Genomic DNA, 121,896 nt, shown 5'->3' with positions numbered 1-121,896 from the left:
TGAATTGTGTAACTATGTATTGTAATTCTGTTGCACATCGGTATGGGAGAGCAAAACTGCTGCTTGAAACTGGAACATCGTATCCAGTCATAGAGTCATGTTTAGTTTAGAGATACAGCACTGAAACAGGCCCTTCGGCCCACCGAGTCTGTGCCGACCATCAACCACCCATTTATACTAATCCTACACTAATTCCATATTCCTACCACATCCCCACCTGTCCCTATATTTCCCTACCACCTACCTATACTAGGGGCAATTTACAATGGCCAATTTACTTATCAACCTACAAGACTTTGGCTGTGGGAGGAAACTGGAGCACCCGGCGGAAACCCACGCAGTCACAGGGAGAACTTGCAAACTCTGCACAGGCAGTACCCAGAACTGAACCTGGGTCACTGGAGCTGTGAGGCTGCAGTGCTAACCACTGTGCCACTGTGATCACCCAAATGGTGAAAGCAGCTCGTAGCCTCAGAGCTCCCTCTGCTGCCAGGCAATGCTACATTATTTCTCTGTTTAAGAGGCCCTGATATATCAGACAGGAGTGTCCGAACTTTTTTGGAGCTCTAAGGGCCACACATAGGGCTGAATTTAGTAGTCGCACCAGCGGCAGTGGCAGTAGGTGGGCAAAATGTCAGCCTAACCGCACATGAGCTTCGCTGCTGCAATTACGCAGCGGCGGCCACTTACCATAATGATGGTGGCTGTCCCCCCCCCTGTCATGTGGCGGGGCGGCATTGGCAACACTGTGAACGGCATCACCTGATGGCGGATCTGTTGCTGGCACCATCTTTAAAAGGCTGCCAGCCCTGCATTCACTCTCTCCTTGAAATGTACAGCAGCTCAGTCATCAAAAATATCTCGACATTAGCATCAATTGTAAGTGGAATGCCTGACATAGCACTGAGAATGTCAGAGGTCAGAACAGGATGGCCTCACACTTCAGTGACGCCTCCCTGCTGTTCCTCCTCCAGGCTGCAAGGGAAAGGTGGCAGATCCTCTTCCCCAGCGATTGCAGGAAGAGGTCCTCCCACCTGACCAAGCATGCCTGGACGGAGATCACAGAGGAGGTTAGCAGTCGTGGGGTCACCCGTTGTAACTGGGTCCAGTTAAGGAAGAGGGTTAATGACCTCCTACGCTCAGCCAAGGTAAGTTGCGCATTCCACATAGTTTGTTGCGATCTGCTTGGCCACAAGCGTAAAGGTGCATTGCTTGACACAGTTATTCTAATGATAGAAAGGTCATAGTGTAATGATATCTGATTGCTGACTGCATAAGTGAAACCAGCACCCTCATTTCTGTCGTAGCCCACTTTAGACACATGACAGAGTCAGTGTGAGAGCAGCACATCCCCCAGGTGCAGAAGAGGGGCCCATGTTAGCAAAGACGTTCTGTAGAGACATTTGGACTGCATCCTTGCTCTTTCAGGAGAAGAAGGCTCACAACAGTAGGGAGGCGACCAGGATCAATGGCGGGGTGTCCGACCTGAAGCCTCTGTCGCAAGCAGAGAGGAGGAGCTATAGTTAGCCGGGAGCCAAGGAATATGTGCCATAACAGATGTGGAGCTTGGCGTCCCAGTTGGAGAAAGTGATTTTTGCCAAACACAGAATGATTCCAAATTACATCTCGTATGTAGACGCTATGTTGTCATCATTGTGACATGTGTACCATGTGACATGTGTACCATGTGACATGTGTACCATACCACATAAATGTCTGTTCTTCACATTGTAGCTTGCAGGGCGACACTCGCAAATGCTGGCAGAGACCGAGTGAGCGATGACCACCTCTGAGAAAGAGATACACTGAGAGGATGCACTGTCCCATGACACTCCTGAACCTTCCACCAGTGCAGATACTGTCACCTCAATGGTTATTCGATCAGCATTAGATTCAGGGTCATAAGAAGGTGAGAGCACAGCACACACGCCCAAGCAGCTGGCGGAGGCTGAGACAGCTGAGGCTTCTGGCAGTCGTAGGACTGTGGGTATCCAGGCCCAAACTGAGCCCCAGGCTCACGATGAGCCTCTGATGTTGACAGCACAGTGCAGACTAGTGTTAGAGAGAGGTAAGGCAACATCTGATGGAGATGCCAGAAGCCATGTGCAGCAATGATCAGACAACGAAAGAGTCCATCCATGCCATGAATGGTGCCATGTCCCAGGCATTCGAGCGCATGCCTTCATCCATGGTGAGGTTGGCAACCCCTCATGGAGAGACACAATCCACAGATGCACCATGACCTGCAAACCCTTGCCTTGGCCCTGACTTCAATACAGAGGTGGCTGGGCGAGAGAAGGACCAGTAGCCTGGAGAGTGTTCCCACTCCTGGTCCTCTGGAGAGCAGTGAGGTTCCAATGAGCCTTCAGAGGGAGAAGAAGAGGCTGTGCTCCACATCTGGAGTCTCCCCTCAAGGTGATTTGAGTGTGGACACCAGCTCCTCAGCCCCTCTGCCAGTGAGCCCAGCTCCAGCAACTGCGATGCCTGAGGACACTCCTGCACTGGTGCAGGAAGCCTTCAGGTAGCCGGTGCTCTCCAGACCTCAGGCACCCAGAGGGTGGCTGCCGAAGTCATCCCAGGCCAAGGGGCAGCCTGCCTCCAGTCCAGCTGCCAGTGCAGAGGTGACACCGCGTAGGAGCACCCACAAACGTATTAAAAAGACACTTTGACACATATGGGTATTCGCGGGTGAAACAGATATGTCATGTGTACTTTAATTAAATGTGCTGTCCTGCCAATCATCAGCCTTTATTGTCTGAAAAACTAATTCCATCATGGAGCGATTATGTGTCTTTCAATTACATCATAAGCCTTACATTATGCCAGTGTGAGCACCGACATCATTACCATGCCAATATGTATGAGGTGTGACTGCACGAATGAAGTCACACGGGCAATGGCTCAGTTTGTTGCTGCCAGTCATGTTGGAGAGACGGATATCACAGAGTCAGAGCACTGCAGACAACATGCATGATGGTGAGTTGTGTTTTGGAAAATAGTTATTGAAGTTCAGAGATTCTGGAAATGCCCAATTATCAGTCTTTGCCTTGCCTCCCTTGCTTACTGCTTGCCAAGTCGGGCTTTCATCACTGCTCTCTGATTTCCCATGCGTGCTTGTTCTTGAGTGCCCTCTGTGTCAGAGGATTTGTCCTACTCCCGTAACTCTTCAGCTTGCAAGACCTTCCCCCTCTGTACTGCTATGTTGTGCAGAACGCAGCAGACTACAACAATGAGCCCAATCCTGTCTGATGTATACTGTAGAGCTGCACCAGATCTATCAAGGCAGTGGAAGTGCATCTTCAGCATACCAATGGCCTGCTCGATGGTCACTCGGGTGGAGTTATGGCAGGTGCTGTAATCCTCTTCAGCATCATTGCTGGGGTTCCTCACTGGCGTCAGAAACCATGTCATCAAGGGGTAGCCCTTATCCCCAAGAATCGACCCCTGAAGGTCTGTGGGGGAAGTGAAAAGCAGTGGCACCTGGGACTGGTGCAGTATGTATAAATCATCGCAACTGCCCGGGAAGCAAGCACTCACTTGCAGGAAGTGCTTTCTGTAGTTGTACACTAGTTGGACTTTGATGGAATGAAAGCCCTTTCTGTTTATGAAGGCGGCTGGTTGGTTTGGGGGAGCCTTGTTGGCCACATGTGTGCAGTCGGTGATACCTTGCACCTGTGGGAATCCCGCAATGGCCCAAATCCAATGGCCCTCTCAGCCTGACTCTCAGGGTCAGTCCTATAGCGCATATAATCACCGGCCCTCCTGAACAGAGCATCCGTCATCTCCTTGGTACAGCAGTGCGCTGCAGATTGAGAGATCCCACATATGTCGCCAGTGGATCTCTGGAATGACTCAGAGGCGTAGAAGTTCAGGACCACAGTCATTTTGTGGGTCACAGGCATAGGGTGACCACCAAAGCTCATTGGTTGCAGGTCATCATTCAGCAGTGCGCAGAGGTGTGTGACAGTCTCTCTGGTCATCCACAGTCATCTGTGACACTGGCGCTCAGTCATCCGAGTCCTATAGACTCACTGGCGTATCTGGGCTACTCTGCGCTTTGATGACTGCTGCTGTTTGCATTGGGGAGCTTCCTCCTGAGCCGCAGCTGCCTCTTGGGCCCACGTTCAGCGGAAATGCCTCATCACAGCAAGGGGATCCAGGAAAACAGGGTGAATCATACCCACCTCTATTCTCCTGGTAACTTCGGTTTCCTTCAAAAGGTCAAGTACACATACCTGGACAGAGATTTGTGTTATAAAAACAAGAAATGCTGGAAATACTCAGCAGGTCTGGCAGCATCTGTGGAGAGAGAAGCAGAGTTAACGTTTCAGGTCAGTGACCCTTCTTCAGAACTGAGATTTGTGTGAATTACTGCATCAGCAACATTCCAGTATGAGTTTTATGTTATGACATCATGTTACCCACACAACCTCTAAATAAATGCGAACCAACATGAACATCGGAATACCATCTGAGTTGCCTGCACTGGACCCCTGACAAAAGCAATCGATATGGTTTCCAAGTTGTATACCAACCTGCTCCCTCCCACAAACAGTGCATCACTTGCAGAGATCCCCCCTTCACCACCCCCCCACAGCAACACACAGTTGCAGAGTTCCAACTTCCCCTCACTTCTGAGGATTAACCTTGGTGGCAGTGTCCGATGTTGCAACAAATCTGAAGGATAGCAAGGCCAAACGTACCTCACCTTTGCAGGCACTGAGGACTCTCCGCTTGGTAGTGCCAGCTTTTCAAAGATGGGAAAGTGAAGGCACGCGATGCCGTACATCGGGCTGAAGATTGCGAACGGCTGGTAGGATTGTGACCAATTGCATTCTAATCAATGCAAAAAGGTATTTTACATATTTAAATTATGGTCCCGTCGCAGATCGGCAGAGGTGGCACCACGGAACTTTGCCACCTCTGGGAAAATCACAACCCAGCATTAAGGCGGTGGGTTCTGCGGTGGGCGATTCTGCTCCGATTCTCTGGCCACCCACGCCACGAAACCCGCCTTCCGGCTAAGCACAAGATCCAGCCCATAAAATTACGATCCACCTTCCCATTAATAGGCATCATTTCGTGTTGCTGATATGAACAGATCGTCGTGTTCCTGTTTCTAACCCTTTCTAAATCTCAAAGCCCATGAAATTCAAATAAGACAAAATGCTGACTAGCAAGTGAAATATATTTGGGCTTGAGCGCTATGGGTTCCAAACTGCTATTACTGAGACTTGGTTGAGGGAAGGGCATGATTGGCAACTAAATATCCCAGGATATCGATGCTTCTGGCGGGATAGAGAGGGAGGTAAAAGGGGTGGAGGAGTTGCAGTACTGGTCAAAGAGGATATCACAGCTGTGCTGAAGGAGGGCACTATGGAGGACTCGAGCAGTGAGGCAATATGGGCAGAACTCAGAAATAGGAAGGGTGCAGTAACAATGTTGGGGCTGTACTACAGGCCTCCCAACAGCGAGTGTGAGATAGAGGGACAAATATGTAAACAGATTATGGAAAGATGTAGGAGCAACAGGGTGGTGTTGATAGGAGATTTTAATTTTCCCAACATTGACTGGGATTCACTTAGTGTTAGTGGTCTAGATGGAGCAGAATTTGTAAGGAGCATCCAGGAGGGTTTTCTAGAGCAGTATGTAAATAGTCCAACTCGGGAAGGGGCCATACTGGACCTGGTGTTGGGGAATGAGCCCGGCCAGGTGGTTGAAGTTTCAGTAGGGGACTACTTTGGGAATAGTGATCACAATTCCGTAAGTTTTAGAATACTCATGGACAAAGACGAGAGTGGTCCGAAAGGAAGAGTGCTAAATTGGGGGAAGACCAACTATACCAAAATTCGGCAGGAGCTGGGGAATGTAGATTGGGAGCAGCTGTTTGAAGGTAAATCCACATTTGATATGTGGGAGGCTTTTAAAGAGAGGTTGATTAGCGTGCAGGAGAGACATGTTCCTGTGAAAATGAGGGATAGAAATGGCAAGATTAGGGAACCATGGATGACAGGTGAAATTGTGAGACTAGCTAAGAGGAAAAAGGAAGCATATATAAGGTCTAGGCGGCTGAAGAAAGACGAAGCTTTGAAAGAATATCAGGATTGTAGGACCAATCTGAAACGAGGAATTAAGAGGGCTAAAAGGGGTCATGAAATATCTTTAGCAAACAGGGTTAAGGAAAATCCCAAAGCCTTTTATTCATATATAAGGAGCAAGAGGGTAACTAGAGAAAGGATTGGCCCACTCAAGGACAAAGGAGGAAAGTTATGCGTGGAGTCAGAGAAAATGGGTGAGATTCTAAACGAGTACTTTGCATCGGTATTCACCGAGGAGAGGGACATGATGGATGTTGAGGTTAGGGACAGATGTTTGATTACTCTCGGTCAAGTCGGCATAAGGAGGGAGGAAGTGTTGGGTATTCTAAAAGGCATTAAGGTGGACAAGTCCCCAGGTCCGGATGGGATCTATCCCAGGTTACTGAGAGAAGTGAGAGAGGGAATAGCTGGGGCCTTAACAGATATCTTTGCAGCATCCTTAAACACGGGTGAGGTCCCGGAGGACTGGAGAATTGCTAATGTTGTCCCCTTGTTTAAGAAGGGTAGCAGGGCAAATCCAGGTAATTACAGACCGGTGAGCCTGACGTCAGTGGTAGGGAAGCTGCTGGAGAAGATACTGAGGGATAGGATCTATTCCTATTTGGAAGAAAATGGGCTTATCAGTGATAGGCAACATGGTTTTGTGCAGGGAAGGTCATGTCTTACCAACTTAATAGAATTCTTTGAGGAAGTGACAAAGTTGATTGATGAGGGAAGGGCTGTAGATGTCATATACATGGACTTCAGTAAGGTGTTCGATAAGGTTCCCCATGGCAGGCTGATGGAGAAAGTGAAGGTGCTTGGGGTCCAAGGTGTACTAGCTAGATGGATAAAGAACTGGCTGGGCAACAGGAGACAGAGAGTAGCAGTAGAAGGGAGTTTCTCAAAATGGAGACGTGTGACCAGTGGTGTTCCACAGGGATCCGTGCTGGGACCACTGTTGTTTGTGATATACATAAATGATTTGGAGGAAAGTATAGGTGGTCTGATTAGCAAGTTTGCAGACGACACTAAGATTGGTGGAGTAGCAGATAGTGAAGGGGACTGTCAGAGAAGACAGCAGAATATAAATAGATTGGAGAGTTGGGCAGAAAAATGGCAGATGGAGTTCAATCAGGGCAAATGCGAGGTGATGCATTTTGGAAGATCCAATTCAAGAGTGAATTATACAGTAAATGGAAAAGTCCTGGGGAAAATTGATGTACAGAGAGACTTGGATGTTCAGGTCCATTGTTCCTTGAAGGTGGCAACGCAGGTCAATAGAGTGGTCAAGAAGGCATACGGCATGCGTTCCTTCATCGGACGGGGTATTGAGTACAAGGGTTGGCAGGTCATGTTACAGTTGTATAGGACTTTGGTTCGGCCAGCATTTTCCTTAACCCTGTTTGCTAAAGATATTTCATGACCCCTTTTAGCCCTCTTAATTCCTTGTTTCAGATTGCGCCTACAATCCCGATATTCTTTCAAAGCTTCGTCTTTCTTCAGCCGCCTAGACCTTATGTATGCTTCCTTTTTCCTCTTAGCTAGTCTGACAATTTCCCCTGTCATCCATGGTTCCCTAATCTTGCCATTTCTACCCCTCATTTTCACAGGAACATGTCCCTCCTGCACGCTAATCAACCTCTCTTTAAAAGCCTCCCACATATCAAATGTGGATTTACCTTCAAACAGCTGCTCCCAATCTACATTCCCCAGCTCCTGCCGAATTTTGGTATAGTTGGCCTTCCCCCAATTTAGCACTCTTCCTTTAGGACCACTCTCGTCTTTGTCCATGAGTATTCTAAAACTTACGGAATTGTGATCACTATTCCCAAAGTAGTCCCCTACTGAAACTTCAACCACCTGGCCGGGCTCATTCCCCAACACCAGGTCCAGTATGGCCCCTTCCCGAGTTGGACTATTTACATACTGCTCTAGAAAACCCTCCTGGATGCTCCCTACAAATTCTGCTCCATCTAGACCTCTAACACTAAGTGAATCCCAGTCAATGTTGGGAAAATTAAAATCTCCTATCACCACCACCCTGTTGCTCCTACATCTTTCCATAATCTGTTTACATATTTGTACCTCTATCTCACGCTCGCTGTTGGGAGGCCTGTAGTACAGCCCCAACATTGTTACTGCACCCTTCCTATTTCTGAGTTCTGCCCATATTGCCTCACAGCTCGAGTCCTCCATAGTGCCTTCCTTCAGCACAGCTGTGATATCCTCTTTGACCAGTAATGCAACTCCTCCACCCCTTTTACCTCCCTCTCTATCCCGCCTGAAGCATCGGTATCCTGGGATATTTAGTTGCCAATCATGCCCTTCCCTTAACCAAGTCTCAGTAATAACAATAACATCATACTCCCAGGTACTAATCCAAGCCCTAAGTTCATCTGCCTTACCTACTACACTTCTTGCATTAAAACAAATGCACCTCAGATCACCAGTCCCTTTGCTTTCATCATCTGCTCCCTGCCTACTCTTTCCCTTAGTCACGCTGACTTCATTATCTAGTTCCTTACAGGCTTTAGTTACTACCTCCTTACTGTCTACTGACCTCCTCATTTGGTTCCCATCCCCTGCCACATTAGGTTAAACCCTCCCCAACAGCGTTAGCAAAAGCACCTCCAAGGACATTGGTTCCAGTCCGGCCCAGGTGTAGACCGTCCAATTTGTAATAGTCCCACCTCCCCCAGAACCGGTCCCAATGTCCCAAAAATCTGAACCCCTCCCTCCTGCACCATCTCTCATAATGAGATGGCTTTAATTACTAACAAGCTGCTCAAACCCAGATGATGTTACTTCATTGAGATTTTAGATAGGCAGCAGCAAAGTCATATGTTTCTGATAGCACACTGTATCTGTATTACAACAATCTTTCAGTGCTGAAGTCATCCTGTATCAGCCATACAGACTATACTGACTCTTCACCCTCAGCGTAAGAAGACAAACTGAAAAAAAAAACAACAGCACACATGACTGACTTTTATTTTTAGTTAGCCTGGTAGTAGTCTCACTGGTGTCAATCATCCCAAAGGCAACAAGATTGTGTATACACAATATTGTCATTCCTGTCTCCACTGCATATAATATTGAATTTCATGATGCAATAGGTAATATTCAGGCTCACAGAATACTCATGCATTCTTTGTTTTGTGTCTGGGCATGTGTGATAAGGTACATGCATTACAATATAACACAGCAGTACCCTCCTGCTCAAAATAGCTACTTACTTGAACATGGGTTGTGTTGTGTGATTGCCTTTAAGAGTAATGTACCTTTAAGATCTTAGTATGCTAATAAGCCAAGTACCAGTATGTAATCATGTGACTACATGCTAGAGTCACTCTGCTACTGTAACACCAAGAGGCAAGACCTGCAAATAGTTCTGCACTTTATATACTTGTTCGCTGTTAATAAGCCTGTTTGAGATCTTCAATCAATTGATCTCCACGCATCGCATTTATGTTGCATCAGACAAATTAAAAAGCTTCTCATTACATGGTGGCAGCTGTGGTGAAAAGACAGAATCTAAGACTGAAGACCACAGGAAAATAGCTTGAAAAATTACCTATGGCTAAGAGAGAAAATTAAAAGAAACACTGGCCCAAACAGTGTAAAAAAAATCACCTCCAGCTGTAGAAGACAGAGCTGAACGATAGGCTGCAAATCAATCACGGTGAGTGGCTGAGTCAGTGTGCCATTCGTACAGGAACTTCAGTTAGAAAAAAAAGCTTTGAGGTGCTTGCAAAGTTGATTTTTTAAAAGGCTCAGTAAAAAAAAGAAACAGGGAAAACCCAATCCCTATCTCAGGCTGATCACTTGTTTTTAAAGGCTCCCCCAGGCTGATCAGGTCTGCCACATTTCAGGAGGCGCCCAACAGCCAAAAGCTTGGGAATCCTCCATTTGCACAGCTGGCAGCAGAAGCTATATAAATAGAAACCCATTAAATCACTCCAGCTTGAAGAGCTTTCATTCACTCAGCTGAAGTTTTTTTTAAAAACTCATAAAACCACTCAACCATGAAGAATTGCTTATTGAACACTTGCAAAAACAACTAGCCAAAAAAAAGCACTTGAAATGCCTATTGCACAACTGTGTAACCAGGCTGTGTAACCTAGAGGTTGGAAGCTAGATAAACAAAAAAGCTGCTGCCGTCAATCAAATCAGCCAAGAGAGTTTCTTAAAAAGGAAACAGTGCAGAGTCGTATAGCAGGTTTTTAAAGCAAGTTCTAAGCCAAAGAACAGCAGAAAAATGGACACCAAACTTCCCAGCAGGAACTGGAAAGCCATGGATATCCTATCTGAGTTCCAACTGTTCAAACAGAGAATGCAGTTATGCTTCACAGACCAGGTGATGGTAGAACCAGAGAAACAAGCTCTAAAAATAATGACAGCGATTGGAAATGAGGGATTGCACAGAATCAATACCTCTGGATTATCTGAACAGGACCAGAAAATCCTGCAAAGCTATGGAAAGTGTTGGAAGATCAGCTCTGATTGAGAGTGGATTTTAGAATTTACCACCTAGAATTGATGTCCTACAGGCAACAGCCACAAGAATCAATAGATCAGTTCATCAGTAGATACCGTAGTAAGGGCAACGAATGCGATCTCTCAGAAGTGGTCCTTGGTCGGCACAGACTCGGTGGGCCGAAGGGCCTGTTTCAGTGCTGTATCTCTAAACGAAAGTTGAGCTGGCAGACCAAATAATGGAGCTGGTGATTGTATCAATACCCATTGAAGCATTTCAGAAGGACCTCTTGGCGAAAAAGAAAGGTCACAGCATCGATGCGCTGCTGGAAGATGGTAGGGTGGTCATCTTGAGAAAAGCAACAGAGTGTGTTAGCAGGCTGAAGGCAGAGCAACAGAAACTGAATGCAGAGAGGGAGAAACTTCAGAAAGAACAGCAACGGATGAGACGTAAATTCCCCGAGCAAGAGTTGTCAAACCACTGAGATGATATATGGACTTTTGAGCCTCTATACTTGTAAAGTTCATAATCTCTATACCTATGTAAATAATTTTGATGTTGTCTAATTTAATATGTAAATAGTTAGCTCTGCATTGTAAATACTTGTTAGCTGTTAATAAACCTGTTTGAGATCTTCAATCAACTGAACTCCACGCATCTCATTTATGTTGCATCAGACAACATAAAAACCTTTTCATTACAGTCTGGTCATGTCCTGCATCCATCTTGCTCCAGGTTTCTCCATCTCTGTATTCTGATTACTTTAGGGGTGTTTATTTTTTATTCGTTTATGGGATGTGGGCATAGCTGGCTAGGACAGCGTTTATTGTTTGCTTCCTGCTCTTGTTTTCCAGAATGAGGTTGGAGCTGCTAATGTGATGGTCCACCATCACACTGACCTCTGGTATACTGCAAAACCCTTGGTAGCAAGTCACTAACTGCTCATTTTTGACAGGGTTCTAACAAAATGACCCAGAATTTGCTGGAAAAATAACTATGAGTTCATGACAGATACTGTAAAAAAAAACAGCAATTTGTGGCGAGGGTTAGAACTGCCAGTTACATTGGTGCAGGATTTGCTGGAGTGGGGCTCCCACAATGTGAACTGTGATTGTTTTCCTCACTCCTCAGCTCCAATTATTTTTGTGCTGCAGATTGAGGAAAATGTGAATTGATAACAATGCAACAAGGTTAATGGGTGAACAATGGGACCAATGAGATATAAAGGGCTGAATTTTACTGACCCCTTGACGCCGCTGGTTGCAAACTGGGAGGCTTCCACTGCTATGGCCAGACTGGCTAAGAGAGTGTGGGAAAATGGCGCACTGACACGGAACACAAAAGTCCAAGTGTATCAAGCCTGTGTCCTCAGTACCTTGCTCTATGGCAGCGAGGCCTGGACAACGTATGTCAGCCAAGAGCGACGTCTTAATTCATTCCATCTTCGCTGCCTCCGGAGAATACTTGGCATCAGGTGGCAGGACCGTATCTCCAACACAGACGTCCTCGAGGCGGCCAACATCCCCAGCTTATACACACTACTGAGTCAGCGGCGCTTGAGATGGCTTGGCCATGTGAGCCACATGGAAGATGGCAGGATCCCCAAAGACACATTGTACAGCGAGCTCTCCACTGGTATCAGACCCACCGTCCGTCCATGTCTCCGCTTTAAAGACGTCTGCAAACGCGACATGAAGTCCTGTGACATTGATCACAAGTCGTGGGAGTCAGTTGCCAGCGTTCGCCAGAGCTGGCGGGCAGCCATAAAGGTGGGGCTAAAGTGTGGCAAGTCGAAGAGACTTAGCAGTTGGCAGGAAAAAAGACAGAGGCGCAAGGGAAGAGCCAACTGTGTAACAGCCCCGACAAACACATTTTCTGCAGCACCTGTGGAAGAGTCTGTCATTCTAGAATTGGCCTTTATAGCCACTCCAGGCGCTGCTTCACAAACCACTGACCACCTGCAGGCGCGTATCCATTGTCTCTCGAGACAAGGAGGCCAAAGAAGATTTTAATAAAAAATAGTCAACAGATGAAACACTCCGCCGAACAAAGGCAGTGGAGGGGGTGTCACCACCACCCAGTAAACGGGACCTGGAACAAGCAGAGATCAGCGGTAAAATGCTGCAGGGAGAGGCCCGCCTCGACCTTTGACATCGAGAAGGGTCCACTGCATATTTCCTGCGGCAGCGGGACCTCGGTGCGGCACCCCTGCTGCCTGGCAGCAGCCCCTTCATTGGCATATGTAGATAAACGTTTAAAATATGTAAATAAACTTACCTACAGGCAGTGGCCATCCCACTCCAGTATTACAGCCGCCGTTCGTGTTCCGCACACCTTCGGAACTCCGTATGGAATTCCGGGCGAGAACCTGATGGGGAGGGGGGAGGAATAAGATTTTCAGGGTGGGAGGGGTGGAGGAGCAGGGAAATCAATATTTATTGGATGTGGGGATGGTGGGAAGGGGTTGGAGGGCAAAAGATCGAAGGTTGGGGGAAGGTTCGGGTATTTGCACAAGCAATAGATGGTCATTTCATTGCCTAAAATGACCATTGCAGGTGTTGGGGAAGGGTCTCCATCACTTATCTTTATCTGTATTAGAAGACATGTCTATTATCCCTCTAGAAATTACACGTATTGGTAAGGGCTTAAAGCCCTTTAAAAATGGCGCAGGCGCCTGCACTGTGGCGCCGGACGCCGTTGCTGGGGCCGCAGAGGCCACTGCCTTACGTCATCGGGGGCGGGCGCCCCATCCCCACTATTGAAATGAGCCCCGGTGCGAAATATCGCGGTTGCTCCTAAGTTTAAAGGGCGCCGTCACAGAGCACGGAGCCCGAATAAAATTCAACCCAAACAGTGTGAATGACAGAGAAGAAAATAGGGTGATTTAGAATCAAATTAAATAAAGAAAAAATAAAGAGAGGGAACGAAATATTGGCTTAAAAGAGAGGGAAAAAGGACACCGAAAGGAAAAGTAAGAAAATAAATTAAAAATGTAAAATATAATATTTAAAAAAGTACTGGGAATAATTTGCTACCTGCAGGAGTGAGACTCCATTGTTTAAATTGTTCCTTTTCTGAGCCTCCAAGGTTGAATGGAATGTTCGGACCATAAATCACCCCATTAACAGAGACCTTACAGACATGATATAGCAGCCCTAACTTGTTGTTTAATTTGATGAGTTTAATTTGTGTTTATGGTGCAAATCCAGCAGTTTCTTGGCACTTGGAGGTTGACGGTGAATCCAGTTTTTGCCAGGCTAAGGGCAGAGCAACATAAATCGTCCAGTAATTTGTGTTGATTTGCAGAATGTGGCGTATCTCTTCCTAGCCACAACACTTAGAACAATGCAAGACTTGATGATGTGAAGAGTAAACTAAGTGAGGCCAGAGTAGCGGATAATGAAAGGTTTAACTACCTCGGAGTCTGAGTTGCAGCACTTGGTTACATAATCTTATTGCATATATTAGTTTGTTACAGAATCTCGTCTCTTTCAATAACTTTCCTCCTTTCCTATAACACTCCCCCCTGCCCTAGCCCTGAACTCACATCTTTCTCTAGTTTCTCTCCTATAGGAACATAAGAAATAGGAGCAGGAATAGGCCATTCGGCCCCTCAAGCCTGCCCCGCCATTCAATAAGATCATGGCTGATCTGCCCCAGACCTCAATGCCTCTTTCATGCCAGCTCCTCATAACCCTCAACTCTCCGATATTTCAAAAATCTATCTACCTCTCTTTAAATACTTTCAGTGATCTAGCCTCCACAACTCTCTGGGGTAGAGAATTCCAGACATTCACTACCCTCCGAGAGAAGAAATTCCTTTGCATCTCAGTTTTAAATGAGTGTCCCCTTATTCTGTAACTATGCCCCCGAGTTCGAGATTCCCCCACTAGTGGAAACATCTTCTCAACATCTACCCTGTCAAGCCCCCTCAGAATCTTGAACGTTTCAATAAGATCACCCCTCATTCTTCTAAACGCTAATGAGTAAAGGCCTAACCTGTTTAGCCGTTCTTGATAAGTCAACCCCTTCATGCCAGGAACCAGCCTAGTGAATCTCTTTTGAACTGCCTCCAATGCCAGTATATCCTTTCTTAAATATGGGGACCAAAACTGTACACAATACTCCAGGTGCGGCCTCACCAACACCCTGTGCAGTTGTAACAAGACTTCCCTACTTTTAAACTCCAAATTTGATGTAATTAATCTAAGGGGTGTGACTGTCTCCTGAAACACAGTGTCCAGGTAACTCTTCCCCCTCCCTGATGTGTCGCAGTGTCCGCAGCTCGGACTCCAGCTCATCAACTCTGAGCCGAAGTTCCTCGAGCAACCAACACTTGCTGCAGATGTGGTCACTGTGGATCGCACCGGCGTCCACCAGCTCCCACATACTACAGCTGCAACACATTGCCTGCCCAGCCATCTCTATTGTATTTAATTAATTAATTTGGATGTTAAATATTTGGATGTTTGATGCTATGTTTGATTTAAATTAAATTAAAAGTACCTGTTTAAACAATCAATTGTAATTAATACTTCTAGTCCTGCTCTGTGTTTATACTCTTATTATAACACTTACTGTTACACTAGCACCATTGAAAACATTTTAATTACCCAGCTCCTAATTTGAACCAATACCCTCCCTGCTGGTCCTTCTCTTTCTCTATATATGGTAAATTATACAATCTGTTTTAGTTTTTAGTTTTTATACGAATGAATCGATCAAGTCATATTTTATATTTGATTAACTTAGATTAAATTAAAAGCTTGCCGCGATACTCACCCCGGCCTGCTTTCTGTTTCCCCTCGCTCTCTGCATCCTCTCAAGCCCTGTCTGAGCTCAGCTAGTCCATGAGACCACCTCCTGCTCCCTCGATTCTATTCCCAATAAACTGCTGATCACCCAGGTTTCCCTCCTGGTCTCCATATTAGCCAATATTGTTAACGGTTCTCTCTCTTAAGGTGTTGGCCAGCTCTCCTTTAAACCTGCCGACTCCTCAAAAAAGATCTTGACCCCAGCATCCTTGCAAACCATTGTCCCATCTCTAACCTCCCTTTTCTCTCCAAAGTCCTTGAACGTGTCGTCGCCTCCCATATCTATTCCCAGCTTTCCTGGAACTCCATGTTTGAATCCCTCCAGCCGGATTTCTGCCCCGCCACAGTACCGAAACAGCATTAACAAAGGCACAAATGACATTCTATGTGACTGTGACAAAGGTAAACTTTCCCTCCTCATCCTTCTCGGCCAGTCTGCAGCCTTTGATATGGTTGACCACACCATTCTCCTCCAACGTCTCTCCGCTGTCGTCCAGCTGGGTGGGACTGCTCTCACCTGGTTCCATTCATATCTATCTAATCGTAGCCAGAGAATCACTTGCAATGGCTTCTCTTCCTGCTCCCAGATCGTTACCTCTGGTATTCCCCAAGAAATTATCCTTGACCCCCTCCTATTTCTGTTCTGCATGCTCCCCTCGGCGACATACATGCTGACGATGCTCAGCTCTGCCTCACCAACACTTCTCTTGAATCCTCCACTGTTGCTAAATTATCAGGCTGCTTATCTGGCATCCAGTACTGGATGAGCAGAAATTTCCTCCAATAAAATATTGGAAAGACTGAAGCCATTGTTTTCGGTCCCCGCTCCAAACTCCATCCTTGCTACTGGCTCCTTCCTTCTCTCTGGAAGCAGTCTGAGATTAAGCCAGTCTGTTCAAAAACTTGGTGCCACATTTGACCCCGAGATGAGCTTCCAACTTCATATTCGTACCATCAATAAGACCACCCATTTCCACCGCCGTAACATCGTCTGTCTTCACTCCTGTCTCGGCTCTTCTGCTGCTGAAACCCTCATTCATGCCTTCGTTACCTCTAGACTTGACTATTCCAACACTGCTGGTCTCCCACATTCTACTGTCTGTAAACTTGAGGTCATCCAAAACTCTGCTGCCTGTGTATTCACTCTCACTAAGTCCTATCACCCCTGTGCTCACTGATCTACATTGGCTCCCGTTCAAGTAAGGCCTTGATTTTTAACTTCTCATCCTTGTTTTCAAATCTCTCTATGGCCTTTCCTCTCCCTATCTCTGTAATCTCCTCCAGCCTGCAACGCTCAGAGATATCCGCGCTCCTCTAATTCTGGCCTCTTGTGCTTCCCCAATTTTAATCGCTCCACCGTTGGTGGCTGCACCTTCAGTTGCCTGGGTCCTAAGCTCTGGAATTCCCTCCTTACACCTCTTTGCCTCTCCACCTCACTTTCTTCCTTTAAAACACTCCCTAAAAGCTACCTCTTTGACCAAGCTTTTGGTCACCTGACCTATTCCTTTGGAGGCTCGGTGTCATATTTTGTTTTATAACGCTCCTATGAAGTGCTGCGGGACCATTTATTACATTAAAGGCACAATATAAATTGTTGCTGTTTTCATCTGAAACATTTTGACCATAGCTCTGCATGGAATTTGGCTGCAACAGCTTTTGTAGTGACAAAGATCATGAACGTATATATTAGCATCTCTTCTCTGTGTTTATCATTAATTAATACATTTCAAATCGTTCTATCTGTGCTGCGGTTAATGGCTGATCTTCTGATTCATTGAGCACAGCTCAGGGATTTCCCAGTGCCCTGTCTTTATTTATTTAGAGATACAGCACTGAAACTTGGTAAATTGGCCACTATAAATTGCCCCTAGTATGGGTAGGTGGTAGGGGAATATAGGGACAGGTGAGGATGTGGTAGGAATATGGGATTAGTGTAGGATTAGTATAAATGGGTGGTTAATGGTCGGCACAGACTCGGTGGGCTGAAGGGCCTGTTTCAGTGCTGTATCTCTAAATCTAAAATCTAAATCTAAAACAGGCCCTTCAGCCCACCGAGTCTGTGCCGACCAACAACCACCCATTTATACTAACTCTGCAGTAATCCCATAATCCCTACCACCTACCTACACTAGGGGCAATTTACAATGGCCAATTTGCCTATCACCTGTAAGTCTTTGGCTGTGGGAGGAAACCGGAGCACCCGACGAAAACCCACGTGGTCACAGGGAGAACTTGCAAACTCCGCACAGGCAGCACCCAGAACTGAATCCGGGTCACTGGAGCTGTGTGGTGCGGTGCTAACCGCGGCACCATTGTGCCGCCCTCTTTTCCACTCTATTCCTCCAGCCATCATCCAATCTTATTCACTCTTCTGATTATGATTCCATTCTATGTTCATCAAGTGTTTTTAGAATTAGAACATTACAGCGCAATACAGGCCCTTCGGCCCTCGATGTTGTTCCGACCTGTGAAACCATCTGACCTACACTATTCCATTTTCATCCATATGTCTATCCAATGACCACTTAAATGCCCTTAAAGTTGGCGAGTCTACTACTGCTGCAGGCAGGGCATTCCATGCCCCTACTACTCTCTGAGTAAAGAAACTACCTCTGACATCTGTCCTATATCTATCACCCCTCAACTTAAAGCTATGTCCCCTCGTGTTTGCCATCACCATCCGAGGAAAAAGACTCTCACTATCCACCCTATCTAACCCTCTGATTATCTTATATGTCTCTATTAAGTCACCTCTCCTCCTCCTTCTCTCCAACGAAAACAACCTCAAGTCCCTCAGCCTTTCCTCGTAAGACCTTCCCTCCATACCAGGCAACATCCTAGTAAATCTCCTCCGCACCCTTTCCAAAGCTTCCACATCCTTCCTATAATGCGGTGACCAGAACTGCACGCAATACTCCAGGTGCGGTCTCACCAGAGTTTTGTACAGCTGCAGCATGACCTCGTGGCTCCGAAACTCGATCCTCCTACTAATAAAAGCTACCATATGCCTTCTTAACAGCCCTATTAACCTGGGTAGCAACCTTCAGGGATTTATGTACCTTGACACCAAGATCTCTCTGTTCATCTACACTACCAAAATCTTCCCATTAGCCCAGTACTCTGCATTCCTGTTACTCCTTCCAAAGTGAATCACCTCACACTTTTCCGCATTAAACTCCATTTGCCATCTCTCAGCCCAGCTCTGCAGCCTATCTATGTCCCTCTGTACCCTACAACATCCTTCGGCACTATCCACAACTCCACCGACCTTAGTGTCATCCGCAAATTTACTAACCCACCCTTCTACACCCTCTTCCAGGTCATTTATAAAAATGACAAACAGCAGTGGCCCCAAAACAGATCCTTGCGGTACACCACTAGTAACTAAACTCCAGGATGAACATTTGCCATCAACCACCACCCTCTGTCTTCTTTCAGCTAGCCAATTTCTGATCCAAAGCTCTAAATCACCTTCAACCCCATACTTCCGTATTTTCTGCAATAGCCTATCATGGGGAACCTTATCAAACGCCTTACTGAAATCCATATACACCACATCCACTGCTTTACCCTCATCCACCTGTTTGGTCACCTTCTCGAAAAACTCAATAAGGTTTGTGAGGCACGACCTACCCTTCACAAAACTGTGCTGACTATCGCTAATGAACTTATTCTTTTCAAGATGATTATAAATCCTGTCTCTTATAACCTTTTCCAACATTTTACCCACAACCGAAGTAAGGCTCACAGGTCTATAATTACCAGGGCTGTCTCTACTCCCCTTCTTGAACAAGGGGACAACATTTGCTATCCTCCAGTCTTCCGGCACTATTCCTGTCGACAATGACGACACAAAGATCAAGGACAAAGGCTCTTCAATCTCTTCCCTAGCTTCCCAGAGAATCCTAGGATAAATCCCATCTGGCCCAGGGGACTTATCTATTTTCACACTTTCCAAAATTGCTAACACCTCCTCCTTGTGAACCTCAATCCCATCTAGCCTGGTAGCCTGAATCTCAGTATTCTCCTCGACAACATTTTCTTTCTCTACTGTAAATACTGACAAAAAATATTCATTTAACGCTTCCCCTATCTCCTCTGATTCCACACACAACTTCCCACTACTATCCTTGATTGGCCCTAATCTAACTCTAGTCATTCTTTTATTCCTGATATACCTATAGAAAGCCTTAGGGTTTTCCCTGATCCTATCCGCCAATGACTTCTCGTGTCCTCTCCTTGCTCTTCTCAGCTCTCCCTTTAGATCCTTCCTGGCTAGCTTGTAACTCTCAAGCGCCCTAACTGAGCCTTCACGTCTCATCCTAACATAAGCCTTCTTCTTCCTCTTGACAAGCGCTTCAACTTCTTTAGTAAACCACGGCTCCCTCGCTCGACAACTTCCTCCCTGCCTGACAGGTACATACTTATCAAGGACACGCAGTAGCTGCTCCTTGAATAAGCTCCACATTTCAATTGTTCCCATCCCCTGCAGTTTCCTTCCCCATCCTACGCATCCTAAATCTTGCCTAATCGCATCATAATTTCCTTTCCCCCAGCTATAATTCTTGCCCTGCGGTATATACCTGTCCCTGCCCATCGCTAAGGTAAACCTAACCGAATTGTGATCACTATCACCAAAGTGCTCACCTACATCTAAATCTAACACCTGGCCGGGTTCATTACCCAGTACCAAATCCAATGTGGCATCGCCCCTGGTTGGCCTGTCTACATACTGTGTCAGAAAACCCTCCTGCACACACTGGACAAAAAACGGACCCATCTAAAGTACATCTGAAGTTCCTTCAGTTTTCACACCCTCAGAACCCCAGTCCTCTTATTACACCAAGAGCAGAATCATTGCTTCCTGAGTCTCTACATGCTCTTAAATGGGGCAACAAATATTTTGATTTTTTTTCAGTTTTACAAAGAGACATTTTTCTTCACATTGCTTACAAGTTAAAGATTCTGTGACATTATTTCAAGAAGCGTAGGTTGTTCTCTCAGTGTGCTGCAAACATTCCCCCTCTCTAATGTATACCTCAAAAACCAGAAAAAAAAACAAAGTTTAAAAAAGTGACATAGCCCTCGAAAAGCTGACACCTCAAGATGCGTCCTGAGTGTAAGTATCTGAAACAAATGGTTACAAGGGTTTTGTTGCATAAACGGTGGGTATATCCAACATTTCTTTACTTGCATTTCAGGAAAAAAACATAATTACGTGAAACCCTTGAAGAGCAAAGCTAAATGTTGAAGGCACAAGTTTGACTCTAGGAAAATCCAGGTGAATGTGCCTCTGGAAACAGTTTAATTTTATATTAAAATTGGTACATTTTAGTTAATTTTAAACACTGCTTTATTTCATAAGTAATAGACCTTTAATGTTGGTTTAAAAATGTTCTGCCCGAAGTCCATCCCACTCACAAAACTGGCCACACCCCCCAGTTTGAAATAATGAACATGTGAGACTGACCATTAAAGGGGGCTCTTCAAATTGAACTCGTTTTCTTAAGTGCACCTACACCAGTTTGCATGATTTAATTGTTCTTACATATTAAAAAACATTTACTTTGTGAAGAAACTTACTAGTGTATACCAATAAAACTAGTAAATGGTTCAGTATAGTTTTTTTTAAAAATCAGTAACATAGTGGTTATCCTATGGACCAGTAATTCAGTGACATGTATCTAATTTCCACCATAGCAACTGGACAACTTAAATTCAATTAATGAACTAGACCTAGAATAAAATGTTAATATCAGTAATGGTGACCATGAAATTAGCAGATTTTTGTAAAAGCCCATCTGGTTCCCTAATATCCTTTGAGGAAGGAAATCAGCTGTCCTTACCAGGTCTGGCCTATATCTCACTCCTGATCCACAGCAATGTGGTTGACTCATTACTGTCCTCTGAAATGACCCAGCAAGCCACTAAGTTGTATTCAAGAAGGCAGCTCACCACCACCTTCTCAAGGACAATTAGGGATGGGCAATAAATGATGCCCTTGTGAGTGATGCCCACATCCTGTGGGTGAGTTTTTTAAAAAATCAGCAATGTAAATCAGTTACTCACAGGTTATTGATTAGAAACTCTTATTAAAATTGCTTATTTTCTGTGATGCACTAATTTTCAGCCGTCTTAATAATACTACACCAGGTTACCACTCTTAAATATATCAAGGAATATTTTTTAATGTGAAGAAACAGAATAACCAATAATGTTTTATTATGCTATCTGATTGCACTGGTTCATGGAAGATTTTACTTTTTTATTACGTAAATGCTCTTTAGCAAAAATATGAACTCGAAGCTAACTAGTGCAATTTCAAGCACAATTTGCATGCAATTCCTTGATTGCACACAAAGTGAAAACTCTACCCCTGGGGATTTGATCAAATTGGAACCATTTTGGATGCAAAACTGTAATATTATTTATGAAGACATTTAAGTGTAAGATCAGAATTCACCGAGTTCACTCCTGCCATCAAACTATGATTTTCACCCTCCCCTTGCCTCATTTTCAAGAGTTGAACCATAAACAAAATTTTAATGGAGGTCAGACATGGGCAGACAACCAATCTGCTCCCGGGAGCTGTGTTGACCATTTAAATATTATAATAAGGCCACTCAAATTTAACCTGTCTAATCATGGCTGTCCATTTTCCTAGGCTTCAGGAAACCCGGCAGCTAAAAGGAGGCAAGGACTTGCTTCCTGGAAAATGTAAGTACCTTTACAGCACTCCTTTTGGGTCAGGAGGAGCAGGAGCACTTCCTCCCTCTAAGCCCTCTCCTCTCACAAGACCCACCCCTGTAAATACTGGGGCCTAAGAATGTGTTATGCCCTGAAATTGCCTTCCAGCTCTGTATTGTACAGAAACAATGTCCAATATTTGGAAGCAATTGTTGACAGACATAAAGGGACTTTCATTTTAAAACAAAAAGAAAGTTGTAAATCATGCAACCTTAATCCTGTGGGTAACATTTTTCTGTCCTTACCACAGATTCATTTACTCAGCATTATTATGCTTTATTTAAGATGATATCCTAAATCTATGATGTGTCACACAGACCAAAATGTGTTTGATAGGTGTTGATGTAACTGATGCTGTCAGGGGGTTATAAGTAGTCCAGGGCTAAAAAGAAAAGATTTCCTTTTCTGTAGCACCTTTCATGACCTCAGGATGTCCTAAAGTACTTAACAGCCAATGAAGTACTTTTTATCACGATTAGACAAGTCATTGTTGTAATGTAGGAAACATGGCAGCCAATTTGCGCACAGCAAACTCCCACAAACAGCAATCTGATAATGACCAGATAATCTGTTTTTGTGATGAAGATTGAGGGTTAAATATTAGCTATAACACTGGGGAAAATTCCCCTATTTGTCTTGAAAAGAGCACCACAGGATCTTTCACATCCATGTGAGAGGACAGGCAGGATCTCAGTTTAACATCTTAACAGACAATGGCACCTCCAAAGATGCAGCATACCCTCAGTTATGCAGTGGAGTATCAGCCTAGATTTTTATGCTTAAAGTTCTGGAGTAGAACTTAAACCCACAACTTTCTGGCTCAGAGGCAACTGAAACTACTTTGCAGTGACTCTTGCTGGGATTGTCTTTATGTAGCAGGGTGTGCGATGCCCTGATTGTTAAACTGTGACTGCTCCTCAACTGCCAACTCCCTTTCAGTCCTACGCTGCTGATCTTTGGCCACTTTGTCAGTGTGGAATGGGTGGGAGGACCTTCTTGTGGGTCTACCAGATGTAGCCGTGAGGCGATCAGTCTGGCTGCCTGCCTCTGTCCGAGGGCTTGTCCGTGCCTGTTTTCTATTGACATATAAATAGTAAAAAGGTGTTAAAAGGAGGAGTGGGGTCGATTAGGGACCAAAAAGGGGATTTGTGCATGGAGGCAGAGGGCATAGCTGAGGCATTAAATGAATACTTTGCATCTGTCTTTACTAAAGAAGAAGATGCAACCCAGGCACTGTTGAAAGAGGATGTAATTCAGACACTTGAAGGATTTAAAATTGATTAGGAGGAGGTATTGGATAGGCTGTCTGTACTTAAAGTGAATAGGGTACTAGGACTGCATGAGATGCATCAAGGATACTGAGGAAAGTGAGAATAGAAATTGCGGAGACACTGGCCATAATGTTTCAGTCTTTCTTAGACTTGGGGGTGGTGTCAGAGGACTGGAGAATTGCAAACATCACACCCTTATTCAAAAAAGGGTGTAAAGATAGCTCAGCATCTATAGGTCATAGTTTAACTTTGGCGGTGGGAAAATTCAAGACAAAATTAATCGTCACATGGACAAATGCATGTTAATTAAAGAAAGATAGCATGATTTCTTAAAGGAAAATCATGTTTCACCAACTTGCTGGAGTTTTTTGAGGAGGTAACAGGGAGGGTTGATGAGGGCAATGCTGTTGATGTGGTGTACATGGACTTTCAAAAGGTGTTTGATACAGTACCACACAACAGACTTGTGAGCAAAGTTATAGCACATGGACAGCAACACGGTTATGGAATTGGCTGAGTGACAGGAAACAAAGAGTGGTGGTTAATGGATGTTTTTCGGGCTGCAGGAAGGTTTATAGTGGAGTTCCCCAGGGGTCAGTGTTGGGACCCTTGCTTTTCCTGATATATATTAATGACCTAGACCTTGGTGTAGAGGGCACGATTTCAACATTTGCAGATGATACAAAACTTGAAAGCATTGTGAACTATGAAGGGGATAGTGCAGAACTTCAAAAGGACATAGACAAATTTGTGGAATGGGCAGACAGGTGGCAGATGAAGTTCAATGAAGAGAAATGTGAAGTGGTTCATTTTGGTCGGAAGAACGTGGAGAGACAATATAGAATAAAGGGTACAATTCCAAAGGGCGTGCAGGTGCAAAGGGGTGTCTATGTGCATAAGTCATTGAAGGTAGCAGGACAGGTTGAGAGAGCAGTTAATAAAGCACACAGTATCCTAGGCTTTATTAATAGGGGATTAGAGTACAAGAGCAAGGAAGTTATGTTGAAATAAAAACAAGAAATGCTGGAAATACTCAGCAGGTCTGGCAGCATCTGTGGAGAGAGAAGCAGAGTTAACCTTTCAGTTCAGTGACCCTTCTTCAGACCCGTTAAGTTGAACTTGTATAAGACACTAGTTCAGCCCCAGCTGGAGTATTGCATCCGGTTCTGGGCACCGCACTTTAGGAAGGCTGTGAAGGCGTTAGAGAGGATGCAGAAAAGGTTCACAAGAATGATTCCAGGGATGAGGAACTTCAGTTATGAAGATCGACTGGAGAAGTTGGGACTGTTTTCCTTGAAGAGAAGGCTGAGAGGTGACCTGATAAGAGGTATTCAAAATCATGAGGGGTGGGAATAGAGTAGATAGAGAGAAACTGTTCCCACTCGTGAAAGGATCGAGAACAAGAGGGCACAGAGTTAAGTAATTGGCAAAAGAAGCAAAAGCAACATGAGAAAAAACTTTTTCACGCAGAGAGTGGTTAAAGTCTGGAATGCGTTCCTGAGAGCATGGTGGAGGCAGGTTCAATTGAAGCATTCGAAAGGGAATTAGACAGTTATATGAAAAGGAAGTGTAAGGAGAGAGCCAACTGTGTAACAGCCCCGACAAACAAATTTCTCTGCAGCACCTGTGGAAGAGTCTGTCACTCTAGAATTGGCCTTTATAGCCACTCCAGGCGCTGCTTCACAAACCACTGACCACTTCCAGGCGCTTATCCATTGTCTCTCAAGACAAGGAGGCCAAAGAAGTGAGTCTGTAAGTTTTATTTTATGGTTGAGTTGTGCCTCGGAGACCATAAACCTGAAGCTCTTTGTGCTGTTTATTGCACAAGGGAAACGGCAGCATTTGCAATTAAACCCTCATTTAAATATTCAACGTAATTTGCATGATTTAGCATAATTACGCGCCACGCACGCAGTGAACGACAAACGTGAGTGACGTCAGCGCGTAACCCGGCGCAGCCGCAAAACAGCCTGAAAAATAAAATAAACCGTCCGGGAATCGGCGGAAAATCCCCGCGCCCAGCGCCGGCCTCAGGCCCGGGGGAGAGCGCAGCCCGGAGAATCTCCATGATCAGCCCGGGAACATGGCGGACGGGTGAGCGAGCGGGAACCGGGGCGGGGGGAGACCGGGGATCCGGGCCGGGGTGGGAGAGACCGGGGATCCGGGCCGGGGTGGGAGAGACCGGGGATCCGGGCCGGGGTGGGAGAGACCGGGGATCCGGGCCCGGCGGGGGTGGGGGGGAGAGACCGGGGATCCGGGGATCCGGGGGGGGGGGGCGGGGGAGACCGGGGATCCGGGGGGGGGCGGGGGAGACCGGGGATCCGGGCCCGGCGGGAGTGGGGGGGAGAAGCCGGGGATCCGGGGGGGGGGTGGTGGGGGAGACCGGGGATCCGGGCCCGGCGGGAGCGGGGGGGAGAAGCCGGGGATCCGGGGGGGGGGGGGGGGCGGGGGAGACCGGGGATCCGGGCCCGGCGGGAGCGGGGGGGAGAGACCGGGGATCCGGCTCTAGCGTTGAATTGGTTTTGTGGGGGGTGTTGGTGTGGAGGGAGGGTGATGTGGGTGTGTTTGTGGGGGGGTTGGGGATGGGGTGGGTATATGGGGGGGTGGAGTCACTGAGGGGTGGTTGGGGGGGGCGCGTGGGTCAGGAGGGTGTTCGTGGGTGCCTCAGTGGGGTGGGGGAGGGGAAGTTGATAGGGGTGGGTGAGGGGGTATTGGGGGGTGAGTTTGGATGGGGTGGGGGAAGGTTGGGCTCAGTGCACTGCAGCCTCAATTGCAGACACTGGACATCTATAATAACAGAAAATGCTGGCAACCCTGAGCGTGCCAGACCTGCTTTGTAAAGTACTTCATTACTTTGTTTATATTCACAATGAAGAGATCCTCACCCCAGCAAAATCAAACACCTATACCTTGCTTCATCTCAAACTAATTGGCAGTCCCTCATTCATCTGTCGAGAAAAATAATTAAGATGTAGGTATTTACTACCTGTCACTGTTGTTCAAATATTAAGCATTTTCTTGCCTGCTGTTGTTTGTGTTGATGTGTACTTGTATTAAAAATATTCTAGCTGGCATCTCTGATTTTTTTTTTGGGCAGGCAGGTTGATAGATTGTACAAATTCAAAACACTACATTGAAGTAAAGAATTGCAGATAAGTTATGAAGCAGTAAACAATGATGTCATAAGTTCACAAGCACTGAATGCTGCTTGAAACCTGATCTTAGCTCTGCATATGTTATAATCCATACAATCATCCAGCATCGCAGGCAACCATTCTGCCCACCATATATGTGGTGGTTTTTTGAAAGATCTAACCAGTTGACCTCTCTCCCCTGCTCTTCCAATAAAGCCCGGCAAATTTTGCCTTTTCAAATATTTATGCAATTCCCTTTTGAAAGTTACGATTGTATCTACTTCCACCATCCCTCCGGGCGGTGCATTCCAGCTCATAACAACTTAATGCATTTTTAAAAAAAAAGTGTACTCAACTCTATTATCTCCCCTTAATCTTCTCTGCTGTAAGGAGAACAATCCAAGTTTCTCTTGTCTAAACATAAATCACTCCTGGTATCATTCTAATAAATCTCCACTGGTTCTTCACCCATTTGAACTCCCAGACTGCTCTTTTCCTGCACCCCTTTTAAAATTGTACTGTTTAGTTTATATTACCCATCATCATTCTTCCCTGGTAAATGTATCGCTTTACACTTCTCTTTAAATTTCATCTGCCATGTGTTTGCCCATTTCACTAGTCTGACTGTCCTCCTGAAGTCATAGAGAAATGCAGCACCGGAACAGTCCCTTCGGCCCAACGAGTCCGCGCCGACCATCAACCACCCATTTATAATAACCCTACATTAATCCCATATTCCCTCTCACATCTCCACCTTCCCTCAATTCTCCTACCTACACTAGGGGCAATTTTTACAATGGCCAATTTAGATTAGATTAGATTTTAGATTAGATTAGAGATACAGCACTGAAACAGGCCCTTCGGCCCACCGAGTCTGTGCCGAACATCAACCACCCATTTATACTAATCCTACACTAATCCCATATTCCTACCAAACATCCCCACCTGTCCCTATATTTCCCTACCACCTACCTATACTAGTGACAATTTATAATGGCCAATTTACCTATCAACTCGCAAGTCTTTGGCATGTAGGAGGAAACAGGAGCACCCGGAGGAAACCCACACAGTCACAGGGAGAACTTACTAACTCCGCACAGGCAGTACCCAGAACTGAACCCGGGTCACTGGAGCTGCGGTGCTAGCCACTGAGCCGCCCCTGCTTCATCATTTCCTGCTTTTTTTGTAAAATGCAATCTAGTTTCATTGGTGTATATGGGTCGGTTGGGGAGGAAACTTTAATTTCAAAAAGAATGCTTACACTTGGGATAGATTTTTAATTTCAAAAACTACCTCATATCTTTGCTGCAAGGTACCTGTATTATTTTATTGGATGGTTGTAGTTTTGTAATCTCAGCCAGGATGTTAAACTGAGGTCCCTGTTTAGGCAGATGTAAAAGATTTCATGACAGTACTTTTGTATTGGGGCAGGGGATACTGCCTGTGTCTTGGTCAACACTCCTGCATCAAAGGCATTATCTGTTTTTTCATTTATTTGCTCTTTGTGAGACTTTGCTTTGTGCAACTTGGCTGCCACATTTTGTCTGCCTAATGACCAACTTCAAGAGTACTTTTATTTGGTGGTGAAACACTTTGGGACATCTGAGAATATGATAGCTGCAGATGTGTTCTTTATACATTTATATATTATTGCACAGAGCTGAATTGCTATGTTTGTTGCATAACGGATCTCCTCTGGCATTGCTTATGGGACATTGGACTTCAGTTGGGAGGGAAAGCTAGAGTGGGTTGGCAAGTGAAAGATTTTAGGTTTTGACGGGGAGTGAAGGAGCCTTTTTAAATATTAACAGATGAAAAAATACAATCTGTGTCTCTAATGGTTTAATGTTGCCAGTGTTTTTTTTGTATCCTATGTACTTTTTGTGTGTGCACTTTTATCTTCTGTGTTTTTTACTTGTTTTGCCTGCTACATCGTCAGTGGGTTGGAGGTGTGGGCAGTGGTGCTTGAAGGGATTTGGCCAGTGGTACAGACTAACTTTGGGATGATAGTTTGAAACTCAGAGGCTGAAGAAATGACCATGAAAGGGGAAGGTCCGTATGCATGCTCTACTGAATGAACCACAAGAGATTGCGTTCATTAGTAGAACATTAAAAGCCATCCTGGAGCATTAACCTTGAAAGGGCCAACCCTTCCAGGTGTAAATGTTAACATCCTGAGGCCTGAGAGACTGAAATTCCTAAACTTGAATCTCATTAGAAGGTTCCAGGCAATACAGTGAGACACTCAGCATCTGTAGAGAGAAACAAAGTTAGTGTTTCAGGTCTGTGACCCTTCATCAGAACCATTTGACTCAACTGCAATCCACATTCATCCCCAAATTCCCTACCTCCTCATTCACCCCTGGTTTCTGCTATTTCTGCAGCCTTTGCCTTCTATTCTCCATCCCTTTGTTGCCCTGCAATTCTCTCTTCTCTGCAAAAATCCTTCTCTTTCTTCTTCACTGCCGATACCTTGTCTTCAGCTCTCATTCCCATCTCCTGTCTATCCCAGTCTTCCTTTGCCACTCTGAGTCTTGAGCCCCGTTGGGCTTTGTACCTGACAGTTAGCAGCCTTAACCCACTTATTGTCTTCCTGGGATCTCCTGTGATGTCTCACTGGCCCAGACCTGATGGCCAGTAAACCAGTCAAAACATCTTGAACGCCACAAGTAATGCAGTGTTTATGAACTGCTTTGGAATGTTTCACTGTTATTAGGTGCTATATTGTTTGCATAATACTGCTAAAGGCATATCTGAGTTTAGTCTTGCATTTTACAGTGGCTGTTGTAACTGGTAAATTGCCTGTGATGTTGCTCACAATCAGTTTTTGAAATTTTGTGCTTCTTTATATATGCAAGTTGGCAACTGAGTTGAGAAATTTGCTGCACAACACCACCTAGATGGTACTGCCTGTAACTACAGTATTGGTGATTTCTAAAGGGAATTTCCATGTAAAGACTGATTACATAGGCATTTCTATCATTGCATGTAGTCATTAAAAAGTGTACCTAAATATCATAACGGGGAATGTAGTTTGTGGGTAGACAATTCACACAAGTTTTGCAATGGAATAATTCTGTTGAGATTATTGATTAATTGGCTGGCTTGATGGGGCTTCATTTGGAGCTAGTTCAGATAAAAGACAGTTACTTGATCTACATCTACAAAGTGATGAAGCAAGTTCAACCCAACAGCAGCGTCTCCTCCAAAGCCATGCGCATTGTGAACTCCTTGTGAATGATATTTTTGAGTACTTTGTGAGTGAAGATTCCCATTTGGATCATCTTTGTGAGCAGCTAGAGTGCATTGTGAAAATAACAACAGGTCAGAGGGGTGAAAGCAAATATGAGATTAGGGGTGGGGGTTGTCTGGCAGCAGCATATTTTTCCATATTCTATCCTATTCCCCCATCCATCCGCTTTTCCTTATTGGTTGGTTGGTTCATGTTTAAATGGGAAAGCTCATTTTCCCCTTTTGCTCAAAGATGAGCTTCTTGAATAGATAACAGACTACTTTTTTTTGGGATTCCTCTATCAAGAAAATTGAATTTCGTCCTACATCCTAACAACACGGCTTTCTAAAAAGCTAAAAAGTAGTTTTGAACAAATCCATGTTATCTGATTGAACAATCACAGACTGCACTATTTGCATTCACATAGAGTTTGGCATCAAGCTAATCTGGATGAAAGGAAACCCTTCTACAGGTAATGCAATCTGGAGTTGAATCCTGTTTGTAAATCAATAATAACAGACTATGTATCTTCAAATGGATGAGAGACTGCTTCAGATCGTGGCATCATAAAGAAGCAACATATGATAGAGATATCTTTTCAGAGAGCCACTGTGGCACAGAGAGCATAAGTATTATGTAGGATTTTGTGAAAATGTTGCTCACGGCAGACATTCCACTTGAAAAAGAACCAACATTCTGTGCAAGTGCCCATGTCAAAAATGGTGGAGTTCTATCTCATGAACAGCCTATCTGCTTGATGTAGACTTGACCGAGAAAGAACCATAGAAAAATTACAGCACAGAAGGAGGCCATTCAGCCCATCGTGTCTGTGCCGGCCAAAAAAACTAGCCGCCCAATCTAATCCCACCTTCCAGCACCCGGTCCGTAGCCTTGCAGGTTACAGCACTGTCCAGGTACCTTTTTTAATGAGTTGAGGGTTTCTGCCTCCACCACCATTCCTGGCAGTGACTTACAGACACCCACTACCCTCTGAATGAGATGTGAAATCTGCCGAAGCAGAATTGTCGATGAGTAAAGTTATGTGGATCATCTGTCTCCTAGAAATACTGTTTTTACTGTTTGTTGCTTACTGGTACTGTTGTGCAAGCTGTTAATGTTTTATGAGGATATGAAATACAATTTGAAGATAAGGACAATGCTTGATGCTTTCTGATGCATCGGGGGCTTGCTGTCTGACTATATCCACATCACTTATCCTGTATATATCAAGGATCTTGCTGCTCTTGGGAAATCATTCCATTTAATCTTGTGATATATGGAAAGTATTCTGCTATTTGCAGTATATTGAACCCACAAAGCCAACTGCCATGCCACCAGATCTGCAGTTGTATATTACTAGAAAAGCATCTGGGAAGGATGTTGGGAATTGGGTGACCAGGTGCTTAAGGTCATAATATACTTCTTTCTGCAGCTTGAAAAAAAAAGGCAATGTTGTACCATGATGGACAGGCTCTGAAAGACTTGATCTTCTTTTGGAGATGTTGCAGCATCTTGTGATTTTAACCATGACCTATGTCAACAATATTAAAAATGTTGGTGGTGCAGAAGTTCAGTGTACAAAAGTAATATATGCGGAGAGAGGTCCTCTTTTGAGGACAGCATTAGTGTTCCTTTGCTGCAATATTTAGCAAAAATGTACCGATGTTTCATGGGAATAGAATGAGCATTTAAGCTGAGTAAGAGGGCTGGTGCAGCAGTTGTCATTTTTTCCATCGCTTTTTTCTTAAACTATCAATGTTTGCGATAATGTTTGAGCTAATATTTGATTGTAAATACAGATAACTTGTAATTATGCTTTTTAAACAATATCTGCTGTTCTCTCATGTAAATCTAGAATACTTTATTTAGTACTGTCAAAAATATCAGATGGATGTGTTGTGGGATCTCTGTTCTCTTATCCCAGTTGCTTGACCTTGCTGTAGAAAGTAACCTGGAAGTGATGACTTCTAAGGACCCTAACCCTAAACACAATTACTGCTTTCACTTAATTTCATTGTTATTTCCCAACTGTTTGGCGCTAATTGGAATATAACAGCAGAATTATTGACTTTCCAGACTGGTTTTGAGATCACTATAGAGTCATAGAGAGATACAACACTGAAACAGGCCCTTCGGCCCACCGAGTCTGTGCCGACCATCAACCACCCATTTATACTAATCCTACATTAATCCCATATTCCCTACCACATCCCCACCTTCCCTCAATTCTCCTACCACCTACCTATACTAGGGCCAATTTACAATGGCCAATTTACCTATCAACCTGCAAGTCTTTGGCTGTGGGAGGAAACCGGAGCACCCGGTGGAAACCCACGCGGTCACAGGGAGAACTTGCAAACTCCACACAGGCAGTACCCAGAACTGAACCAGGGTCGCTGGAGCTGTGAGGCTGCGGTGCTAACCACTGTGCCACTGTGCTGCCCAAAAGTGTTGTGGTATTGCATGTTGAGCTTGTCTTCAGTGGTAGCTCCTTCACTACAACCAAAGCTAAAGGATTAACTGGCGCCACACATGAAAATACAGTTCTGCTTGTCTTAAATAATGGCCATTCTAACTATTGAGCGGTTAACCTTCAGCGGCATTTTATTTTAACTGAGTGTTTAGTTAAGTATTGAAGTTCAGGAATGGGGATCAGGGATACAGTGTTCACTAACATTCTTGGCAATGCTATACTCCAAAAAAAAAAAGGTGCAGGAAAATTCCATTGATGGCACAGATGCTTCTATTTTAGATGGCTGTTTGATACAAAAGAAAAAAAAGGTGCTGTAAATAAAGGCAAGCATAACCTTTACACCAGGAGTTCTAGTTGGGATTTTTATGAGCCTGCTTATTTAAAAAAAATGAAAGTAACCGTGATTGTAGTTCTTTTGTGCAAATGGCAAATTTAACAAATTGGATAATTCCTTTAAAATTATATGATTATTTTGTTGTAATGGATATATTTTTATTATGAGTTATGTTTCAGTTAATTCTCTAAAACCTTGCATGCTTTTAAATAACTATTTTTGTACTGAGTGTGGCAACCATTTGACCATGGCCTTTTTGAGGCTTCCAAAGAAAGCTTTCCCTGCTAACTGTCTGTGTGCACCGATGTGCATAATTGATTGGATTGACATATTTCCAAATCTGGTACTCTTCTTTGCAGTGGACTTTTATAACCTCTTGGCCTAAACCCACGTCATTTCTTGGACACGAGGATAGTTGATTTGTGTTTGGATTTCTTCTTTTACATTTCTGTAACCAGGTTTTTGGAGGGATACGGAATGCCCGAGGGATTTGTGCCTTTGTTGACTTTGCATTTTGCTGTACTTTGGTTCCCACCTTCCCTGGATAGTCTTGTTAAGGTTGTGAACTCAATGAATGGGAATCTGAGCTGCAAGTTCCTGTATTGTACTCTGGCACAACCTGTTAGTAATCCTGTCCTATGAACTTGCTAAAATCAGCTGATTCCTGGACTGTCAGCAATGCATCACTTGAGTATTTCATTTTTAAAAGAAAATAAGTGGGATACAAATGTTACAGAGCTGCAGATAGGTGACAATGTGTGTGTTTTTAAGGATGAAATGTTTGCTTAAGAGTTCAAATTAAATGAATATTGTCTTTCCCTGCAGGGAATCTGGTGGGAGTTGGTGGGGTAGCTGGATACAGGAAGGTTTCCAATCAGTAAAAGAAAAGGTAAGAACAGAGCCTACCTTTGTCTTATATTGTATAGCTGGGTATAAGAATTTGCAAAGATTATTTTTGGAGGGAACAACCAGGTGGTTTATGAAATATCCTTTTTAGAAGATACAGAATACTCTAAACCTTCACTGACTGTCATAGGTTGAAGTATCTTTCTTTAATGGAATCGCTCCAAATGAAGAAATTTGCAGTCAATGGCGATACTTTTGGAAGTGTGGCCAGAAGAAGAAAGTAAAGATGCCTGTGGTAAGATATGGAATCAAGAGCAGAGCATAGCAGAAGTGGAGAAAATTGAGCTATTTTTGTTTTTGTCTCTCACTGCTGTTATCTGAAACCATTGACTTTTTTTGCTGGAGTGTGGTTCCACAGGTGCTAGTTTGTTCTTTGGTATCTTACCAAAGTTGTTCATGTATGTACCTCGATGGTGGCATTCAGTAAGTTACTTGATTTGAATCTGTCAAAGCCACGTCTGGCCCTGTCTTCACCTGATGCTGTTTTTTTTAAAAAGAGGGAGTGCAGCGAAGCTTTACCAGACTGATTCCTGGGATGGTGGGACTGACGTATGAGGAGAGATTGAGTGAGTCGGTTAGGATTATATTCGCTGGAGTTCAGAAGAGTGAGGGGGTATCATAGAAACCTAACAAATTCGAATAGGACTTGACAGGGTAGATGCAAGAAGGATGTTCCCGGTGGTAGGGGAGTCCAGAACCAGGGGTCATAGTCTAAGGATATGGGGTAAACCTTTCAGGACTGAGAGGAGGAGAAATTTCTTCACCCAGAGAGTGGTGAACCTGTGGAATTCGCTACCACGGAAAGCAGTTGAGGCCAAAACATTGTATGTTTTCAAGAAGGAGTTAGATATAGCTCTTGGGTCTAAAGGGATCAAAGGGTATGGGGCGAAAGCTGGAACAGGCTACTGAGTTGGATGATCAGCCATGATCATAAGGCAGCATGGTTTTGTGAAGGGGAGGTCGTGTCTTACTAATTTGATTGAGTTTTTTGAGGAAGTGACAAAGATGATTGATGAAGGAAGGGCAGTGAATGTTATCTATTTGGACTTCAGTAAAGCCTTTGACAAGGTCCCTCATGGCAGACTGATACAAAAGATGAAGTCACATGGGATCAGAGGGGAGCTGGCAAGATGGATACAGAACTGGCTCGGTCATAGAAGACAGAGGGTAGCAGTGGAAGGGTGCTTTTCTGAATGGAGGGATGTGACTAGTGGTGTTCCGCAGGGATCAGTGCTGGGACCTTCGCTGTTTGTAGTATATATAAATGATTTGGAGGAAAATGTAGCTGGTCTGATTAGTAAGTTTGCGGACGACACAAAGGTTGGTGGAGTTGCGTACAGTGATGAGGATTGTCAGAGGATACAGCAGGATATAGATCGGTTGGAGACTTGGGCGGAGAAATGGCAGATGGAGTTTAATCTGGACAAATGTGAGGTAATGCATTTTGGAAGATCTAATGCAAGTGGGAAGTATACAGTAAATGGCAGAACCCTTAGGAGTATTGACAGGCAGAGAGATCTGGGCGTACAGGTCCACAGGTCACTGAAAGTGGCAACGCAAGGGGATAAGGTAGTCAAGAAGGCATACGGCATGCTTGCCTTCATCGGTCGGGGCATAGAGTATAAAAATAGGCAAGTCATGCTGCAGCTGTACAGAACTTTAGTTAGGCCACACTTAGAATATTGCGTGAATAAGGATGTGGAGGTTTTGGAGAGGGTACAGAAGAGGTTTACCAGGATCTTGCCTGGTCTGGAGGGCATTAGCTATGAGGAGAGGTTGGATAAACTCGGATTGTTTTCACTGGAACGACGGAGTGGAGGGGCGACATGATAGAGGTTTACAAAGTTATGAGCGGCATGGACAGAGTGGGTAGTCAGAAGCTTTTTCCCAGGATGGAAGAGTTAGTTACTAGGGGACATAGGTTTAAGGTGAGAGGGGCAAAGTTTAGAGGGGTTGTGCGAGGCAAGTTTTTTAAACAGAGGGTGGTGAGTGCCTGGAACTTGCTGCCAGGGGAGGTGGTGGAAGCAGATACGATAGCGACGTTTAAGAGACATCTTGACAAATACATTAGGGCGGCACAGTGGCGCAGTGGTTAGCACCGCAGCCTCACAGCTCCAGCGACCCGGGTTCAATTCCTGGTACTGCCTGTGTGGAGTTTGCAAGTTCTCCCTGTGTCTGCGTGGGTTTCCTCCGGGTGCTCCGGTTTCTTCCCACATGCCAAAGACTTGCAGGTTGATAGGTAAATTGGCCATTAGAAATTGCCCCTAGTATAGGTAGGTGGTAGGGAAAATATAGGGACAGGTGGGGATGTGGTAGGAATATGGGATTAGTGTAGGATTAGTATAAATGGGTGGTTGATGGTCGGCACAGACTCGGTGGGCCGAAGGGCCTGTTTCAGTGCTGTATCTCTAAACTAAACTAATGAGTAGGAAGGGAATAGAGGGATATGGGCCCCGGAAGTGCAGAAGGTGTTAGTTTCGGCAGGCATCAAGATCGGCGCAGGCTTGGAGTTCCGAATGGCCTTTTCCTGTGCTGTACTGTTCTTTGTTCTTTGAATGGTGGAGCTGGCTCGAAGGGCCGAATGGCCTACTCCTGCTCCTATTTTCTATGTTTCTATGACACTCAGAGGGGTGCACTTCTGGATCCTGATCCGGAGGAATACAGCAGCTTTTTACTTGTCTTGGTAGGCCAATTGTAGCAACTATTTTAAAAGGTTTTAAAGACCTTTTTCTTTCCAGATTTGCATCATTACAACATGTCTAAATTGTAGCAAAAACTATATCTGGACTCTGGGGGGGAAAATACTAAGTGAAAATAATAAGTGGAAGTGAAAGTTCTTTTAAACAGGGACATTAATTTTTGTAACCTAGTTAGTGATTAATGATGAAGAATGGACAGGTTATCCCCACTGCCAAGAAAGAACATTTCCAATTCGGGTGTAGTGTGGTAAGAGGCAGGCTTCTGCTTCATCTAAATTCTCTCAACTGCTGAAGAGTGACCCCGTTAAACTAGTATATCATTTTGAGTTTCCCACTCGAGGATTGTAATGGGCCCTATGAACAAAAATACCAGGTTTATTCAATTTGGTGCTGATAAAGTGCAGGTTGATGCTATGCCTACAAGGACTTGGATTAAGATTGCGCAATGCTAATTTCGCATGGATTCTTAGCCATTGGACAGAAGAGGTTTTCATCCTAACAGTATGCGCTGGATTCAAACTTGAGTCCGAGAGGTCAAAGGCAGTATGTTGATGTATTTCAAGTTACACTCCTCTCCCCAATCTCATCAGTGGGTACTTATAAATATTTATCTTTTGTTTTGATTGAGTGTACCCCTACACAGTCACCCTGGCTGTTTAGAAGTGAGTCTTATCAAACCTGTTGCTGGATTTCATCCTTGGTATTAAAGGAGCATTATGTGCTACCACTGTTCACTCAACTCACTGATCCTATGATTCTCACATGATTGTAGAATTCCTAATCTCTCAATTTTAACTACTAAGATTTGCAGTTTGGTCTGTGCTGCTCCTATTTTAAAAAGAATATATAGCATCTATTTCCAGCCATGATCCGAAACTACTGATTTAGTTGTGCGGTATGTTAGTGTACTACCATATTGCATCCTAAAGCGTTAGCCGTGGAATCGTGCCAAAGATTAGGTTGTTTAGAGATGGATTGAGTGGAGCAGATTGCTTCTGTACAGTAAGGAAAACAAAATTGAAAGACAAATCAACCTGGATTTCTTTTTTTTATGTCTTCTAATGTTCAGAGTGTCATTAACAGATAGTAAATAGGTGAAAGTTAACTGCTTGTCTGGGAAAGATAAATGATACGGAAGAATTTTAAAAGAGGAATGAAAGATTGATCTAAAAAAAACTCGGTATAATATGGTTCATGTCACCTTCCTGTTCCCCACCAACAGTCTACTGAAGCGTTGGAGTTTATGAAACGGGATCTTGCAGAGTTTTCACATGTGGTACAACATGATACAGCATGTACAATTGCTGCTACTGCGAACGCAGTGAAAGAAAAGCTGAGTGTGAGTATATAACTGCATTACTTCAATATATAGTTGACTCCAGTTAAAAACATTGGATGTAAGCATAATACTGATGCAGGCACAGCAATCTGATGTACAGTATTGTTATGGATAGGTGGTAAGGGGTGTGGGTGGTTCCCTCTGTTCACCTCCCAAATGACCGCAATCATGTTTTGTTTAAAATGATGAGTTAGCTCTTGAGTGTTTTTACTTGCCAAATAAACAGACATGTGACAGGTTTTCTTATAGGTTTAAATCAGACGATTAACTATTTATTGAACAATATTAATTCCCCAGAAATGTTTGCAACACCACTCACGCATGCATTCGCTCTCATGCACTCAAGAGAAGGTAGATAGAAGGTAAAGAATTCAAGGTGTGGTAGGTGTTTATGGTTTATGGTAAACCTGTTGAATCTTCTAAGTAGGACAGTCTCTTTTAAAGGTTCAGGCCTGGGTTGTTTGTAGTCTTGAACTTGTTGACACATTGTAGATTTCTGGTGGTTACGATTTCAGACTAGAGATGGCGGTCACTTTTTCAGTTCTCTGCACCAAGTTGAAGCATAGAATTAGTAGTAGGACTTTTTGTTGTTTAGGCTGAATCTTTCCACAGCCCCTGGCTGGATTGCCTTCTGATGATGTTGCTGTGATCTCTCTCTCTCTCTCTCTCCAGAGGGTTGCCTTTTAAGGTCAAAATTGATCAAATTAGATTTTCTGTTAGTTGAAACGTGACCTTCTCCCCTCATGTGACCACAGAATGGACCAGGATATGGAATCCATGGCTATCTATTAATGTTTGAATGGGTACTATTCTGTTATAAAAGCAAAATACTGCGGATGCTGGAAATCTGAAATAAAACAAGAAATGCTGGAAATACTCAGCAGGTCTGGTAGCATCTGTGGAGAGCGAAGCAGAGTTAACGTTTCAGGTCAGTGACCCTTCTTCAGAATGAGCAAATATTAGAAATGTGGAAGGTTTTAAGCAAGTAAAGTGGGGGTGGGGCAAGAGATAACAAAGGAGAAGGTGTAGATAGGACAAGGTCACAGAATAGCTGACCAGAAGGTCATGGAGCAAAGGCAAACAATATGTTAATGGTGTGTTGAAAGACAAAGCATTAGTACGGATAGGGTGTTAACGGACTGAAAACTGAACAGCCACAAGCACAAACGTGAAAAAAAACCATGGGTAGGCAAACTGAACAAACTAAGATAAAATAAGCACACACAAAAAAAGAAAAAATAACTAAAAAAAAAAGTAAAATGGGGGGCCCGTCATGCTCTGAAATGATTGAACTCAATGTTCAGTCCAGCAGGCTGTAGTGTGCCTAATCGGTAAATGAGATGCTGTTCCTTGAGCTTGCGTTGATGTTCACTGAAACACTGCAGCAATTCCAGGACAGAGATGTGAGCATGAGAGCAGGGGAGAGTGTTGAAATGGCTAGCAACAGGAAGCTCGGGGTCATGCTTTCGGACTGAGCGGAGGTGTTCCGCAAAGCGGTCACCCAGTCTGCGTTTGGTCTCCCCAATGTAGAGTAGACCACTATTCTGTTATGATGTGTCTGCTTTACACCACCTTGTCTCAAGAAAACCATTCAATTCTGGAATGTCTCTTGATGGTTCCAGGACACGTGTAGTCGACACCTCTTAGTCTGGCATGTATCCTTTTGTACTTTTGAGACAGTGAGACCGTTTGAATACACAGGCCATGTGATATGACCTTTGGCGGCCGTCTTGCAGCACATTGTCCACTTTTTTGAAGGAGAAGTCAATTTCAAAGAGTCCACATTGAATAAAGTTTGCATCTTAAAAGTAGGAATCTGATATGTTTTTACTGGGTATCTTTTCTCACTCCCATCAGAGCTCCTGATGAAAAATTGCAATTTGTTTGGGCTAGCATTGCTGATGCATGGCAATTTCTATCCTATTGCCTACATAATTGACTGTATTTCAGAAGTAATTTATTGATTGAGAGGCACTTTGGAATGTCATGAAAATGTGACCGTGCACTATGTGAATACAGATTATTGATAATTGAATGTTACAGTGCATAACTTGCTGAATAGTCTGGTTCATTTCACTTGATGATTGTAACATACCAGATATGAGTGTAACCAGCCTTCCTTTGTTCCAGCGGCTGAAGATTGTTACAGTGTGAAGAGAATGTACAGACGTGGGGGGAGTGGGAGTGGGTAAACTTGTTTTTTTGCTTCCTGCATTAACCTTTGCATTTACCATGCTCTCGCTTGGGATGGATTGGCCTGAAGCATCTCCACAGATGCTGTTAACGTGACTTCACCAGGAGGCAATCTTCCTCCTCATTGTGATGAGATGCTACTTCAAAGGTTGCCATCAAGAAAGGCAAACTTACTCCTAAATGCACTTGAGATTATGAATGTTAGTTAAGACTGGGATTGCAACCTATGATTCTTAGTTCATAAGCCAATATTCCAACCACCTGTCAGGGTTTCCTTCCTGCACAATTAACAAGAATGTCTGTGTTTTAAGATTATTTAACTTTAATCTTTTTTGTTCAAGGTTATGCAGTTTTCTTAACTTGGTTACGGAGCCCTGTACTCAAAACAGTGGCAATGGTTGGTGTCAACCAAGATATTCATAGCATTCTTTGGGGGCATTTTTATGTAGGCTTTCAATTTAAATAGTATTTGAGCAGCTAGAAGGCAATGGAATTGTAGTGTAAACATTGTGGTCCAGTGAAAATATAATTGTAACAAATAGAAAAATGTCTTTGGCATTGTATTCACACTAATGCCGTGAGTGTAAATTGTGCAAAGAGTGATTATAAGGCAGCAATTGGCTCACATAATCTGAGAATAAAGCTTAGGTAGTTTTGTAATTATCACTAAAGGCCTGACCTCCAATGGAGGTAAAATTAAAAAAAAAAAAATGGTGTAGCCTGTTGAAGAGGTTGTCATTCTAGCAATAACATATACATTGTGTTAGTATGGACAGTTACAACCTATGTACATTTCTTTGACATTTGTTTGTAGGCAGAAACCTCTACAGGAGCAGGGCAGCAAGTCAAAAAGGGATTGTCAAACATTTTGGGAGTCCTCTCAGACACGTTTGCTCCTCCTCCAGACAAAACTATTGATTGTGACGTTATAACACTGGTTGCAACACCATCTGGTACTACAGAACTCTACGACAGTACTAAGGTACTTGGAGCAATTTGAAGCTCATTTCTAGTCTTTAAGAAGCTACTTACTTTAACACTTTAGATTAGAGTACCCTTGATTGTTATTAAGGTGGTGGGATGGGCCAGGCAGTTCGGGGGGTTTTGAAATTATAATTTCCAAAGCAATTTTAGTACAGGCTATATTTGAATCTCACTTGAAATTTTTCTTTAAAATTTAATTGCAGCAAAATGTGTGGTTCTGAATTTCATGATGCAAACTAATTTTGTTGCATTAGGAATTTTAGGTATTAGTTTGCTCCATTTCCACCATTTATGGTGATGTATTTGGTTTTGGGAGCATTGAAAAGTAGAGAATGGAAGCATTATTGATTATTACTAATGTTTGTATTGTGCAACTGTCATAACCATATCGCTGGAAAGTCAGAAAATTAATTTGTGACAAAAATGTAGAAGACATTTGCTAAGTAATAGTGGCGTAACTGAAAAGACTTGTATGCTTAAATATGTTTCCTTTATCTTGGGCTAAAACACCTTGTTTTGTATATTCATGTTATTTCTATCCTGATCCCTGCACTCAAGGAAATTCTAACAGAGGACCCAGATAGCTATGATTTATTTCTGTTTTAAAGCAGAGAATAAATTGTGTAACTATTCAGAGTGCATGTTATAAAATAAAGCTTTCAGCTATAATTGTTATCAGCATGGACTCAGTGATTAGTAGTACCTTGTATATCTATGGTATATGCTTATACCATACTGTGGTAACTGTGTAACAGCCCTGACAACCAATTTTATCTGCAGCACCTGTGGTAGAGTCTGTCACTCTAGAATTGGCCTTTATAGCCACTCCAGGCGCTGCTCCACAAACCACTGACCACCTCCAGGCGCTTACCCATTGTCTCTCGAGACAAGGAGGCCAAAGAAGAAGATGCTTATACATATGCAACAACCCAAATATTGAAGCTATATATGTGTGTCCAGTTTTTCCAATTTCATAGCTTTAAGTAAAGTAACTATTGCAACCTTTTTTTCTAAGAGTTGGTTGGAAATGGTGCCACTATGCCAATATTTCCGTATTTAGTAGTTGCTCAAAACTGCTTGCACAGAACGTGGAAGGCTTCACTCTTTAAGAACAATAACAGTTTACATCAATATAAAATTTAAAAAGTGCTGGAAATACTCAGCAGGTCTGGCAGCATCTGTGGAGAGAGAAACAAGAGTTAACGGGCTGAATTTTTAAAGTGCGCCGCGGGTCTCGACCGCCCCGATGACGTAGAGGAGGCTGGCGCTCTGTCCTTGGCAACGGCATCCGGTGCCACCTCACAGCTGCCGGCGCCATTTGTAAAGGGTTTCAAGCCCTTCAGTGAGCTTTAAATTTTTAAAGGTCCAGCTGTACAAAAAATAAAATTAAACTATTAATTGCACTTTGAGTCCCCTCTTCCCCGTCCCCCACAAATGAGTAATCAAGATGTAAATTGTCCTCTCATCCCAAATAAAACTTTTTCTCAGATCTCAAACTTTACCCCCCCCCCCCCGCCCGAACTTTACTATCTTTGACCCCCAGCCCCTTCCCACCATCCCCGCAACCAATAGGAAGCGTTTTCCCCACTCTCTGCCCCCCCCGCAGCCCTGAGAACATCACTTCTCCCCCCTCCCCACCAGTGTTCCGCCTCTGATCTCCGGAGATCCGAAGGCACATGAGTTCCGGCAACTGGCTGGAATATTGGTGTGGGATGGCCGCCGCTACCTAGTAGGTCATTAGTCATTAATTAACATTTATTTTAATATTAAATGAAGTTTCCATCGCCGTGTGGTGGGGGGGCTGCCACGAGGCCTCGCTGCCACTGGTAAAATGGAGTGGGGCCTTCCCACTGTCGAGACCTGTGGCAGGCCTCTCCCGTATTTTCCGCAATAACCCCCCCACCCCCCAGCTGTCACGGCCACCAACGTCGGGGGGTTGGTAAAATTCAGCCCAACATTTCAGGACTGTGACCTTCTCATCAGATCCTTTCATGAGTTCTGCTGAAAGGTCACAGACCTGAAATGTTAACTCTGTTTCTCTCTCCACCGATGCTGCCAGACCTGCTGAGTGTTTCCAGAAATTCCTATTTTTATTACAGATTTCCAGCATCTGCAATATTTTCCATTTGTTTTCCATCAATATAAAACTTGCTACATACTTACTCATGTAGAGAATGATAAAGAAAGCAATCTGGTATTTTTCCCTTTTCTATTGCATTTGTATATCATCTTTTTGCATCCATCATAGGTCAGTTTCTGATTTGAAACCAACTATGACAATTCTCTACACTTTTCTTTGGTGAATAAGTCCTCCGAACCACTGTTACTGATTGATGCCAATTCTTTGACTAAATAACCATGTGTACTGGTTTTCAGGCTCGTCTTTACAGTCTACAGGCTGATCCGGCAACATACTGCAATGAGCCAGATGGTAAGAAACTAAATCCCTTTGACAAATGTTTATCATTTACAAGCTATGTAGTAGTGAATTTTGGCTTAATGTGTGGCCCCGCTGGATTTAAGTCTGTTGATTTTATTCTAATAGATAGTAGGTTTCAAAGAAACTTTAAATTGAGAGGATTGAATGGGTATGTAGGTAAGTACAGGAGCAGAAAAGACTATGCAACTCATTTGACCAGTTCCAAAAGTTGATGTCTATATATTGACTTCTTCCTCAACTATCCATTCAGCTAAATTTTTTCACCCCATCTGCTTCCCAAGGCAGTCTTTTTTTATTCATTCATGGGATGTGGGTGTCGCTGGCAAGGCCAACATTTATTGCCCATCCCTAATTGCTCTTGAGATGTTGGTGGTGAGCCACCTTCTTGAACCACTGCAGTCTGTGTGGTGTAGGTACACCCACACTGCTTGTTAGGGAGAAAGTTCCAAGTTTTGACCCAGCGACAGTGAAGGAATGGCGACTATAGTTCCAAGTCAGGATAGTGTGTGACTTGGAGGGGAATTTGCAGGTGATGGTGTTCCCATGCAGCTGCTGTTCTAGTTGGTAGAGGTCACGGGTTTACAAGGTGCTGTCTAAGGAGCCTTGGTGAGTTGCTGTTCTATCTGTTCCACAGATTCATCATGCTCTTTGTAAAGTAAATAAATCTAGATTGTGTGTGCACCTTCTTTCCTAAAATTGAGTTTGTATCCCCTGGTTCTGGTGTTTGTAACAATCACAGGCATATTATCAGGGAACAATTGATCTATTCCTAGCAATTTCAAATTATTGAATACTGTTTCCATGAGTCATCTCTTCATAATAGTTACAGGTTATCACCCTTTCCTTATAGCTAGGCATCTGTTTGGTTGTTCTTTGCACTGTCTGCAACACTCTATCTTCTCAGTCATACAGTGAATAAAACTGAGCAGTACACCTCGGTGTGGCTGTTCTAGTCTCTTGTACAGATGCTTGCCTTCTGGGTTTTATGCTCTATCTGTCTGGTTATACATTCTAGGCCGAACTTATGGAAATCTTTCCTATATGAAAATGAAAACCTGTAGTTACTATTCAATGATGGGTGGTGTTCTGGATTATTTTTAAATTTTACCTAGAATAGAGACTAATATTTTTTCACACAACTGAAAGACCATTGCGAGTTGCACTTTTGTGAAAATGCACAGTTCGATTTTACTTAAGACTTTTAAGGTCAATAGAGCAGTTAAATTTCTTTCATCACATCTCTCTGAACAAGGTTCAAATCCAGGGATAGCATGCTAGCCCACTAACTACTCTGTCAAATTCCTATGATGAGGTTTATCAGATGAAGTTAGTTTGGCGACAAAACCAATTTAATTGAAAAGTGGGCCTGCAGTACAAAACTGTTTTATCACAGTGTAATTGGGATTAATTTGGCAGACCCATTTGGAGAAGCAGTAAGAATAAGCAGTGTATGAAATGTAAGCGTTATATTATTATAATAGATGTCCTTCATTGTTTGAAATTGTAATTCAGATTGCAGACAGTTTTTTTTGTAATGGACACTTTGTGTTTGTTTCTCTGCAGGTCCCCTGGAGCTCTACGATGAGTGGGTTGCTTGTTTTAATCTTGAAGATCAGAAAGGGGAAATCTCAGGCCTGTTGGTTAACAGTCCTTCAGTACGTGCGCTTTACACAAAAATGGTGTGTACTGTGTCAACTGTTCTGCTTATTCTTGCTGATGCTCTCTCAATCCCAGTTGCATCGAGTGATGGGCCAGTTTTGCGTTGTGGGGTCATTTCAATGTGAAACTGGTTTGATTGTGCCAAACTCATTTCACTTGAACAGCTATGACATGGGGATTAACAATTACTCCTTTTACAAAGGTTTTATTTATTAGCCTATTAATCATGATGTGGCATGGAATGGCATGATATTTGGTGGATTTTCCCTGGAAGTTCTTGCATAGTAAATTCCCAATCTTCAACTTGATAGAGGCATTTCCCAAGCACTTTATCATGTTTTGATATATTTACATGTCTGCTATCCTGGCTGGCAGAATACTTGTGTCATGTAAAGAGACCTGGATGGAGCTAGATTTTTTAATAGATAAATCCTTTGATTCACAAAATATTTACTGGTTTATTATTTTAATTAATGGATTTAAAGGTTACATGGTTGAGTTGTGGAATAGAAACTCTTGTTTTTTTTCCCTAAACAGGTGCCAGCAGCAGTTTCACATTCAGAATTTTGGCATCGATACTTTTATAAATTACACCAGTTGGAGCAGGTAAGAGTTCACTTATTGCACTTATTGTTGCTATATCTATTTTAGTGGTTTAAGTTTGTGTTTAGCCAGTTATTAGGTCAGCTGACCGGATGTAGAAATTTTGACGAATGGAAATAGGTGTTGATTTACTTTACTCTTTTGTTACTATAAACTCTCTTGTTAAAATACTTCACACCATGTAATGGATACAATCCTGTGTACTTAATCATTCTGATTTCCATTTTACAGGCTTTACTCTTTGTTTGAAACATTAATATTGCAGCATTGCCACTCATGACAAATACAATTTCTGTGATTCACCAGTGGAACTGTAATAATTACTATATTTCTTCCAATTAGTCTTTAAATGAACTGAAGTAACTAAAATTGTTGGAAGACAACAGTATTTTGTTATAATTCAAGTAATCAGAAAAGTTGCTTCACTCACCCTTTCAACTTCTGGTGAATTAGTTGAAGTTGCAGTTGAGCTCAAGTGATGTTTGAGTTAGATGTGCCTTTGAGTATGCTTAAAAATTTGCTTGTAAACTAAATTACTTAATTAGCTTCCATGCATATGCAGTAACAGTTGGCATTTATATAGCTTCTTTAACAAAAAAAGTATCCTGAGTATGTCCCAGATTGACATGAGAAAGGAAAAGCAAGCCAAGAAAGGTTTTTTAAAGGACAGTTTAATGAAGGAATTCCATAGAATGGGCCGGAGGCAACTGAAAGCTCTTCCTGACTCCCAGTTCTCAAATTTAAAATTTCTGCCCTCAAGTATAAATGCTTTCATAGCTTTGCCCCCCTTTTTCGTTGTACCCCTTGCCCCACCCAAACTCTCCATTCCTCTAACTCTGGATTTTTATGCATTCCCCCTCCCTTCACCCCACCATGATGGCTGTGCCTTTAACTGCCTAGGTCCCACGCTCTGGAATTCCCTCCCTAAACTCGACTTCTCCCCCTCCATCTCGTTAACTTTGGTCAAAGAGGTGAATTTTTGGTCACCCTCCACCCTCACCTCCAATATCTACTCCTTTGACTTGGCTTCCATCTTTTGGTTATGCCTCTGTGAAGTGTGTTGGGACATTTTTCTACAATAAATACAATATATACATGCAAATTGCTGTTGCATTTGGTGAGATAAAGGGAAACAGTAGAAGTCTCAATCGCTAGAGTCAGGGGAGTAGTGTTTGGGAGAAGATATAGGCCTGGTAGAATTGGTAGAGCCAGGTGGAGCAAGGCTATGAAGGAATTTAAAGATGACAAGATTTTAAAATGAATAAGCTGGAGGACAGGGAGCCAGTATTAACTCAGCAAGGATGAGGTCGTAGGTGACCAAGAGTTAGTCATAGAGTCAGAAGGAGGCCATTCGGTCCATCAAGTCCATGCCAGCTCTCCACGCAGCTGTGCTGTCTGTCCCACTCCCCTGCTCGATACCCATAGCCCTGCAAGTCTATTTCTCTCAGGTGGCCGTCCTCTTAAAGTCAGTGATTGGCTCTGCTTCCACCACCCTTGTGAGCAGCGAGTTCCAGGCCATTACCACCTGCTGCTTCAAAAGAAAAATGCTTCCCCGTGTTCCTTCTGCATCTTTTGCCCAAAACCTTCAATCTGTATCCCCTAGTCCTTGTACCATTTGTTAATGGGAATAGCTTTTCATTGTCTAACTTATCTAAGCCTGTCATAATCTTGTACACTTCTATTAAGTATCCTCTCAATCTCCTTTGTTCTAAGGAGAACAAGCCCAGCTTTTCCAACCTAACCTTGTAATTAAAATCCTCCATCCCAGGAACCATGCTAATAAATCTCCTCTGCCCCCTCTCAAGGACCCTCACATCCTTGCTAACGTGTGGTGACCAGAACTGGACACAATACTCCAGTTGGGGCCTAACCAGAGCTTTATAGAGGGTCAGCATGACTTTCCTGCTTTTGTACTCAATGCCTCTATTTATGAAGTCCAAGATCCCATATGCTTTACTAACCCCTCTCTCAATATGTCCTGCCACCTTCAAAGATCGATGCACGTGCACCCCCAAGTCCCTCTGTTCCTGCATACTCTTTAGAACTGTGCCATTAAGTATATATTGCCTCTCTCTATCCCTTCTGCCAAAATGCATTACCTCACACTTGTCAGTATTAAATTCCATCTACCACCTCTCTGCCCATTCTGCTCGCCTATCTATGTCCTGTGCAGGCAGTTCATATTATCCTCATTGTTTGCCGCATCTCCACGTTTGGTGGTGTTAGCAAATTTTGAGATTCTGCTCTTTATTCCAAGATCCAAGTTATTTATATTGTTACGACCGATATACGATTCTGATTGTGGTGGGACCAACGCACTCTTAATTCAATCCCGTCGCTCCACAGATTGGCTAACATATCATTTAAAACTTTCCAAATTAAAGCAAGACCCAGCCAAATTATACTATCTGTTAACCCCTGAATGAGGCTAACCAAACCAGGTGTCTTTAAATCAACAAATTAACTCTTTAATTAGAAGAACTAAATTCTTAAACACTATGAAGATATAAACAACATTTAAAATAGAAAAATTAGAGTCCTTGCAAATTTACAGTCCAATGTTGCTTGAAGTCCTCCCGGAATGTTGCTTTCCTTCTCCAGCGAATTTCAACAATTAATGACTTGCAAGCTCTTTCAATGGAATCAAGCTGACTTTAGAGTTTTTGAGGGATAAAAGATTGTCACAGTCTAACTTCTCTTTCTTCAATTTAAATTACCAGTGATCTCTGTTTTGGCGTGACTTTTTCTTAGAATTTTGAGAAATAATAATTAAACAGACAAATCCTATTCCTTCACTTTAAATGGTTGAGAGCTCTTTTTCCAGGTGCTGTCATCGCAGCTATGTTGTCTGTCTGCGTGCTGTTGGAACAAACTGTCTTCAACTAACAGCCAGTTCAAAATTGAATTGTAACAAATGTATCGCATGAGACTCACTCCCAGTTGTTGTATTTATGGTAACGAGAATGCAGCCTTTGAATCGCAGTCTCCAAATGGCTGTTTCTAAGGCAATGAAAACGTACCTTCCTATAATTCCTAAGGCTTGCTGGTCCTTAAAGCAATACTGATCCCTTGCAAGCCTTAAAAGCAAACTGCATATTCTGGAAAAAAAAAAGCTACATGACCATGACAATATATATCAAAAAAAGCAGTGGTCCTAACACTGACCCTTGGGGAACACCACTGTATACCATCCTCAGGTCTGAAAAGCAACCATTTACTATGACTTGCTGATTTCAGTCCTTAAGTAAATTTTTTATCCAATTGAACACTGACCTCCTATTCCATGGGCCTCAAGTTTGTTAACCAGACTTTTATATGGTACCTTATCAAATGCTTTCTTAAAATCCATATAAACAACATCTACTGCATTCCCTTCATTAACCTTCTCTGTTAGTTTAGTTTAGTTTAGAGATACAGCACTGAAACAGGCCCTTCGGCCCACCGAGTCTGTGCCGACCATCAACCACCCATTTATACTAATCCTACACTAATTCCATATTCCTACCACATCCCCACCTGTCCCTATATTTCCCTACCACCTACCTATACTAGGGGCAATTTATAATGGCCAATTTACCTATCAACCTGCAAGTCTTTGGCATGTGGGAGGAAACCGGAGCACCCGGAGGAAACCCACGCAGACACAGGGAGAACTTGCAAACTCCACACAGGCAGTACCCAGAATTGAACCCGGGTCGCTGGAGCTGTGAGGCTGCAGTGCTAACCACTGCGCCACTTCATCAAAAAATTTAGTTAGGTTAGTTAAGCATGATTTGCCTTCCTATAAATCCATGCTGGCTCTCCTTAATTAACTCGAACCTCTCCATGTGTCTGTCAACTTTTTTTCCCCCTGATTATTGTTTCTAACACTGATGTTAAACTAGCTGGCCTGTAGTTGCTCGGACTGTCCTTACACAATTTCTTGAATAAGGGTGTCACATTTGCCACTCTCTAATCCTTTGGCACTTCCCCCGTATCCAGGAAAGATTGGAAGATTATGGCAAGCCCTTCCACTATCTCCATCCCCACTTCCTTTAGTAACCTGGGCTGCAAGCCATCTGGACCAGGTGACTTATCCACTCTGAGCGCAGCCAGTCTTTTTAGTACCACCCCCTTCTCAATTTTTACCGTATCCATTGCCTGTAGAACATATAGAACAGGATATTGTGATAGAGTTTACTGTTGGTGTGAGGCCACCAATGAGAGCATTACAAAAGCCTAGGTTGCAAGGGGCAGGGGTGTGTACAGGGGTTTCAGTGGTGGAAGGGCTGAGCTCGTGCCAGTGTTGTAGCAGTAGAGGTAAAAGTAGTAGTATTCATGATGAGCATTTACGTTTAAAGTTCAGTTCGGGTCAAATAGGATGCTAAGATTACAAATGGTCTGGCTGAGCCTGAGGTAGTCGGGATGGGGAATGAAGCCAACTCCAAGGGAGCAGAATTTGTGCTGGAGGTTGAGATTCATCTAAGACTTGATATTTGGACAAGCACAAAGGCAGGTGAGCTGTTGAGAAAATTGGGTATTATCAGCTTATTGGTGAGATCTTGCCCTGTGTTTCAAGATGTTGTTGCTGAGGGGCAGCGTGTAAACATGGAGGAGAGGACTGAAGATAGATTTTTGGGAAGTCCAGAAGGTGATGGTACAGGGGAGGGTAAGAAACCATTGTTAAAAATGCACTGAAATTTGGAATGTATTGTGAATGGTGAAAATGAAAACATGGAGTGGAAGGCTTCAAGGCACTGCATGATGCGCCTTGGAGGTAATGGTATAGTCAGTCATATTAAATGTTGCATAAAGCTCAAGGAGGATGAATGTGGATATTGTATTTTGGTTGCAGTCACAGAGATTAACATTTAGAACTTTGACAGTGCAGTCAAACAGGAAGTTTTGGGAGATATTGGCACAGATCAGGGTGATAATGGCTTCAAGAATCTTGGAGCGGAGAGGACTTTGGAGATGAGTTTTTATCTTGAGAACATGGATGGGGTGGGTGGGGAGGGTCAGGCGTGCAACTGTGATGTGGTTTTGAAGGGAAGTAGGATGGTGCCTGAAAAAAGGCAGTTAAGGGTGAGTGGGGTGTCTTGATCTTGGAGATGAAAAGTAAGATTCTCTCTTTTCTGCAGTGAAATTGATAGGCTTGGGTAATGTTAACTAAGGAAGCACTTGGGATGGGGGTGTGGGGTAGAGATCATTGTTGCTGTCCAGTATAATCCTGTGCTATAAATGGTTTTGACTAACAAGAGTCAAGTACAGTAATACTTGACAGAGTCACTCCAAATTTGATGATTTATGAGTGCATTATTGTGCTCCAGGCATGTTTTGTGCTTCTCTGACTTGAAGGACTGGGATTGACTATACGAAGGAGAGCAATAGGGTTGAGTAATTCGCTGGGAACAAGTGTTGAAGATACAGACAAGGGAGGAACTTGGAAATTCAAATGATGTGAAATAGTGTTCTGAAATTATTTTTGAAATTAATTCCTTTTTCTCCATACCTGTACTTTCATCAACTTGCTTGCATCGGATATTGAGCATAATACTACTTCATTGTGTGTATAAAGAGTTTTGCTAAAATGTAACATATATTCTTTCAAACTTTATCTTTTTTTTAAAGTTTTGCATCCTGTTGTAGTTTCTGATCTAAGAAATTGGAATAAGCTTATTAATTTAATATTAAGCATCTGGTTTAACAATGTGTCCAGTGATTTTTTTCCTTATTAATATAATTTTCAGTGCATTGTTTGGAGCACATGCTAACTGTCAATGTGCCTTCTTACAGGAGGAAACCAGGAGAGCAGCATTGAAGCAGAGAGCAGAACAGACTTCTCATTCGGAGGAGCTTAGGTGGGAAGAAGAAGAAGGTAAGAACATTTTAGTAAATTACTGTGTATATAAATTGGAGGTTAAACAGAAAAGTGAACAGCTTTTGCTAAAATTTCTGTTGCAACAGTATGTTGTGTTGTAAGAATTGTTTTTGTAAGGATTCTGATAGTTCCCTAAAATATCAGAGTCTGTGAAGTTATTCTTCTTTTGCTCACATAATTGTGATGTATTGGTGTCGATGTTAAAAATGGCAAACTTTTCAAGATTCTTTTCCAAGATCTCCTTTGCAATCAGATGTGTACAGAATTTATTTTGTAAGTTTATATCAAATGTAAGAGATTAAATGTTAATATACTGCATGGTAGAGAATATTGAGTTGGAAAAAGTGATTTTGTATTACGGAAATGGGACTTGAAATGCTCATTTAAAATAAGCACAGCCCGAAGCATTAATTTAATAATCAAATGTTAAACATTCAGTTTCAACACAAATGTAGAATACTTTCTGAACATATCTTCAGTTATTGCTATTTTGAAACTGTAATTGTAGAGTTAAAAGCAAAGTATGCTGAATTAATAGGGGGCAATGTTGATTTATTTGTTAAATGAGCCTAGAATTTTACAGAAACTAAAAAAAATCAGGCTAGAAAACTCAAAGCATGAAATGAGAAGATATTATTCGATCCATTAACTCTGCTTCCTTCATGGATTGTACACAATCAGCCCTTTCGTGGACACTGTTTAATCTCTGGGGTGGATGAAAATTCCACATGAATGCACAATCTCTAAGGAAGTCGAGCAAAACTCTAGATCAGTCTGTTCCCTACTTCTGCACTGTTCATCCTGGCTGGCTGTCTTACACAGATTTAGGAGTACAGTAGCAAAGTAGATATGTTTACTGAACTAGTAATCAATCCAGAGGCTTGCACTAATGATCCAGGGATAGGAGTTCAAATGCTACCATCGCAGCTGGGAAATTTCAATTAATTAAACAAATCTGCAGTATAAAGCTAGTATCAGTGCTGGTGACCATGAAACTACCGGATTGTCATTAAAAGCCCATTTGGTACACTGATGTCCTTTAGGGAATGAAATCTGGTCTGTATGTGACTCCAAACTCTTAGCGATGTGGTTAACTCTTAATTGGCCTTTTTTTTTATTCATTCGTGTTACATGAGCGCTGCTGGCAAGGTCAGCATTTATTGCCCATCCCTAATTGCCCTTGAGAAGGTGGTGGAGAGCTGCCACCTTGCACTGCTGCAGTCCATGTTGTGAAGGTACACCCACTATGCTGTTGAGGAGGGAGTTCCAGAATTTTGACCCAGCGACAGTGAAGGAAGCGTAATATAATTCGAAGTTAGGATGGTGTGTGGCTTGGAGGAGAACTTGAAGCTGGTGGTGTTCCCGTGTGTCTGCTGCCCTTGTTCTAAGTTTCAGAGGTCACAGGTTTGGAAGGTGCTGTCGAAGGAGGCTTGGTGAGTTGCTGCAGTGCATCTTAGTAGATGGTACACACTGCTGCTGCTGTGCCAGTGCTGATGGGAGTGAATGTTTAAGGTGATGGATGGGGTGCCGATCAAGCCGGCTGCATTGTCTTGGATGGTTTTGAACTTCTTGAGTGTTGTTGGAATTGCAGTCATCCAGTGTTGAACTCTTGCAATGATGTCCTGCGACTGAGATGATTAACCTCCAAGAACCACAACCATCTTCCTTTGTGCTAGGTATGACTCCAACCAGCAGATAGTCTTCCCCCAATTCCCATTGACTCCAGTTTTGCTAGGGCTCCTTGATGCTGTACTCGGTCAAATGCTGCCTTGATGTCAAGGGCAGTCACTCTCACCTCACCTCTGGAGTCCAGCTCTTTTGTCTCTGTTTGGACCAAAGCTGTAATGAGGTCAGGAGCCGAGTGGCCCTGGCGGAACCCAAACTTAGCGCAGTGAGCAGGTTATTGCTGAGCAAGTGCTGCTTGATAGCACTGTCAACGACCCCTTCCATCACTTTGCTGCTGATCGAGAGGAGACTGATAAGGCAGTAATTGGCTGGGTCGGCTTTGTCCTGCTTTTGTGCACAGGACATACCTGGACAATTTTCTACATTGTCGGGTAGATGCCAGTGTTGTAGCTGCAGCTTTGATTGGGATGTGGCTAGTTTTGGAGCACGAGTCTTCAGTACTGTAGCCGGGATGTTGTCAGGGCCCATAGCCTTTGCTGTATCCAGTGCCTCTGAGTTGTATTCAAGAAAGCAGCTCACCGTCACCTTCTCGAGGGCAATTAGGAATGGCAGTAAATGCTGACCTTATCCTGTGAATGAATAAGAAAAGAAGTTCTCTTTCTCTTCTCTCCCTCTACCCTCAAGTGAAGAAATATGGTAATTATGTCCAAGAAAGTATTGCTATCTATAAATTCAAACCCATTCCTAACTTGAATTTTGCCTGTTTCTGGAGGAATTAGTGGATGCATTAGCTGCTTTTTTTGGGAATCTGTTCCATGCGTTTACTGCTATGAAGTTGGGAGGGGGAGGGGAAGCCACAAGTCAAATCTCACTTGAGGCTTGTTAATTTTGAACTCCTGTTTCTGGCCTTCCAGTCAAATAGTTTGCTTGCATCTAAGTCGCTAGTTTGCTTGCATCTAAGTCGTTCTCTCTATTTTAAGATCTCTTGTACATGTGTCCTTCATTCTTTCCTCTGATGAAAAGTTCAACTGTGAACATCACTGCAAAATTTAGAGACCTTGTATTCATGTTGCTCTTTTCCATCACCTCATAACATAGATGTTCTTTTGCAGGAATATTGCACTCCAGATCCTAAATGTGAGCTCAGTCGGGATTTACACGAGATTAAAATATCTTCTGATAATTAAATGCCCTTGATGTATTCAAGTGTTTTAGTTTTGTTAAGTTTCACATTGACTGAATATTAGTGAAGCTGGAAAAGGTCAGTGAAATTACGGATCATTTGGTGGAAGATTTTCAGTCATTGTCACATCCCTATGTACATATTTCATGTTTCTTGTTCTGCTGTAGATTTTCTTAAGATTTATCATCTCAAAAATTCTTGTGTATGTCCATGGTTTCTCTACTCAATGCTTGTACTCTTTCAGATGAATTCGTTGGGGCTTTGCCTCGCAACTCAGATTTTCGTCATATGCCGCAAAGCCCAATATTACCTGTGCAATCTCCAGACACAATTGAACTTCAGAACCAGAATATTGTTGACATTACACAAATGCCAGTGGAACACCAATCTGTAAATGTTGTCAGTATCTCCACAGAACTCCAATTGAGAAACCAGATCTCTACTTCCAGTGAGACATCTAGGTCTGAAGAGACTGTGAAAGAAATTGCAGAGAATGTAGTAGAAACCAGCGTGGAGCTGGTGGTAGAACAGGAATTGAAGCCCAAGATTCCCAAGACTAAGGATAGGCTTTCAACCTTGGACAAAGAGGCAAATGGATCAACAAAAGATCAAAAAACAAAGGAGTTTACTGCAGTATCTGGAGTAGTGATTGAGGCAAAGAACACAAGCAGACTGGAGACTACAAAAGATGATGGACCAATTGATTTGAGAGTGTATGAACTTAACTCCGACAGTGGAAAATCGACACCTTCCAATAATGGAAAGAAAGGTGAATATTGTTACAAATGGAGTGTACATTCAGAGTATACACAGAGAGGGTGGGTTGGGGGCAAAATGGAAAATAACCTGATGGTTCACATTAGTTAAAAAGGTAACCAAAAGAAGTTATAGGCATGTTTAAAAAAACAATAAAATTTGTCAATTTGTGATTTTTTAACTAAAGCAACTTAGATGTTAACAGCCCCTTGCCACACATACTGAATCTTTAATTCTGTACATTGGCCTATATACAATATCTTAGCTGTGACTTTGGTGTCAGATTGATCACCTAGAGTTTTAACTTTTTAACATTACATGTTAATGGCAGATCAGGTAATGATTTATTAATAAACACAGGCCAATGTACAGAATTAAAGATTCAGTATGTGTGGCATGGGGCTGTTAACATCTAAGTTGCTTTAGTTAAAAATCACAAATTGACCGATGTTACTGTTGTATAACAACAATGTTTGTCTTTAAATCTTATTGTGCAGGAAAGTGAATCATTTGAGGTTCATGTTGTCTATTTGGGCCAAAAGAGATGGGGATCTCCAAAATGGAAAATGGAAAAGAGCAAAACTTCTGAGGCTTTAAAAAATTTCTGACACATATGAGCAAGAACTGGGTGAATATGAATTTGAATAATACTTTTTGATGGATCACTCCATCACTAGAATGTAGAGAGATTAGGTGCAACAAAAGCATCCATTTTCTAATTTTGTTGTTTGAATTCACAAACAAAATGAATCTTTTTAATCCATTTCCAACTGCTGTAAAATGTCTCCATGAGGACATTCTCCATGCTAGATGATGGAACTACCATGGTAGTGCAGAAAATGTTAATAGATCATAGCTGAGTAAAGTGTATCAAAAAATGGGATTGCAGTTAGTTTGGTCCTAAGGATCCATGCATTTCGAAATTCAATGTATCTTAAAGGTATTTCTAAACACTCTTAACTTGTCTGTCCTATTGGACAATAGGAGCATTCGAGAGTAAAAAGGTAACTAATTTCCTAATGGCAGGGCGATTTTGTTTTGCCCATTCTTTTCGAACATATGAATTAGGAGCAGGAGTAGGCCACTTGGCCCTTCGAGCCTGCTCCGCCATTGAATAGGTTCATGGCTGAACTAATTACTCCACATTTCTACCTACCCCCGATAACCTTCCACCCCCTTGCTTATCAAGAATCTGTCTACCTCTGCCTTAAATATATTCAATATATATCCTCCTTTTGAGGAAGAGAATTCCAAAGACTCATGACCCTCAGAGAAAAAATTTCTCCTCATCTCTGTCTTAAATGGGCGACCCCTTATTTTTAAATAGTGACCCTTACTTCTGGATTCTCCCAGAAGGGGAAACATCCTTTCCACATCCACCCTGTTAAGACCGCTTAGAATCTGAATATGTTTCAATCAAGTCGCCTCTTGCTCTTCTAAATTCCAGCGGATATGAGCCTAGCCTGTCCAATCTTTCCTCGTAAGACAGCCTGCCTTTTCCAGGTATTAGTCTAGTAAACCTTCTCTGCCTCAAATGCATTTACATCCTTCCTTAAATAAGGAGACCAGTGCTGTACACAGTACACCAGATGTGGTCTCACCAATGCCCTGTATAGCTGAAGCATAACCTCCCTACTTTTGTATTCAATTCCCCTTGTGATAAATGATAACATTCTATTAGCTTTCCTAATTATGTACTGTACCTGCATACTAATCTTTTGCGATTCATGCACTAGGACACCCAGATTCCTCTGCATCTCAGAGCTCTGCAATCTCTCACCATTTAGATAATATGCTTTTTTATTCTTCATGCCAAAGTGGACAATTTCACACTTTCCCCCATTATAGTCCATTTGCCAGGTCTTTGCCCACTCACTTAAACTATCTATATCCCTTTGTAGTCCCATTATGTTCTCTTCACAAGTTGCCTTCCTGCCGATCTTTGTGTCATCAGCAAATTTAGCAACCAAACCTTCAGTCCCTACATCTAAGTCATTTATATAGAGTCATAGAGTTATACAGCCCAGAAACAGGCCCATCGTGTCCATGTCGGCCATCAAGCACCTAACTATTCTAATGCCATTTTCCAGCACTTGGCCCATAGCCTTGTAAGCTATGGTGTTTCAAGTGCTCATCTAAATACTTCTTAAATGTTGTGAGGGTACCTGCCTCTACCACCTCTTCAGGCAGTGTGTTCCAGATTCCAACCACCCTCTGGGTGAAAATATTTTTCCTCAAATCCCCTCTGAACCTCCTGCCCCTTAACTTAATTCTATGCTCGCCGGTTATTGACACCTCCGCTAAGGGAAAAAGTTTCTTCCTATCTACCTTATCTATGTCCCTCATAATTTTGTATACCTCTATCAGTTCCCCCCTCAGCCCTCTCTGCTCTAAGGAAAACAGCCCTAGCCTATCCAGTCTCTCTTCATAGCTGAATTGCTCCAGCGCAGGCAACATCTTGGTGAATCTCCTCTGCACCCTCACCAGTGCAATCATATCCTTCCTATAGTGTGGTGCCCAGAACTGTACACAGTACTCCAGCTGTGGCCGAACTAGCATTTTATACAGCTCCAGCATAATCTCCCTGCTCTTATATTCAATGTCTCGGCTAGAAGACAAGTATCCCATATGCCTTCCTAACCACCTTATATACCTGTGCTGCTGCCTTCAGTGATTTATGGATAAGTGCACGAAGGTTCCTCTGACCCTCTGTAATTCCTAGGGTCCTCCCATTCATTGTATATTCCCTTTCCTGTTAGTCCTCCCAAAATGCATCACCTCACACTTCCCAGGATTAAATTCCATCTGCCACTGCTCTGCACATCTTACCAGCCCATCTATATCGTCCTGTAATCTAAGGCTTTCCTCCTCGCTGTTTACGACACCACCAATTTTCGTGTCATCTGCGAACTTACTGATCATACCTCCTGTGTTCACCTCTAAATCACTACAAACAGCAAGGGTCCCAGCACTGATCCCTGGGGTACACCAGTGGTCACAGGCTTCCACTCGCAAAAACAACCCTCGACCATCACCCTCTGCCTCCTGTCAGTAAGCCAATTTTGGATCCAATTTGCCAAATTGCCCTGGATCCCATGGGCTCTTACTTTTTTGACCAATCTCCTGTGCAGGACCTTATCAAAAGCCTTACTGAAGTCCATGTAGACTACATCAACTGCTTTACACTCATTTGCACATCTAGTCACCTCCTCGTTAAATTCAGTCAAATTTGTTAGACACATCTCCCCCTGACAAAGCTATGCTGACTATCCCTGATTAATCCCTGCCCCTCCAATGTCCCTCAGAATTTTTTCCAATAGTTTCCCTACCACTGATGTTAGACTCACAGGCCTGTAATTACCTGGTTTATCCCTGCTACCCTTCTTGAATAATGGTACCACATTCGCTGTCCTCCAGTCCTCTGTCACTTCTCCTGTGGCCAGGGAGGATTTGAAAATTTGTATCAGAGCCCCTGCCATCTCCTCCCTTGCCTCACATAGCAGCCTGCATATGGCATATTTGCCATATTGTGAAAAGTTGAGACCCCAGCACAGATCTCTGTGGCACACCACTCATTACATCTTGCCAACCAGAAAATGACCCATTTATGCCTACTCGCTGTTTCCTGTTAACTAGCCAAACTTCTTTCCTTGCCAATATGTTACCCCCTACACTATGAGCTTTTATTTTCTGTAATAACCTTTGATGTGGCACCTTATCAAATGCCTTCTGGAAATCTAATACAATACATCCACTGGTTCCCCTTTATCCACAGCACATGTAACTCCCTCAAAGAACTCCAATAAATTGGTTAAATATGATTTCCCTTTCACAAAACCATGTTGACTCTGCCTGATTACCTTGAATTTTTCTAAATGCCTGCTATAACATTTTTAATAATAGCTTCTAACATTTTCCCTAAGACAGATGTTAAGCTAACTGGCCTGTAGTTTCCTGTTTTCTATCTCCCTCTTTGAATAAAGGAGTTAAATTTGCTATTTTCCAATCTAACGGAACCTTCCCCAAATCTAGGGAATTTTCAGAGAAAACAAGTATAGTCATATCCCTTGGTCACCTAATATCAAAACAACTTTTTAAAAGTATTCATTATAAATAAATTCAAATATGCCAGTGGTATCATATGTCAGCAGTGAATTGTTTGTAATTAAAAAGTGCTGTGCTGCAGATCAAGGAACCAGTAGTATATGGTCTTATATGACTTCGGACTTCATGCAATATCATTGTGAACCTGTGGTATTACCAGTTATCCCAACAGTTAATGTTAAAAATTAACTGCATAGAGTTCTTCCTTCTATTTTAGTGTAAGGTCCTCTCACACTCATTGTAGGAAATTGATACTGTTCTACACACAAAATGCAATCTCTCCTATGAAGAGAGATTGTGTAGACTGAGCCTGTATTCAGTGGCGTTTAGAAGAATGAGAGCTGATCTAACTGAAACATACAAAATTCTTAAGGTGCTTGACAGGGTAGATGCTGAGAATGTTTTATCTTGGCTGGGGAATCTCAAGCTCAGAGTCACAGAATAAGGGATTGGCCATTTAGGACTGAGGTGAAACATTTCTTCACTCAGTGGGTTGTGAATTGAAATTCTCTAGCCCCAGAGAGCTGTGGATGCTCAGTCACTGAGTTTATTCAAGACAGAGGTTGATAGTGCGAAAAGGTGGAGTTGAGGTAGTAGATCAGCCACGATCTTATTGAATGGTGGAACAGGCTTTAAGGACCAAATGGCCTACTTCAGCTCCTATTTCTTATGTTTCTGAATACATTTCCAGTTGTGCAAGAGTGTGAGGTTTAGCTTGAAGATTTTTCTGTATACCATCTTTTTATTGTATACTTGCTCTCTGATCCTTTGGGACTATATAAACTTATAAACTTGATTAGTTGATTACTCAGCATTTATTGCATAATTTCTATGTTGAGGCTTTTCCCCCCCAACTTTTTTCTAAAGTGTTTTATTTTTATTTAAAGGCTTCTTTACTGCACACTCCAAGGTGGATACATACCAGAGTGCTTCTCATTAAGTGACCAATAAGAGTTTGGGGGTGAGGGGGTTGTGCATGTGTATATTGCACATGTGTAGAGGGCGGCCAATGTTTTCTTGGTTTAATTGCACATTTAAGAAGATTAAATTATGTAATTAAGCAGGACCAAGTTTAAATAATCTCTGGCGTCATTAGCTACCATAGTTACATCATGTAAACTGTTAGATGCTTATAGAATAATTAAGCCAGTAACAATTGTTGAAAATTATTCTCATCAAAGAATATTTGCTAATAAAATAGAATTCCTCTGATACTCAGTGGGTTTAGCTGGTGAACAGCTGAGAGATTCTAGGAAGGCCTAGATTTATCCCCAGTCTGTACTCAGCTAAACTTAGCTAAGAAGGTGACAAGGATGCTACAGTTAGTTTTGGCACCCCTGAGTCGGGGACAGGGAAATTAGCCAGTATTCCCACTCCAAATGATTATATCCCCCTTTGCAGCAAAAGTGTGTGTGTGAATATTTGAGGACGACTGATCGCACTGTGGTCAAAGAGCCTGTTGACACTCCCCATCCACATAGTGTTACATGAGGTACTGAAATTCGGCTGATGCCTGTGGAGCAACAATCCAGCCAGGAGTCTGTGCTTTCAGGAGAAAAAGAGTTAAGTTTAGTACAAAAAGAATAGACTTTTGGACAATAAAAAATGTTAAATGGATAACTAATACACTAATATATAATTCAGAAAGTTATTTAGAAAAGAGGCTGCGGATGTTTAGGAACTTAATATTTGCATAACTTGCCAATTGTTTTTCACTTGACCATTTCCTTCAAAAAAAATAAATTCACTTTCACATTTTTGATCACTTTCATTCTAACTAGTTGTTACTTATTTCAGGATCTAGCACGGACATTAGTGAGGACTGGGAAAAAGACTTTGATCTGGATATGACTGAGGAAGAGGTCCAGTTAGCTCTGTCTCGGGTGGATGTGTCAGAACAGGTACAGTAATCTAGGTTTTTGTCTACAGGTTTGAATGTGCTGGGAAGTCTTTAATGTTACTGGTTACTGCTGTCCACCTACTACTTTCTACAAGTCTGAGGAATTGGGCCTGTCATTGAATCATGAGTGTGATAAACGTGGAACCTGTGGAGTAATTTAATACTTTTTTTCCCCCTCTGGTGCTGAAGGGAGACCTGTTATTGACAGTTCTAAGGGACTGTAGTAAAACTACACAGCATATTGTCAGGAAAACCCTATATGCCAAATGGGAAATATTAATTTAATGAGTTGGAAACTTGCCTTAAACTTTTTGGACTGGAGACAAAGTCTAACAAGAAGCCCAGCCAGGACAATGGCTTGCACTAAGTGATTGAATTACCTAGAACGGATTCATTAGCACGGTCATCAAGGCCATCCCCACCTATTGACTCTGAAAGAGTCAACCCCCTCCAAGTGTGAATGGACATCCTGGGGCATGTAGAACCTTGGATTTCATTAGAAGATTCCAGAAAAACCTCATTAGAAACAAAGGGGATTGAAAAGAGCCATATGTGACTGCCTGTTCATCTCTGAAGAAACAAGTTTTGTTACACAGACAAACAGTAACCGAGTGTACAGTAGTACAGAAGGCTGCTGGTCCCCTGTCTCTCGCTCTCTCTTTCATCCCCTTTCCCCCCCGCAGAAAACATCTGCGACTGGGGGACCCTCTAAGCCTATATACAAAAGGAGACAGATAAGCACATGTCTGTTTGACAGTTAGGGAGGAAGGGGATGAAAAGGACAGTGAGGACAGGTTAAAGGAGGGCCGGGAGGCTTCCCAAATGGAACTACCTACTTCCTGAAATGTTGGAAAAATTGGACCCCACAGTGTCCTATGTAAATGCAGGCCAAAGAGGCACCCTACCAAGGCTGCTAACAGCATTTACAGAATTCTGCAGGGACAAGGAAAGTTCTCAAAAGGACAAACCAACAGTGAGGGTAATGCCTCACCAAGTCGAAGTGCCACTGGGAGTGCAGTGAAAGCTGGACAGATACCTGTGAGCAGGAATGACCCAGAGGACATGGGGCGATTAGCAAAGATACCCTCCTCACAGTAAAGAGAAAAGGGAAACAAAAATGCCCTAAAGTGACTAGCACTTGTATGAGTCACCAGAAAACTCAAATTGAGGTCAGGGTGAATCTACCTACTGAAGAACCCGTTGATCAGTCCAAGCCCAAAGCTAATCAAATCTAACAATTTCACTTCAGAATTCATAGAAACATTGAAAATAGGAGCAGGAGTAGGCCATTCAGCCCTTCGAGCCTGCTCCGCCATTCATTATGATCATGGCTGATCATCCAACTCAGTAATTTGTTCCCACTTTGTCCCCATATCCTTTGATCCTTTTATACCCAAGAGCTATGTCTAACTCCTTGAAAACATACAATGTTTTGGCCTGAACTGCTTTCTGTGGTAGCAAATTCCACAGGCTCACCACTCTCTGGGTGAAGAAATTTCTCCTCATCTCAGTCCTGAAAGGTTAACCCCGTATCGTTAGACTATGACCCCTGATTCTGGACTCCCCCACCATCAGGAACATCCTTCCTGCATCTATCCTGTCAAGTCCTGTTCGAATTTGATAGGTTTCTATGAGATTCCCCCCTCACTCTTCTGAACTCCAGCGAATATAATCCTAACTGACTCAATCTCTCCTCATATGTAAGTCCCGCCATCCCAAGAATCAGTCTGGTAAACCTTCGCTGCACTCCCTCTATAGCAAGAACATCCTTCCTCAGATAAGGAGACCAAAACTGCACACACTATTCCAGGAGCGGCCTCACCAAGGCCCTGTATAATTGTAGCAAGACACCCCTCCTCCTGTACTCTAATCCTCGCGCTATGAAGGCCAGCATACCATTTGCCTTGTTAACTGCCTGTTGCACCTGCATGCTTACCTTCAGCGACTTGTGTATGAGAACACCCAGGTCTCGTTGCATATTCCCCTCTCTCCGTTCAGGTAATAATCTGCCTTACTGTTTTTGCTACCAAAGTGGATAACCTCACATTTATCCACATTATACTGCATCTGCCATGCATTTGCCCACTCGCTCAACTTGTCCAAATCACCCTGACACCTCTCTGCATCCTCCTCACAACTCACCCTCCCACCCAGTTTTGTGTCATCTGCACATTTGGAGATATTACATTTAGTTCCCTCATCTAAATCATTAATGTATATTGTGAGTAGCTGGGGTCCTAGCACCGATCCCTGCGGTACCCCACTAGTCACTGCCTGCCATTCAGAAAAAGACCCATTTATCCTTACTCTTTGTTTCGTGTCCACCAACCAATTTTCTATCCATTGCAATACACTACCCCCAAACCAATGTGCTTTAATTTTACATGCTAATCTCTTATGTGGGACTTTGTCGAAAGCCTTCTGAAAGTCCAAATAAACCACATCCACTGGCTCCCCCTCATCAACTCCACTAATTATATCCTCGAAGAATTCTAGTAGATTTGTCAAGCATGATTTCCCTTTCGTAAATCCATGCTGACTCTGCCTAATTCTACTGTTCTCTAAGTGCTCTGCTATAAAATCTTTGATAATGGACTCTAGAATTTTCCCTGCTACCAACGTCCGGCTGACTGATCTATAATTCCCTGTTTTCTCTCGACCTCCCTTTTTAAATAGTGGGGTTACATTAGCTACCCTCTAATCTGTAGGAACTGTTCCAGAGCCTATAGAATCTTGGAAGATGACCACCAATGCATCCACTATTTCTAGGGCCACTTCCTTAAGTACTCTGGGATGTAGACCATCAGGCCCTGGGGATTTATTGGCCTTCAATCCCATCAATTTCCCCAACACCATTTCTCTACTAATACTGATTTCTTTCAGTTCCTCCCTCTCACTAAACCCTGTGTTCCCCAACATTTCAGGTATATTATTTGTGTCCTCCTTTGTGAAGACAGAACCAAAGTATGCATTTCGTTGGTCAGCCATTTCTTTGTTCCCCATAATAAATTCCCCTGTTTCTGACTGTAAGGGACCTACATTTGTCTTCACCAATCTTTCTCTCTTCACATACCTATAGAAACGTTTACAGTCAGTTTTCATGTTGCGCGCAAGCTTACTCTGGTACTCTATTTTCCCCTTCTTAATCAATCCCTTGGTCCTCCTTTGCTGAATTCTAAACTGCCCCCAATCCTCAGTTCTGGCGAATTTGTATCCCTCTTCCTTGGATCTAATTCTCTAATTTCCCTTTTAAGCCATGGTTTGGCGACCTTTCCCGTTTTACTTTTGCGCCAAACAGGAATAAACAATTGTTGCAGTTCATCCATGCGCTGTTTGAATGTTTGCCATTGCCTATCCACTGTCATCCCTTTAAGTAACGTTTCCCAATCCGTCATAGCCAACTCGTGTCTCATACCTTCGTAGTTTCCTTTATTAAGATTCAGGACCCTAGTCTCAGAATCAACTACGTCACTCTCTATCTTGATGAAGAATTCTATCATTTTATGGTCACTCATCCCCAAGGGGTCTTGCACAACTAGATTGTCAATTATTCTCCTCATTACACAATACCCAGTCTCGGATGGCCTGTTCTGTAGTTGGTTCCTCAACGTATTGGTCCAGAAAACCATCCCGTGTACACTCCATGAATTCCTCCTCTACGGTATTGTGACTAATTTGATTTGTCCAATCTATATGCAGACTAAAGTCAGCCATAATTACAGATGTTCCTTTATTGCATGCGTCTCTAATTTCCTGTTTAATGCCATTCCCAATATCATCACTACAGTTTGGGGGTGTATGTACAACCCCCACTAATGTTTTTTGCCCCTTAGTGTTTCTCAGCTCTACCCATACAGATTCCACATTGTCAGAGCTAATATCCTTCCTCATTATTGCGTTAATTTCCTCTTTAACCAACAGTGCATCTCCACCGCCTTTTACTTTTTGTCTGTCCTTCCTAAATACTGAATACCCCTGGATGTTCATTTCCCGTCCCTGGTCACCCTGCAGCCATGTCTCCGTAATCCGACTATATCATACCCATTTACATCTATTTGCATGATTAATTCATCACTTATCCACTTTATTGCCAATGCTATGCATGTTAAGGCACAAAGCCTTAAGGCTTGTCTTTTTAACAATACCTGTCCCCTTCCCACTATTTTTCACCGTGGCCCTGTTTGATTCTGGCCCTTGATTTCTCTGCCTATCACTTTTCTTATTCCTCTTACTGTCTTTTGTTCTTGACTTTGATCACCCCTTCTCTGATTCCTTGCAAGGGTTCCCATCCCCCTGCCATTTTAGTTTAAACCCTCCCCAACCACTCTAGCAAATACTCCCCCAGGACATCAGAACCGGTCCCAATGTCCCAGGAATCTAAAACCCTCCCCCTCACACCATCTCTTCAGCCACATATTCATCTGATATATCCTGCTATGTCTACTGTGACCAGTACATGACACTGGTAGTAATCCTGGGATCACTACCTTTGAGGTCATTCTGCGTGGTACGGAGGTGTCGGGAAAACCTTATATGCCAAATGGGAAATATTAATTTAATCGGTTGGAAACTTACATTAGACATTTAATGGAAAAAACCCTGCAAGTAACTTTTAAAAACTGGCAGTCAAGATGGCCATTGCAATTTACATCTGAAATACCAGGACATGGGACTGGAGACAAAGTCTTAACAAGAAGCCCAGCTGGGACAATGGCTTTCTCTAAGTGATTGAATTATCTAGAATGGCTTCATTAGCGCGGCTGTCAAGGCCATTCCCAGCCATTGACTTTGAAAGAGCCAACCCCCTCAAGTGTGAATGGACGTCCTGGGGCATGTAGAACCTTGAATTTCATTAGAAGATTTCAGAAAAATCTCATTAGATGCAAAGAGGATTGAGAAAAACCATGTGACCACCTGTTCATCTCTGAAGAAACAAGTTTTGTTACACAGACAAGCAGTAGCTGAGAACGCTGCTGCTCCCCTGTCTCTCTCCCTCCCCTCAGAAAACATCAGTTGAAAACCGTCTGAGACTGGGGGACCCTCCAAGCCTAAAGACTGCTACACCAGCAACCAGGGGAAGAGAGCCAACTGCAATTCTGCCTTCAAGCAACCCTGAGCAAAGCAGGCCAAAGTGCACTTTGACCAGCGAGGACTTCAAGAATACAGCTTCAGCCGAGGACTACTGGATTTACAGACTGTATTTAAGTTCCATTTATTCTGGACTTTAATCCAACCACCAAATCTGTTGCCCTCTGTAATCTATTTGTGTGTGTGTGTGTGTGTGTGTGTGTGATTCTCGTGTGAATGTGTGCGTGAATGTGTAGCGTATTTTTAAATCTGGTTAGAGTGTCAAGTATAATAAACTTACCTGTTTCTTGTTTAAACTCGAAAACCTATCCGATTGGTTCTTTCACAATCATAGTTAAGGAAAAAGGTAAAACACTCACGGAGGTGGTAAGCACAACCACTGTTTAAAAGGAATAAACCATGTTGCGGTCTATTAAGAGAAAGGAGCAAGAGGAGAGCCATAACATTCATTGTAAAATATCTAAGGATCTGAACCTTTCAAAACTGGTCAGTGTAATACATTTTGGGCTTTTTCCTGACACTTGTGCTCCTGGCTAATTTAATTTCTTGAACAGACTGATCTTATTGATGCAAAGCTAATAATTTTATTCACTTTTAAGTATGCGTTCATGCAGCTCCTGCTTAATGGTAAATCATTTGGTGGAGGTTATGTGGGAATGTGCCACATTCTAGTTCTCCCTGTGACCGCGTGGGTTTTCGCCGGGTGCTCCGGTTTCCTCCCACAGCCAAAGACTTGCAGGTTGATAGGTAAATTGGCCATTGTAAATTGCCCCTAGTGTAGGTAGGTGAATGGTGAGAATATGGGATTAATGTAGGATTAGTATAAATGGGTGGTTGTTGGTTGGCACAGCCTCAGTGGGCCGAAGGGCCAGTTTCAGTGCTGTATCTCTCTATGACTCTAAATTATTCTATTTTTACAGATTAAAATAATATACTGAAACAAAAAGACATACTTAATGGCGCCAATACTCCACCCTTTGAAGACTGATTACAGACATATTAATATGCCCCTTTTCTCTGCCTATTATGAAGAAACAGCTTTTTTGGATCGAACAATTGTGTTTTGTCTTTTTGTAACCTTTTTAGGATAAAAGGTTGGATTTGGCGATGTACGTGGATGACATAAACCACACTGCTAGAACTAAAGACTGCAAGAGAATTCCTCAGGCTTGTGTAGTTTAATGACCTTTGAAGGCACTGTTGTCAATCACTTGTGCTCAAAAATACAATACTAAGGATGATTATATCTAATGGTAATGATTAATCCCACATTATCAGGGTGTCTAGGTCTTGCCAAGATCCTGAATGTGTACAGTTTAATTTTCACCAGAAGTGAAATCTTTCATCTAATTTCCTGATCAATCAACTTTATCTAATCTGGAGGTGGAGCGTCTCTTTTCTTTACTAATGAAGTGAAAACCACCTCCAAATGAAACGCACGTTAAAATCTTTTGAGTTGGTAATACTGTCCCTTCCTCCGTACATTGAAATCAGTGGGTAATCATGTAAGCGCATTTTTTTTTATATTACTTCATAGGTGTTACTGGAACCTTTGTGTCTCTTACGCCAGACACTACTGAACTTTGCCATCTGGATGATAATATGGCAGAGTGGGTTGGCCAACTGTGATAGAACCTGACTGACCTTTTGTTCCATTTGATTTCTTCTGACTAGCAATAAGCAAGGTCACAAGGAGATTCACAAAAAAAAATACAGAAATTTCCCTGTTTATGACACAATACATAAGGGAATATTTCTCTAGTGTCTTTAGATGACCACTTATTTTTCCATTGAACTTCCTAATGTACTCCATTTGACAGAATTGTTACATCACAGAAGGAGGCCATTTGGCCCATTGTGTTCTGCGCTAGCTCTTCAAAGGAACAATTTACCTAGTGCCACTCACATGTCTTCTCCCCGTAGCCCTGCACATTCTTCCATTTCAGATAATCCAGGTTCCTCTTTAATCCTCGATTGAGCCTGCCTCCACTACACTCTCATGCAGTGCATTCCAGATCCTAACCACTCGCTGCATGAAAAAGTTTTCCCTCATGTTGCTATTGCTTCTTTTGTCAGTCACCTTAAATAACAACATAGAAAATAGGAGCAGGAGAAGGCCATTCAGCCCTTCGGGCCTGCTCCACCATTCAAAAAAGATCATGGCTGATCGTCTAATTCAGTACCCTGTTCCTGCTTTTTCCCCATATCCCTTGATCCCTTTGGCATTAAGAAATATATCTATCTCCTTCTTGAATATATTTAATTACTTGGCCTCCACTGCCTTCTGTGGTAGAGAATTCCACAGGTTCACCACCCTCTGAGTAAAGAAATTTCTTCTCATCTCGGTTCTAAATGGCATACCCCATATCCTGAGACTGTGACCCCTGGTTCTGGACTCCCTTGCCATCGGGAACATCCTGTATCTAGCCTGTCTAGTCGTGTTAAAATTTTATAGGTTTCTATGAGATCCCCTCCCATTACTTCTAAACTCTAGTGAATATAGGCTTAGTCAACCCAGTCTCTCCTCATATGTCAATCCTGCATCCCAGGAATCAGCCTAGTAAATCTTCTTTGTACTCCCTCCATGGCAAGAACATCCATGTTGCTAATGTCTCTTTTATTCCACAAGCTATAACTTTGCTCACAGGTCTGTTGTGTGGCACTTTTATCAATTTTTTTTTTGCAAGTCCATGTACATCACATCAACAGCATTGCCCTGATCAACCCTCTCTGTAACCTCATCAAAAAAACCTCCAGAAATTTAGTTAAACACGATTTGCCCTTCACAAATCCATGCTGGCTTTCCCTAATTAACCTGCATTTGCCCAACTGACTATGAATTTTGTCCCAAATTATTGTTTCTAGAAGCTTCTCCACCACTGAGGTGAAACTGGCTGGCCTGTAGTTGCTGGGTTTATCTTTACACCCTTTTTTGAACAAGGGTGTAACGTTTGCAACTCTCCAGTCCTCTGGTACCACCCCTGAATCTAAGGAAGACTGGAAAATTATCGCCAGTGCCTCCGCAATTTCCACTCTTGCTTCCCTCAGTATCCTTGGATGCATCTCATGCGGTCCTGATGCCTTATCAACTTTAAGTACAGCTAGCCTATCTAATTCCTCCTCCTTATCAATTTTAAACCCTTCAAGTGTCTGAATTACTTTATCTTTCACCATGACCTGTGCAGCATCTTCCTTGGTAAAGACAGTTGCAAAGTATTCATTTAATACCTCAGCCGTGCCGCCTGCCTCCATGTGTAAATCCCCCTTTTGGTCCCAAATCGGCCAACTCCTCCTTTTACCACCATTTTACTATTAATATGCCTATAGAAAAGTTTTAGAGTCCCTTTTGTATTAGCTGCCTCTCTGTTTTCATACTCTCTCTTTGCTTCTCTTATTTGCTTTTTCACTTCCCCTCTGAATGTCCTATATTCTGCCTGGTTCTTGGTTGCATTATCCACCTGACATCTGCCATAAGCACACTTTTTCGTCATCTTAATCTCTAACTCTTTTGTCATCCAGGAACTCTGGATTTGTTTGTCCGATCTTTCCCCTTTGTGGGAATATACCTTGACTGTGCCCAAACTGTCTCTTCTTTAAAGGTAGCTCGTTGTTTGGTTAGTTTTGCCTGTCAGCCTTTTATCCAATCTATCTGGATCTGATCCATTCTTACCCCCATTGAAGTTTGCTCTCCCCCAGTTCATTATTCTTACTCTGAATTGTTCCTTGTCCTTTTCCATAGCCAACCTAAACATTATGATACAATGATCACCGTCTCCTAAATGTTCCCCTACTGACACTTGATCCACTTGGCCCACCTCATTCCCAAGAACCAGGTCTAACAGTGCCTCCTTTCTCATTGGATTGGAAATATACTGCTGTAGAAAATTCTTCTGAACACACTCTAGGAACTCTTGTCCCACTCTGCCCTTTGCACTACTAATATCCCAGTCTATATTAGGATAATTAAAGTCCTCCATTATAACCACTCTATAATTTTTGCACCCCTCTATAATTTCCTTGCAAATTTGTTCCTCTACATCTTTCCCACTGGTTGGTGGCCTATAGACAACACCGAGCAATGTAATTGCATCTTTTTTGTTCCTCAGCTCCAACCAAATAGATTCTGTCCTTGATCCCTCTAGGACATTCTCTCTCTCCAGCACTGCAATGTTCTCCGAAATCAAAACTGCTACCCTTCCCCCTTTCCTTCCTTTCCTGACTTTCCTGAACACCTTGTATCCAGGAATATTTAGTACCCACTCCTGCCCTTCTTTGAGCCAGGTCTCCGCAATCACCACAACATCACCCTTCCATGTGACTATCTGTGCCTGCAGCTCAGCAATCTTATTTACCACACTCCGCGCATTCACATACGTGCACAGTAACCCTAATTTAGACTTTATTACTTTCCCTCTTACTCTGACCCCACCTAATACTGTACCATTTCCTACTCTAGTGCAATCTGTCTCCCAATTCTCTGTGCACATTTCTGTTCCTCTCTTATATTATCTCCTGATTCCTACACCCCTGCCAAGTTAGTTTAAACCCTCCCCGATAGCACTAGCAAATTGCTCCACAAGGAAATTTGTCCCAGCTCTGTTCAGATGCAACCTGTCCAGCCTGTACAGGTCCCACCTTCTCCAGAATTTGTCCCATTGACCCCGGAATCTAAAGCCCTTCCTCCTTCACCATCTTTCCAGCCACGCATTCATCTGCTCTATCCTCACTTGCACATGGTACTGAGAGCAATCTGGAGATTACTACTTTTGAGGTCCAGCTTGCTAATTTCTTACTTAGCTCCCTAAATACTGACTGCAGGACCACATCGCTCTTCCTACCTATGCCGTTGTTGCCAATGTGGACCAATGTTCAGCCTCTCCACTCAGGGTGCTCTGCAGCCGTTCTCTTCATCCTTGACCCTGGAACTAGGGAGGCAACACACCATCCTGGATTCAGGTCAGAGGCCACAGAAACGCTTGTCTATTCCCCTAAATATAGAATCTGCTATCACTATTGCTCTTCCAGTCTTCATTGTGCCCCGCTGTGCAACTGAGCTAGCTGTGGTGCTACGACCCTGGCTCTGGCTGCACTCTCCAGATGAATCATCACTTTCCTCAGTATTCAGAACTGAATACTAGTCAGAGAGTGAAACTCATTCAGGGGTCTTCTGCACTACCTGCCTGTTTCTTCTTGGTTGCCTGGCGGTCACCCATTCCCTCTCTCCCTGCCTACACTTAAGCTGCTGAGTGACCACATCTATAAACATGGAGATATGCAATCTGCTTTCCCCTCCCGAGGTAAATAGATATTGTGCTTCTAAAAATAATTCATAATGTTGAACATGATAAAGCACTTTGGTAAAAACAAGGCAAGTTTGCAGTCATGTTCTATGCATATAAATTAAATTATTTGTGGATTTCATTAATTTTGAATGGCCTTTGTACCACAGCGTTCATATGTAATGGACATCGATAGCTAATAGCTCATTTAAGTGGCCAGAATTAGTTGAAACAAAACTAATAGAAATTCAAATTTTATGATATTAATTTTTTATAAAAGATCTTTTTGATAATTATCCTAGATTGGTTTCCTGCATCACAGGCAAAACTATGAAGTAGGCTTGAAAGTGAAAGCTTTTATGGAAACGAGGCTGATCTTAATTTGAATCCATACCTTGATCTTGACGAATGTTAGCTTTAAAACTTAGTTTTTTAAATTATTTATTTATTTAGAGATACAGCACTGAAACAGGCCCTTCAGCCCACCGAGTCTGTGCCGACCAACAACCACCCATTTATACTAATCCTACATTAACCCCATATTCTCTACCACATCCCCACCATTCCCCTACCACCTACCTACACTAGGGGAAATTTACAATGACCAATTTACCTATCAACCTGCAAGTCTTTGGATGTGCTGTGTGGATGTTTTTGGTGCAAGGTCCCTTTAAATTTTTTTGCGCAGCTGTGCACATATATTTGTCACAGAACAAGGCCTTCCAGGCTGCTGTACAACTTAGCGGGGACATTGACCTTCACTAACAATTTTGTTTAGATTCCTCTAGAGGGTGAGATTTCCTTACTGGGGAAGTTGTGTGTGACATGAAAAGGTTGTTCTACCATACCACGCCATACCACATCATGCCATGCCACATTACACCACACTACTGCACTGCATCTCCTGACTGTTCAGTTGAGGATTAGCATTTTTTTTGACCTGCCAACCAGACTGAAATTCATGTAGCTTCTGGATGGGGATGGAGGGTGGGAGAGAGACAGCCATAAACTATTTTTTATTGGAGGGTGCTTTTCTGACAATATTTTGATAACCTAGAGTAACTCTCCTTATATCCACACAGTGCCATTCCACATTAAAATTTGTTGGCATAAAAGATTAACGCTTGGAAGACAAATGATATCTGTACTTGTATCCTTTTAATAATCTTGCAGCAGAAAATTCTACCCTCGTGGCTCTCCCTAATTGCTTACTCGCTCAGGATAAAACATATCGTGTCCTGCTCAACTCTGAGCTGAGCTTCAAAGCCCCAATATCCTGTTTGCCACCATACCAATGTGCTTCCTTCACTGCAGCATTGCCAGCCTTTGCCACTATTTCATTCCCTCTGCTGCAGAAACCCTTGACCATCCTTTCATTGCCTCAAGTGACCTCTCCAGTCTCTTGAACTTTTTAATGTAAATTTATCTAAACCTCTGGTGCCCACATTGGGTCTTCCTCCCCCATTATCCCTGTTTTTGCTGGCCCGCACTGTCTCCCAGTTCACAGTTTAAAGTTCTTGTCTTCCATCCCTTCCACCATCCTACATCTATGACTCAGGGCTCTTGCATATCTCAATGCATTCCTTGCTTGGAGGCAAGAGTTTTGAATAATCTTGCCTCCACTCTCAAACTCCCTCCCTAATCCATTTCATTGTGTTACTTTGATTCTCTCCTTTTTAAAAACTTACTCAAAACCCAGCTTTATTGATTGTGCCTTCAGCCAACTCTCCTAAATCCTCTAACACTTGGTCTATTTCTTTCCTATAAGAGGTTTGAAATGCTTTTTGTATGCTGATTGGGAGAGGGGCAGAAAAGGACAAATATAATTGTAAATGCTTTGTTCTGTTTTCTCTTGTATACAATAAGGGCCTATTTCATGTTAAATTATTGAGTGGTCCACGTGAAAGCATCATGTCCCAAACTCTCAAATATTAGGCCATCGTTTGTTATGGCATATTTGGACTGGAAAGAGGAGATGTTCATTGTTTTACTTTTTTCTGACCAGTTCTGCATATATTTTTGCATTTTGTGGTAATATTGTACACTTCTAAAGTGATCAGAAGCTGGGGAAAATATCACTTTTTTAAAAAATGACAGCTGGCTACCAAGCTGTGAGTGCAAGTTGTCAACATTTCAGTTGTGGGCAGCAAAAAAGTTATGATTAATTGTAATTGCTGGTGAGATTGGTGCCTTTGAATATTTAGCTTTGTGGGGATTTGTAGAATCCAGCCTTGCTGCTTAATTCTATAGGAACTGTGAAACACCACTGGCATGATTTGCCCGACTAATTCTAATTTTAAAAACCTGGTTTGTTTCAGCTGGAAGATGAAGACTGGGAAGATTGGGAATAAAATGGAATTGGACGTTGCTGCTTCAGTTGATTTCTTGAATTCTTTCATTCTGATGTAATGAGCATTGTGTTTATATTCTTAGCCTGTAGTGTACATACAGGTTTCCTGTGCCATTGCTTCAATAAGCTTGGGTAACATGTTTTATACTGCATGCTATTGTATCATATAGCAGGCTTTTCAGCATGTAATTACAGAGAACTGTGGAGCATGGTTTATATTTCATTGTTTAGACTAAAGTTATATTCAGTGAGAGACATTGCTATTACTGTTTCTAATGGTGTTTTGTTTTCACATAATTAACAGCTGATTGGTTGTGCAATATATATTTTAAATTATATATGCATTTTCTAGCATTCAGATATGGGAACCATTAGTTTTGTAATTCGAATTCCCTTAGATCTTTTACAGATTTGCACTTACATCTATTAAACTTAAATTATATGAGGTTAATTGACTAATGCTTTCGGTGTTTAAACACTTCTTAAATAAAACAAAATGTCTGCTAAAAATGCTAATTGGAATTTGAATTCCTCCATTTTACTGAGTAGTGATGGAGTAAATGCTCTTTTAAAACTGGAGGGTTCCCAAAAAGAGGTTTATAATTTTGATGCCTGAGTTACCTGGTATTTTAAATCTTTTGTGTACTGTGTTTTATTTAAACCTTTCAAGTTGCTTGTAACCAATCACATACTTCTACAGATTTGGTACTTGTAATTTTGAATGGTGGTTACTGAAACATATATGGAAATTTTTAAAGGACTATTCAAATATTTGTCATGAAAAAGATAGCATAAGCCTCAGAAGATTAATCTGTCAACCAAGTTAAGGTTTGTACTTTTTCCAGCTGAAGCACTCACTCTTTAATGTTCCACCTTTTCTGGGGAGGAGGGGTCGGAGAGAAATGGGAAGAAGGAAAATTTGATTATTGTATTGATCCCATTACTGGATTGCAGAGCAAGTGTGACAGCAGTTCAAAAATATGCTGGCTCATTCACCATATCTTCCTAGTCGAAGATGGCATGGTGACAGGTCACATCTGTAGAGCAAGCTAAAAAATGAAACAGTCCATTATGCTTTGGGAAACTGCACTAATATAGTCATTGTGCTGCTTACTGATTGTGCCTTCACTACTGAAGTCTCATTATGATTGTTTCTGTACATACGATTCAGTTGTCCATTGGCTATCAACAGGCTTGAAATTTGAAAAGGTTAATGTAAAACAGGTACAACATATTCAAAAAACAAAATATTGCATTCTGGAAATTTGACAGACAAACACTGGAGATACTCAACGAGTCAGGCAGCATCTGTCAGAAGACAATGAAAATCAGTCGACATTTCAGGTACAGGATGCTTCCTCAAATGTGTTGTACCCAAAATGTTGACTGACTTGTGCTCTCTTTGCTGTTTGTTTTTATTTCTTTAACAAACTTCCAGTCATATTAATAGAACAGGTGCAAGTATTTTAGTAAATGGAAGGTATATGACATTTTTTGAAACCACACGAGATGTGTTAGGATTATATTCGCTGCAGTTCAGAAGAGTGAGGGGGGATCTCATAGAAACCTATCAAATTCGAACAGGACTTGACAGGGTAGGTGCAGGAAGGATGTTCCCGATGGTGGGGGAGTCCAGAACCAGAGGTCATAGTCTAAGGATATGGGGTAAACCTTTCAGGATTAAGATGAGGAGAAATTTCTTCACCCAGAGAGTGGTGAGCCTGTGGAATTTGCTACCACAGAAAGCAGCTGAGGCCAAAACATTGTATGTTTTCAAGAAGGAGTTATATATAGCTCTTGGGTCTAAAGGGATCAAAGGGTATGGGGCGAAAGTGGGAACAGGCTACTGAGTTGGTTGATCAGCCATGATCATAATGAATGGCGGAGCAGGCTCGAAGGGCCGAATGGCTTACTCCTGCTCCCATTTTCTATGTTTCTATGTTAAAACTCAGTGCATCTAAACTCTGTCTGGAGAGCAGATTTGAGCTATGTAACAATAGGTTGAAACACTGATGGGTGATCTGTCCCTGCTGGTCCCAACTTGAAATGATGAATTGCATATCGCCTAACTTTAAAGGTTACTTACTGGGGTATGATTTTTTTTCCCTCTATCATGTATTGGTACTAATATCCTAAATAAACCCAGACAAAACTGATGCAGATGGAAATGATGGTAACTGCACTTTCTGTTGGAGAGGCTTAGCTGTAAATAAGATCTTAAAAAAATAAACAAAATAAAAATCTATCACTTACTGTTTCACATTTGGTACACCGTATAATGAAAAGACTTATGGTAAGTAACTTTTTTTTGATGGATACTTTATTTCTTTCAAAATGGGCTGAGAACATTTACTATTTATTTTGTATGTGCATTCACACTGCTGTCACCTCAATAATTTACAATTCTTGCTGGATTTTTATTACACTCTCAAAGAAACCTCAAACTAAAGATGTAGTTTGAGATTCAGTGGGTTATCTGCAGTTGATGTTTTGCGACCTGGAAAGAATATTGTTGTTGTGACTTGTGAGATTGTGACTGACATTTACATTAACCGGACATCTTGTAGCACTGTATAGCAGCATAACGCAGTAGTGTTCCAAAGTTCGGGATACTCTTGAGTTGTGTCTTACAGATATCACTCCTTATGTTCCTCTTACAGATATCACTCCTTATGTTCCTGCATCCCATCACTTCCTAGCTGCAATTCTATACTTTCAGTAACTGGGTTTCATTTGCAAAAGCAAGAATTTATAAAGCAAATAGTCTGTGCTTGTACATAATGTTTCATTTTTTAAAAAGAAAATGCATTTTCATCAATCTGAAGTGACCATCTATTATAAGATTTCAAGTTTGTGTTGAACATGAAAGTTCTTTGTCCTTTTGTGTCTAAAAACACTATTTTTTCTTATCAAGTTTAACAGTGCTTTAAAACTAATAGTATAAATTAGTGACAATATTTTGCATTAATAAACTCTGTTCACAATGGCAACAGCAACAACTTATATTTCTGTAGAGCTAATTCCATACGGCAAATGTCCCAAAGCACTTGAGTTGAGAAAAAGTAATGAACAGTGAACAGGAGAGAGAGAAGAGGAAACTGAAAATGTTGGAGAGCAAACAGCAAAGGCACAGTCAGAGAAAGATTTTGAAGAGACTTCTGAATATTTGTGTGTGTTCAGATCTTTAAGAATGGATTGCATTTATTGTGATTTCTAGATCTCTTGCTCCTCTTTCCTTTCTTGCTTTACACAATTCATAGAGGAAGTTGTGCTTCCTTCTCCACTTTTTCCCCCTTTAATCCGATATCAGTGGAACAAAAAGGTAATTTTGATTTTTTTTTAAATTAACTTTTATGCTCCATCATCTTGAGATTACAGAAACATTAAACAGTGAAAGGTCATGTTATGGAAGATGAATTGCCACATGTTAATATAAACCTTTGCAATAATTGCCTCAATTCAGTGCAGGCTTGCCATATTTATTTTCTTACTGATTGATTAGCATTTAATTCTTTAATCAATAGTGTTTGGAAACTTTCCTGTGCATTTCCAAACTGAAATCTACTAGTTTCACACACTCGAATATCCTAAGATCTCTTCTAATGCAATTTTCTAACAGTTATCTCAGAAAATCACTGCTAAAATACTACAAGCAATGCTGAAGCTTCAAAAACTAATACCCTAAATGTATATATTCAATTTATATACAGTGAAAATATCTACTAAGTAATGTGGCTAGTTAAAACTATTACATTATTTGATACATTTCTTGCTTTAATGTTTTAGGATATAAAGGTGTTCATGAGTGGGCATGAGAATTAATTTTCATTGCTTAGTAATAAAATCTGTCTGTAATGAACCAGAACCTAATGATCTCATCCAGCACTGACTAGACTGTGGCGCCAAGCTTTGACAAACTGAGTTGACCAAAAAACTCGATCCTGTTTGTGCTTGTTTATTTCTGATCTATTTTCCTGTTTGAATTTTGTGGCTCTGGAGGCTTGCAAAGGATTGTTGTTAGCTGTTGTCTCACTGTTGACATTCACTCAGTACTGCACTGAGATTGTGGGTCCAGGCACTTGAACACATAATCTAGGCTGATGCTTCAGTGCTGTATTGAGGGAGTGCTGTGTTGAGGGCCTGTCTTTTGGGTGAGTTAAAGAAAGACTTGCATTTATATCTAGCCTTTCATGACCTCAGGATGTCCAAAAACACTTTACAGCTGTGAAGTGCTTTTGAAGTCTAGCCAACCAGCTACCCATCCAATATAATTTTTCCTAATAGCATCTCTTATGCTTTATCAAATGTTTTTGAAAGTCATGGTATACAACATTAATTGGATGTTTTCATCTACTATTCTGGTCAGTTCCTCAATTGGATCCTATATACTGAGACTTAATTTCAACATTTTTGGAATGTTGTGATTAAGAGTATGTGGGATACCATATCTGCATCCTAAAGAGAAATTTAAAAAAAACAATTCATTAGCATCTTAAATATCAATAAGGTGACGGTGCACTGGGAAACTATCAAGACTCTGGAGCAGTGCCAAATCTTAGAACTCTGTTATGAGGATATACTGCCAAGAATTGGGGAGAAGTATAGGCAGATAGGGTTGAAGTTTTTTTTTAAAAATCATTGCGATTTATTTCAGTGTGGTTTGATAGGCTATTTGAAAAAAGTAGAGATGTTAGAAGTAGACATTATGTCCATAATGCTTAGGCAAAGAGTTAGGTTTTAGTTATAAAGATAGATTGGAGAAGTTGGGACTGTTTTCCTTGGAGAAGAGAAGGCTGAGAGGTGATTTGATAGAGGTATTCAAAATCATGAGGGGTCTGGACAGAGTAGTTAGAGAGAAACTGTTCCCACTCGTGAAAGGATCGAGAACAAGAGAAGCAAAAGTGACCTGAAAAGCTTTTTCATGCACTGAGTGGTTAAGGTCTGGAATGCGCTGCCTGAGAACGTGGTGGAGGCAGGTTCAATTGAAGCATTCAAAAAGGAATTAGAGAGTTATATGAAAAGGAAGAATGTGCAGGGTTACGGGGAGAAGGTGGGGGAATGGAACTGAGGGAATTGCTCTTTCAGAGAGCCAGTGCGGACATGATGAGCCGAATGGCCGCCTCCTGCACTGTAACAATTCTGTGTGGCTAAATGTCATGAAGTATTTATTTTCACAGAGACTCGTTTAAGATGGGATTTGACAAGTTCCCGGAAGAAGATACTTCCAGTAATAAAGGGTAAGTTTATGATTATGATGAGCCATGAACAAGTGTGATCTCCTGGAGTTTGAGGTTTTTCCTGAAGTGGCCACAGGTTTTAATAATTTTTACCTTTCCCAGGGGATAGGGGTCAGTGAGTGGTGTACGAGATGGCACTGTTGACTGGATGGTGTGGACTTGATAGTCTTTCCTCGCCATACAATCTTAAGACTATTAATACACAAGCTAGCTTGCTTAATTACTTCCTGAGCTACCACCTCTCTCATTGCCTTCCGATCTTAGTGATGTCCAGTGTTATGGCTGCTTGCGCGTCACTGGTTATTTGATGGAAGAAGCTAATGCATCCAAGTCTCTCAGTTGGAATCTCATTTGAAGTTGGAGATTTTTTAAATAAAGCATTTTGCTTAGTTGCCTATGTTTCATTGTTTTTATTGTGATTATCTGAACTATATTCCCCTTGTCTGTTTGCGTAAGAGATATCCCTCCACATCCTAAACATGTCACCTTATTTCCATTGTATATCTCTTCTGTGATACAAGTTAAGTGGCAGAGGCCATTGATTAATGTATCCTAATAATCTCTTAAGAGGTGCTGAGATACAGCTTGGGTCAGATCTGAAACTACAATGCATTTCTCTACATAACCAAGGAAAAGGTGGTCATTCTGTTTAGTAACCTTTGCCTTAATTGAGTCTTGGAAGCCCTCTAGGTAACAAGCTCTTATCTATAATCAGTTACCAATATTAAAAGAATGAGTACAAAAATTTAATTGTAATTTTTTCTGCTCCTAAATTCATTTAGAAAATACTTATTTTGGTATTTTTGAAGTAAATTTATGGCAAAAGAAAAGTTCTGTGGATGGTATTCCAACAAAACAGGTCATTTGAGTTGGTGTTAATCTCCACATGCTCATACATCTGATTTCTTTCCTTTTGACCTTCTGTCCAATCTAATAAATGTTGATGTGCTCTTTGTTTCAATCACTAACTCCAGTACCCTCGTTAACCCTCTGTGTGTTTGATGTTTCTCTTACCCACTGCCCTAAATCTTTTGCATTTAATCTTTTACCTGTCCCATCATGCTAGGTCCCTCACTCATTGGAAACAAGTCTGTTTAATCCATTCCGTGCCTTCATAATTTTAAGTTAAAATGCAATCTGCACTGTTCTAATGAAACACAAACACATGGGGAAAATGTGATATGCTTGTACTTCTTCAAATTAGGCATCCTTCCTACAATGTGGAGCCTAAAACTGCACTGTGCTCCAACAGTGGTCTTGCTGAGGTTTCATATAGATTTGCCATTATATTGTATACCGCTTGTCATAAACCCCAATGTTATAATAGTTCTATTTAAAATGGCCTTATCCACTTGAGATTGTTTTTTCATGTCTTATGAACCTGATGCTGCAAATCACTGCTCTTGTACATTGTCCAGCTTTCCCCCATTCCAAGTAAAATTACTTCGTTTTAAACTAAAATGTAACATCGTACATTTACTGACATTGAATTCCATTTGCCTCAGATCGAGAGAAATTTAAGTCAAAATATGGAACTTAATAACAGTGCTTTTAGAAGAGCCCCCATAAACTACGAAAAACGTATAAAACTTGTAATCTTACCATCACAACCCATTAATCTTACTCTGGTTATGAAGTCACGTGACAATATTTCCCCATTCAACAGATACTGGTCCTTGCTATAGGTGCCCTCATTTGGCTGGAGTGGTGTTTGGCTATGAAATGGTACCTATACACAGAGCATATTGTTACACGTCAGATATTTCTGGTGCAGGAGAGAGTTGCTGGGTTTTTGCACAAGTCATGTGGGAGAATTTCAGCCAGAAATGAAAGACATTTTGGGTCAAGCCGGTCTGATTGGATATCTTGTTTATTGGGATACATTATCTGAATCTTCCCACCTATAATTTTTGTTTTACAAACAACTGCTATTGACTAAAATCTTTGTACATGTGAATTATTTTTGGCGACTTTCATTAAGGGCCGAGCACTCTCCCACCCTGAAAAAATGTATAATTTTTTTTTAAAAAGTAACCCTCAAGCGGGGCTTGTCGTTTGTTCAAACGCGCTGTTTTGATGACCCACTATCTTGGTTTTCCTATTAAATGAGAACTGAGCTGTCAACTGTCATCCCGGTCCTTGGAATCCAACAGGGATTAACAACCTTTCCATTTCTAGATGTTTCAATGTAATAGTTGATTTTGTCCCCTTTCCTTCCCCACTATTACTTCCCTTTAAAGTTTAAACTTATCACTAACGTTTATAACCTACGTGACTTGTGCGCTTGTAGTTCCAGATATCTTCAGAGTCGATCTTTGGTCACCAATCTTTTTTTTGGTTAACAAATTAGGAGCCGGATCGGTTGTACTAAATAAAACGACTAACAGTTCCTTGGGGGCGTTCACCTGTGTGATTGTGGTCCAAAGCTGGGCAGGCTTACACACTTGTCCTGCAATTAATGATCTGTAACTTCTATAAATGTGTGTATATATAAAGTATAGAAATGTTCATGTTCATTAGACGGTGATAACCCTTAATGACAAGCAATATTTGATAGAAAATATTCACTGAAGCTAATTGTAATATTGTTACAATGTTTATCTTTGGAGTGACAATAGCTAGCTTTGCTCTAGTGACGGCAGCCAGTGGCAAATCTTTCAGAGCCGTCCTTTTCCAATAAATTTAGAGACACTCTTGCAATAGTGTCTCTGCCAGCAGTCAGTACTCGTACACTGTACACTATGGAAACTTTGTAAAAATGTAAAACAACCAATTTGATGACCATGTTTATTGGCTGTCTGCTAACCATGGATGGAAGCAGACCTCCTGGATAGGAGGTCTAAGACTGCAGTCGGGTTCCAACAATCTTCCAACAAGATCTCGACATTCTCGGCTCAGTTCCAGCTGCTGTGGGAATGCTACCCCGTTCTGTTGAAGCCACAACATCTTTGGGATGTTGGAGTCATCAAAAGGCAGATGGCCGCAGAGCATGATGTACAACACGATGCCCATGCTCCATATATCACTCTTTATGCTTTCGTGTGGAACTCCTTGTAGAACCTCGGGTGCGGCGTAAGCCGTGCTCCCGCAAAACGTCTTGCTTAATTCAGCCGTACCGGTCCGGAAAATCTTAGCGAAGCCGAAATCTGCCAACTTTACGTTGAAACTTTTATCTAGCAGAGTGTTTTCACACTTGAGGTCTCTATGAGCAATACCACAGTCATGACAATATCGAATTGCTGCTACAAGTTGACGGAATAAGGTTTTTGCGAGTTCTTCAGGTAACGGCCCTTCCCTTTTGATGTGTTCGAGAACATCTCCACTTTCTGCAAGTTCCATGATTATACAGATCTTGCCATCATCGCTCTCCCAGATTTCATGAACCTTAATGATATTTTTGTGATCCAGGCTCTGTACTATTTGCAGCTCTCGTGGGAGAAATTTGTGGATGAAATCTAGAAATGGAAAATGCAGTGAATTGTTAAGAGATTGGAACCTGTCCTTTGTCTTACGCGATTAACATTTCCTTAAATGGCAGTTTTTATATTGAATTTATAAGTATATATTTTTAGGAACCAGCAGCAGATGACTATAAAGCTAATAAAGAGGGAGAAAATTGATTATGAGTAAATTGGCAAGAAATACAAAAACAAACAGCAAGAGCTTCTACAGGTATATAAAAAGAAAGAAACTAAAGTGAGCGTGGGACCCTTGGAGGATGCGACTGGAGAATTGATAACGGGGAACAGGGAAATGGCAGATAGTTTAAACCAATATTTTGCATCGGTCTTCAAGGTGGGGGACACTATAAACATCCCACAGATATCAGATAAGCAAGGAGCTAATGGGAGGAAAGATCTTGTAACAGTCTCTATCACAAGGGACAAAGTATTTGACAAACTAATGGGACTAAAGGCAGACAAGTCGCCAGGACCTGATGGCCTGCATCCAAGGTTTTAAAGGAAGTGGAGGCATTGGTCGAAATATTCCAGAACTCACTGGATTCCGGGAGCGTTCCAGCGAATTGGAAAACCGCTAATGTGACGCCCCTGTTCAAGAGGGAGGGAGACAAAAAGCAGGAAACTATAGTCCAGTCAGCCTAACATCAGTCATTGGGAAAATGCTAGAGTCCATTATTAAGGAAGACATAGCAGGACATTTAGAAAAGCTTAACGCAATCAAACAGTGTCAACATGGTTTTGTGAAAGGGAAATCATGTTTGACAAATTTTCTAGAGTTCTTTGAGGATATAACAAGCAGTGTTCATAAAGGGGAACCGGTAGATGTAGTGTATTTGAATTTCCAGAAGGCATTCGATAAGGTGCCACATTAAAGATTATTGCACAAGATAGGAGCTCACGGTATTGGGGGTAATGTATTAGCATGGATTGAGGATTGGTTAACACATAGAAGACAGGGAGTCAGGATTAATGGGTCTTTTTCAGGTTGGAAAGACGTAACTAGTGGAGTGTCACAAGGATCAGTCCTGGAGCCTCAATTATTTACTATCTCTTTTAATGACTTGGAGGAGGGGGCTGAGTGTAATATATCCAAATTTGCTGACAATACAAAAATAGGTGGGAGGGCATTGTTAGGGGATTGGAGGACCTAAGGAATCTGCAAAGGGATATAGATAGGTTCAGTGAGTGAGCAAAAACTTGGCAGATGGAGTTTAATGTAAGAAAGTGTGAGGTCATGCACATTGGTAGGAAGAATTAAAAGGCAGACTATTATTTAAATGGAGAGAGACTTCAAAAATGTGCAGCACAGAGGGATCTGGGTGTTCTTGTGCATGAAACACAAAAGGTTAGCGTGCAGTAAGTAATTATGAAGGCAAATGGAATTTTGGCCTTTATTGCTAGGGGGTTGGAGTTTAAAAATAGGGAAGTCCTGTTACAACTGCATAGGGTGTTGGTGAGGCCGCACCTGGAGTACTGTGTACAGTTTTAGTCCCCGTATTTAAGAAAGAATATACTGGCGTTGGAGGCAGTTCAAAAGAGATTCACTAGGCTAGTTCCTTGGATGAAGGGGTTGATTTATCAAGAATGTCTAAACAGGTTAGGCCTTTATTCATTAGAGTTTAGAAGAATGAGGGGTGATCTTATTGAAACGTACAAGATTCTGAGGGGGCTTGACAGGGTAGATGTGGAGATGTTTCCACTAGTGGGGAAATCTCGAAGTAGGGGACATAGTTACAGAATAAGGGGACATTCATTTAAAACTGAGATGCGAAGGAATTTCTTCTCTCAGAGGGTGGTGAATGTCTGAAATTCTCTACCCCGGAGATTTGTGGAGGCTAGATCACTGAAAGTATTTAAAGAGGAGGTAGATAGATTTTTGAAATATCGGGAAGTTGAGGGCTATGAGCAGCTGGCACGAAAGAGGATTGAGGTCTGGGGCAGATCAGCCATGACCTTATTGAATGGCGGGGCAGGCTTGAGGGGCTGAATGGCCAACTCCTCCTATTTCTTATGTTCTTATTGAACAGACTGTAGCAGTTCAAGAAGGCAGCTCATCACCAACCTCTTAAGGGCAATTAGGGATGGGCAATAAATGCTGGCCTAGCCAGCGATGATTAAAAAAATCACCAGTTATATAAGCACAGCTGCCAATGTGTGTAAAGACGACAGAATGTAAATGCTTCAGTTATTTATTATCCACCCTATAAATTGCACATTAGAAAACATTAATGCCTTATTTATCTTTGAAATTAAAATATAACAAGAGACTCAATGAGATTTACTATTCCTCTTTCTGCATGGCTGCAGGTGTCATTAGAAGCAGCAGAAGATAATGAAACGCAGCAGGATTGAAGTACTGTCAGTGCAGTTACTGGTTAAATTGCTACTGAAGTTTGGGATTGTTTAGGAAAACAATCTTTAAATGTTCCCTAAAATGGGCTATAAATTGCAAGTCAAAAACAAGGAGGTTATTTTAAAATAGGACCTGGAGTGAATAGAGAGAGGGCCAGTATGCTGCAGAAAATAAATCCTTCCGTTTTCACTTGAGTTTTGTAAGTCTTTGAGGGAACCGTTTAGAATTTGTCTCATACATTTGGTAATGTACTCCAGGTAAAATGTGACTTAAATCTTTTTCTCTGCCAAGGGTTTCTGTGGCCGCAAATGAGACTCCAGGATGGTATGTTGCCTCCCTGGTGCCAGGGTCAAGGATGTCTCGGACTGGCTGCAGGACATTCTGAAGGGAGAGGGTGAACAGTCAGAGGTCGTGGTTCACATTGGTACCAATGACATAGATAAAAAGAGGGACGAGGTCCTGCAACAAGAATTTAGGGAGCTAGGTAGCAGATTAAAAAACAGGACCTCAAAGGTGGTAATCTCTGGATTACTCCCAGTGCCACGTGCTAGTGAGTATAGGAATAGGAGGATAGAGCAGATGAGTGCGTGGCTGAAGAGATAGTGCAGGAGAACAAAGAACAGTACAGCACAGGAACAGGCCATTCGGCCCTCCAAGCCTGCGCCGATCTTGATGCCTGCCTAAACTAAAACCTTCTGCACTTCTGGGGACCATATCCTTCTATTCCCTTCCTATTCATGTATTTGTCAAGATGCCTCTTCAACGTTGCTATCGCACCTGCTTCCACCACCTCCCCCAGCAGCAGGTTCCAGGCACTCACCACCCTCTGTGTAAAGAACTTGCCTCGCACATCCCCTCTAAACTTTGCCCCTCGCACCTTAAACCTATGTCCCCTAGTAACTGACTCTTCCACCCTGGGAAAAAGCTTCTGACTATCCACTCTGTCCATGCCACTCATAACTTTGTAAACCTCTATCATGTCGCCCCTCCACCTCCATCGTTCCAGTGAAAACAATCTGAATTTATCCAACCTCTCCTCTTAGCTAATGCCCTCCAGACCAGGCAACATCCTGGTAAACCTCCTCTGTACCCTCTCCAAAGCTTCCACGTCCCCTGCTGGAATGTGGGGCGACCAGAATTGCACGCAATATTCTAAGTGTGGCCTAACTAAGGTTCGGTACAGCTGCAGCATGACTTGCCAATTTTTATACTCTATGCCCCGACCGATGAAGGCAAGCATGCCGTATGCCTTCTTGACTACCTTATTGACTACCTTATTCACCTGCATTGTCACTTTCAGTGACCTGTGGACCTGTACGCCCAGATCTCTCTGCCTGTCAATACTCCTAAGGGTTCTGCCATTTACTGTATACTTCCCACTTGCATTAGATCTTCCAAAATGCATTACCTCACATTTGTCCAGATTAAACTCCATCTGCCATTTCTCCGCCCAAGTCTCCAACCGATCTATATCATGCTGTATCCTCTGACAATCCTCATCACTATCCACCAACCTTTGTGTCGTCCGCAAACTTACTAATCAGACCAGCTACATTTTTCTCCATCATTTATATATAATACAAACAGCAAAGGTCCCAGCACTGATCCCTGCGAACACCACTAGTCACAGCCCTCCATTCAGAAAAGCACCCTTCCACTGATACCCTCTGTTTTCTATGATCAAGCCAGTTCTGTATCCATCTTGCCAGCTCACCTCTGATCCCGTGTGACTTCACCTTTTGTACCAGTCTGCCATGAGGGACCTTGTCAAAGGCTTCACTGAAGTCCATGTAGACAACATCCACTGCCCTTCCTTCATCAATCATCTTCGTCACTTCCTCAAAAAACTCAATCAAGTTAGTGAGACACGACCACCCCTTCACAAAACCATGCTGCCTCTCGCTAAAAGTTTGTTTGTTTCCAAATGGAAGTAAATCCTGTCCCGAAGAATCCTCTCTAATAATTTCCCTACTGATGTAAGGCTCACCTGGATTATCCTTGCTACCCTTCTTAAACAAAGGAACAACATTGGCTATTCTCCAGTCCTCTGGGACCTCACCTGTAGTCAATGATTTACAAAGATTTCGGTCAAGGCCCCAGCAATTTCTTCCCTTGCCTCCCTTAGTATTCTGGGGTAGATCCCATGGGGACTTATCTACCTTAATGCTTTGCAAGACGCCCAACACCACCTCCTTTTTGAAAATGATATGACCCAGACTATCTACACTCCTTTCCCTAGGCTCATCATCCACCAAGTCCTTCTCTTTGGTGAATACTGATGCAAAGTACTCATTTAGTACCTCGCCCATTTCCTCTGGCACCACACATAGATTGCCTTCTCTGTCCTTGAGTGGTTTCCCTGGTTACCCTCTTGCTCTTTATATACGTATAAAAAGCCTTGGGATTCTCCTTAATCCTGTTTGCCAATGACTTTTCATGACCCCTCTTAGCCCTCCTGACTCCTTGCTTAAGTTCCTTCCTACTTTCTTTACATTCCTCAAGCGCTTCGTCTGTTCCCAGCCTTCTAGCCCGTACGAATGCTTCCTTTTTCTTTTTGACTAGGCTCACAATATCCCACATTATCCAAGGTTCCCGAAACTTGCCAAACTTATCCTTCTTCCTCACAGGAACATGCCGGCCCTGGATCTAATCAATTGACATTTGAAAGACTCCCACATGTCAGATGTTGATTTACCCCCAAACAGCCGCCCCCAATCTAAATTCTCCAGTTCCTGCCTAATATTGTTATAATTAGCCTTCCCCCAATTTAGCACCTTCACCCGAGGACTATCCGAGGGAGGGCTTTAGTTTCCTGGATCACTGAGGTGGGACCTGTACAAGTTGGATGGCTTGCATCTGAACCAGAACGGGACCAACATGCTTGCTGGGAGGTTTGCTAGTGCTGTTGGGGTGGGGGGTTTAAACTAATTTGGTAGGAGGGTGGGATACAGAGTGGAGGTATAGTAGGGGATGATGCACAGTCAAATGTAGAAGAGAAACTGAGTCAATCTGGAAGGCAGAGCAAATATAGACCTGTTAAGGCACAAGTGAAAAATGCAAGTCTGGATTGCATCTATTTTAATGCAAGGAGTCTTACTAGTGAGGCAGATGAATTGAGGGTGTTGATTAGCACATGGGATTATAATATTATTGCTATCACAGAAACATGGCTGAGGGAGGGGCAGGACTGGCAGCTCAATATTCCAGGGTATGGAATCTTCAGGTGTGACAGGGGAGGGGGTAAAAGAGGAGGTGACAGTGCACTATTGATCAAGGAGTCAATTACTGCAGTAAGGAGGGATGATATCTTAGAAGGTTCCTCAAATGAGGCCATATGGGTAGTACTTAAAAACAAAAAGGGGAAATCACTTGGCTGGGTGTCTACTACAGGCCTCCAAACAGTCAGGGAGAGATAGAGGAGCAGATATGTAGGCAAATCTCAGAGAGGTGTAAAAATAATAGGGTAATAATAGTAGGGGATTTCAACTTTCCCAATATCAACTGGGATAGTCTTAATGCAAAATGCTTAAAGGGGGCGGAATTCTTAAAATGCATACAGGAGAGCTTTTTGAGCCAGTACGTAGAAAGTCCTACAAGACAAGGGGCAGTACTGGACCTAATCCTAGGGAATGAAGCCAGTCAAGTGGTAGAAGTGTCAGTGGGGGAGCATTTCAGGGATAGTGACCCTAACTGTAAGATTTAAGGTCGTTATGGAAAAGGACAAAGATGGACCAGAAATAAAGGTACTGAATTGGGGGAAGGCTGATTTTAATATGATAAAACAGGATCTGGCCAAAGTGGACTGGGAGCAGCCACTTGTGGGAAAGTTTACATCTGACCAGTGGGAGTCATTCAAAGAGGAAATAGTGAGAGTTCAGAGCCAACATGTACCCGTTAAGGTGAAGGGTAGAACCAACAAGCCCAGTGAACTTTGGATGTCAAGGGATATAGAGGATTGGATCAGTTTAAAAAAAAGGAGACTTATGGTAGATTCGGAGCGCTGAAAACAGCGGAGGCAGTAGAGGAGTATAGAAAGTGTAGAGGGTACTTTAAAAAGTAATTAGGAGAGTGAAGAGGGGACATGAAAAAACACCGGCAGGCAAGATAAATGAAAATCCTAAGGCATTTTATAAATATATTAAGGGCAAGAGGATAACCGTGGAAAGAGCAGGGCACATTAGGGACCAAAGTGGCAATCTGTGTGAATTTTTTGGGAGGTGACTAGATGTGCAGATGAAGGTAAAGCAGTTGATGTAGTATACATGGATTTTAGTAAGGCTTTTGATAAGGTCCCGCATGGGAGATTGGTTGAGAAGGTAAGAGCCCATGGGATCCAGGGCAATTTGGCAAATTGGATCCAAAATTGGCTTAGTGGCAGGAGGCAGAGGGTAATGGTCGAGGGTTGTTTTTGCGATTGGAAGCCTGTGACTAGTGGTGTACCACAGGGATCAGTGCTGGGACCCTTGTTATTTGTAGTGTATATTAATGATTTAGACATGATACAGGAGGTATGATCAGTAAATTCGCAGATGACATGAAAATTGGTGGTGTTGTAAATAGTGAGGAGGAAAGCCTTAGATTACAGGATGATATAGATGGGCTGGTAAGATGGGCGGAGCTGTGGAAAATGGAATTTAATCCTGAGAAGTGTGAGGTGATGCATTTTGGGAGGACTAACAAAGCAAGGGAATATACAATGGATGGTAGGACCCTAGGAAGTAGAGAGGGTCAGAGGGACCTTGGTGTACTTGTCCACAGATCACTGAAGGCAACAGCACTGGTAGATAAGGTGGTTAGGAAGGCATATGGGATACTTGCCTTTTTTAGCCGAGGCTTAGAATATAAGAGCAGGGAGGTTATGATGGAACTGTATAAAATGCTAGTTAGGCCACAGCTGGAGTACTGTGTACAGTTCTGGGCACCACATTATAGGAAGGATGTGATTGCACTGGAGAGGGTGCAGAGGAGATTCACCAGGATGTTGCCTGGGCTGGAGCATTTCAGCTATGAAGAGAGGCTGAAAAGGCTAGGGTTGTTTTGCTTAGAGCAGAGAAGGCTGAGGGGAGATATGATTGAGGTATTCAAAATTATGAGGGGCATTGATAGGTTAGATAGGAAGAAACCTTCTCCCTTAGCAGAGGGGTCAATAAGCAGGAGCATAGATGTAAAGTAAGGGGCGGGAGGTTTAGAGGGGATTTGAGGAAAACAATTTTCACCCAGAGGGAGGTTGGAATCTGGAATGCACTGCCTGAAGAGGTGGTAGAGGCAGGAACCCTCACAACATTTAAGAAGTATTTAGATGAGCACTTGAAACGCCATAACATACAAGGCTACGGGCCAAGTGCTGGAAAATGGGATAAGAATAGTTAGATGTTTGATGGCTGGCACAGACCCGATGGGCTGAAGGGCCTGTTTCTGTGCTGTATAACTATGACTCTAATTCACACATGATGCCACATGTCAGACTTTGCTCTAAGTGCCAATCTGGATAAAATCACTACTATGATTTCTGGCAAGTTGTATAGTGCATTAAACATGTCGAGTGCACTTAATTAGCATTTTCAACTGTTTGAAATAAGTCCCATCGGTCAGCTGAGCAGTGAAATCAGTAGCTTTTGTGCAGAATACAAGCTATTGATAGAATGTGGAATCTGGTTTCTTCAGTAATTGGGGGAGATGGTGGAGTAGTGGTAATATCACTGAACTAGTATTCCAGAGGTCCAGGCAAATTCCCTGAGGACATGGGTTCAAATCCCATCATGGCAGCTGGTGGGATTTAAATTCAATTAACTAATAAGTTTAATTAATTAATTAATTAGAAATCCAGAATTGAAGCTTGTTTCAGTAATTGTGCCATGAAACTATCATTGTCATAAATACCCATCTGGTTCACTAATGTCCTTTAGGGCAGGAAATCCTTACCTGGTCTCAGCTACGTGTGACTCCAAACCCACAGCAATGTGGTTGACTCTTAACTGCCCTCTGAAATGGCGTCGCAGCCACTCAGTTATCAGGGGCAATTAGGATGGACAACGAATGCTGGCCTTGCCAGTGATGCCCACATCCCATGAAAAAATAAAAAAGTAACAGCTACACGTAATCAGGTGGACACTTCAGAAGGCGAACTGATTTTATAAACTGTGGATCGTAAGTAAAATAATTTCATGAATTGGGATGATTTAAGTTGCTTATTCATTATAACAGTGGAAAACGTGTTTTTGAAAACACCATAGTGTGTCTTACCCTTTGGTACTGTCTGTCGATTGATGATTTTGATGGCCACTTTCCTCTGCTGGTTTCTGCAGTAAGCTTCCTTTACTTTAGAATAGGTCCCCTCCCCGATCGTGTTTCCAAGTTGATATCCTTTAGACAGGAGCAGTTTTTCCATTGCTTCTCATCCACTTTCTTAACGAGTTTCAGCGATCACATTCCTCAATTTATCCAGTTCCACGCAATCTAACCAATGTTTCTCGGCTTCCTAGCTTATTTCTAAAATCGGACATTATAAAAAAAAATAGCAATCCCGGGTGTGACCACCCAAGCAAAATAAGCTCAGCAGATATAAATGTGACTTCATTATGATGCCATAATTTACCTGTTACTAAGGAGACTTTGTGCTGTACATTGCTGAAGCAGTATTGCTAATAATATTTTAACTAGTCTTTATAAATAAATCCTTGACTTTTGAGGATAAATTGTTTCAATTATACTCTTGCAGTACCGCAAATACTCTAATTGTGGTGTGGTGCTCAATTTGATTTGAAGCTAGTCTCTTATGGTACACTGTCCTTTTGCTCTCTCTTCAGTTTTCTGTTTTAACTAAACCAAACCCAGCCTCCAAATCAAGGCGCCTGAAACATCCTCAAATACCAGCCCCAACATTTTGTGTTTCTGTGAATCTAAAGCCCAAGATGATCTGTCTATTCAGGGCCTGAGTTAGTGGAACAAAGATGTTCTATTCGAAGCCCAGCTCAGGAAAGTCTCTATTTTATCAACTCAAAGCCTCGCCAAAAGCGGTGTGTGTCTGTCCTACTAACTCAAAGCCCAACTCGGGAGATTTATTTGATTCTGCTAACCTTAACTTCGACAAATTTCTGCAAGCGCTGACCCACATTTTAATTCCGAAAACAAATATGCTATTTCTTCCAATGCCGATTCCAGCTCACAAAAGTCTGCATTTTCTGCTAAATTAGATTTTGATCAAACTCTAATCTAAATTTTAAGATTTTGAACTAGCGCCCATGTTTCTTTTAGATGGTTTCACCGATATATATAAATGTAATTCTCTATTTCAGAAACCTCGATCTCATTTCTTTTCATTGAAACGACACTGTTATTTTATTGGATACCCTGTTTTCATTGAGCTTGTGCTTTTCCAATTCCATTCATCAAGTTCCTGTTATATCGGAGCATCTACAGCGCATTTTACAAACGGTAGTACAAAGTGAATGTTGCAATAAATGAACGTTATTTTGTAAATACAATCGCTGTACTGCGTTTAACAACCTTCCTATCCTGAAAACTTCCAGCAATACAATATAGATTAAACACTTTGGATGGTGATCTAGAAATTACGAAATAAAGTTAGCATTTGTAATGACAAAAAATAACTCAATAGTATTGATAGTTTTCGGAAATTTAATAAAAATAATGTACATAATAATGCAATACAAACGTAACGGAAAGGATAGTATTGTAGTTATTGAACTGACTCAGAGACATGAGTTTAAGTTCCGTTAATTAAATAAATCTGAAATAGAAAAGCTAGTATTAGTAATGACGGCCATGAAACTACTGGATTGACGTTCACTAATGTCCTTTGGGGAACGGAATCTGCCCCTTGCCTGCTCTGGCCTACATGTGACTCCAGACCTACAGCAATGTGATTGACTCTTATCTGGGACTGAACTGGCCGAGCAAGCCATTCAGTCAAATCAAACCATTACAGAAAATAAGAATAAAGCAAGATAGACCACCCAGCATTGTATTCAGACATGAGAATGGCACACCCTGCCCAGTAAACCTCCCAAATCCTCATCACTAACATATGGAGAGCTGTCCCACTGACTAGCAACAGTCTCGACATACTCACCAAATCATACCTTACAGCCAATGTCCCAGTCTCCTCCATCACCATCCCTGGATATGTCCTGTCCCACTGGCAGGACAGACCCATCAGAGGTGGCAGCATAGTGGTATATATTTGGGAGGGAGTGGCCCTGGGAGTCCTCAACATTGACTTCAGACCATGAAGTCTCATGACATCAGATCAAACATGGGCAAGGAAACCTCCTGCTGATTATCACCCTCCTTCAGCTGATGAACCAGTACACCTCCATGTTGATCACCACTTTGAAGAAGTATTGAGGTTAGTAAGGGCACCCAGAATGTACTCTGGGTGGGGGACTTTAATGGTAGCACCAATAGTGACTGAGCTGGCCAAATTGAAGTATATAGCTGCCAGACTGGGTTTGTGGTAGGTGGTGAAAGCACCAACAAAGACTCGGTGGTGGAAGAATAGTCTTTGAATATTTTTAAGGCAGAGGCAGATAGATTCCTGATAAGCAAGGGGGTGAAATGTTATTGGGGGTAGGTGGGAATGTGGAGTTGGGGTTACAATGAGATCAGCCATTATCTTGTTGAATGGCAGAGCAGGCTGGAGGGGCCGAGTGGCCTACTCCTGCTCCTAATTTGTATGTTTGTATGAGGGAAATACTTGTGCTCACCAATCTACCTGTCGCAGAGACATCTATCCCTGATAGTATTCATAGGAGTGACCACCACACATTCCTTGTGGAGACAAAGTCCAGTCTTCAGACTGAGGACACTCAGTGTTACTTGGTGCTACTCATTTATGTATGGCACTACCAGCATACTAAATGGGATAGATTCAGAACCAAACTGGTAAAGCTGCAACACAGGACTACATAGATGCCAAACAGTGGAAGCAGCATTCTATAGACAGAGTTAAGCAATTCCGCAACCAATGGATCAGATCAAAGCTCTGCAGACATGCCACATCCAGGAGTGAATGTTGGTGGACAATTAAACAACTAACAGGAGAAGGAGGCTCCACAAATATCTCCATGCTCAATGAGGGGGAGCCCAGCAAGTCACTGCAAAAGACAAGGCTGAAGCCTGATCCATCTCAGCCTCCTCCTGAGATCCCCAGCATCACAGATTCCAGTCTTCAGCCAATTTGATTCACTTCGGGTGATATCACGAAAAAACTGAGTGCACTGGATACAGTAAAGGCTGTGGGGCCCAACAACATTCTGGCTGTAGTGCTGAAGACTCTGCTCCAGAACTAGCTGTGCCATTAGCCAAGCTGTTCCAGTACAGCTACAACACTAGCATCCATCTGATGTGGAAAGTTGTCCAATTATGTCCTGTCCACAAAACAAATCCAATCTGGCCAATTACCACCCTATCAGTCTACACTCATTCGTCAGCAAAGTAATGGAAGGTATCATCAACAGTGCCATTAAAAGAACATTTACTCACCAATAACCTCTCACTGATATTCAGTTTGGATTCAGCCAGGGACACTCGGCTCCAGACCACCTTTACAACCTTGGTCCAAACATGGAGAAAGGAGCTCAATTCCAGAGGTGAGGTGAGTGACTGCCCTTGACACAAAGGCAGCATTTGATTATCTGTGGTATCAAGGAGTCCCAGGAAACTGAAGTCAGTGGGAATCAGGGGAAAACTGTCCAAGGACTGGAGTCATACCTAGCACAAAGGAAGATGGTTGTGGTTGTTGGAGATCAATCTTCCCAGGGCATCGCTACAGGAGTTTCTCAAGTCAGTGTCCGAGGCCCAAGCATCTTCAACTGTTTCATGAATGACCTTCCCTCCACCAAAAGGTCAGTCAGCATTGGGGATTTTTGCTGATGATTGCACAGTGTTCAGTTCTATTTGCAACTCCTCAGATAATGAAGTAGTCTGTGCCCACATACAGCAAGACCTGGACAAGATTCAGGCTTGAGCTGATAAATGGCAAGTAATATTTACACCACACAAGTGCCAGACAATGACTATCTTCAACATAAGAGAGTCTAACCACATCCCCTGACATTCAATGGAATTACTGTCATTGAATCATAGCAATATAGGAACAGGAGGAGGCCCTTTTGACCATTGAGCATGTTTCACCATTCAATGAGATCATGACTGATCTGTGACTTAACTCCATATACCCACCTTTGCCCCATATCCTTTAATTCCTTTGGTTACCAAAAATCTATCAATCTCAGTTGTAACATTAACAATTGCTCTAATGTCATTTGCCATTTCTGGAAGAGAGTTCAGAACTTCTACAACCCTTTGTATGAAGAAGTGTTTCCTAATTTTACTCCTGATAGGTCTGGCTCTAATTTTTAGACTTTGCCTCCTAGTCCTAGATTCCCCAACTAGCAGAAATAATTTCTTACCATCTATCCTATCTGTTCCCCTTAATATCTTGAAAACTTTGATCAAATTATGCCATAATCTTCTAAATTCCAGGGAATACAATCATAGTTTGTTTAATCTCTCTTTATAGTTTAACTCTAGGTGTCCGGGTATATTTCCAGTAAATCTACACTGCACTCTCTCCAAGGCCAATAAATCCTTCCTAAGGTGTGGTGGCCAGAACTGCTCACAAAAACTCCTAAGTTCTGGTCTGACCAGGGCTGAGGCATGACTTCTACCCCTTGTATTCTAGTGCTCTAGATATAAAGGTCAGCATTCCATTAGCCTTTTTGATTATTTTCTGTACCTGTCCATGACATTTTAATGATCTGTGTATCTGTGACCCCCAAGTCTCTTGACCACCACTGTTTCTAGCTTTTCAAAATTTAGAAAGTACCTTGAAAGTCCTTTTATAAGTTCAAAGTGGATGACCTTACATTTGCCTACATCGAAATCTGTTTGCCCATTCACTCAATCTATCAATATCCCTTTGTAATTTTAAAGTTCCATCTACACTGCTTACAATCTTCTTCTTCTTTGGCCTCCTTGTCTCGAGAGACAATAGGTAAGCGCCTGGAGGTGGTCAGTGGTTTGTGGAGCAGCGCCTGGACTACTTACAATACCGCCTGTCTTTGTGTCATTGGCAAATTTGGATATGTAGCTTCCTATCCTATTATCCAAGTTGTTAATAAATATAGTGAATAGTTGAAGCCCCAACACAGATTCTTGTGGGACACTACTAGTCACATCCTGCTAATTATCCCTACTTTCTGTCTCCTGCTGCTCAGGCAATTTCCTAACCAGGTCAATAATTTTCTTTCAATTCTATGAGTTTCAACTTTAGCTAACAGTCTCTTATGTTGGACTTTATCAAATGAATCCCTCATCAACATCACGGAGGTCACCATTGACCAGAAACTTTATTGGACCAACCACATAAATACTGTGGCTACAAAAGCAGGCTGGGAATTCTGCAATGAGTAACTCACCTCCTGACTCACCATCTACAAGGCATAAGTCAGGAGTGTGATGGAATACTCTCCACTTGCCTGGATGGGTGCAGCTCCAACAACACTCAAGAAGCTTGACACCATCCTGGAAAAAGCAGCTCACTTGACTGGCACCTCATCCACAAACATTCACTCCCTCAACCACCAACGCACAGTGGCAGCAGTGTGTACCATCTACAAGATGCACTGCAGCAATGCACCAAGGTTCCCTAGACAAACCTGCGACCTCTATCACCTCGATGGACAAGGGCAGCAGATGCATGGGAACATCACCACCTGCAAGTTCCATACAAGTCACACACCATCCTGACTTGGAACTATATCGCCGTTCCTTCACTGTCACTGGGTCAAGATCCTGGAACTCCCTCCCTAAGAGCACTGTGGGTGTACTTACCTGACATGGACTGCAGCGGTTCAACGAGGCAGCTCACCACCACCTTCTCAAGGGCAATTAGGGATGGGCAATAAATGCTGGCCTAACCAGGGACATCCACATCCCATGAATGAATAAACAGAGGAGTTAGCTGCCGTTTCTGTGCACACAGCTGGCTGATGGGGGCACGGTTATATTCCATGCTGCCAGTTTAAACCATTATTAAACTGACTCTACAACTATCACAGCGGTTAAACTGCTTGAAGTATTGCAATAAGAGTGAAACACCTAACAGCTCTTCAGAGAAATGCCTTTGCCGGATAGAGTGTGGTCCACTCTGCTGCAGCTTCATCAGCCCATGTTGCCTAGGGTGCTAACGTGTATTTCACCCCTTGTTATTGTGACGTTTCAGTTGCAGACTAGATGTAAGCGACCTCAAACTGTCTCAGCATTCTGATCAATCTGAAAACCCCCGCGGGAGTTGTTCTTTTCTACCTCCATCTCCTTATACCAGTAAGTTGGAAGCTCTGCTCCTAAGCTGCTTTGTTTTGTAAAACTTGCCATCAAAGTTGTAACATCAACGTCACGTAGCTGACGATTAATCTCGTGTTTTTCTCTTTCAAACAAGAAATGAGCTCCCCTACAGACCCAGAGCCAAGGAGGTTCCCCATCGAGGCAGGCGATTCCAAGGGTTCCGTGTCGAGGCCAGTAAACCCGGATCCCGAGGTCCCAAACCAACGATCCGCCAGGTAAGAGTCATTACTGGTGCGGCTGTAAACAAGGGCCAGAGAAACAGAGAAACAAGAAGACACTGACCACATGTCCAAGATGAAGTATCCATAACAGCATCTAATCTCAAAACATTCATGATCTATAACTCCATTTTTTCGGGAAGCCAGCTGTTCCGTCTCACAAGTATTTGTACAATATAAAAATACCACGTGTATTTCAACGAGATGTGAGTTCATTTTGAAGTGTCTACGAGCCGATCCATGGAGAAACGATATTTATTCAGTCCATTAAGGCAATCTATACGACGCAAGTTACAAAGTGCTTTCAAACTTCTGAAAAATAAACATTTACTTATAGTGTAGCATTGAAATATTAAACGTATTTGAGCTTCTTCATGATCTCATAAGGAAGCTTTTACTGTATCAGTGAAGTCTTTGTGACATCATATATCTCTGCTTATCTCACAAGTGTATTGTAGGTAAGGAGCAGGAGTGTGAAGGTGTTTTCAGTAGCAGGTAGGTCTCATCTACAGAACACAAGAAAGGATTTGTTTGCCGTAAATGATACTGTCGATTCACTCGGACCAGCCTTAAAAAAGCTCAACACTTATTGTCTATGTAGATTGAGAACTGTTTTGCAGATAGATTGGCAATTAATGGAAAATACAGTGAAATTTCTAAAGGAGCTGTTGTGAGATCCCTGTTATTTCCAATATTTGAGAATGAGATGGAATTGTCGTGCAATATCTTCCACTCTGCTTCTTACAAACATCTGTTCCAACATGTTTGTTTCTCCATGGAGCTACTTCTGACCTTTTATAATTAGAATGGTTTGCAAGTGCAAGGAGAGACCTGAAGAGAAAGTTACTCCTGAACAATAGAAGAATCGTAAATGACATAAGAAAATCTAAAGTGATAAAGGATCATAAACTTGATGGGCAGGCAATGACTGGGAGATTTGGGCAGGCAATGACTGGGAGATTGGCTAAACCAAAGTGCACAGTTTAAAAATAAGAGCTCTCATTCCCTGGAGAGCGGTGGAGGCGGGGTCATTGAATGTTTTTAAGGCAGAGGTAGACAGATTGTTGAAAACAAGGAAGTTCAAGGGTATCGGGGATAGGCAGGAAAGTGGAATTGAGTCCACAAACAGATCAGCCGTGATCTTATAGAATGGCGGAGCAGGCTCGAGGGGCTGAACAGCCTACTCCTGCTCCTAGTTCATATGTTCACATGTTCTTTAGGGTATAGCAGTACAGTGGTTAGGTTACTGTACCAATAATCCAGAGACCTAATTATCCAGAGATGAAAGTTCAGATCGCACCATGAGAATCTGAATTTGGCTTATAAAAAATATGGAAAACAGAGCTGATATCAGTAAATATAACCATGAATCTGTTGGTATGCCATTAAAAGCCATTAGGTTTATGAATGCCCTTTAGGGAAGGAAACCTGCTGTCCTTACCCCAGTATGGCCTTAACATTAACTCTGGGCACCATGAAGTATCATAGCTTCAGGCCAAGCATAGGCAAGGAAATCTGTTGGTTACCACATACTGCCGTTCCTCAGTTGATGAAGCAGTCGTCCATGATGAAGAATTCTTGGAGGAAGCATTGAACATCTCAAGGGCACAGAATATACTCTGGGTGCATAACTTCAACGAACAGGAGGAGGAGGCTTCATGACTATCCAAGAAATAGCTGAGTGCACTGCACACGGCAGAAGCTATAGCCCCTGACAATATTCCAGCTGTAGTACTGAAGACTTGTGCTGCAGAACTATCTGTACCTCAAACTAGGGCTGTCGCAGTACAATTACAACACAGGCATCTAGCCTTGCCCATGTTTGTCCTGTTCACAACAAAAAGGAAAAATCTGACCATTTAGGGCTGTTTCAGTTTACTCTAGCACAATGATGGAGGGAGTCGGAACAGGGCTATCAAGTGGCACTTACTGATGTTCAGTTTGGGTTCCTCCAGGATCACTTGGTTGCAGAGCTCATTACTGCCTTAATCCAAATATGTACAAAAGCTGAATTCTGAGCTGATATTGAATTAGTGTTTGACCCTGACCACGGGGCCTTAGTAAAACTGAATTTGAATATATGAATTAGGAGCAGGAGTAGGCCACTCAGCCCTTTGAGCCTGTTCCGCCATTCAATAAGTTCATGGCTGAACTGATTACTCCACATTTCCACCTACCCCAAATAACCTTCCACCCCCTTGCTTATCAAGAATCTATCTACCTCTGCCTTAAAAATATTCAAAGACTCTTCTTCCACTGCCTTTTGAGGAAGAGAATTCCAAAGACTCACAACCCTCTGAGAGAAAACATTTCTCCTCATCTCTGTCTTAAATGGACGACCTCTTATTTTTAAACAGTGACCCTTACTTCTAGATTCTCACACAAGGGGAAACATCCTTTCCACATCCACCCTGTCAAGACCCCTCAGGATCTTATATGTTTCAAACAAGTCACCTCTTACTCTTCTGAATTCCAGCAGATACAAGCCTAGCCTGTCCAATCTTTCCTCATAAGACAGCCCACCCATTCCAGGTATTAGTCTAGTAAACCTTCTCTGAGCTGCCTCCAATGCATTTACATCCTTCCTTAAATAAGGAGACCATTACTGTACACAGTACTCCAGATGTGGTCTCACCAATGCCCTGTATAACTGAAGCATAACCTCCCTACTTTTGTATTCAATTCCCCTCACGATAAACGATAACATTCTATTAGCTTTCGTAATTACTTGCTGTACCTGCATACTAACCTTTTGCGATTCATGCACTAGGACACCCAGATCCCTCTGCATCTCAGAGCTCTGCAATCTCTCACCATTTAGATAATATGCTTCTTTTTTATTCTTCCTGCCAAAGTGAACAATTTCACACTTTCCCACATTATACTCCATTTGCCAGGTCTTTGCCCACTCACCTAACCTATCTATATCCCTTTGTAGCCCCCTTATGTCCTCTTCACAACTTACTTTCCTACCTATCAATGAGGATCGGGGGAAATCTCTACAATGGCTGGAGTTATACTTGGCACAAAGGAAGATCTTTGTGGAGAATCAGAAAAATTGGCAAAACATAAGGAATGGGGGTAATTTTGAAATTTGCCACCTGAAAGGAATGGGATGAAAATTGGACGGTTTCTACAATGGATGGTGATCCGCTGTGCCAGGTTACAGCCCTGGCAGTGTAGTTGAAATTTATCCCCAAAGTCACAAAATATGAAGAAATGTATTAGTTACAGATAGAAGATAGATTTATGATGATTTATATTTACTTAAAATACATGGAGTGTATTTTGTACAGTGTTATCTAACATAACATTTACTTGTACATGTAAAGTGATCATATATCTCCTGACCAAAGTTAAAAAATTCCAAAGCATCAACAGAACCATTTTAAGACAGAATATTCATAACTTTTTAAAAAAAAGAAAAATGATTTTTGAATGTTTTTTTGAAGTTGGGAAATAGAGTTTAAAGTGAGCATGGATTCTGCTGCTGCATTATGTAACAGCTTGAATATACTGAGGTCGAATTTCCACAATATCAATTCATTACATGTGGAATTGACCGAACCAGGGCAAAAGATCAGGAAATTTTAATCGTGAGTTACACCCTATATCTTTTATGCTGATTTAAGATTCAATTTTGCAGATCAGGAACTGCTCACAAAACTGGCCACGCCCCCAGGTCAACATTACTGCTTCATGGAAGGTTTTATTTTTGTCGCTATGCAAATGATTATCATCAGAAACTTGAACTTAACCTGAACAGTGCAATTTCAAGTGCATTTTGGGTGCAATTTCTTGATTGTGTCAGAGCAGAAACTCTACCCCATCATTTTTGTTCCAGGGAGTTTGGATCTACAGGATTAACATGAATAGAATGTATCCAATGGATGACAGGAATTCTGAATTTGTGATACAATAGAAAAAGGCGTAGCATACTCATGGAATATGTTTTACATTCCATAGTTTTCCATTGAATATTCTATTTAGATACAAGATGATAAGTCCTGACAATTTTAAACTGACATTGAGTTTGTGAACCTGAAGCAATGATGATTATCCTAAGTATTGAGGGTCTTTAATACTCTTACAAAGATTATTCTCAGCCTAAAATGTCTTGTAATTATTATGGCTGTATGGTCACAAACTATAGAGATACCTTCTTTCACACTGAACCTAAATTATACACAAAATTAATTGAAGCATTTTAACCAAGTTTTATTTTTCATTATGCAGACAGCTGAGAAGATGTCCAGGTAGTCACTGCTTGACTATTCCTCATGTTTCCATCGATGTTTATATTGCAATGGACAGGAATCCTCCGACACGTGCAACATAATCAGCCACTAAAATATTAGTATAAATGTGAGAATATGGGAGCAGGTAGTGGAAGACTAGGGTATTGTGGTGGCTGCCTAAGAAAATGTCTCTGTACAATGCAATAAAAATAGTCTTCAAATACCACTCATGCACTGGAGCCATCTTTTAAATTCTTACTGACTTAAGTTTAGCTTTATTCCCCACCCAGTATTTCTCAACATTTTCACCTTAAAACACTGCTTACCTACGATTTGTACTTTGATTCAAATGACATTATAGTTAAAATTTCTAGAAGAAATTTAATCATCTCAACCTGTCACAAGGAAGGGTTTCTGAAAATAATATTGCAGTCAAGTTTTTTGGCAATATAATAATTGGGGTAGATCACAGCTCTCACTGCCCAGTAAGGAGCTGAATATCCAAACTATTAATGACCTGGCTATTGGGTTTACACTGGTACTTTAGATTTGTATCAGCAAACTACACATTATTATCATTAGCAGCCCTTCTGTTCAGTGTCCACTAAAGCTTTCTTACCATCCAGTCAAATATAAACTCTTGCTACTTATCTATTTCAGTCATGCATCCAGATCAGTTTTGACTGCTAAAATTATAATCATCCTGCCTCTTTTGAAGATGAAATAATTGCTGACCTCTGACACCCAAGGAATCCCTTTTATTTTGTTCTCTCCAGCTAACATTTTTTTTTATTAGCAAGCAGATGTACAACTCACAATCTAAAGATCCTTCATAACTCTTTTTAGAGTCAGTGATATTCAGGAATCACAACGGTGTGCACTCTTTGTGCTTAGTGTTAATTTTGCATCAATTTCACTAGTTGTGAAGGTACATAATGCTATGAGGAAATCTGAAAATTGGATAGGCAGGTCATGGCCATGTTTTACACACAATTCCTCCACCTGACATTTTCTGTGTGTTGTGTGTGAAAATGAGTTCTTGGACACATTTAGTGGCGCAGGTTCATAGAATAAGATCCCAGAATGAATCTAAAAACTATTTAAATGAGTAGCTGGTACAATTTCGTGCCATGCTGAATTGCACTTAACCAGATCCCCTTTTTAAATGGACACAGTGGAAGCTGCAGTGGAGATCTTAAAGGGAAATAATTTTTGTATATTTTCTTGTTGCAATGTTCATGGTTAACCTTTTAGTACTATCTTTTATCATAGTTTTTTTCAATATTTATGGAATGTTAATTTATATTTTGGTGTGAATTTGAGGGTAGAGTTTGTATTTATATATTATAGTAAATTTGTTTTAAAAGGTCCCCCAAGGAAATAGTCCATTATTACCTGCTAAGCCAGCAAGAATAGACTAGATATAAAGTATTTAAGACTTTAGCAGAAGTTGACCAAAAAAGGAACATGAAAAGGAATTTTTCAATATCCACTGTTGTGGGTGTTCAGGGAACAACAAGGCATCAAAGTACAAACTCTGACATGCTATGATGGACAGAAAATAAAGCTAAAGTTAATGGGCTGGATTTTAAAGCCCGCTCCGCTGTTGGGAACGTTGGCAGGGGGGCAATGAAGATCGATGTGACGGAGGCCCGCCACCAACCCCGACGGCGGAAGGCCCCGTCCTGATCCTGGCAGCGGCGGCGAAGCCTCCTGGTGGCCGCTCGGCGATGGGACCACGATTTAAATATGGAAATTTATTTACATACCTGATTTAATGACAGTCACGCCTCCCTAATCACCGCACCCGGCCGACAATGCCGTGCCTTTGAATCCCTCCTGGGAAATGTGGTGCAACACTGTTGATTGGTTGGGGGGTGGTGATGCGAAGGGGTAAAGGACAAAGCTGCCGAACTTTGGGGTGGGAAGGTCAAATTTTATTCTGGGAGGGAAAAGGGCAGGAATGTTGAGATTTGCCACTGGCGGGGTGGCAGAGTGCATGGTAAGTTATTTTATTTCGTTTTAGGAAACTTAAACTTACCTGGCCCTTTAATTTTTAAATGTCCATTGAGGGCTATAAGCCCTTTAAAAATGGCACCTGCACATTGGCACCGGACGCTGTTGCTGGCGACAACTCGCCCACCCCCTCCATGTCATCGCGGGGGGCGAGTACCACAGCCGTGTAAATGAGGTTCCGCGTTTGAAATCGCAGCAGTTCTGTGACTTGGTCCACGTGCATGCAGGTCGCATTTATTTACGTCCACCGCCTACTTCAGCAGCGGAGTGACCAAAATGCAGCCCAATGATGGGATTGCTTTGGAAAAGCCCTAGCTATAATATTTCATGGTTGAAATGGAATAAGATGAAACAAAGCACCTGAATTGCACTTGGCATTATGCCACCAGTCATATCTGCAGATATTGCCATTGCCACCTGCCAATTACTGCAATGAACTATTTCCACTGGGTTTAGGAGGAGGAAGCTTTGCCTTTTTGTTGGAGAAAAATCCAGATTATGCCCAATTATTCAGCAAATTCTCCGGACTCAGATTTTGAGAATAAACACTTTATATATGATATCATGGGGAGCACACCTTACCTAAAAGCGGTCCAGTGCTACTCCCCAGAACAAAGGAAATCCACAACGGATATACAGTTACTCAGCCCATCCCGGCTGGACACAATCCAATCAGAACGGTTATTGATTACATACATTACACATAGTACCAATTAGATTACTGATTAGGCATCATGTGGCAACGTGATCAGCTCATGCAGCCCCTGATCACCAATTGATGATCTCAGGCCCTATCAATTATCCTTGAGTCTTCCAACTGTCACTTTTAATTGGGCCTGCATTCCTGAGGGTTTTGCGCAGTCTGCAGTTACACTGATAAGAGGGGCCCCTCTCGGTGTCTGTGCTAGGCTGTACCAAGCTCCAACTGTGAGCTAACTAATCTGTCCCACAATGCCTCGGTCAAATGCTCCATTTTGTACCAATATGTAGCTATACTTTCAACTCATATATGAAAGAATATATGTATACGTATATTCACCAGGATTATATTAATCTACTTACTCAAATAACAGTTATAGAAGCAAAAGCTCAGCAAAACTGCTCCCACACTTTTGCTGCTGGGACACTAACCTGCAACATGGCCTCAGCCATCGCTGACCTCAACATTTCTGTCTCATTCCAGAGTGCACTCAGCTAATGTGCTGATTGCACTAACTAGGCAACCAATGCATGATAGAATTACGGAAAAATGACAACATGAAAACAAGACGTTTAACCCAACATGTCTGTGTCAATGTAAATCCTCCACAGGTGCAGTCACTAAAAACCAGATACATGCCCTGTCCCCATCTTGTCACCGACCTAACATTCTTAAATGTTGATCTGGCAGATCAGGTAAGTTTCAATCACTAACTCTGGTTATACATTAGGAGCCAGTACCTGCACCAATCATCTGCCATTGCATCTCATGTTCGCTTCTGTCAGCAGATGTGGGTGCACTGGTATCAGCACTTGGCCACACTACCTTGTATAAAGAAAACAGAAAATGCTGGAAACACTCAGCAGGTCTGGCAGCATCAGCGGAGAAACAGAATCAATCCCATTAACTTGTTTTTCTCTCTCCACAGATGCTGCCAGATCTGCTGTGTCTTTCCAGCATTTTCTGTTTTGGTTTCAGATTTCCAGTATCTGCAGTATTTTGGTTTTATATTACTGGCCTGTGTAATATTGTTCCCAGGACCTCTTCTTTCTAATGCCTCAGGTAGGAGCATTCCCATTGGGAAACCCACTGGTGCTAATAATAGTGTAGTGGGGTAAACATATATAGAACTGTGACAAAACAATCAAAATTGTCCAGAAACTATTTAACAGAGACAATACCATCGCTGAATCCCCCACTATCAACATCCTGGGGGGTTACCATTGACCAGAAACTGAACTGGATCAGCCACATAACTGCTATGGCTACAAGAGCAGGTCAGAGGCTGGGAATTCTGTGGCGAGTAACTCACCTCCTGACTCCCCAAAGCCTGTCCACCATCTACAAGGCACAAGTCAGCAGTGTGATGGAATACTCTCCATTTGCCTGGATGGGTGCAGCTCCAACAACACTCAAGAAGCTCGACACCATCCAGGGCAAAGCAGCCCACTTGATTTGCACCCAAACCACCACCCACAACATTCACTCCCTCCACCACTGACGCACAGTGACAGCAGTGTGTACCATCTAAAAGATGCACTGCAGCAACTCACCAAGACTCCTTCGACAGCACCTTCCAAACGTGCGACCTCTACCAACTAGAAGGACAAGGGCAGCAGATGCATGGGAACATCACCACCAGCAAGTTCCCCTCCAAGTCACACACTATCCTGACTTGGAACTATATCGCCGTTCCTTCACTGTCACTGGATCAAAATCCTGGAACTCCCTTCCTAACAGCACTGTGGGTGTACCTACCCCAAATGGACTGCAGCAGTTCAAGAAGGCAGCTCACCACCACCTTCTCAAGGGCAATTAGGGATGGGCAATAAATGCTGGCCTAGCCAGTGACACCCACATGCCACGAACAAATCTAAAAAATGCGATTTAAAGGCCAGGAGTTTTGGTTTTGGGTGCAATTAGCAATCTGGATGCAAATTCCATATTTTTGAATGTAAAATCTTCCCTGAATCAACACAGCCACGCAGCGTTTTAGAACATAATTTTTTTTTAAATTGTTTTTGCATTAAATGATATTCCTTAATATATTTAAGAATGGGAGCCTGGTGCATGTTTATTAATACACCTGAAAATGGGTTTTATCACAAAAAAATAAGCATTTTTAATCATAATATCCCATCCGCCATTATTTTAAATAACTGAAAATGACTTTAAAAAACTATACTGTACATCAATGAAACCAGAAAATGTTTCTGAAGTCAGTTTCTTAGTAGCTTATCTTTTCATATCTAAAAGCTTTTAAACCTGTTATTGCCTTTCACTGAAAAAAATGCTTGATTTTAAGAGCCTCCTTGGAAGCCCGCAAATGGGTGTAATTAGCAGAGAATCGCCCTGGGGTTTAATGCAAACTGGGGCATTGCCAGTTTTCAGGGCAGTGCCCAGCTTCCAGTGTCTTGTTTTTTAAACTAGCGGAAAAGATCAGGAAAATTCGATTTGCGTTGGAAATGTGAAACGCCTCGATCTTTTACACTGGTTTTGCCGACTTGGAAAAAATTCAGCAAAACCTAGGGAGAAACTCCAGGCCAACATACCTTATTTTTGCTGTTCCAAAGGTTATGATGTGTCTCCTTCAAAGCTTCATTTAGATGATACATGTTGCCATGACCTGGAATGTACTGCCTGACAGGGCAGTGGAAGCAACTGCAATAATCATTTTCAAAAGGGAGTTGAATAAAGGGGGAAAATTTGCAGGGTCATAGGAAGAAGGCAGGGTTGTGGGACTAATTGGATAGCTCTTTTAAAGAGACAGCACAGGCATGATGGGCCGAATGGTCTCTTTCTGTGCTGTATCATTCTATGATCTAGATGATACATGTTGCCACTTATAAATATCATGAGAGCTAAACATGTTTTCCAGCCAACAGTGCGAATTGTGCCTGGTGGGCCGAAGGGCCTGTTTCTATGCTGTACAACTCTATGACGTCCACCTGAGAGGGCAGGTTTGACATCCCATCTGAAAGTTAGCACTCCCTCAGTGCTGACCCTCCGACAGTGTGGCAATCCCTCAGTGCTGACCCTCCGACAGTGTGGCACTCCCTCAGTGCTGACCCTCCGACAATGCGGCATTCCCTCAGTACCGACCCTCCGACAGTGCGGCACTCCCTCACTGCTGACCCTCCGACAGTGTGGCACTCCCTCAGTACCGACCCTTCGACAGTGCGACACTCTGTCAGTACTGACCCTCCGACAGTTCGACACTCCCTCAGTACTGACCCTCTGACAGTTCGACACTCTCTCAGTACTGACCCTCTGACAGTGCGGCACTCCCTCAGTACTGACCCTCCGACAGTGCGACACTCTCTCAGTTCTGACCCTCCGACAGTGTGACACGCCCACAGTACTGACCCTCTGACAGTGCAACACTCCCTCAGTACTGACCCTCTGACAGTGCGACACTCTCTCAGTACTGACCCTCCGACAGTGCGACACTCCCTCAGTGCTGACCCTCCGACAGTACGACACTCCCTCAGTGCTGACCCTCCAACAGTGTGGCGCTTCCTCAGTACTGACCCTCCGACAGTGCGACACTTTCTCAGTACTGACGCTCCGACAGTGCAACACTCCCTCAGTGCTGACCCTCCGACAGTGCGACATTCCCTCAGTACTGACCCTCCGACAGTGCGACACTTTCTCAGTACTGATGCTCTGACAGTGCGACACTCCCTCAGTACTGACCCTCCGACAGTGCGACACTTTCTCAGTACTGACGCTCTGACAGTGTGGCGCTTCCTCAGTCCTGCCCTGTCCAATTTCGACAGTGTCTTGCAGCAGTAAAAGAGTTTCCAAGTTACTGTGAGCAGGGAATCCTTGTACCGTACTTGTGCACATTGCTTCTCCTATCTAGTGTGCTTGCTGAGAACAGAGGGGGGAAATGTAAAATTAACCCTGTCATGTGAAGAGTCAGCTACTTTTTCTAACATTAGAAATTTGAGTGGGATTAGAGAAGACAACCTGAGCTCTTTATAAAACTTGAAGCAGTATAACTGCATTCAATATGAACAGCACTTGTGGAAGGTCCCCATTTCTTCCAGATACCAATTATGTCAGATGTTAGAAGAGCAACAGGGCAGTGCAAAGGTTTATGCTGCATTGCTGCCAAATACGCAATATTAAAAGCTGCATTGCTGCCAAATACGCAATATTAAAAGCTGCATTGCTGCCAAATACGCAATATAAAAAGCTGCATTGCTGCCAAATACGTAATATTAAAAGCTGCATTGCTGCCAAATATGCAATATAAAAAGCTGCATTGCTGCCAAATACGTAATATTAAAAGCTGCATTGCTGCCAAATACGCAATATAAAAAGCAGCATTGCTGCCAAATACACAATATAAAAAGCTGCATTGCTGCCAAATACGCAATATTAAAAGCTGCATTGCTGCCAAATACGTAATATTAAAAGCTGCATTGCTGCCAAATACGCAATATAAAAAGCTGCATTGCTGCCAAAACACAATATTAAAAGCTGTATTGCTGCCAAATACGCAATATAAAAAGCTGCATTGCTGCCAAATACGCAATATAAGTAGCATAAATGGTGGTTTGGAAGTAATACGGTCAAGTGATGCAGGAAGTAGGTTAGTAACTAGATTTGAGATAGTTCTGAATCTTGGCAATGCCATGAGTGGAAATGGAAAATGACTGCTATCTCATGGAATTATCTCTGGTGATTATTGGGTCCACACAAAATTCATGAGGGATTGGTGTGATGAGGTGGACAACAGATTTCCCAGTGCATGTTGCAGCAAAGCTGGACCTCCAAGTTATAGTTACCCCTGTGTTGAAACTTCTATGTACAAGGAATGGATTTCTAGATGTCAACACTGGTTGGGAGTGGCAGAGGGATGTCAAATGGATGGGATGAAAATTGATAGGCAGGATGTTCTGGAAAGGCTGGCTATGGTTAGAGTGGATAAGTCGCCTGGCCTGGAAGTGGGGATGGAGATAGTGGAAGTGCTTACCATAATCTTCCAGTCTTCCCTGGATATGAGGGAGGTGCAAGAGGATTGGAGAGTGGCAAATTTGACAGGCTTATTCAAGAAAGGGTGTAAGGACATTCAGAGTGGTGGAGTTTAAAAGAGCAGACCTGTGAGAGATCAGGGCTAGAGCAGCGGAGTTTAAAAGAGCAGACCTGTGAGAGAGCAGAGCCAGAGTGGCGGGGTTTAAAGGAGCAGACCTGTGAGAGAGCAGGGCTAGAGCAGCGGAGTTTAAAAGAGCAGACCTGTGAGAGAGCAGAGCCAGAGTGGCGGGGTTTAAAAGAGCAGACCTGTGAGAGAGCAGGGCCAGAGCGGCGGAGTTTAAAGGAGCAGACCTGTGAGAGAGCAGGGCCAGAGCGGCGGAGTTTAAAAGAGCAGACCTGTGAGAGAGCAGGGCTAGAGTGGTGGAGTTTAAAGGAGCAGACCTGTGAGAGAGCAGGGCCAGAGCGGCAGAGTTTAAAGGAGCAGACCTGTGAGAGAGCAGGGCTAGAGTGGTGGAGTTTAAAGGAGCAGACCTGTGAGAGAGCAGGGCCAGAGCGGCAAAGTTTAAAGGAGCAGACCTGTGAGAGAGCAGAGCCAGAGCGGCGGAGTTTAAAGGAGCAGACCTGTGAGAGAGCAGAGCCAGAGCGGCGGAGTTTAAAGGAGCAGACCTGTGAGAGAGCAGGGCCAGAGTGGCGGATAGTCTGTGGGTTCTGAGCTGGCTGACAGCGTTCTAAAGATAATCAGGTGTCATGTCAGTGGGAAGCAGGTAAGTGATTGGGTTGGTGAGTAGAAGGAAGACTGGAAGAGCAATAGTGATAGGATATTCGATAGTCAGGGGAACAGACAGGCAGATGTGAATCCAGGCTGGTGTGTTGCTACCTGGTGCCAGGGTCATGGATGTCACTGAACGGCTGCAGAGCATCCTGAGTGGGGCGGGTAAACAGCCAGCAGTCGTGATCCACATTGGTACCAATAACATAGTTAGAAAGAGGGATGTGGGGGTCCTGCGGAAAGAGTTTACTGAGCCAGGCAAGAAATTAGCAAGCAGGACCTCAAAAGTAGTAATCTCCGATTACTCCTAGTACCATGCACTAGTGAATATAGAAATAGGAGGATTAAGAAGATGAATTCATGGCTGGAAAGATAGTGCAGGAAGGAGAGTTTTAGATTCTTGGGACACTGGGACCAGTTCTGGAGAAGAAGGGACTTGTACAGGCTGGACAGGTTGCTCCTGAACAGAGTTGGGACAAATTTCTTTGCGGGCCAATTTGCTAGTGCTTTTGGGGAGGGTTTAAACTAACTTGGCAGGGGTGTAGGAATCAGGAGATAATATAAGAGAGGAACAGAAAGGTGCACATAGAATTGGGAGACAGATTGCACTGGAGTAGGAAATAATAAAGTATTAGGTGGGGTCAGAGTGAGAGGGAAAGTAATAAAGTCTAAATTAGGGTTACTGTGCACGTATGTGAATGCGCGGAGTGTGGTAAATAAGGTTGGTGAGCTGCAGGCACAGATAGTCACATGGAAGGATGATGTTGTGGTGATTGCGGAGACCTGGCTCAAAGAAGGGCAGGAGTGGGTACTAAATATTCCTGGATACAAGGTGTTCAGGAAAGACAGGAAAGGAAGGAAAGGAGGAGGGTAGCAGTTTTGATTTCGGAGAACATTGCAGTGCTGGAGAGAGAGAATGTCCTAGAGGGATCAAGGACAGAATCTATTTGACTAAAGCTGAGGAACAAAAAGGTGCAATTACATTGCTCGGTGTTGTCTATAGGCCACCAACTAATGGGAAAGATGTAGAGGAACAAATTTGCAAGGAAATTACAGAGAGATAGAAGAATGATAGAGTAATTGTAATAGGGGACTTTAATTATCGGAATACAGACTGGAATAGGAGTAGCGTAGAAGGCAGTGAGGGGCAAGAGTTCCTAGAGTGTGTTCAGGAGAATTTTCTACAGCAGTATGTTTCCAGTCCAACTAAAGGAGGTACTGCTAGACTTGGTTCTTGGGAATGAGGTGGGCCAAGTGGATCAAGTGCCAGTAGGGGAACATTTAGGAGACGGTGATCATTGTATCATAATGTTTAGGTTGGCTATGGAAAAGGACAAGGAACAATCCAGAGTAAGAATAATGAACTGGGGGAGAGCAAACTTCAATGGCTAAGAATGGATCAGATCCAGATAGATTGGAGTGAAAGGTTAGCAGGCAAAACAATAACTGAACAATTGGTTGCCTTTAAAGAGGAGATAGTTTGGACACAGTCAAGGTATATTCCCACGAAGGGGAAAGGTAGGCCAAACAAATCTAGAGCTCCCTGGATGACAATAAGAAAGATAGACATTAAGATGAAGAAGAAAAAAGAGTGCTTACGACAGAAGCCCATGGGATCCAGGGAAATGTAGCAAGCTGGATACAAAATCAGCTCAGTGGCAGGAAACAAAGGGCAATTGCTGACAGGAGGGCTATTTCCAGAGGGGTTCCGCAGGACTCAGTACGAGGTCCTCTGCTTTTTGTGGTATATTAATGATTTGGACGTAAATGTATGGGGAATGATCAAGAAGTTTGCAGAAGACACAAAAATTGGCCACGTGGTTGACAGCAAGGAGGACAGCTGTAGACTGCAGGAAGATATCAATGGACTGGTCAGGTGGGCAGAAAAGTGGTAAATGGAATTTAACCCGGAGAAGTGTGAGGTGATGCATTTGGGGAGGTCAAACAAGGCAAAGGAATACACAAATAATGGGAGAATACTGAGAGGTGTAGAGGAAGTGAGGGACCTTGGAGTGAATGTCCACAGATCCCTGAAGGTAGCAGGACAGGTTGATAATGTGGTTAATAGGGCATACGGAATCCTTTCCTTTATTAGCCGAGGTATAGAATATAAGAGCAGGGAGGTTATGCTGGAACTGTATAACTCATTGGTTTGGCCACAACTTGAGTACTGTGTGCAGTTCTGAGCACCTCATTACAGAAAGGATGTAATTGCACTAGAGAGGGTACAGAGGAGATTTAACAGGATGTTGCCAGGACTGGAAAGTTGCAGTTATGAGGAAAGATTGGATCGACTGCGGTTGTTCTCCTTGGAACAGAGGAGGCTGAGGGGAGATTTGATTGAGATGTACAAAATTGTGAGGGGCCTGGAGAGAGCTTTTTTAATGGGAAGGGCCTATTTAACTCAGCAGAGAGGTCAGTGACTCGGGGGTATAGATTTAAAGTGATTGGTAGAAGAATTAGACGGGAGATGAGGAAAAGGGTTTACACCCCAAGCGTGGTGGGGGTCTGGAACTCACTGCCTGAAAGAAGCAGAAAACCTCATCTCATTTAAAAGGTGCCTGGATATGCACCTGAAGTGTTGTAACCTGCAGGACTATGGATCAAATGCTGGAAAGTGGGATTTGGCTGGGTTGCTTTTTTTTTCAGCTGGTACAGACACAATGGGCCAAGTGGCCTCTTTCTGTGCTGTAAACTTTCTATGATTCTACGAATACAACCAAGAACCAGGCTGAATATAGAAGGTTCAGAGGGGAATTAAAAATGCAAATAAGAGAAGCAAAAAAAGGGTCTGAAAAGAGACCATCAGCGAAAAGAGATAGAGATTAAGATGAAGAAAAAGAGTGTGCTCATGACAGATGTCAGGTGGATAATACAATCAAGAACCAGATGGAATATAGAAGGTTCAGAGGGGAAGTGAAAAAGCAAATAAGGGAAGCAAGGAAGGTATGAAAAGAGACTGGCAGCTAATATAAAAGGGAATCCAAAAGTCCTCTATGGACATATCAATAGTAAAAGGGTGGTAAAAGGAGGAATGGGGCTGATTCGGGGATTTACACATGGAGGCAGGCGGCACGGCTGAGGTATTAAATGAATACTTTGCAACTGTCTTTACCAAGGAAGATGCTGCACAGGTCATGGTGAAAGATAAAGTAATTCAGACACTTGAAGGGTTTAAAATTGATAAGGAGGAGGAATTAGATAGGCTAGCTGTACTTAAAGTTGATAAGGCATCAGGACCGCATGAGATGCATCCAAGGATACTGAGGGAAGCAAGAGTGGAAATTGCGGAGGCACTGGCGATAATTTTCCAGTCTTCCTTAGATTCAGGGGTGGTACCAGAGGACTGGAGAGTTGCAAATGTTACACCCTTGTTCAAAAAAGGGTGTAAAGATAAACCCAGCAACTACAGGCCAGTAAGTTTCACCTTGGTGGTGGGAAAACTTCTAGAAACATTAATTTGGGGCAAAATTAATAGTCACCTGGGCAAATGTTGGTTAATTAGGGAAAGCCAGCATGGATTTGTGAAGGGCAAATCATGTTTAACTTGAAGTTTTTTGATGAGGTAACAGAGAAGGTTGATCAGGGCAATGCTGTTGATGTGGTGTACATGGACTTCCAAAAAACATTTGATAAAAGTGCCACACAACAGACTTGTGAGCAAAGTTATAGCTCATGGAATAAAAGGGACAGTAGCAACATGGATACAAAATTGACTGAGTGACAGGAAAGAGAGAGTAGTGGTTCATGGATGTTTTTCAGGCTGGAGGAAGGTTTGTCGTAGAGATTGCCAACATTTGGTGTTTGAACATTTTGCTCTTCCTGATATAGATTAATGACCTGGACCTTTGTGTCACAATTACAAAATTTGCAGATGATACAAACTTAGAAACATTGTGAACTGTGAGGAGGATAGTGTAGAACAGGTTGGTGGAATGGGCAAGCAGGTGGCAAATTAATTTTAATGCAGAGAAGGTGAAGTGATTCATTTTGATAGGAAGCATGCAGAAAGACAATATAAAATAAAGGGTGCAATTCTAAAGGGGTGCAGAAGCAGAGGGACCTGGGTGTATATGTAAATAAATCATTGAAGGTGGCAGGACAGGATGAGTGCATGGTTAAGAGAGTAAACAGCATCCTAGGCTTCATAATAGGGGCATAGAGTACAAAATCAAGGAAGTTATGTTAAACTTGTATAGAACACTGGTTCAGCCTCAACTGGAGTATTACGTCCAGTTCTGGACACCACACTTTAGGAGAGAGTGCAGAAAAGGTTCATGAGAATGGTTCCAGGGATGAAGAACTTCAGTTACATCGATAGATGGTAGAAGTCATAGAACATAGAACATAGAACCGTACAGCACAGTACAGGCCCTTCGGCCCATGATGTTGTGCCGACCCTTTAACCTACTCTAAGATCAAGCTACCTACATACCCTTCATTCTACTATCATCTATGTACCTATCCAAGAGTCGCTTAAATGTCCCTAATATATCTGCTTCTACTACCACTGCTGGCAGTGCATTCCACGCACCCACCACTCTCTGTGTAAAGAACCTACCTCTGACATCTCCCCTAAACCTTCCTCCAATCACCTTAAAATTATGCCACCTGGTGATAGCCCTTTCCACCCTGGGAGAAAGTCTCTGGCTATCCACTCTATCTATGCCTCTCATCATCTTGTACACCTCTATCAAGTCACCTCTCATCCTTCTTCGCTCCAATGAGAAAAGCCCAAGCTCCCTCAACCTTTCTTCATAAGACATGCCCTCCAGTCCAGGCAGCATCCTGGTAAATCTCTGCACCCTCTCTAAAGCTTCCACATCCTTCCTATAATGAGGCGACCAGAACTGAACACAATATTCCAAGTGTGGTCGAACCAGGGCCTTATAGAGCTGCAGCATAACCTCGTGGCTCTTAAACTCAATCCCCCTGTTAATGAAAGCCAACACACCAGACGCCTTCTTAACAACCCTATCAACTTGGGTGGCAACTTTGAGGGATCTATGGACGTGGACCCCAAGATCCCTCTGTTCCTCCACACTACCAAGAATCCTGTCTTTAAGCCTGGATTCCGCATTCAAATTCGACCTTCCAAAATGAATCACTTCACACTTTTCCAGGTTGAACTCCATCTGCCACTTCTCAGCCCAGCTCTGCATCCTGTCAATGTCCCGTTGCAACCTACAACAGCCTTCCACACTATCCACAACTCCAGCAACCTTCATGTCATCGGCAAACTTGCTAACCCAGCCTTCCACTTCCTCATCCAAGTCATTTATAAAAATCATAAAGAGCAGAGATCCCAGAACTGATCCCTGCGGAACACCACTGGTCACCGAGTTCCAGGCTGAATACTTTCCATCTACTACCATCCTCTGTCTTCTATGGGCCAGCCAATTCTGTATCCAGACAGCCAAATTTCCCCGTATCCCTTGCCTCCTTACTTTCTGAATGAGCCTACCATGGGGAACCTTATCAAACGCCTTGCTAAAATCCATATACACCACATCCACTGCTCTTCCTTCATCAATGTGTTTTGTCACATCCTCAAAGAATTCAATAAGGCTTGTGAGGCATGACCTGCCCCTCACAAAGCCATGCAGACTATCTCTAATCAAACTATGCTTTTCCAAATAATCATAAATCCTGTCTCTCAGAATCCTCTCCAATAATTTGCCCACCACCAACGTAAGACTGACTGGTCTATAATTCCCAGGGTTATCCCTATTCCCTTTCTTGAACAAGGGAATAACATTTGCCACCCTCCAATCATCTGGTACTACTCCAGTGGACAGTGAGGACGCAAAGATCATCGCCAAAGGCGTGGCAATCTCTTCCCTCGCTTCCCGTAATATCCTTGGGTATATCCCGTCTGGCCCCGGGGACTTATCTATCCTCATGTCTTTCAAAATTTCCAGCACATCCTCCTTCTTAACATCAAACTGTTCGAGCATATCAGCCTGTTTCACGCTGTCCTCACAAACGACAAGGTCCCTCTCACTAGTGAATACTGAAGCAAAGTATTCATTAAGGACCTCCCCTACCTCCTCCGGCTCCAGGCACAAGTTCCCTCCACTATCCCTGATCGGCCCTACCCTCACTCTGGCCATCCTCTTGTTCCTCACATAAGTGTAGAACGCCTTGGGATTTTCCTTAATCCTACCCGCCAAGACTTTTTCATGTCCCCTTCTAGCTCTCCTAAGTCCATTCTTCTGTTCCTTCCTGGCTACCTTGTAACCCTCTAGAGCCCTGTCTGATCCTTGCTTCCTCAACCTTAAGTAAACTTCCTTCTTGCACTTGACTAGCTGCCCCACATCTCTTGTCATCCAAGGTTCCTTTACCCTACCATCCCTTCCTTGCCTCATCGGGACAAACCTATCCAGCAGTCGCAGCAAGTGCTCCCTAAACAACCTCCACATTTCTGTCGTGCATTTCCCTGAGAACATCTGTTCCCAATTTAAGCTCCCCAGTTCCTGCCTAATAGAATTGTAATTCCCCCTCCCCCAATTAAATATTTTCCCATCCCGTCTGCTCCTATCCCTCTCCATGACTATAGTAAAGGTCAGGGAGTTGTGATCACTATCACCGAAATGCTCTCCCACCGAGAGATCTGCCACCTGGCCTGGTTCGTTGCCAAGCACCAAATGCAACATAGCCTCCCCTCTAGTCGGCCTATCTACATATTGAGTCAGGAAACCTTCCTGGGCACACCTGACAAAATCTGCTCCATCCAAACTATTTGCACTAAGGAGATTCCAATCAATATTAGGGAAGTTGAAGTCACCCATGACAACAACCCTGTTACTTCTGCACCTTTCCAAAATCTGCCTCCCAATCTGTTCCTCCATGTCTCTGTTGCTATTGGGGGGTCTATAGAAAACTCCCAATAAAGTGACTGCTCCTTTCCTGTTTCTGACTTCCACCCATACTGACTCAGTAGACAAACCCTCCTCGACGACCTCCCTTTCTGCAGCTGTGATACTATCCCTGATTAGCAATGCCACTCCCCCACCTCTTTTACCTCCCTCCCTATTCCTTTTGAAACATCTAAACCCCGGAACATCCAACATCCATTCCTGCCCCTGTGATATCCAAGTCTCCGTAATGGCCACAACATCGTAGCTCCAAGTACTGATCCATGCTCTAAGTTCATCACCTTTATTCCTGACACTTCTTGCATTAAAATAGACACACTTCAACCCATCAAGTCGGGACTGTTTTCTTTGAACAGAGAAGGTTGAGAGGAGAATTGATAGAGGTATTCAAAATCATGAGGGGTCTGGATAGGGTAGATAGAGAAAAACTGTTCCCATTGGTGGAGTTAGATTAGATTAGAGATACAGCACTGAAACAGGCCCTTCGGCCCACCGAGTCTGTGCCGACCATCAACCACCCACTTATACTAATCCTACACTAATCCCATATTCCTACCAAATATCCCCACCTGTCCCTATATTTCCCTACCACCTACCTATACTAGTGACAATTTATAATGGCCAATTTACCTACCAGTTTTCAAGAACAAGAGGGCATAGATTTAAGTTAATTGGCAAAATAAGCAATAACAACATGAGGGAAAACTTGTTCACGCAGCGAGTGGTTAGGATCTGGAATGCACTGACTGAGAGTGTGGTGGAGGCAGGTTCAGTGAGTGTTTAGGATCTGGAATGCACTGTCTGAGAGTGCGGTGGAGGAAGGTTCAGTGAGTGTTTAGGATCTGGAACGCACTGTCTGAGAGTGTGGTGGAGGCAGGTTCAGTGAGTGTTTAGGATCTGGAATGTACTGCCTGAGAGTGTGGTGGAGGCAGGTTCAGTGAGTGTTTAGGATCTGGAACGCACTGTCTGAGAGTGTGGTGGAGGCAGGTTCAGTGTGTGTTTAGGATCTGGAATGCACTGTCTGAGAGTGTGGTGGAGGCAGGTTCAGTGAGTGTTTAGGATCTGGAATGTACTGTCTGAGAGTGTGGTGGAGGCAGGTTCAGTGTGTGTTTAGGATCTGGAATGCACTGTCTGAGAGTGTGGTGGAGACAGGTTCAGTGAGTGTTTGGGATCCGGAATGTACTGACTGAGAGTGTAGTGGAGGCGGGTTCAGTGAGTGTTTAGGATCTGGAATGTACTGTCTGAGAGTGTGGTGGAGGCAGGTTCAGTGAGTATTTAGGATCTGGAATGCACTGTCTGAGAGTGTGGTGAAGGCAGGTTCAGTGAGTGTTTAGGATCTGGAATGTACTGTCTGAGAATGAGGTGGAGGCGGGTTCAGTGAGTGTTTAGGATCGGGAATGCACTGTCTGAGAGTGTGGTGGAGGCAGGTTCAGTGAGTGTTTAGGATCTGGAATGCACTGTCTGAGAGTGTGGCAGAGGCAGGTTCAGTGAGTGTTTAGGATCTGGAATGTACTGACTGAGAGTGTGGTGGAGGCAGGTTCAGTGAGTGTTTAGGATCCGGAATGTACTGACTGAGAGTGTAGTGGAGGCGGGTTCAGTGAGTGTTTAGGATCTGGAATGTACTGTCTGAGAGTGTGGTGGAGGCAGGTTCAGTGAGTATTTAGGATCTGGAATGCACTGTCTGAGAGTGTGGTGAAGGCAGGTTCAGTGTGTGTTTAGGATCTGGAATGCACTGTCTGAGAATGTGGTGGAGGCAGATTCAATTGAGGCACTCAAGAGGGAACTGGATTGTTATCTGAAAAAGAAGAATTTTCAGGGCCATGAGGAGAAGGCTGGGGTGTGGCACTCAGTAAATTTCTCTTTCGGAGAGCCAGTGCAGACACGAGTTGAACGGCCTCCTTCTGTGCTGCAATAATTTTGTGATTCTGAGTAACACAGGCCACTCAGTTCAACATCAGTGCTGGGTCAGAATTTGGAAACAATAATCAGGGGGAAAAAAAATCAACAGCACTTGGAGAGATTTGAGTTAATTAAGGAGAGCCAGCACAGATTTGTAAAAGGCAGATCATGCTTGGCTAATCTAATTGAATTTTTTGATGAAGTAAAAAGGGGGGTCAATGAAGGGAATGCAGTGGATGTTGTCTATATGGATTTTAAGAAAGTGTTTAACAAAGTACCACATAAAAGTCTGGTTCGCAAAATTGATGTTTGTGGAATAGAAGGGTCAGTGTCAGCTTGAATAAAAATTGGCTTAAGGACAGTGATGTTCCCCAAGGGTCAGTGTTGGGACTGTAGATAAATGAATTGGATATTGGAATGCAGAGTAACATTTCAAAATTTGCCAGTGATACCAAACTTGGAGGAATGGCAAAACGTGAAGATGATATAAATCGACTGCAACAGGACATAGATAAGCTCGCAGAATGGGCAGACAAGCGGTAGATGGAATTTAATAGAGAGAAGTGTGAGGTGATACACTTTGGCAGAAAGGGTTAAGGAGAGGCAATATGAACTTAATTGTGCAGTTCTAAAGAGTGTGCAGGAACAGAGTGACCTGGGGATGCATGCACATCAATCTTTGAAGGTGACAGGACATATTATGAGAGTGATCAGCAAAGCATTTGGGATCTTTGAATTGAAGCCCAAGATCAGCCATGATCATATTGAAGGGCGGAGCAGGCTCGATGGGCCATATGGTCTACTCCTGCTCAATTTCTTGTGTTCTTGTGATCTTGTATTCTATGCCTCTATTTATGAAACATAATAGCAAGGAAGTTATGCTGAACCTTTATAAAGCTCAGGTTAGGCTGCAACTAGAGTATTGCGCCCAGTTTTGGTCACCACACTTTATGAAGGATGTGCCGAGGAAATTTACCAGATTAACTCCAGGGATTGTTGTCCCTGGAGCAAAGAAAATTGAGGGGAGATTTGATAGGGGTATACAAGATTATGACAGGTTTATATAAGGTAGACAAAGAAAAGCTGTTCTCATTAGCTGATGGTACAAGGACTCGGGGACACAGATCGAAGGTTTTGGGCAAGGGGGAAATGTGAGATAGAACTTTTTATTTTTTACACAGCGAGTAGTAATGACCTGGAAGTTGCTGCCTATGAGGGTGGTGGAAGTGGAGACGATGAATGATTTCAAAAGGAAATTGGATGGATACTTGATGGAGATAAACCTGCCGGGATACGGGCAACGAGCGAGGGATTGGGACTGCCAGGATTGGTCTACAGACTTGATGGGCTGGATGTTAAGAAGAGCTCAAAAAATGCCAGCCCACCTGCATGGTCCGCCTGCCAGAGCTGCTGAATTCTCATGTGGAGGGGGTGGGTTGTCTGTCTCAGCAATGGTGTCAGCTGTCTGTGCGCACGCACTGAGGCCATATTTAAAGGGCAGTCAGCCCTGCCGGCTTATTTAAATATTTAAAGACATATTCAATAAATACATTTCTTTAGCTCCTCTCCCACCCCCCTAATAACATTTACATTAACCATTTGCCCTTCCCCCCAAAACACTTATCTTTAACATCTGACCTTCCCCCCCACAAACTGCACAAAGTTTAAACTACGGCTCTTCCCACCATCCCCTACACCCATGATGTTTATTTGACCCTGTTCCCCCTGCCCGGCACTGATAAACTTACCTCATTCCCTCCTCCCCAACAGTGTTGTACCTCGTTTCCCGGGCGGGGATCCAAAGGCACAGGAGTGCCAGCCACCATGCTGAAGATTGCGATGGGCCCTTCAGTTATGAGCTAAGTATATGTAAAAGCATTAATTTTATTAATTTGAATATAGTCATTGTGGTCCCATCGCTGAGGGGGGGGGGAGCCACAGAGCCTCACTGCCACCGGGAGGATCAGGCTGGGCCCTGCCAGCATCGAGGTCTGTGGCTGGCCTCATCCGGAGCCATCTTCAGGCCCCCCTGTCATGGATCTCGACGGCGAGGGCTGTTTAAAATCAAGCCTGATGGGTTGAATGGCCTCCTTCTGTGCTGTAAATTACTCTGTGACTCAAAGGCTAACTAAAGTCAGCATGTTGCTGTGCATTTTCTGGTGAGTAGCTGAAGAGTAATATTTACAAGGTGTAGGCTGGGAGCCTTGTCTCAGTGGTAGCTCCCTTACCTCAGAATCAGAGGATCATGGATTCAAGCCCCAATGCAGAATCTTCAGCACAAAATCTAGGTGGGTATCTCAATGCAATATTGTGGGGCTGTGCTGCTGGAGCTGCTGCCTTAAGGATGAGAGGAGATGTTTAAACTGAGGCCTTGTCCATCCAGTCATGGTGATCATAAACGATCCCACGGCCACTAGTGAAAGAAGAGCAGGGCAGCTTTCCCTGTTCTCTAGCCAACATTTATCCCCCAACAAACATAATTAAAAACAGATTGTACAACCATTTAGCTCTTTGCTGTTTGTGAGATCTTGCTGTGCAGAAATTAGTTGCTGTGCTTCCCTCTAACAATGTCTCTACTCCACAAATACCTCATTGGTTGTGAAATGCTTTGAGACGTCCTCAAGTTGTGAGCTGCACTAAATAAATACAGGTTCTGATTTTGGGAAAAATGTAATGATCACTGGGATGCAGTAGATGGCAGTCGAGACTGCTGCGACTGGAAAGATTTTCCCTCCTTTCGACCCATAGCAGCAACTTGTCCAAAAGCACTTAATTTAGGAATTCATTTGAAATGAGAGTTTTCCCTGGCAATTTTGTACTTTGCACCTGTGTGTTTTCCAACTCATTTTCTGTTCTGTTCTTTGAACATTTCCTGACTTATTTCCCTAGCTAGTTAACACAGTCTACATTACAGAGCAGGGCTGCAGCCCGGAGAAAGGACACCACGGAGAGGCTGTAGAATATTCTCTGGGGCGAAGGGAGGGAGACAGAAATTGTTCTAATGTCGGTACCAATGACATAGAGAGAACAGGTTTTGAGGTCCTATGGTCAAACTTTCAGGAGCTATGGTGGAAGTTGAAAAGTGAAACCTCAAGGGTAGTAATCGCTGGATTACACCCAGTACCATGGGTCAGTGAGAGTAGAAATAAGAAGATAGAGAGCATCAATGCATGAGGATGATACAAATCAATTGCACCAGGACATAGATAGGCTAGCAGGAAGAGCAGGGAAGTGGCAGAAGGGA

General features: G+C 42.7%; 3 protein-coding genes across 4 annotated transcripts; 1 reads left to right on the top strand and 2 right to left on the bottom strand.

Annotated features, from left to right (window-relative positions):
* Window positions 1–3,150: 3,150 nt before the first annotated feature.
* LOC137347058 (putative nuclease HARBI1) lies at window positions 3,151–3,980 on the bottom strand. Its single transcript, XM_068011065.1, has 2 exons — window positions 3,759–3,980; window positions 3,151–3,672 (listed from the first exon to the last, which is right to left on the bottom strand). Exons 1-2 carry the CDS (start codon window positions 3,978–3,980, stop codon window positions 3,151–3,153), a joined length of 744 nt encoding a protein of 247 aa, XP_067867166.1.
* A 21,348-nt stretch (window positions 3,981–25,328) lies between these two features.
* Window positions 25,329–75,774, top strand: bsdc1 (BSD domain containing 1). 2 transcript variants are annotated; one of them, XM_068011782.1, is made up of 12 exons: window positions 25,329–25,483; window positions 33,388–33,451; window positions 37,390–37,506; window positions 40,514–40,681; window positions 43,060–43,114; window positions 44,687–44,802; window positions 45,320–45,388; window positions 51,161–51,242; window positions 54,299–54,823; window positions 60,712–60,815; window positions 66,989–67,069; window positions 73,500–75,774. In XM_068011782.1, exons 1-12 carry the CDS (start codon window positions 25,473–25,475, stop codon window positions 73,530–73,532), a joined length of 1,425 nt encoding a protein of 474 aa, XP_067867883.1. In that variant the 5' UTR covers window positions 25,329–25,472; the 3' UTR covers window positions 73,533–75,774. The 2 variants fall into 2 exon arrangements, with proteins under 2 accessions (XP_067867883.1, XP_067867884.1); XM_068011783.1 differs by lacking the exon at window positions 66,989–67,069.
* Window positions 75,775–81,555: 5,781 nt separating this feature from the next.
* LOC137347338 (testis-specific serine/threonine-protein kinase 3-like) lies at window positions 81,556–90,970 on the bottom strand. The gene is made up of 2 exons (XM_068011784.1): window positions 90,826–90,970; window positions 81,556–82,223 (listed from the first exon to the last, which is right to left on the bottom strand). The coding sequence occupies exons 1-2, from the start codon at window positions 90,968–90,970 to the stop codon at window positions 81,556–81,558; spliced, it is 813 nt and encodes a 270-aa protein (XP_067867885.1).
* Window positions 90,971–121,896: the final 30,926 nt, after the last annotated feature.

This window comes from Heterodontus francisci, chromosome 31 (assembly GCF_036365525.1).
Source record: "Heterodontus francisci isolate sHetFra1 chromosome 31, sHetFra1.hap1, whole genome shotgun sequence".
Classification (NCBI taxonomy): domain Eukaryota; kingdom Metazoa; phylum Chordata; class Chondrichthyes; order Heterodontiformes; family Heterodontidae; genus Heterodontus; species Heterodontus francisci.
Note: the sequence above shows the minus strand (reverse complement) of the source record. Positions and strands in the feature narration are given on the sequence as shown.

Bases quoted from the DNA above. Each gene is read 5' to 3' on its own strand.
- LOC137347058 (XM_068011065.1), bottom strand. From the start codon at position 3,980: ATGACCAGAGAGACTGTCACACACCTCTGCGCACTGCTGAATGATGAC. The intron at 3,673-3,758 runs GCCGGTGATTAT...GGATTCCCACAG, and splicing joins CGGATGCTCTGTTCAGGAGG to GTGCAAGGTATCACCGACTG.
- bsdc1 (XM_068011782.1), top strand. The intron at 43,115-44,686 runs GTAAGAAACTAA...GTTTCTCTGCAG, and splicing joins ATACTGCAATGAGCCAGATG to GTCCCCTGGAGCTCTACGAT. The intron at 60,816-66,988 runs GTACAGTAATCT...TAACCTTTTTAG, and splicing joins GGGTGGATGTGTCAGAACAG to GATAAAAGGTTGGATTTGGC.
- LOC137347338 (XM_068011784.1), bottom strand. From the start codon at position 90,970: ATGGAAAAACTGCTCCTGTCTAAAGGATATCAACTTGGAAACACGATC. The intron at 82,224-90,825 runs GTAAGACACACT...TTCCATTTCTAG, and splicing joins TCGACAGACAGTACCAAAGG to ATTTCATCCACAAATTTCTC.